This window comes from Thalassophryne amazonica, chromosome 8 (assembly GCF_902500255.1).
Source record: "Thalassophryne amazonica chromosome 8, fThaAma1.1, whole genome shotgun sequence".
Lineage (NCBI taxonomy): Eukaryota > Metazoa > Chordata > Actinopteri > Batrachoidiformes > Batrachoididae > Thalassophryne > Thalassophryne amazonica.
The window spans coordinates 62,073,877-62,193,545 of NC_047110.1; the positions used below are offsets into that span (position 1 = coordinate 62,073,877).

Here is a 119,669-nt window from a genome sequence, read left to right on the forward strand (position 1 = left end):
ACCCGGAAGGCAGCAGTATACTGGCATGCTGGATGGTAAACGAAGGGACAGCAGCTGTGTTCGCTCGTCCATAAACTGTGTTGTCAGCTCTCACAAGGTGGACAACGGGACAGTCCAAGTTGTGAGAAGAGGAATCAAACAGTTTTAGGCGTAAATACAAACAACCGTCATGAATCAAATGGCTTTAGTACCATTTCAAGCCTGTCAGAGCTCCTCTTTAACAATTGTTAAAGCCAAACCAGCGTTTTGTGAATGAACGTCTGTAAATGCACAAACTGCGCATTTGTGACAAAACAATGACAGTCATTATAGAAAGTTACTTTGATATGAAATTTTTTTAACTTGTATTTTACCTGTATGTCTCACTAAGCAGGAGTGAATTTGGTTGATTTGCGCATTAAGTGCACAAGAAGCAGGAATCGTGCAAAATGTGTAAAATCGTAGCTGCCTCGTACACCTGTTGCTACAACTATTTGTGCACACCAGCGGCTGAAAGAGAGTGTGTGCTGTGAGAGCCCATTGAACCCTCTCGCGGCAGATGTCAGCCAAATTCCAGGTGACACACACGAACATCTAACACCGCTCGTTTGACACTTAGCAAATGTGTGGCCATTTGCACTATTAACACGACAACAGTCAGCAGACAATCATTGTCGACCTGGCAGTGAAATTTGTGAAAAAGTGCCCCACGACTGTGAAGTTGCCAAGTGCACGTGGCATGCCAGAGTGTTGGTTTCCCCCACAACACGTGTACATGTGGCTTGCGCACCCCCACCCCTGCAGGCCAGGCATGTCTCATCTGAACACAAAGTGTTCATCTTGGTCAAAGTGACATCTTGGTCTGTGCACTGACAGGACAGGGGGTGTGGCTGGCTGCCCGCAGCTGTTGAGACATCTCCGGTTCTGGACATCACAGCTGCAGCACATGTCCTGTGTTTTGACGGAAATACGCGTGTGTGTGCTTGTATGGAAATACATAAAAACGATCAGTCAGTTCATGTGGACATGCAGCAGGTGATCTGAATGTCACGTCAGACAGGACACGCATGTCATGGGACAACCCAACAGTGTGACAAGTACGCCACTTTCAGTCATGTATCAGCAGAAATACGCAGTACCAAATGCCGTTTGGTCAGAGCTTTTTTTTTTTTTAGAAAATATTTATCTGCTTCTTGACTTTAGCCATTTCACACTCCTGTTATAAGACAGTGATGGTAGCGCAGTGGTAAAGTTTCTGTCTGGTAATCAGAGTGTGCATATTCAAATCCTGTGTGGCTATTTAAATTTAACCAGGATTATTTAACCGTAGGTTTCTGTATTGCATCCCCTTTTATGTATTATTTATATCAATCCAGCGATATTCACTAATTATACAGCCGGTTTTATTCTATTCCTCTACATCAGCAGCACGATGACAGTTGCATGCACAAACTGTCGCACCGGGATAGTGCACGCCTGCCCGTCAGCGCAATGTTTCGTGGAGTACTCATGCAAGCTCTACTGCCGTGTCGCCCTGAGTTGTACGTATTCGCACTATGTGTGAAGGGGCCCTAACTCATACGCTGTGGATGCGCATTATTTTCATTGAAGCCATTTGAAAAACAAAACTGTGCACAAGCAACTCACCTTTGCTGTGATGATCTGAAACATGTCTTAAGATGATCTTGTTTCACGGATCCCACAAAGAAGTATTTGTATCCCTGACAGAATAGTTGTAGATGTCCATGTACTGATTATCAGACATATTGGTGAGGTTGGGTACACGACATTTCCAGCGAAAATTTCGTACTTCTGCAATCGGCTGCTCGGTGAAAACATCCTCGGGCTGTATTTTGTTCTGTTGGTTTGGTTTTGTCTCTAACTTGCTTCTATCAGCCAGCTGACAGCTCTTATTGCCTGGAACTATGAGGTTAGCTGACCTCAAATGAACCATTGCATCTTAAATTGACTTTATTGACAAGTCTGACCCCTTTGAAAAGTGACCAAATTACATGTATTCATACCGAGTTCGGTGTTTTTTTTTTTACCAACCATAAACAACCATCAGATGGCATTGGGGTAATGCCTGAACTTTAGAATTCGCATGCCAGCAACTCTGAAAACATCCGCAAAAATATGGGTCCTGAAGGCCAGTCAACACAATCAATCAATCAATCAATTTTTTTATATAGCGCCAAATCACAACAAACAGTTGCCCCAAGGCGCTTTATATTGTAAGGCAAGGCCATACAATAATTATGTAAAACCCCAACGGTCAAAACGACCCCCTGTGAGCAAGCACTTGGCTACAGTGGGAAGGAAAAACTCCCTTTTAACAGGAAGAAACCTCCAGCAGAACCAGGCTCAGGGAGGGGCAGTCTTCTGCTGGGACTGGTTGGGGCTGAGGGAGAGAACCAGGAAAAAGACATGCTGTGGAGGGGAGCAGAGATCGATCACTAATGATTAAATGCAGAGTGGTGCATACAGAGCAAAAAGAGAAAGAAACAGTGCATCATGGGAACCCCCCAGCAATCTACGTCTATAGCAGCATAACTAAGGGATGGTTCAGGGTCACCTGATCCAGCCCTAACTATAAGCTTTAGCAAAAAGGAAAGTTTTATTATATACTTTGAAAGTTTTGGTTATATACCTATCCTTCAATGACTTCGCCACAAAAAAGGTATTTTGCTTTTAGATTGTGTAATTTTGGAACTTTTGGCTGCTGTAAAGAAATTATTTCCTTTCCACAAGTTCCCACCCAGCATGAAGGCATCAGGGTGTGGTTTGATGACATCAGTGCATACAGGGTGATGACACATTCCTATGTTGCTATGAGCCAATCAATGGGTGGGTTAGCTCCTCCCTTTTGTTAATGTTCCATTATTTTGATATCCCAAATGAAGGGTGCCAAAAAGTGTTAGGGTACAGTTATTTTGTTACCTGTCCCTAAATCTGAACATGGAAACGCACAAAATATCATTCCATACCATCTTGTACTGCTAAGACCTGGACCGCTCAGTGGAAGCAAAGCTTTAGTAGTTAGAAATGCTGTCTCAAAGCAAGAAGGTCCTAGGATTGCTTGGTCCTTACAGAGTGCGGCATTCAGCTGGACAAAGTGGGTCAAATTGACATGACGAATTACGCAGCAGTGCGGGTAATAAATTCTTGCGTCAAGGTGCCTGAAGAGCGGTGATGCAAAATTTGTGTAGCAGGATGAAGGTCCTGGGTCCTGATTGAAAAGACGTTCCTGCTAGCTTGGCTAACGGGGGAATTCCCCTTTGGCTGACCTGGGAATGGTCTTTAGCTGTCTGGGTTTGATCCCACTGCCATCCCGACCACAAAGGTCCTGCAGTCACATCTGCACTGTGCACAATTTCTCCAATCACAGCCTATAACTTCTTCTGGGTTGTCTGATTGTCTTGGTGGCTTTCCTCACTCTTCTTCTTCCACAGTCAATCAGTTTTTGAGAACTGTCTACATGCAGATTTACCATAGAGTGCCATACTGGGTGTATTTCTTCATAACTGAAATAAATAAAGTCCAAGACATATGCAGTGGCAGCTTTGCCACCAGAGAGCCTCGTCCACAACGACCACAAAAGACTCCAAGCTGTCAGTGATGTTAAAGGGGCAATACACAGTATTAAGAACAGGGGTATGTAAACTCTTGATCAGGGTCATTTGGGTAGTTTCTGTTGTCATTATGATTTAAAAAGAGTAAAAACAGTTGTTTGACAATAAATGGCTTCACCCAACCACTAACAATGAGTGAAAAAAAAAGTTTTTTTGTTGTCATTCATACTCTCTGAAAAATGTTTCTGTGTAGGCTCTTAGTTGTCCAGGTGGTTTCCATAGTAGAGAAGCTTGAATCTTCGACTGGACTGGGTTGCTTGACGCGAGGACGTTTCGCTTCAAATCGCAGAACCTTCCTCAGCTAAAATTCTTGCTCTGGTAGTCTGACTTCTGTCTTGTCTTGACTCTTGTAGAGAAGAATAAACAGAAGCCAACAAAAGCTGGAGTTTTTTTTAAACCTAACCAGACCCTCCTACCGAGAGGCCGACTGCTATAGGCTAGTGACTAAACAATAGCTCTAATTAGCACCTATTGTGCTCTAGTTAGCACCCTCCTAATGACAGGGCAGCTGTCCCTCCTAATGATGGGACTGAAGCCTCTCCTGATGGCTCCCTTGACGACTCTCCTGATGACGTGAATGACTCATTACACTCTCTGAAAAATGGGCAAAAAAAAAAAAAAATCTGCCAGGGTATGCAAACGTTTGAGCACAACTGTATGTCAGCCTGGGTGTTTGCCATCCAAGAACCAAGGTGATTCTATGATGTCATGGATGCAACAAAGCGCAGCACCAGTGCACGTCCCCAAACTCAACTTGAAGACCTATACATTTCCCATAATGCCATCCCCATGCAGAAAACCTGAAAGGACACAGAACACATCACACCACATTTGTAACAATAAACTATTTTAATATTTACATCTGTACCTAATGTGCAAATTAATAACTTAAATTAGTGTAAAACTCTTAAAGGAATACAAAATCATATCTTACAGTCCTAACATGGTGCAAGTCCATGAAACAAAGAGGAGAAACAATGCAGTGTGCACAGGAGAGACAACAGCCAACTGAGGGAGCAGTGGACATCCTTGGCCAGGACACAGTTAAGGACAGCATGGCACGTAATCCAAGCTTCACCAGAATAAACAACAACACAAAACACTGCGTCGTTACACCCATCATGTTGAATGAGCAGAAAGCACTTGGAGGATTCCAATGATTGGTTAAAGCACTGATGATCATCACAAAGGCTCGAGGTGCTCTCAGCTTTGCTTGCTGCTGACAACGACCTCTGGATGCAGAACGCAAAGGAGGGATGACCTCACCCGCATGCCGAGGCTACGGGTCACCATGTACTGCTAAGAGCATGATCGTGTGTGTGGCAGAAAAACAGCCACGTGCCAGAAAAGCCTGTTTCTTCTTTATTATTATTATTAGTTTGTTTTTTTTTACTACCCACAAGTAATCTTAACATGTGATTCGGAGAAACACACCATAAACGGCGCATGTTTGAGGACCGAGTCCTCCTACGCACATTATTCAGTGTTTGGCACGGAAAACATTTCAGAATTTGGAATTGCTGATAGTAACTTTTTCTGTTTTTTTTTTTGTTTTTTTTTAAGAAGCTAATTTGGCAGTGCTTGTGATGTTCAGGAGCAAAAATGTGACAAGACTTTTGAGTCTGACACACTTTGCATCGTAGTATGAACAAAAGTACACTTAACAAATGGAGAGTGTGACATCTCGACCTAATCTGACGGTACAATCTATGAGGCTTATACGCTGTAATTCCTGTAATTCAAACTGGTTTACAAAAGCACACTTTAACAATCCTTTACAATTTACATGACACAGTTAACGTACAGTAAGTATATTATTGGTGCATAGACAAAATTGGGAAAGGTGAAGCAAAAAACAAAACAAAAATCACCAATTTATTGCTTTAAAGTCTAATATTAATCTCCCACTGAAATATTTCTGATTGCACAACAACTACAAATTTTTCCGTAGAGGTCTGTGAAGAACTGAGCCGAGATATTGCATTTAAACGAGCTAAAATCTTCCCCCCCGGGTGAGATGCAGGTTTTTAAAAAAATAAAAATAAATAAAAATAAACAACTTCCCCCTGGCGTACCAAAAGATGACTTTTACTCTAAAACAAGTAAAAGACTAAATTCTATGAGACAGAAAAAAAAAAAATCTGGCCAAAGCTGCTCACTGTTTCAAGTTCTTCTTCCCTCGTTATAAAGTAATTTTCTTTACTAACAAGGGAAGGTTGACAGGAACACAAGAGCATTCTTCAACAAAATAGGAACTGGTTGCCATTGTGTTGCGTAAATGCAGAGTGCAGATGGTGTCGCTTCCTCAGTCTCCTGCGGCCTTGCTGACGGGTGATGGCGATGGCTATGCAGGCCTCTGCACTTTGTTCTCCCTCTCCCTGCGTTTCAGCTCCTCCCTGTAGCAGTAGGAGCAGTAGTTTTCCGTTTCGGGCCGACCATAGAAGGAGCAGTTCTCCCTCTTGCAGCGGCGCTGCTGAAAGCAGTACAAAGGGCTTCCAGAGCTCCGCCCTTTGGTTTTATCTTGGTTGAGCCAGGTGTGAGACGAGGAGTCCTCGTCGGCAAACTCCAGGCAGTCCTGAATGTCTCCCGCGTTGAATCCGTTGGTGTACGTGTGTGACTTGTGTTCAGTCGGCATGTAGGAGAGTGTCTCTATGGTGTTGACGGTGCGGACCCCCGACAGGCGAGCTGGGCTGTAACTCTGGGATGAAAGCGTGCGGTTCTGCTGTGGGTATGTGGCGCACGTCTTCAGGGTCCCCACCACAGGCTTGTAGGGGTCGTCTTGGAAGATGGAGGATTGCATGTTGACATCTTGTAAGTGGATCACGCTATGCCTCTGGATGGGCGGTGTATGGCTGTAGTGGGCAGACACGGGAACAGGCCCAGGTCTCTTAGCACCAATGGGGGAGGAGTAAGGTCCAGGGGATGGGGCTGTGTGGGAGACATGGTGGGGTACTGTTGGTGGGGTGAGCGGCGGGACCAGGACTGAGGCGAGGGGAGCTGCAGGAGTGGGACTACTCCTGCCCTGCATCTTGAAGCCCAGTGGGGGTGGTGGGTTGTAGGTGTGGGCGTGGTGGGGGGGGATGGGGGAGCAGCTCTCTGGGGGCAAGCTGTCCGACCTCTCCCTCTGGAAGAGGCTCTCATGCTCTGGCTTCTTTGATGGCCCCTCGTTCATGGCCGGGGGCTTCTTTTCTGCCTCCTTCCTCTTCTGCTCCTGCTCCTGGCTGAAGCGCTCCTGGGCGTTGGTCAGGTAGTAGCTGATCATTTCCTCATGGAACTGATGCCGATGGCTGGTGAGGAGCAAGCCGGCGAAAATGAACTTGCGCTCTCCTTGCATGGCGGCCCGCAGGATGTTGAGGCTGAGCTTGACATCAGTGCTGTACTTCCAATTGTCTAGAATTTTGTCTGCCGTTCCTCTTCCTGTGCTGTCCTGTTTCTCAGTAGGGGAGGAACTGGAGGGTCTATCTCTATCTGTGGGGGAGGGGCTAGTGGCCTTCTCAGACGAGGTGGAACTAGTAGAGTGGCCCGACTCCTCCTTGCTCCCCTTATTTGTCTTAGACTCCTTTTTCTTCACCTTTTCCCCGCCGTTCTCGGCACTGCGCCCTGAGCCAGAGTTGGATTTGTTCATTTTTCCATGCACAAGGCCTCCCAGACCTCCCATGTTCTTCTTCAGCTTGATTCCCAGCGTTTTGCTGAAGCTACCTAGCTTGTTGGCTACAGAATCAGTCCGACTTTTATCCTTATCCTTGCGCTGCTTGTCTTTGTCCTTCTCCTTGCCAGCTTTGCCGGCGTTAACATTTGAGTTACTGCCAACAGACTCGCGGTCAGAGTCCATGGATTCAGCTAGAGACTGGACATCCTCACCTGCAGAGGCTGTAGGAGACTCTGGCTGAGCCAGGGGAGCCTACACACACACACGCGCGCACACAGTTTATTGATGATATCTCCACAAATGAACAACAAAAATTAATGTACAGGTTTAGTATTACATTTTGACACTAACAGTAACTATGTTGGACTTTTTGGACAGTGTGTTACTAAGACCACATGAAATATCATCTCTCAAGGCTTAAGTGTGACAAAAATGACACGTGGGTGACAAAAGTGAGTTACCCTTGTTTCAGATGGAATTCGAATCCATGTTACATTCATGTAGTTGTGCAGCAGGTTGAGTTTGGCCTCCAGAGACAAGATGAGACTGCAGGAGAACACGCACATGGGATTAACAACATGCATCAGACAAATTCTGTTAAAATTTTAACAATAAATGTAATTGTTCTACGCCACCATTATACATATTTGTATATTGTTGTATGTACAAATTTCCCTGATATACGTAAACAAAATTACATTTTTTTCCAAAGTTTTATTGACCACAGATTTTTTTTTTTTTGGGGGGGGGGGGGGGGTCTGTGTTTTTTTTTTAAATCAATGTGTGTTGGGGGGGGGGGGGGGGGAGAAACCCTCAAATTTTCCAGCAGTATGATCACTCAGGCATAAAGTAGTCGTACAGACCTGATTACATTAACCAGATTTCCTCATATCTTACAGAAGACCACCTCAAAGGAATTATGTAGATTTATCATCACAATGACGTGTTTTTTAAAAGGCGAAAAGCTGTGACAATTTTACTTAGTTTTATTTGCTCATGAATTTTAGGTGTTCATCAGTTCATCACTGTATTTTAAAGTGTCAAACAGTATAGCACCGCCCAACATATTACTGAAGTCCACATCTGAATTCCTGTGTGGTGTGTGACCAAAGACTGCACACATGAAGGACAAAACCCTCTGTGACGCCACCCACAAGTTTTCTGAAGATCATTTTTTTAAACTCAAGTATAGTGGCTACATATGCTGCCATCTTGACTTTGTCCAACACCGCATAACTCCCAGCAAACCCATAAATGAGTAAAGAGGTAGACTGTGGGTAAGACCAGCATGACCTGAGCGGGACAAATGAAGCCTGAGCGCACTCAGTCACACAGTTATATGAAACTAGCAAAGTTACGGCTAACAGGCTAATTGCAATTTGGGTGTTTGATCAACAGATATGTTTGTGGACTGAGCAGAGGTTTTCATAATAGTTGGCTTGGAAAAAAAAACTGATTTAAAAATGATAACCAGCATATTGCCTGAGTTGCACTACCAGTGGAGCTAATGACCAAGCTCATGTTTACATGCTAATTCAGTCGGCGACACCGGAACTGAACCACACCCTCTTCATGAAAGTGAACATAGTAAACAGAGGTTCCTTTATTTTTAAAGCATCTGGCAATGAAACATGTCATTTCCTTTAAACCTGACAACCAGATTTTTTAAAAAAAGTATTAATTTATTTATTTTTTGAAAATGTAACAATCAGTGTCTACAGACTCACGTGCTGCTTATGTCATTAGATCATGTGAGCACTGTTTATCTGCAATCTTGGCAAGAAATGTTTGCCCGCTTATAGCAATTAGCAAATCATTAATCCCCATTCACAAATATTCTCTCATTCTGACCGCTGTGGCTCAAAGATACATGCGGTGGTTTCATGTTGAGTGTATGATTGCATCAATCAGCAAGAACAAAAGGAGTTTAAATGAAACCTGAAATAAATACACAAAGCCTACTGCATTACATAATCTTTAAGAAGCCAAGCTTTAAATATGCATGTAATAAGTTAAGGGTAACATAAGGAGGATTTGGTTTGAGCATCGTGTGCACTGTTCATTCTGCAGCTTTCAGGGATCAGCTAAATCGCTGACTGGCAGGAATGTGAAGTCAGAACCCTTACATAAACTCTCTCCTAAACCCAGAGGCCATCTTTGGGAAACCCAGTGGATGACTGACATGACTCCAAATTTGTTCTCTCTCTGATCTCTCTTTGAAGTGACCTGAGCAATTAAATCCTCACATGCTATCTTGAACTTTCACCCTGTTTACAGGTCTGTTTTGGAATCGCTGCCCCCGTCTGTTGAGCGCATCAGAGCCATGCACGTACACGCTGTAAAGCACTTACTTGGCTAGCTTGGTATTATCATTGTCGTCCCTCCCCCACTCCCAGTCCCTGCCAGGGTCCACGGCAAAATGGAGAGCCAGCAGCTTGTGTTCCGAGTCGGTCAGAGGGATAACAGCTGGAGAGATGAGATTATCAGTTAGTTTGGGTCTAGCTTTACCACTGCAGAGGCCATCGCGAGCTAAAGTGACACCATAATGACACACGAGAATAATGATCCAACATAGATGATAGCATGGGGTAAAGTATACAGAGTGTATTCTAGCTGTGGTCCTTTTTTCAGGCTGAGACATAACCGTGACCAGTGTGGGTCGCTCATACGGACTCCTCCAGACGATGAAAAGCCTCATTTCATTAGGACTAGATTTAAACTGCTTGCTTCCATTGTACCAAAGACCTGAACTCTGTCTCGATTCACTGATTTTACTGTAAAGGTCTGATTGCCGATTCACTTTTACGTTGATCTGGTTTAGACACAGAGTGTGTTAAGAGGCAGGAGAACAGGATAAAAACAGGACTGCTGAAATAATTTCACTCATCTTCCAGTGATATGATCAAGCAGAAAGCGGGTTTCCACACTAAACACTGCACGCAACATAAAACAGACACCCACTCGGGCTTCCTCTTGTGGGAGGCGTGTTTACGGGTATGTGCGCGTCTGTGCAAAGTGAGCATGTTTCCAAACAGAGTGTGAGGATGACTAGCATGACCCCGTTGGCCCGCACGACAGCTCTCCTCAGGCTGCTTAGCGTGGGGGCTGTTGTCCACATGACATTGGAGAGAAGCAGGCTGTTCGGTACGAGGACATTCCAGCCTTCACTGTCAGTCCCAGATGGAAGATATGCTCTCCTCCCTGCCTCATCAATTCAATTGCTGCCAACAGGCAGCTCTGCAGGCTGCATACAGAGACCCACACTAGCAGCAGTAATCCCTGCAGTGTCACCGATTAAACTGCACGTTAAATAATGCTATGTGCACACAGCCTGATTTTATATATATATATATATATATATGTGTGTGTGTGTGTGTGTGTGTGAGAATGACAGTCCGCGGCCTTCCAGGTGCTAGATTATCATGGCGTGTAAGCCCAAGATCTAATTAATTTAATTTAAACTCTTTCTTGGCCTTTATCATAAGGTTGTACAGGTGTTTAAAAGGTCTTCCAGTTATATCAGCTGAGGCCTTTTTGTGTTTGTATCGGTTATTTTAAAGGAAATGCTTGGTTAAACTGTATTTATAAATACTCTAATGAGTGTTTGTAGTGTATTTTTTAAAATTAAATTAGTGTTTATTCTAGGACGCTTACCACCTGATGTGTTATGAACTTGCACTATGTTAACGGTAGGTTAGCAGTTACCTGGATTAAATAATGTTAATACAGTACTGTATAGTCCTAAAATGTTTTAGTAACCTAGATGTTTGCTAACTACGGAAGCGTATTGCATTCACTGGATAAAACAAATTAGACTGCTGATCTCGCAATTATGAGATCCCAATCTCAGAATTATGAGATCTTTTCTCGTAATTATGAGATCAGTGATCTAATTTTTTTTATCCAGTGAATGCAATACTCTTCCGTAGCTAACAATGTAGTAGTGTTTAATTTTTTCCCTTCATTAATCTTAACAGAAAATGTAATATGAAATGTCCAAAACAAAATTCAAAGGTGAGATATTTTTTAAAAACTGTCAGTGAGCCAAATTTGTGCTTATCACAGCTGCACAGTAAAAAACCACAAGGAAAGTTGACAGTGATCTTGCAAAAATAAAATGACAGTAAAAACCTGATACAACTTGATTTCCATATATATTGCAGGAGACTGCCTAAAGGAATAAATCTTATGATTCAAAAGAAACTAAGTCAGTCTGTCAGGCCAACCAGGACCCCCGCCAGGCCAGAAATATATATATATTTTTAATAATGCCTATGAAAAATCCCACCATCCGCTGTGGATGTCAATCATTTAAGCACATCGGCTGCACTTTAATTCTGGGTTAACCTCCCACATGCACGCATACAGATAAAATCTTCTCTGGAGTAACTGTTTTGTTGAGGAGATTTGACGCTAATTGACTATTATTATTACTGGTACTCCATCTTTGCCCATCTGAAGAGAAGTTACAAAATTGGGCAGCGCAGTCTTTTTTGAGGGTGGGCGCTAAAGGGGTAAAATATGATGCATATGATGCAATTTCTCTACTTCCGGGGACAGAAACATGGCACTTTCTCTGTGCTTTTGGGCAAATTACACGCAAACAAAGTGAAAATGCAAAGAAAAAGTGACAATGTGGTGGAAAATGGACATGTGTTGGCATTTGTTTATGACCCGGAGCACAAATGTGTCAAGGCGGTTGTGCAGGCAAGAGAACGCAGCTACTCTGGTTAGCTGTGCAGGCTAACACTTACCGACACGACCTCACCCATTTGCCTCGTCTTCCCTTCTCCACTGGGAAATGAAAAAACTGCACTTTTTGCGATGCTTCAGTGATTGCAGCTGAATAGTACACCATTTTTCTGTTAGAGTTGACGCTCTTTGTAGGGTCAGAGTACTACCCGGACGGAGTGTGGGAGTGTCAGCACAAACCATTCAGAGGATGGGGATTTCAGGAGGTCCACTGGGTGACAGCGAGTATGCTTTTAAGTTTACCGAGCCGGGCTGAATGGTTTGTGGTGGAACTTCCACACTCCATCTGGGGATTCTCTGCCATATTTGTGTCAGCTGTCCCCAGATGTGGTCAAATCCCACGATATCATGTAGGTGTTCAAATGAGACTGCACTGCCCCACTGCCAGCATTTTTTTGTTTAAAAACAAACAACAAAAGTAAAATAAGCAGGCTGTTGGAATCAGCACATCAATGCTGTGGTTCAAGGCTATAAATAAACTACAGCACTCACACACTGTGATCAAACTTGTGCTGTTTCTAAGTGTTAAGATATTTACACTACATTTTATTTTTCATTTTACTGTCTCACATTCTGTATGGTACAGACACAGTAATTAATGCCACATACTCCGATACAGTAGGTGGTGGTATGCACCTCTAAAGGTGGTTGGAAATCCACTGAAAACAAAAAAGAAGTAGCAGCTTTATTTTTGTTATTCGCCCTATTGACATTTCAAATCCCACAAAACCTCGGAGAGGTCGCCGCGCTGCGAGATCTCAGTAACATTGAGAACTGCACTGAGACGCTCTGATCACGCTGCACTTTAATCGCTGCACACGGACAACACCATTAACATCGCATTAACAGCTGGATGTCTTTGGTACTAGGCCTTGGAGGATCCTTGGTTATTGCCAAAATGGCTTCATGTCATACAAGTGTTTACTTCGGGAGACTGAGATGAGGAGTATCACTTGCATTGTGAAGGAACTTCTGCCATGACATTTTTGTGGCGATATCAGATAATAAAAAAGTGAACTGATTGGCAGACTTTATGTTGGTGTATCAAAATGAAAATCACCGTCATGTTGTACCCTATGAATGAGCCAGAAAATAAGAGCAAACATCAAGCTAACAGAAGTTATTTCATTACTGTGCAGAAATTAGATTCTGTATAGTACATATGTGTTGGGGAATCCTGCAAACTGATACATTACAGACATGCATTACTGTCATATGACTGCTGTCCAATATCATCATCATCATCATCATCAATTTTATTTATATAGCGCCAAATCACAACAAACAGTTGCCCCAAGGCGCTTTATATTGTAAGGCAAGGCCATACAATAATTACGTAAAAACCCCAACGGTCAAAACGACCCCCTGTGAGCAAGCACTTGGCGTCAGTGGGAAGGAAAAACTCCCTTTTAACAGGAAGAAACCTCCAGCAGAACCAGGCTCAGGGAGGGGCAGTCTTCTGCTGGGACTGGCTGAGGCTGAGGGAGAGAACCAAGAAAAAGACATGCTGTGGAGGGGAGCAGAGATCAATCACTAATGATTAAATGCAGAGTGGTGCATACAGAGCAAAAAGAGAAAGAAACAGTGCATCATGGGAACCCCCCAGCAGTCTAAGTCTATAGCAGCATAACTAGGGGATGGTTCAGGGTCACCTGATCCAGCCCTAACTATAAGCTTTAGCAAAAAGGAAAGTTTTAAGCCTAATCTTAAAAGTAGAGAGGGTGTCTGTCTCCCTGATCTGAATTGGGAGCTGGTTCCACAGGAGAGGAGCCTGAAAGCTGAAGGCTCTGCCTCCCATTCTACTCTTACAAACCCTAGGAACTACAAGTAAGCCTGCAGTCTGAGAGCGAAGCGCTCTATTGGGGTGATATGGTACTATGAGGTCCCTAAGATAAGATGGGACCTGATTATTCAAAACCTTATAAGTAAGAAGAAGAATTTTAAATTCTATTCTAGAATTAACAGGAAGCCAATGAAGAGAGGCCAATATGGGTGAGATATGCTCTCTCCTTCTAGTCCCCGTTAGTACTCTAGCTGCAGCATTTTGAATTAACTGAAGGCTTTTCAGGGAACTTTTAGGACAACCTGATAATGATGAATTACAATAGTCCAGCCTAGAGGAAATAAATGCATGAATTAGTTTTTCAGCATCACTCAGACAAGACCTTTCTGATTTTAGAGATATTGCGTAAATGCAAAAAAGCAGTCCTACATATTTGTTTAATATGCGCTTTGAATGACATATCCTGATCAAAAATGACTCCAAGATTTCTCACAGTATTACTAGAGGTCAGGGTAATGCCATCCAGAGTAAGGATCTGGTTAGACACCATGTTTCTAAGATTTGTGGGGCCAAGTACAATAACTTCAGTTTTATCTGAGTTTAAAAGCAGGAAATTAGAGGTCATCCATGTCTTTATGTCTGTAAGACAATCCTGCAGTTTAGCTAATTGGTGTGTATCCTCTGGCTTCATGGATAGATAAAGCTGGGTATCATCTGCGTAACAATGAAAATTTAAGCAATGCCGTCTAATAATACTGCCTAAGGGAAGCATGTATAAAGTGAATAAAATTGGTCCTAGCACAGAACCTTGTGGTCATATATATTCTCATATCAAGTCTGGGAGCATGCCACTGGTGGCATGGGTCAGCACATCCACCACACTAATAAACCGATCCACTCCCACTGATCAAAAATGACCATCTGTCTGCTGTAGCCAGGTCAAACAGCTGGGGTTGTCGACCCTGAGGCAACTGCGTGCTGGATCATACATAGCAGAATGCGTCATATGACAAATGACAAAATCCCATCACCACAGTAAATACACAGTATAACACCACTGATACTTTAACTGAGAAATCTCTCAGCCTGTCTCAGTGTTGTCTTGAATAATTAACAGTACACTTTACACCACAAACCAGTAAACGGTCATCACCATCATCTCAAACATTATGAAATCATCAAACAGTAACAACACGTGGCAGGTACAATTACATAAATAAGGGCAATTAAGATGCGTATTATCTAGAATTCAACAATAGTGGCCCAGCTTTGACTCAGGTCCCTCTGGCTCTCGCTCCAAGTGGTGGCAGTCCCAGAGGTGACGCCTTATTAACTCCCATGATGCAGCTGTCCTCCTTTTCACACTGTGTTATGGCTGAGGTTGTTTCACTTTGGGTCTGATCCAGATTCACAGGTTAAATTCTGCCAGTTAAGCTCAAAGTGAAGTGCGCTGTGCTCCTTTTATTACCCCTCTTGGCAGCTTTATCATGTTGTCCTTGAATGGCCGACTCCTATAGCGTATGTATGAATGACATCACCCACTGTGGACACAAGCTGTTTGCTCAGTAACATGGCTGCAACCACTACTGTCCTTGTGACGTAATCACAGGGGGTAATGTGAAGAAATGGCTGCTACAAACTATAGACTACCTTTCAACAGATGTATGAACACCACCTACCTCCACGTGAACCTGCCATTTACCTTTGGTAAAAAACTGAGTACACAACAACAGCTCTTCTTTCACTCCCTTTCGAGGATGAAGTCTTCCCATCAGACTTTTTATTCACAACAGCAACACCAAGCCAAGGTTTTCTCCTGTTATGCGATGCAAGAACAAATAGTTCTGTCTGGAAAATGCACAAATTTGAATTCTTGACTTGGGTCACTATGCACAGCTGCAGATTTAAAAGGCCCAATTCACCACTGAGCACACACACACCAGCCTGAGCTTTTTGCTACACATTTTAAAAGTGGAACCATGTTGTTAATTACAAGAGCATCTGAATATCGCCCAGCCAAAAAATAATGCCTTACAGAGTATTATCATATTGATTTAATTACAATGAATGCATGGTGAGCACATCTTTAATAGATTGTGAAGTGGAACCTTTCCAGTGTGGATGGTTAAGCCGCACATTTGTGTAGGTGGTCTTTGTGTAAAAGACGACCATTTACTTCCCTCAGATGGATGCTGGAGAGATGATGATGGGAAGCCAAAGAAAACCTGGAAGTATTTTGGAATTGAGGACTGAGCTTGAAATAGCTTCAGAGTTTTACAGACGGCCAGTCCCACCACAGCAGCTAAAGCCGGGTGATAAAAGCTCCAGCCAGTAGTGCCGTATGAGTAGTCAGTCATTATCCCAGCAGGTGAGGTGCAATGGTTTCACTGAAAACATACCAGTGCTCCAGACTCACTTGACCTGACTGCTCTTTTGGGATAGGCTCAGACAGAAAGTCGCAATCCTATTGCAATCATTTTGCTAACCCCTCCCTTGCTGTGTTTTCATTATTACCTGCCGGTTCAGCAGCAGCCATGCAAGCAGGCCGTAAAAACGGCAGCAGTGTGATGTGTCAGTTTGATTTAGAATCAGGTTTAGCAAGAGGAACTTGACTATAATCTTCCATAGAAAATGCTGAATAAAGACCCACTATTCCAACTCAGCTTCTGGCACCTGAACACACACAGCAAAGGGCCCCTCGGATGCTCTTCGCTGTGCTAGAGGAAACTGAGAGAAACTCACCGCCTGAGACGTCCACACAGTGGTCTGACTGTGATGAGAGGGTGGCGGTCTGGAGGGGCCCTGTCTGTATGTGGTGATGTGGTGAGGTTTAAGGGCTGCCTGAGGCCACTTGGCCCTAATTAGCTGTGGAAGATTAGGTCTGTATGTCTGAGCGTTTCGCTGCTTGGCATCTGAGCAGGGAGACGAGCTGGTATGGCATCAACTGGTAGGTACACCAGAAATGTAAAAATGCTACATCTTTCATGTATGTACATCAAGCTATACCTCCTACATTTATTGGAACTTTACATAAAATCCTGGAGAGTCACTGCAGACAAAATACACTGATCATATAACAGGACACATTGTAGCAGAATGAATAAGGACAGTCATGGCCTGTGTTCATGGATTCTTTGGAACTAAGCACCATCTGGTGGACAAACAAAGAATCTCATCTATCATCATTAAACACCCACATACAAATGGGAGTGTTTAAAGCATTAGATGCTTAGACACGGTGCTGGCATTTAAGAGAGTGACTTCAGGGCAGGAATGGCAGGTTATCACATCTATCTGCTATTCTGCTCAGCTCTTGTGGTTGTAGTCTGTCTTCAACAACTAGATTCTACCGCACTGAGGGTGTCAGACGACAAAAAGAGAGGAAGAGGAGGGAGAAGATTGAGAGGAAGCGAGGTGGTGTAAGTGCGTGTGAGTGAAAAAGACAGTTGGCTGGCTGCCCACGCAAATGACAAGTGTGTTTCGCCCACTGAGTCACGTACAGAAGAGCGGCCTGACTGCTAATACTGGTTGTCAAGGAGATGGAGTCTATTTATCAAAGGAAGCTCCTTGAGGACTGCTCTGACCTCACAAATGAGCACAATGAACACTGTAACCACAAAAAGTCAAAAACATAATCGATAAAGTCAAAGGCTGCTGTGAGATGTCGGCCCTCAGTGTTTCTTTGTGAGACTGTTGACCCCAAAACATGAACATGCTGCAAACCGTGAATTATCTGTAAACAGTTAAGGAAAATTTATGCAACCATGAATATCCGCAAACCATTAATAATTTAGCTGCAAACCATGAATGAAATATCCCACAAAACATGAACGCATGTCTTGCAAAATGCAAGTTGCAAAACATGAATGTCATTCATGATATACATTTTCTTTTGGTTCAAGTAGGTTAAGGGTCAATTACTTCAGGAAATCTTGATCCCAAACCTTATCTCTGCAAATATATATATATATTTTTTGGGAGGGGGGGTCCACTACCAAAAGATCTGCATCAATGCAATCTTGATCTTCATGAGCTATTCGTGCACACTTACACTTTGCCCTACATTCATATTACCTGTACACTGCTGTTTACAGTTATTGTTGTATGTATATTTTTAAATGTTTTTGTGAACAAAAAAAAAGGTATCCATTTCAAAATACAATAATTTTCTCTCAACCATACTATTTATATGGCGGTCGTATCCATATTTTGCAACGTACTGGCGGGCTTATATTCACTGCCTGATACATCATTCCAAGCAATAGCTGCACAAAATAATCACTTTTTATATGAAATATTATTGTTTTTTATGTTCAAATGTGCATTATATTTGTTTAATGTGAATTTTATATTCTTTAAAAACTAATCAGCAATGTTTTGAAGCAACTAAAACGTTCATACAATGAATATTTCTAAATATTTAAATTTAACAGTAAAAATCCAGCTTGAGCTTTAAAGGAATTGATCGTAAATAGGTTTTAACAGAAATCCATTATCGTGCATTAATTATATATTCTTGTAGTCTGATTGACTGAACATTATCAGCAAATGTCCATTATTACATGACAAAACATTTTACTCATAAATAGCACAACTTAGTGAGTGACACACTCAATATAATTAATAAATATAATGCCTCAAACCATTGATATGATTGTGTATTTAATTAATATAACTGTCCATTTGGTTTTTAATTAACCATTATCATTATGTATAGTCAAAAGGCCTATGGATTGTTACATGTACAGCTAATATATGTTAGAGGAAAAAAAAAAACACTCACAACATGACTTGTATACCTATATAAATGTTATTTATGTTATTATTATCATTATTAGGGGTGTTGAGTCAAATTAAGCCGCAGGCTCCACTCTTGGTGGTGTCCTTCCATCAATTCCTTTAAGTTTCAGCTTTGCAACCATACTCCCCCTGGAACCCAAAGAGTTTGGTTTCCCGGATGCTGCCCGGCGGGTCATGGGAATAACGCCACCGGATGGCTAGTTGGCATCGTCTTCGAACCTCCGACTTTCGTTCTTGATTAATGAAAACATTCTTGGCAAATGCTTTCGCTTTCGTCAGTCTTGCGCCGGTCCAAGAATTTCACCTCTAGCGGCAAAATACGAACGCCCCCGGCTGTCCCTCTTAATCAGCGGTGGTGGCCAAGTGGTTAATGTGCTTGGTTTCAGTTCAGAAGGTTCCGGGTTCAAATCCCACCCCTGCCACATTTCTCCATGTAATGTGGAGTTGCGTCAGGAAGGGCATCCGGCATAAAACCTGTGCCAATTCAACATGCAGATCCACCTTGGATTTGCTGTGGCGACCCCGAGTGCAAACAAGGGAGCAGCCGAAGGGACTTACTATTATCATTATTATGAGCATCTGACCCTGGTGGTGGGCAGGGCTGTGGGGGGCCAAGCTGAGAGTCTGAAGGGGGGTGAAAATTGTGATCGGATACAAAGTGTGGATTTTCTGCTGTGTTCCTAGAGGAATGCAAAACGCAAGACCATGTTTTGTGAGGTGTGCGTTCACACATTTCTTGTGCTATTTGTTCAGTATTCACACTAAATCGCGATTTGCAGCAGAGTCACGTTTTGGGGGTCAACAGAGCATGTCTGGCATTGTTGAAGAAGCCGATAAGTGATGTCTTGAGTTGCAGCTGGATCACCACCAAAATATTCTGGGCTCTTCTTCTAACAACCATTTTTTTCCATTAACTGTCTTTTGTAATTCTCATATCAAACAGAGCAGACAACATGATGAAGACTACAACGTACAATCAATATATCACGCAAAACAGATTGTAGCACATAACAGGCAAAGACATAAACAGCTACTACAGTAGTCAGCAAGGTTTAACCCCGTGTGTGGCTGAACACTGACGTGTGAGTAAAATGTATTTCTACAGCACATGTCAAAACCAGCTGTCAGAAAGTGCTTTACAATATAAAAACCATATTAACTGCTTTGAAGAATTATACCCACTGACAAATCTTTTGAGATGAAATATTCATTTATGTCATCACCTCCCTAAAATAACGGCCTAAGTCATGTTTTCATGTTTTTGAGAAAATGCAAAGGAAAACACAAGAACTTCAGTGGCTGAGTAGAGTTTCATTTTCCCAAAACAGTCGCCATTTTGAAAAGCTTCTAAAATTGCCTAAGTCACATACTCTTTTCACTTAGGCAAAATCATATGGCCTAAGTCACACACTTGAGATTGCATAATTTTCTCAACTGAACATTTAAGCGATTTCACCAGAGGCAAAATCACTTTTGGAAAAATGACTTACACCATTATTTTAGGAAGGTAACGATTTGCTATACCCATTTAAGGGTCACGGGTTGATGAAATATGTGAATTTAAAAACAGGCCAACCACTGTACTGAAGAACCCAACAATAACAATAAAATGTCCAATTATTTCCCTTTAGAAGTCAAACCAGAATTAGTTTCCTTCATGCGCATCTGAATATGAGCAAGTAGGAGTTGGGTGAATAATATGTAGACCTGGGTTCAATTCCTCATCACGCTAGCTGTCTGTGTTCTTAGAAAAAACATTTCATTTGCATTGTCCCAGTCCACTCAGCTGTAAATGGTTCCCAGCCTTGACTGGAGGATTAACCTATGATGGACTGGTGTCCCACCCAAGGGAAGTTGGAGACTCTCATCCACTCCAGGCTATGTAATCAAGGGATAAGCACCAGCACCAATGACCCACAGGGCTGATGTAAGATGTACATTTTCTTTCCTCTTATGCTACACCTTCATATGGTGTGTTGTCATTGTGTGAAGCTTCACTGAAACCTACCAACTGGTTTAGGAGGAGTTGCCCTTACTCGACTTACGAATGAAGAGATGGTATGATTCCCATATGGCCCCTCAAACATTGTTTGAAGGGAGTATAAACAGAATGAAGTAAAAAAAAAAAAGACTGGCCACGTGGGTTTTAAGCATATTTTTAAAAGGTGTCTACAGTGTCCAGTAAGAATGATGACTTAAGATTGGTTCACAATACTCTGATGAAAAAAATGAGGTAGGGGAAACGTGACCCAGACCGGAGGAAGCCCATGACCACCGTCTGGAGCCTGACCTGCACGGAGGGCCCATCAGCAAGTACCTGGTGGCCAGGACAGCCACAGAGCCCGGTTGGGCATCTCAACCCTGTGGGATCACCACCCACAGGGGGAACCGCTGGAATCGGGTGCGCTGTCCCATGGGTGGCAGTGAAAGTCGCCAAACTGAAGGAGTCCTTCCTGGATAGGTTATCTTGGAGGACTCCTGAGGCAGCTGCAAGGTACCAACAGGCCAGCAGGGCGGCAGCCTCTGCTGTGAGGGAGGCAAAGCAGTGGCTGTGGGAGGAGTTTGGAGTAACCATGGAGAAGGACTTTTGGTCGGCACTAAGGTGCTTCTGGTGGACTGTAAGGCACCTCAGGAGAGGAAAACGGTGAACCATCCAAGCTATATACACTCAGGATGAGACTCTGTTGACCTCAACTGAGAAAGTAATCAGACGCTGGAAGGAACACTTTGAGGAACTCCTGCATCAGACTGGCCCGTCCTCTATAGTAGGGGCAGAGCTGGAAGCTGATGGGGGAATCATGAGCAATTAACCTGGTGCAAGTAACTGAGGTAGTCAAACAACTCCGCAGTGGCAAAGCCCGGGGGTTGATGAGATCCGTCCAGAAATGCTGAAGGCTTTGGGTGCGGAGGCACAGTCTTGGATGAGACATTTCTTCAGCATTGCGTGGAGGTCTGGGACAGTGCCTAAGGAGTGGCAAACTGGGGTGGTGGTCCCCATATGTAAAAAGGGGGACCAGAGAGTGTATGCCAAGTACAGGGGCATCACACTACTCAGCTTCCCTGGTAAAGTATACTCCAGGGTGCTGGAAAGGAGGATTCAGCCGACAGCGGAACCTCGGATTGAAGAGGAGCAATGTGGGTTCCGTCCTGGCTGTGGAACAACTGACCAGCTCTTCACTCTCAGAAGGATCCTGGAGAGTGTCCAGGAGTGTGCCCATCCAGTCTACATGCGTTTTGTGGACTTGGAGAAGGTGTATGTTTGGGTACTCCAGGAGATATTGTGGGAGGTGCTGCAGGAGTATGAAGTGAGGGGGTCCCTTCTCAGGGCCATCCAATCTCTGTAATCACAAAGCGAGAGCTGTGTTCAGGTTCTTGACAGTAAATCGGACTTGTTTTCAGTGGGGGTTGGCCTCCGCCAGGGCTGCGCCTTCTTACCAATCCTGTTTGTGATATTCATGGACAGCATATCAAGGCGTAGTCAAGGGAGGAGGGTTTCCAGTTTGGTGGGCTCAGGGTCTCATCGCTGCTTTTTGCAGATGATGTGGTCCTGTTGGCTTCATCAGCCTGTGACCTCCAACACTCACTGGATCGGTTCGCAGCTGAGTGTGAAGTGGATGGAATGAGGATCAGCACCTATAAATCTGAGGCCATGGTTCTCAGCAGGATGGATTCCCTACTCCGGGTACGGAATGTGGTCGTGCCCCAAGTGAAGGAGTTCAAGTACCTTGAGGTCTTGTTCACAAGTGAGGGGACAATAGGGCATGAGATTGGCCAGAGAGAATCGGCGCACCAGGGGCGGTGTTGCATTCGCTCTACCGTACTGTTGCGACGAAACAGGAGCTGAGCCAAAAGGCGAAGTTTCAATCTACTGGTCAATCTTTGTTCCTCCTCTCACCTATGGCCACGAGGGTTGGGTCATGACTGAAAAAACTAGACTGTGGGTACAAGCGGCCGAAATGGGCTTAGCAGGGTGGCTGGTGTCTCCCTTAGAGACAGGGTAAGAAGCTCGGTCATCCGTGAGGAGCTCGGAGTACAGCCGCTGCTCCTTCGCATTGAGAGGAGCCAGCTGAGGTGGTTCGGACATCTGGTAATGATGCCCCCTGGGCGCCTCCCTTGGGAGGTGCTCCAGGCACGAACATCTGGGAGGAGACCCCAAGGAAGACCCAGGACTAGGTGGAGAGATTTATCTGTCTGTGCTGGATGGTCCTTGATTCCTGCTGTTAGCTGAACTGTTTTAATAATGGATCACAAGTGATTAGGCCTCCGCCTCATACATTATTCACCAAGCTCTCATGCAATCTAACCACCAAGTTGTAAACAATTTTGCATTATAGGAGATTTTTGATGTTTTGCAGTAGGGCAAGAAAAAAGGTTTGCAAATGAGATGTTACCAGCTTTTTCTCTCAATAGATTTTGTGTTCACGGACAGTTATTTACCTTGTTCACGCTGCTGGTCTCTCTGCTCCATGGACACCAGTGCAGAGAAGTGAGCCTGATCGTAAGCCAAGACCAGAGGTGAACAATGACAGCGGCTCGGAGGAACCTCCAATGGCAGGTAGAGTCCCCCAAATGGGATCGGAGCAAACGCTGGAAGAAATGAAGACACACAATCTTTAAATTTCAGTAGGACCACCAGAAAACTGATATTTGTTATTCAATAGCTTATGTTTTCTGCCTTAGTTTCTCACCACCACAACTCTATGGCTGTCTGAGTTGGTGCTACAGTTTTATAGGTTTCCCCAAGTATTGTCTATGCATATGACAGGGCTCAATGCAGAGCTCAGAATGCAAAATGTACAGCAGGTTGCCAAAGTATTCACTTACCCACTGTATTCATTTTTGTCATTATTCTGATTGCTTTTATGCTAGAATGATTTAAAATGACTATTGACTTTCAAACAAGTCTACCCAAGAACAAAAACCAAGCAAAATTAAGAAACCTGCAGATGACAGAGTAAAAGAGGACAGCATCTGTCCTGACATGGTCATTTGTTGCTAGCTGTGTAGTTTTTCTATTGCTCTGTTCGTATGTTTACCAAACGGGCAGCTGTTACAATTTTTAAACAATAATTGTTAATGTTAGTTCTACCTGTTGTACACTATATGTGTGAATTAACAACATGTATGTACTGAGGTACCCACTTAAAATTAACGCTAAAATGCAATACTTCCATATTTACTACAAATGATGTCACACCCCCACTACAGTAAATAATTATGCTCCCAGCCACGCCCCCCACCAAACCTCCCCTCCCCATCCACCTCCCTCCCCCCCAAAAAACACACCCTCTGGAGCAGGTGCCAACACATCACACATATGCAGCAAATCTGGGTTATAAATCTGAGTTTCTATGTGAGAAAATGCTTGTGTGGTTTTTGTGGATGTAGATCAGTGAGAGCACCTTCTCCTCCTGAGTCTCTGAGCATTGTATCAGCCACCACGACAATCGGCCTTCGCAACACATGGGCAAGCACAAACACATGAAACTCTTCCAGACTTTCGTAGACCGGATCCTCAGAGTTATCCACCCTACAGAAACAAAACAAGACAAGACAGGACACTCACAGAGTGCAACACCCACATCTTACATGTTTGACACAGATTCAGGAAAATTAATTTCCAGTGATTCAGTATGAACATAACATAAGGTCCTATTTGGCCTCGACATTAATCGTTTCTGTCCAAAACTAAACTGCTTTATTCTTGACTAACACAACCCTTTCACCATGATCCCCTATGGCCGCTAAACCATTGCAGTTGAACCATTATGACTTTGGGTTTGACCTTTCAAGGTCATTCAAGGTCAGAAAGTCATGTGACAAAGAAAATAGTGACTTCATAAGTGTTTCATAGTAACCATAGGTGTATCTTTAAAGCTATAGTATGTTGCATGTGAAGGCGAACACGTTTCTGAATCCTCATTTTTGTAAACTGGAGTACCATACATGTTGCTCATCACGAGGGAAGGCAAAAGAGCATGGATCCCCATTGACAAAGAAGCAAAAACATTAAGTGAAACAATTAAGATAAGTTAGCTGCACAAACAGCCACGCTGCCAAATTCACTCTAATAAAGAGCCTCTCAATATGTGATTCCCACTCATCCTATTTAGGGGCTCATCTCACACTACAACCATCAAACATCCCTAACCTGATTACTGTGGTACAGTCAAACTAAATGACAGGCTAAAACCACTGCACTAAATGAGTAAAGTACACATTCAATGGTGACATATTTAGCGACAAAGACCTCTGTGCTGCATGGGTTTACTCAGATGAAACAGTGAAAAACAGCAATTTCTCAAGAAAACATACGGTGCATCTGCAAAGTGTTCACAGTGCTCCACTTTTCCCACATTTTTTCATGTTTCAGCCTGATTCAAAAATGGATGAAAAATTTTTTTTTTTGGCCTCAAAATCTACACACAATAATGACAATGTGGAAAAAGTTTTTTATTTTATTTTTGCAAATTAAATAAAAATAAAAACAACTAGAAACACTCAGAGAGTGCAAACCTCCACCAAGGCCATGGGGTCAATGACGCCATAACATCTACACGCCGTGGAATCATTGAACCTAAAAAAGTCTAAATGATGTTTGCTCAGTAGTAAAAAAAAAGTTTCATCTGCTGTGACTGGATAGCATGTATCCTTAGCGCTTGGCATCACCGTTTATTACAACTTGCACCTTTCCCAGAAGCTACTGTCATTTGAGCACTGATATTGATATTCATGTGCTTTTAGACAAAAACAAATGAGACAAAATTCAATTTATTATTCAACTAAACTGCAAATATATGAATTTTTTAACATTTATGAAACACTTCTCTAAACAAGGCCATAGGGTCACTGACCCTAAAGAGATTCCCTCCTTGGCACAGTGATCTATTCAACAATTCATTGTTACAACCAAAACTATGATATACACTTTTCTTTCCTTTATATTTGACATCCTTGACCATGAAAACATACCACTAGAACTTGGAATCACTTTTATGTCTTTATTAGTTCAAACGTTATTGTATAAAAACGATTTTTCGGTAATGGCGGTTTTCTTCTGGATCTAGCTCCATAACATTTGAAGCTACATCAAATCTGATGACATCTTACTGAATCAGTATAGATTCAGCTACAATTTGGTGTTAGTTGTGCATCTCTAGCTTCATTTGTCACCTCACACTGACACATTTTCTATTTTCCCTATATTTTTGCATATTCTAGATCACCAGATCCGGAATCCAGATCCGATCATCACCAAACTTTGTTGTTTGATAGAACATTTGACTATGTTACACCCTAATTTTTTTCAAGCCTTTCTGCCTTGTTTTTGTGGAGTTAGAAACTAGAATGACAAAATTCCCCCTATCTCGCAATGGTGAAGAATGTTTTAAAAAATTCCTGGATCCGGATCGTGATCCAGATCACCACTAAAATTTAATCACTTGTTCCTCTTGTCATTTCCAACCACTCCACAAAATTTGATCAAAATCCGTTCAAACCTTTTGGAGTTATCCTGCTGACAAACAGACAAACAAGCGCGACCGAAAACAATCTCCTTAGCGGAGGTAATTAAGGACTCACATGTACATAAGTATTCATACCCTTTGCCATGAAGCTCAAAATTTAACTCAGATGCATCCGGTTTCCACTGATCGTCCTTGAGATGTTTCTACAGCTTAATTGGAGTCCACCTGGGGTCAATTCAGTTGATTGGAAATGATTTGGAAAGGCACACACCTGTCTACATATAAGGTGACAGTGCATGTCAGAGCACAAACCAAGCATGAAGTCAAAGGAATTGTCTGTAGACCTCCGAGACAGGACCGTCTCAAGGCAAAAATCTAGGGAAGGGTACAGAAACATTTCTGCTGCTTTGAAGGTCCCAATGAGCACAGTGGCCTCCAGCATCCATAAAGCCCCGTTTATACATAGACGGTAAACTCTCCCGGAAGCGTCCCGGCAGAGATTTTGCCCCCTCCGGGCCGTTTTAGGGATCAAACGCCGTAGTTAACGCCGGCGCACGGGGGCGTGGTTTAGTTCCGGCTTCACCGGGAATCGTCAAAAAAATTATTCAACATGTCGAATAATTCCGGGAGCGCTCCCGGAGAAGTGGCCTGATGACGGAGACAACGAGAACAACGGCGTTTGATACTTTTTAATCGCCGTGTCATCCCGCCCCTTCCTGTAGTGCCGCAGTTTACACTGCCGTAATTGGCGGCCGGCATTGTATCCCTAACCAACAGCATGTAAAACGGCGATAGAGCCCACATCGGCGTCCTCAAAGGCGTTTTAACCGGCAACAGAGGCAGACAAAACGGCGGCGCTAGCAGACAGTACGCTGTTCTAAACGCCACCTCCCGGTTAACGGTGTTCCAAACGGCCGATAGGCGGCGGTCAGTATAAAAACGCTAGCGCGCTGCATGCAGGTCTCTCACTCGCGGCCAGCTCCAGATATTGGTTTTTGCAGAGAAGCTCCAGTATACCTCCTAAAATAAAATTGGCAGCGGCAAGGACTGACCAAGAGGTCTGGTTCTGGGGTAGCCCTATGGTGGAAACGAGCAACACGGTGAGGAGGGGAAAAGGAGAGAAAAGAAAAGGCTCAGAGATGAGCTCCCTGTCACTCCCTCCCCCTGCACTGACAGCTGCTTCAGCCTATTATACTCTGGAGGTGGTGGCTATAAGCAAAAGTTCCTGGAGTAACGCAGGATTTGCCTGGATAAATCCAGCGGTACACAGGGCATTATCGGCGGCAGCAGAACACCGCCGTTCTCACGCGCGTCTTAACCTGCGATTGTAAAGGATAGAACTGAGTATTAACCCCCGTTGCCTGACGTGTGCCGGATGCTACGGCGTCAAAACTCCGCTTTATTCGGCGGATTTAGCGGTGTTTTATCCGCGTATTTGCGGCTAGTACGGCGCTCAAAACGCTGGCGAAATGCTCCGCCCCTTTCCACCGCGAAAACAGCCGGAACTACCGTGAACTTCGGTCTACATACTACCCACAGACAAAACCGTCTATGTGTAACCTGGGCTTAAATGGAAGATGTTCGGATCCATCAGGACTCTTCGTGGAGCTGGCCACCCGTCTAAACTGAGTGATCAGGGGAGAAGGGCCTTAGTTAGGGCCTTTATTCAACCCCTCATGGAGAAATTCAGTTGCTATTCAGTAGCACATACGGACTGAAAGACAAGGGACAATAAATATATAAAAACTCTAAAAGCCCAAGGCTTAAGGTACAAGTCTTTAGGGTCCTGGTGCTACCTGTGATCGTGAGACTATGCCATTAACCAGTGGCCTAAGGTAATAACAGGGTGTCTTTTTGAAGGCTCCTTGGGTACCACTGGAATAACATCTTGTGAAAGCTTCAGCATCTCATCTCTCAGAGAAATGTAGTGTATTTACCACAGTCACAAGTTGGGGGTGCATCTGGGGTGACTTGATTTTGCTGTAGCAAAACTGTGTGAGCAGACACCAAACTTGCTTCAATAAATGTGACATCTATCAGATGTTTGCATCCACAGCAAAAAAAAAAAAAAAACTGAAATTTTTCCATTCAGCTCTGAACTTCTGAATGCAGCATTCAGTCAAACAACACCTTTTTTTTTTTCCTACCACAGGCTCAACTCATGCAGACGTGTGCATGATCCAGTGTGTGTAAGTTCACTACAGTGAAAATGGAAACAGAATAAAACCACAAGGTTTCTATGCGTAGGAGGAGGAAACCAGATTTAGTTTCCAATCTGCTTCTGCAGCCTGAGATAAACTCACACTTATTTATGCAGTAGTGTTCTGTAAGATGCACATCTGCAGGTCACACTGCAGGCAACCTGTAGATGGCGCCCTACCACACCCACACTTCAAGGATGTCATTAAATCGGATAATTTAAATCAGTAGATTTCCCAGACAAGTCCACCTTATGTGGGATTTAATTGTAGCATGAGAATTGAAGAACATATCCATGATCCTCTTCTTGCTTGTTCTCTCATGATTACTGAGTAAACCTTGTTTTGTAGTAAAAGGAATGTAATACATGTATTGTGGGAACACTCAATCCAGACTCTGTGCACTTGTGATCTTTCTGGGATGAATGAGTGACTTTCCTGGCTTACCCGCCGCTGGTGTTGCCATTTTTGCTGAGGTTAGTGCGCGGCTCACTGGAGGCCAACTTGAGGAGCTCATTCCACTCTCTCTCCCACTCCTCCTCAGTGTACACGAGGCCCGACTGCACAAACACATAACACACAAATGCACACTAGTCCCCATCTACAACAAGCCGAATATTAATCAACTTCTGTTTTTGCATAAATATCTGTACATTTAAAATTCTACACAAGTACCTACAGTGTATGCTGTTTTATTACCCAAGGCCATCAAATATGGCCATCGGGTATTGCAAAGGCTTTGTGTCTGTCTGTGTTCAGCATAAGTCCAGTCCTATTACTGCCAAAAATCTTCAAATTTACAGGGAACATTCTTGGACACAGACCTTGGACATGTTCAAAGATGGCTAACCTTGACCTATTTTAAGAGGTTAAAATGCCACATTCTGTTTCAATCTGTTCAGTTTTGTTTTTGAGTGGACGGCATGACAGCCAATCAGAGCAGAGCTGCAGCGTGACGTCAGTGGCTGGTCTCTCCAAAATCGCTTCGTTTTGTGCATTTACATACATGTTTCTCATAGGTAAGTCCCTTCGGCTGCTCCCTCATTTGCACTCGGGGTCGCCACAGCAAATCCAACGTGGATCTGCATGTTGAATTGGCACAGGTTTTACGCCGGATGCCCTTCCTGACGCAACTCCACATTACATGGAGAAATGTGGCAGGGGTGGGATTTGAACCCGGAACCTTCTGAACTGAAACCAAGCGCATTAACCACTTGGCCACCACCCCTAGCAAGAAATAAACACTTCTAAAACTGAAAATGCTGTTTTTTTGTAACCTGATAACTCCTCTGGAGTCATTTACAAGATATTTTTCAGACATTAGCATGCTAACTTCTGCTAACTCAAAGTTAACTTCCTATGGAGTTAAATTTGTCTCATTAATATCTCCAAATGCACAGAGGGTGATCTACAAATATTCCATGATTTGCACAACGTCCCCTCTTATAACTTTAATATTGTTTTTGATTGATAGAGGGCTTTTATTGAACATGTACAAATTGTACGTAAGACAATAGGATCTTAATAATTAAACAACGGCAAATTATAAAGAACACAATGCTCATACGGTCGAGGGTATTTTAGCATTGCATTACATTTTTAAATAATTGGGCATTTTTGTGTTCATTACATTGTTTGAAAACAGAAATAAGTAAGAAATGTGTGACTGTAAGCAACAAATAGCCCCAGCAACACTCTGACCGTATGCCAGAAGCTACAGCCGGTCCAGTTTTGCCATTTTTCCTTGATTAATGACCAGGTATTAATTAATCATTTTCTTTATATGGGTGGTTTTAAGCAATTTCTGCCTAAATGTCTCTTGAACATATGATATGGAATCATTTCCTGGTACCAGCTGGCAACCCCCCCCCCCCCAAAAAAAAAAAAAAACCTTTTTGGACTTTCAGCAAAATAATTTTAATTCAAGTTTGGATGCTCTCAGGTTAATCAATGATGATAAAGAAACTGAAATATTTAGGCAAAAACAAAATTTAATTTAAAATTGTACATTTTTAAAAATGGTCATTTCAGAAACATAAATCAGCTCCTTGGATGTGATGATGTTGCTAAATAGGAAAACTTTAACTGCAGAATGATTCACTGAAGAAATTGACCCCCCAAACAATAGCACATTTGGCACCATTGTTGTCTCTGTTTTGACCCAAAATGAACACAGTGTCCCTTTTGTGGCACAAACGAATTTTGGAAGAAACAAATGTAAATGTAAATTCATACTGGTTTCCACAAATGAAAATAAATAAATAATTTTTTTTAACTTTCACTTTTGATGCTGTGTGCTTCTTACCCTGTGTGCTGCTATACAATGCTACTGGAACCTCAATTTCCCTGAAGGAATCTTCCCAAGGGATTAATAAAGTTGTATCCAATCTAAACTCATCTAACATTTTAAAAAACCCCGCTCTCGTCAGGTTGTTAGGTTATTTGATGCACTGGAAAATGTGTCTATTGCCATGTTAAACAAAAGCTGATAAAGTCACCAACCCATCAATCAAATGTTGTGTGAGTTAACTGCCTAATTCCAGAGATGGTCTTTAAAATTTAAGTAGTGATGTCGCCAGGAAGAGAGGAAGCTTGAAACTATTGTGTACTTTTTCTTTTTTGGATATATGCTAAGATCATAGCATCCTAAAATGTCATGCCTGGGTTCATTTTGCTTTGAAGAAGGTTCCAAGAACTTTCCAATGATATCCATATATGACCATTTTGTTGGGAAATACTCACTATAAAATGCCACAAACATGACTTACAGGGCACTGGGCCTATCCTAGTACTGCTCTGGTTTTAAGTAGATAAAATACTTGATGATTATAGTCCCATTCATCAAATAATTGTTGTGGTACTCCTAGTGACATTTTGAGTACATGGTTAATATCTTACAGCATCACCAGAATGCTTTTTTTTTTTCCAAATATGAATATCTACAGCTTCTTTTGCTCAACCCATCATCAGTGACACAATTTTTCAAATTTCTCAGTTTTTTTTGTTGTCAACCACTTTAATCCATTAGCTTCAGGAGAAGAGAGAGACACCCCTGAGGATTTAACAATATTTGCAGCCGCTGCTAATACACATATCAAAGAAAGACTTTCTTTGCACCAAAAATCCTAGTTTAGTGGTCATGCATGAAGCTAAAAATCTGCATTCGACATGCAAAAGTTAGAAGTGACACACTGTGTGAAGCATTTCAGAGGTGCAATATGCTAGTGTAGACCATCTCCCAACCTCCTTGTTCTGTTGGGTCTGCTGCCATCTCCACCTCCTCTTCAGAGCATCTCTCTCAGCGCCGCTCTTCATCATGGTGTACAGGGATTTCCTCAGCATCAGGTCTCGGTCGTGGAAGCCCCACATCCCTGATCACCACATACAGACACAGCATTATTAGTGCATGACAGGACTTAAAAAAAAATGTAGTAGTCTCATCATTATTTGCTGCTCCAGCAGATGGAAACATGCACTGTCCATATGGACATGCTATCATTCCCTGTCAAATCCAGCACCTGTCTCCTGCCACTTCCTCTTCTACAAATCCCTTCTCTTATTAGTGCGCCTCCCTAGTTTTCATCATATATGCTCAACCCTTCCATTAAATTAAACTACTGTGACAGACTCAGATTTGTCTTTTTTCCATTCTTAGATCACAGTTTAAAGCTGTTTGATTCATATCAGGTATGAATGGAACAATGCCTTTCAACAGTTAAAACAGAAAACATTACACCCATATTTTACATTTCCGCTCCATGACACAGTTATTGCTGAGATGCTGCATGACAAGGTCACTTTAAGTAGAACTGACAGGAGTATCTCACCCAAAGAGGCAGCATGCAGAAGGCAGTTTCCATCCCCTGTGGTGGCGAGAGGAAGCAGCTTCTTACAGCTGGTGCACATGGTGGACCACCAATTCAAACAACCTGCAAACATGCAAAATATGCTAAGTGCTGAATGAAGATGTCTGAAACCACCGTGTCAGCAAACAACATCCAATCAATGTCCAAATACTTATGGATCTGAGAGTAATGTTTAACTTTAGACAGCATGTTCTTATCCATTTTTACATGAAGGCTGCTACAATTAACAGCCCTGATATGTGTCTTCTTTAAGGTGCCCTGCTCTTGAACAGACTTCAGATGAGATACACTTTGGGAACTCTGCAGTCTGTGTGTGAAAAAAAGTGCAAAATATGAGATTCCACCATCTAGTTTCTCTATTATTCCAAACTTTAGCTGAGAGAAGAATCCTGAGGGATCCTGACAGCTTTGAATTAGTTGCTCTCTTGCTTGCAGACAATAGCAGCCCAACAACAGCATCCCCGGTTTATCACTCTCTGTACCACGTTGCTGACTTTGTCTAGGGTTTGCTTCTGATGCTGCATTGTAGGCCATTAAAATTTCAGCATAATCTCAGTAGAGAACACATTAAAATCTGCTTTATACTTCCCTTCAAGGATAGTTATTGTATTCCTGTGCTGAATTATAGCCTGTCGTACTCACCAGCTTGCTCCAGCGCCATCATGGTAGACTGCTCGATCAAATCTCTCTCTATGAAGTTCCTGAAATCCTCACTATAGACACTGAGGTCCGGCAGCTGGAATGTGTAGATGGGCATCTCGAGAGGAAATTGCTCGCTGGTACACTCACTAGCAACATGGAGTCGCGCCAGAGAGACGATAGCAGAGCTGGCGTGGGAGATCCCTCGGGACAGACGCTTCTCTGTGGTTGGAAAGAAGGAAGAATATGTTAGAATAATGGGAAGGAATCAGACGCGACAAAAGACATATGTGCTTTGGTAACCTTGTGTATTGTCCTCCTGCTTCTGCGCACATGGCCTGTCGATCTTGCTGACATGTGTGGGCGTGTCATGTATCTCTGGCTGCTTGTAGTAGCGGCCCTCATTGAAGACCTGTGGCAGGTTGGCAGTGTGGACCTGCCTGAGCTCCTCAAAATCATTGAGAGCAGCACTGAGGTCCCAGTTTTTACCTGCAGAAGACAAACATCGGGCTGATAGCTCACTGATACAGAAGCTTAAGGACTGACATTGACACTCATCATTCCATAATTGTGATTTCATTGCATTTCAGGGAATTGTGTCTTCCCATACATCAAAATGTTGCTTCCTGCTGCAACAGGGTGATACTCAGCACAGTTTACAGTAAACATGGTTATCTCTTGCTTGAAAAAACATCACAATGTTCTTCAAAGTGAAGAGAAAATGGTGGCAAAATGTAAAAGGGCAGCTGACTTTGCAGCAGGTCAGCCAGGTTTCCTCAAAGAGATTGCAAAAAGAAAAAAAAAAAGCCAACAAAAAAACAACAAGGTTTATAATTTCTTTAACTGCATGGTGTGCCCTCTTGTGGGAGATGTAAAGGCACTGCATGATTGTAATGCTGGTAAAATGTATTCAGGCAGCAAAATGAAACCATAAAACAAATGCTTAAGGCACCATGACACTTGTATGAATTCGATCCACACACTGGCATGCAAACTTGCGTGTCAATGAGTAAACTAGTTGTAAACTGTGCGCAAAGGAAATTTTGAAATGTTCAAAATTTCTGACACTTATGTGCCACTTATGTGAACTAGTCATGAACATTGTGCAACCTATTCGAAAACACTGCGTGTCACTCCGCACAGAGCATCTGACCTGAAATTAGATTATGAAGACATGTTACATCTATAATAACATAATTTTATGGATACTTTATCTAACTCATAAGAAGGAATGAAAATGAAACTGTTTTACCAGTCCATTACAATATATATATTATAAATAATTACCTTTGAGACAAGATTCCAAATGCGTTCACCACCACATGGTGAGCATGAGACAACATGTAACTGTAGAATTTCTCTGATTATGGGAGTGATGAGAGAATGGTTTCATCAGCCAAGTTTTGAAAGCAAATGCATCATTGGCTACGTGATATGGCACAGGCTTTATTTTATATAGCTTGGTGTCAAGCGGGACAAGGCGGGGGTGCACTGGCACAACGAACTGTGCGGCAGTGCGGAAATCGAATTTGTGCAAGTATCAAGGTGGCCTAAAACATGATGATGGCAGAAGTCTAAATAAGGTAGTACAGATCTTTGACAGTTCCTGCATGAGTATCCTAGGGTGATACCAGTCTACACATAATGGAGCAGATAACTGTAACAATTGTTCATTACTGGAAACAAGCGCCAAAATTGGAACACATACTCCTCAAACATTACTCTTTTGAAAAAAACTGAGTATCCACTTTAATTTTCAGTAGGCAGCCAGGTAGGGATCAATTAAAGAATTACACAGGGGTCAAAATTTAAAAATGCTCCAATCATATTGAAAGCTATGCCACATTATTTGTCTGATCACAACGATACCAAAAAGGTATAGTTTGGACTATCTATGACTGAATGTTATGGAGTTATGGGGTAAAAACAACAAGAATGGTGACAAAGGTCAATTTTAGTTTGTACAGGGGTTAGAAGTTAAACTTGCTCCAATTTTGGTAAAAAGTGGTGTGAATTATTGGTTGAACTAGTAGGATTAATAAATGAAATAATTTTGACTGTGTTGAATGCTTGGTCTGCAAGGTAAAGGTAGAGCAATGTCGACGTCCATTGGATTCTATGACATGTGACATATGTTACCCTGTAACATGATAACTAAGCATGCCACATAGTGCAAACTATTCCTTTTTAAAACCCTATTAACTCAACCAATAATTTGCATCACATTTTACAATATTTAGAGCAACTTTAACATCTGACCCCTGTACAAACTAACGCTGACCTTTGTTACCATTCTTGCTGTTTTTACCCCATAACTCCATAACATTTAGTCATAGATAGTCCAAACTATACCTTTTGGTATCGTTGTGATCAGACAAATAATGTTGTATAGCTTTCAATATGACTGAAACATTTTTAAATTTTGACCCCTGTGTAATTCTTCAATTGACCCCTACCTGGCCGCCTACTGAAAATTCAAGTGGCTACTCAGTTTTTTCAAAAGAGTAATGTCTAAGGAGTATTTGTGCCAGCTTTGGTGCTTGTTTCCAGATCTGAAGGATTCCTCTGTAAATATTCTGTTATCTGCTGCATTACACAAGACATATAATCCCTTCAGCATAGTTTAAGTATAAAATGGGGTCTCTGTCCTGCTGGAAAACTCTCAAAGCAAGGTCTCCAGGGAGCATCCCACTCAGAAACGCAAACCATCTTCACTGGTTCTTTTTAAACGGAAAGAAGCAGGAGTTCTGCGCTGCTCACCTTATCAATAAGGGTTAAGAAAATTCACCAGATGATTCCAGATCTTGGGGTCTTAAGTAGTGAGGCACCTGTGCACTGAATCATGCTCAGGGAAAGATATCACATGTAAGCTGTAGTCATAACTAATGTTCCCTGATCATGCAAGAATTACACCTCATCTGAGTCTCACTACATAACTGCTCATTGGACACAAAGTCAAACAAAACTTGAAATTAGTAGTGTCAGGTGATTAAAAAATGTATCTAATTAATTCCAAGCTCTGCAATTAATTAATCTGAATTAATTATTTTTATTTCATTTCATTTATGTAGTGCCAAATCAAAACAAAGCTGCCTCAAGGCGATTCACATGAGTAAAATCTGACCTTACCAACCCCTAGAGCAAGCACACAGACAACAGAGGTAAGGAACTCTCCCTCCAATGATGTTGAGGAAGAAACATCAAGCAGAAATGAATCACATCGTGTACAATTCTTTCAGGGAAAAAAACAAACAAAAAAAACATAGAATGACAAGTCACATACAGCATAAAATAAGAGGCTGTCAGAAACACAAAAACAGAAATATTCTGATGTATAAAATGTACATACCGCAAGGTGTATTTATATTATAATAGCCAAGTGGCCTCTGTGTGCATGTGTGTGTATGGCTTCAATCACGGAAAAACTGGGAAGAGCTGACATTTTGTCCTTTGGCATGCTTATGTATTTTGGGTCAAGAATGTACGCTGTGAAAACAGAAAGTTGGTAGGACTAATAGAAAGTAATGATATTAGCTAAAAACAGTGAACAAAGAACATTGTGGTGCAATGCACCACGAGAGGTCAGGGTTTTAAATGATGTTATTGTGGTTCATGTTAGTTTAACAGTGATGTTAGTGTTCTTGATTTATTGTGTTTTTGTAGTTCAATTGGTTTAGTCAGGTAAGTGTCATGTTGCCGTTACCACGAGTGAATTAACTGTCATATTGCTGTTACCATGATTGACAAGGATAGTGCATTTGATGTCTTCTGCCACAGTCTCTGTTTATGGGTTTGTAAAAATAAAAGTGTGCGTATGTGCGATTTAGATTACGGACAAACTGGGGAGAGCTGACATTTGCCATTTGGTATGCTTTTTTATTTTTGGTCATGGATGAACGACACCAAAATGGAATGTTGACAAGAGTAATATGTTTTAGAGAAACTATGGATATTGGTCTTGTTAGAAGAGACGGCATCCATCCCACTTTAGATGGAGCAGTTCTCATTTCTAGAAATCTGGCCAATTTTCTTGGATCCTCCAAACTGTGACTGTCCAGCGTTGGGACCAGGAGGCAGAGCTGTGGTCTTATACACCTCTCTGCAGCTTCTCTCCCCCTGCCATCCCCTCATTACCCCATCCCCGTAGAGACGGTGCCTGCTCCCAGACCACCAATAACCAGCAAAAATCTATTTAAGCATAAAAATTCAAAAAGAAAAAATAATATAGCACCTTCAATTGCACCACAGACTAAAACAGTTAAATGTGGTCTATTAAACATTAGGTCTCTCTCTTCTAAGTCCCTGTTGGTAAATGATATAATAATTGATCAACGTATTGATTTATTCTGCCTAACAGAAACCTGGTTACAGCAGGATGAATATGTTAGTTTAAATGAGTCAACACCCCCGAGTCACACTAACTGTCAGAATGCTCGTAGCACGGGCCGTGGCGGAGGATTAGCAGCAATCTTCCATTCCAGCTTATTAATTAATCAAAAACCTAGACAGAGCTTTAATTAATTTGAAAGCTTGACTCTTAGTCTTGTCCATCCAAATTGGAAGTCCCAAAAACCAGTTTTATTTGTTATTATCTATCGTCCACCTGGTCGTTACTGTGAGTTTCTCTGTGAATTTTCAGACCTTTTGTCTGACTTAGTGCTTAGCTCAGATAAGATAATTATAGTGAGCGATTTTAATATCCACACAGATGCTGAGAATGACAGCCTCAACACTGCATTTAATCTATTATTAGACTCTATCGGCTTTGCTCAAAAAGTAAATGAGTCCACCCACCACTTTAATCATATCTTAGATCTTGTTCTGATTTATGGTATGGAAATAGAAGATTTAACAGTATTCCCTGAAAACTCCCTTCTGTCTGATCATTTTTTAATAACATTTACATTTACCCTGATGGACTACCCTGCAGTGGGGAATAAGTTTCATTACACTAGAAGTCTTTCAGAAAGCGCTGTAACTAGGTTTAAGGATATGATTCCTTCGTTATGTTCTCTAATGTCATATACCAACACAGAGCAGAGTAGCTACCTAAACTCTGTAAGGGAGTTAGAGTATCTCGTCAATAGTTTTACATCCTCTTTGAAGACAACTTTGGATGCTGTAGCTCCTCTGAAAAAGAGAGCTTTAAATCAGAAGTGTCTGACTCCATGGTATAACTCACAAACTCGTAGCTTAAAGCAGATAACCCGTAAGTTGGAGAGGAAATGGCGTCTCACTAACTTAGAAGATCCGGTTGTTCTGTCTGAGTTATTTTCATTGGTTGCTTCGTCCAAACCATTGGCATGTTTATTGGACCCCATTCCTGCCAGGCTGCTCAAGGAAGTCCTACCATTATTTAATGCTTCAATCTTAAATATGATCAATCTATCTTTGTTAGTTGGTTATGTACCACAGGCCTTTAAGGTGGCAGTAATTAAACCATTACTTAAAAAGCCATCACTTGACCCAGCTATCTTAGCTAATTATAGGCCAATTTCCAACCTTCCTTTTCTCTCAAAGATTCTTGAGAGGGTAGTTGTAAAACAGTTAACTGATCACCTGCAGAGGAATGGTCTATTTGAAGAGTTTCAGTCAGGTTTTAGAATTCATCATAGTACAGAAACAGCATTAGTGAAGGTTACAAATTATCTTCTTATGGCTTCGGACAGTGGACTTATCTCTGTGCTTGTTCTGTTGGACCTCAGTGCTGCTTTTGATACTGTTGACCATAAAATTTTATTACAGAGATTAGAGCATGTCATAGGTATTAAAGGCACTGCGCTGCGGTGGTTTGAATCATATTTGTCTAATAGATTACAGTTTGTTCATGTAAATGGGGAATCTTCTTCACAGACTAAAGTTAATTATGGAGTTCCACAAGGTTCTGTGCTAGGACCAATTTTATTCACTTTATACATGCTTCCCTTAGGCAGTATTATTAGACGGTATTGCTTAAATTTTCATTGTTACGCAGATGATACCCAGCTTTATCTATCCATGAAGCCAGAGGATACACACCAATTAGCTAAACTGCAGGATTGTCTTACAGACATAAAGACATGGATGACCTCTAATTTCCTGCTTTTAAACTCAGATAAAACTGAAGTTATTGTACTTGGCCCCACAAATCTTAGAAGCATGGTGTCTAACCAGATCCTTACTCTGGATGGCATTTCCCTGATTTCTAGTAATACTGTGAGAAATCTTGGAGTCATTTTTGATCAGGATATGTCATTCAAAGCGCATATTAAACAATTATGTAGGACTGCCTTTTTGCATTTACGCAATATCTCTAAAATCAGAAGGTCTTGTCTCAGAGTGATGCTGAAAAACTAATGCATGCATTTATTTCCTCTAGGCTGGACTATTGTAATTCATTATTATCAGGTTGTCCTAAAAGTTCCCTAAAAGCCTTCAGTTGGTTCAGAATGCTGCAGCTAGAGTACTGACGGGGACTAGCAGGAGAGAGCATATCTCACCCGTGTTGGCCTCTCTTCATTGGCTTCCTGTTAATTCTAGAATAGAATTTAAAATTCTTCTTCTTACTTATAAGGTTTTGAATAATCAGGTCCCATCTTATCTTAGGGACCTCGTAGTACCATATTACCCCATTAGAGCGCTTCGCTCTCAGACTGCGGGCTTACTTGTAGTTCCTAGGGTTTGTAAGAGTAGAATGGGAGGCAGAGCCTTCAGCTTTCAGGCTCCTCTCCTGTGGAACCAGCTCCCAATTCAGATCAGGGAGACAGATACCCTCTCTACTTTTAAGATTAGGCTTAAAACTTTCCTTTTCGCTAAGGCTTATAGTTAGGGCTGGATCGGGTGACCCTGGACCATCCCTTGGTTATGCTGCTTTAGACGTAGATTGTGGGGGGTTCCCATGATGCACTGTTTCTTTCTCTTTTTGCTCCGTATGCATCACTCTGCATTTAATCATTAGTGATCGATCTCTGCCCCGCTTCACGGCATGTCTTTTTCCTGGTTTTTTCCCTCAGCCCCAACCAGTCTCAGCAGAAGACTGCCCCTCCCTGAGCCTGGTTCTGCTGGAGGTTTCTTCCTGTTAAAAGGGAGTTTTTCCTTCCCACTGTTGCCAAGTGCTTGCTCATAGGGGGTCGTTTTGACCGTTGGGTTTTTTTTCATAATTATTGTATGGCCTTGCCTTGCAATATGGAGCGCCTTGGGGCAACTGTTTGTTGTGATTTGGCGCTATATAAGAAAAAAGTTGATTGATTGATTAGCTAACAACACTGAACAATGGATATTGATATTTACATTCTGGACTCGCACGTCAATTCAGCAGGGGGCGGTAATTCATCTAAATATTAAAAGTGTGCATGCGTGATTTTATTTATAAGTTCAATGTAAGTACATAACATAATTTGTAAATGCATCAAAAATACATGAATGGCATAATAAGGTGAAAACACTTATTTTCATTGTGGTCCATTTAAAAATCAAGTCAGAGAGGCGAGATTGAGATGGTTTGAACATGTATTGGAGGGACCCAGATTACAGAGGGAGAGGGATGCTGAGGATGGAGCCACCAGGCAGGCGGAGAAGAGGAAGGCAAAAGAGTAGGTTTATGGATGTGGTGAGGGAAGACATGCAGGTGGATGGTGTGACAGAGGAAGTTACAGAGGACAGGGTGAGATAGAAACGATTAATCTCCTGGGTGTCACCTAGGGAAGCGGCCGAAAGAAGAAGTATTAATAAACTAATAATGACAATAAAAACAACAATACTGATCATAATAATAAAAAAATAATAATAGTGTGCATATGACAACAAGGACCTAAACAATTTATAAATACATTAAGACAGTAAATTAACATTAAAAAAAATTACATAATTAACAAGAAATAAAAAGGTTGAGCTCTTCTTCTAAAAACTGTTGAGGTCTAATTATTACCACCGTTGAAAAATATCAGCTACCTATTTTATAAACACTACCCAATCTAAAGACCGTGGATCCCCACGGGCAACATGCTAGTTAGAACTTAATTGAGCTTAATTGTGATTGATTGCTTCACTACAAAGTGTAATTTCAAATCTTTTTATCACCCCACTTTAGGTGTTGGTGTGTGTGATGTCACAATTTGCACTTTGCAAATCGGGCTTTTTGTGATGTTGTGCTTTTGAGAAAGAGTGTGTGTGGGTTTCAGTGGGTAGGATTTTATTAATTTGATGTAAAAATTAGAGCATGTGGGGGGGGGGGGGGGGGTGAGTTCTGTTACAAATGTCACTGAGGTCTTAAACAAGGTGTGTCAGTCATCAATAGGACAACATGAGCCCTTTAATTATTTTACTGGATCAAGAGAATTCCATTTTGCTATTTGCTCGCTGAACAATAAAATATGCTTGAATAAACATCATGAGCTTTCTTTTTACACAGTTTGAACTCTCTGAGCCCTAATGACGTGCCTCTGTGTCATGATCAACTTTTCCTCACATTTCTATTAATAGATCAGTGACGGGATGTCACATAGACTTCATTCGACCGCTTCCTGAGAGTACAAGGTCTCACCAAGAGTGTGCATCTTTGTTGTTATTGCATGTCTGGAGACAATCTGTCAGACACAGCCAATTCTAGAGGCCAGAGAATGTTGCATGGCCCCTCCAAATCCAGAATTATTTCAACACTCCATTTGATACTGCTCAAAAATTCAGTTTACTTCTTTTGGAAATGGTAGTTATGAATTAGCTAACAAAGGTTCTTTTTGTCAAGACAATCCACTGGATTTTATTCCACATAATTTTCTATCACCTTCCTAAAAGTCTATGTTACAGACGTCAATTTTCAATGAGATTCAGATGAACTAAATTATGAAACGGTCTTTACCGTGAAGTAAAAAAAAAGAAAAGAAAAAAAACTGTTCCTCTGTAAAATGTTAAAGAAGACAGTTTCCATCCCCACCGCAATATACTGTTGCCCGTGTATTGATGTGTTATCATTTTATTGTTCGTTTTAGGAATAGTTTTTCTGCCATCCCAATAAAATTCAAATAATCCCAAAGGTGTGCCTGCCTTGACCTAAGTGGCACATTATCTCTTCTGTTTTTTTTGTTTGTTTGTTTTTTTGGTAAAAAGGATTTTTGCAAAAAGAATTACAGTACATAAAGGGTGCAATCAATAGATTTCCAGTACAGTACCATGAACCATGATTTGGACGTGCTGATTTGCATACAGTAGTTGATCATGCTTTTCAGTAACTGTATACTGTATAACTGTACTGGCTGATTATGTTACAGCTTTTATTGTTAAAAGCTTTATTAATTACATACAAACACGTGCATTTACACAAGATACCTCTTGAATTAAAAGTGAAGCAGGATGGAAAATGTTTGAAAATTTGTTTTTGAATCAGATTGTCCCCCAAATGTTATATCACTTCTTTTTCCTATGCAACAAACCCAACATGTAATTGTATATATGAGCTGTTTTACAATCAGAGTACATAAGTGGATTTTAAAGATAATGTTTGATTTAATGACAAAGTGGAAATGACCAACAAAGTTTAGTTTGCCATACATGGACAACTACTACTGGTCTATCAGCAGCAATGGGCAATTGGTTTGATATCCCCATTTGCTTACCAGTAGAACTCTAATTCTACAAGTTTTTTACCAAAAATATCTGTCATTTCCATGATGTCTATTTTTGATGGGCTGCCAGAACTATTATTTATTTAGTAGGTAACCACTGAATGGACTAATTTCCCTATCAAGGCCTAGTATATAACAATCTAATTCCCAGGATCATTGCCCAGTGGGGAAACGACTTGAAACAGGCATTAAAAAAATAAGATGTCTTGTCTGTCAAAAATGTCCTCTCTATAAATGGAGTGCATTTCAAACTTAAGCATGAGTGTTATGTAAATCATTTTTTTTTTTTTGAAAGAGGCAATCACTATTTGTGATGCCACAAAAGGATGTGTACCTAATTTGCTCAAGTATCTTTAATATTGGGGTGTAACGCTCGTCTGTCAAAACCTGTCCTCTCCGGAAATTCTTATAGTCCATCACTATTTGAGAATGAAGAAACAATAGCAGTTGTATACTCTGAGTACATACTTACCATCAACTGTTTTTAGTAGATAGTATATATGGGTAGAATTCACTAATCTTAGTCTGTATATTACACAAAAATTATCTTAGTAAAAAAAAAAAAGTCCTCCAGAATGTATAGCAGATCATACCTGTGAGCTCATATATGCAAACACCTGACAGGCCTGAAACTTTGGGCATTTAAGTACCCCAGTCAGCAGTTAGATATGGATGAATAACTTGACCAAAGTAATCACTATGTTTTTTTTTTGTTTTTTTTTGTGCCAGTGACACATACTTGTGAACCCTGACTGTGAAACAGCCCATATACTGACAGCAGTGCAGTTGGCTAAGTGGAATCAGCGTTGACCTACCAACCAATAGCTGTAAATGAGCACCATTCTTGGCTGAGGAAGTAAACTTCGAAGGCATTCACTGGCATCCCATCCAAAGGAAGTTGTAGACTCTTTAGGCAACAAACCTCCAGGGCCTGTGTAGGCTACTGTGCTGTACAGCCCATGAGACGTGTGGGTTTGGTTCATTTGTGGTTATCTTTGAGGAAACCACTTCATCAATAGTTGGATGTTCCCAAAAAAAGATTGTGGGGGAGAAAACTGAGTGGCAGCAATATCCTGACATGCAAGAGGGACCCACACAAAGAGTAACCCAGCTGCGTTCTCTTGGTGCAGTCTCAGAAAATACCTTCCAGGTATGCTTTCATCTTATTATAACTTGGTGTGCAATTGTCCTGACATGGTGTAAACTATCTGTGAAACAGATTTGTCACATTTACCCCTGTAATCATTTAATGGGTGACGTGCTCGCATGCGTGTAACATGAGTATGCTTGTGAGTGCAATAATGGACTCCACTTAAGAGATATGGATGAAGAATTCTCTTTCCTCTTGATGCTCCAAAATGATGCTCAGCGCTCCAGACAAGGAATGAAAAAACACTAATCAATGCCTTTCATCGGAATAATGCAAAACCTATTCTGGCTTATGCATCTCTCTGGTTTCAGCTGCTGCGGAAACAGGAAACAATGTTAGCCTCAGCAACACCACTCATCCAACTAATGGTCTGTAAATGCTGCCGAACATCAGCCTTCACTGTCTGTACCACAGAAAGCATCATCTCAGCTCAGTTCTGGATTTAAAATGGCTGTTGTCAGGAAAATGAATGCAGATACACCGTGAACACACATCTTCCTCCATTGCAAACAGAATCGTTGTGTCAGTGGAAGTTGAGCTTCCATATAATAACTTCTTCAAACATTTCCTTCTTTTCTAGTAAAAATGAGAAACCAATTTATTTCCCTCTAAAGATTTATGTACACTTGTGTGCAAAAGAATAGCAGCGTGTTTAAAAAAGTGAGTAAAGCTCTGATACTGCAGCAGATGAGAGAATATTTAGAGCGGAATCCTGCAAATGGTGATAAAAGCATCAAATTCGGCAGAAATAATCCTCAGACAATCCTCTTTTGAAAAAACCGATTGGCCACTTGAATTTTCAATTGGCGTTCAGGAAGGGGTCAATTGAAGAATTACACAGGAGTCAAAATTAAAAGATGCTCCAATCATATTGAAACCTATGCCACACTATTTGCCTGATCATAAAGATTCCAAAAAGGTATGGTTAGATGGTCTGTAACTGAATTCTATGGAGTTATGGGATAAAAACAGCAAGAATGTTGACAAAGGTCAGTGTTGGTTTGTACAGGGGTCAAAAGATAAAACTGCTCCAATTTTGGTAAAAAGTGATGCAAATTACTAGTTGAGTTAATTTTAGAAAGGAACAGTTTGGACCATGTATCATCCTTACTTATCACATTACAGGGTAACATATGTCACATATCATAGAATCCAATAGACGTAGACCTTGTTTGACCTTTACTTTGGAGACCAACCATTCAACACTGTCAAAACTACTCCATTTATTAATCCTATTAGCTCAACCAATAATCTGCATTGCATTTAGAATTAATAATAATTAATAATTTGCATTCTCGTATTTGCAAGAATCCCCCACAAAGTCCCTCTGTTAAATAAAAGACATGTGCAGAAGAGGTTACAATTTCCAAAAGAACACATCAACTGGCCTAAAGAGAAATGGAAGAATATTTTGTGGACTGATGAGAGTAAAATTGTTCTTTTTGGGTCCAAGGGCCGCAGACAGTCTGTGAGACGACCACCAAACTCTGAATTCAAGCCACAGTTCAGGGTGAAGACAGTGAAGCAGGGTGGTGCAAGCATCATGATATAGGCATGTTTCTCCTACTATGGTGTTGGGCCTATATATCGCATACCAGGTATCATGGATCAGTTTGGATATGTCAAAATACTTGAAGAGGTCATGTTGCCTTATGCTGAAGAGGACATGCCCCTGAAATGGGTGTTTCAACAAGACAATGACCCCAAGCACACTAGTAAACAAGCAAAATCTTGGTTCCAAACCAACAAAATTAATGCCTCGCAGATGTGAAGAAATCATGAAAAACTGTGGTTATACAACTAAATACTAGTTTAGTGATTCACAGGATTGCTAAAAAAGCAGTTTTGAGTTTGTAGCATCAACAGCAGATGCTACTATTTTTGTGAACACCCCCTTTTCTACTTTTTTTTTTACTAATAGCCCAATTTCATAGCCTTAAGAGTGTGCATATCATGAATGCTTGGTCTTGTTGGATTTGTGAGAATCTACTGAATCTAGTGGTACATTGTTTCCCATGTAACAATAAGAAATATACTCAAAACCTGGATTAATCTTTTTAGTCACATAGCACTACTATTATTCTGAACACTACTGTATAAAGGAGTGCAGAAAATGATGGACTGCTCAGCTAGAATGATCTCAAATGCTTTAAATGGCAACAAATCCAGAAAGACGTGGAAGAAAACACAAAACCACCATTCAAGTGTACTGAAGAATAGCCAGAATGGCAAAGACTCAACCAATAATCAGGGTGATCAAAGAAGATCTGAAGTTACCTGTGAGCACTGTGACAATTAGAAGACGCCTATGTGAAGTCACCCTGCTCAGCATGCCGCTCTCATTGGAGGGACATCTCTGCTATTTTGGCATTATGGGATAGCTCACCCACAGATTGAGTTCGCCGGACTACGTTCGCTGCACTGCTTGGCGTGCCGCTTTCATTGGAGCAACAACATATAGAATGTGTCTCTTCCCACACAGATCTCTTTCAGTGCAGCTTCTTGTTCTGACTTTAACACGAAGTCTTTCATCGGCAACTGTAAATGGTAATCAAACCATTCCAATCGTATCTTTCTGAACTCTTCCGCATCAAAATCCATCATGTCAATGTTTACAATGTGCTTGAGCGATAACAGGTGAAGTTGCTCATAAACTTTAAGTTTTTTTAAATATTCATTAGAGCCACTCTTAAAACTTCAGTTATCTTTGTAATTTCATTACTGGTAAATTTTAGAATTAATTTAGACGAGATATACTCATTATCTCACAGTGCTGCGATCAGCATATCCGCTGATACCTTAAACATCACACCTTCATGAGCAAGTGTCACCATAAAATCCCAGCTACACGTACATGAACCAGCCTTAAGAGGGAAGCACCACTTGTGCTGCCATCACATTGCCATCTGTCTTCTGATTCCTTCCTATTTCAGACAGAAGACACGCACAGCAGCTGACTGATGATTAAAGCCAACAGCAGAAAGAAGCAGCAGGCATGATGCAACTGAAATAGGACATCATGTCTGTCTGGTTTGTGCATCTTGTTTTACATTTGTCTGTGCCCCTGTGGCTAAGTGCCAAAACAGAATCCCAAAAATAAGAAGAGTGTGAAAGTGTTGGAAAACTTAATTCTTAAACAACACTCAACAACAAAAAGAAAAAGATTTTAGGACACATAAATACTGCAAAGCACTGCAAACATTCTTCATCCCCTATGAGGAGTGTGAGCAGTGTGCGGTGTGCTATTCCTGTCAACAAAACTCCACATAACTGCAGTTAAGACTTCAGTATTCCTCCACTGCAGTGTGTCCGCAATCTGGAATGCACATTCTTTTGGTCAATGTGAAACTGGCAAAGATTTCACAATTTCTACTTGAAAGAAGGAGACTATAACCATTGTTGCTGAGCTACTTCTTGACGTGGAAGTCAATTCATCTGAGCATAAGTCCGACTTTCTGTTGTTGCCATTTGCACTTTTGCTCTCCTCTGTTTTCTTCCCCAAGAGCTACTATATGTAAGCTAAACAAGTGCCAGGAGCACTCTGCTCCTCAGTGAGTTCCAATGAATGGGCACAAAGCTCTCACTGGGGAGGTGCGCTCATAAAACCGTCACACTAAATCAGCAAAGCTGGCTTGTTGTTGCGGACCCCTGTCGTCTCCTCTTTTGTTTCCTTTCCACTAATTTCCTGTCCTGTTCTGTACTCTCATCTCTGCCGGACAACACAATAAGGAGCTGGCTACCAAAACAGAAATTCTCAAATTTCGACAGAATTTGACTGGTGGATTCCCGTCAGCAGCCTGCATCTCTTACCTTCCAGCAGGTCTCTTGCCAGACCCGGTTCTGCCCCTGTGGACCGAACAAAGTCTGACAGGACCGCGTCCATGTCCAGAGTCATGTGATCATGTGTGTGCGCTGCCCAGGGTGCAGCGGTGGCCTTGGTGGACGCCAGGCTTCACGTTCTCATCTGGAAAACAAACAATGAAGAAAAAAAACTTTTGAATATCACACCTGAAATCAACCTCAATGAAAGCCATCACTCACTCACTTCTACGAGGAAACTGCCAGATTTCAAATCAAACCAAAAACTCAGCCTGCTCCTGCTGATGTGTAATGTTTCGCACAGTGCTGTGGATAAAATTCCACTCCCAGTGCTCCTCCCTGCCTCTGCTAACAGCAACAGCATAAGGTCCAGAAACACAGATGAAATATCAACAAGGCCAGAAGTTGTATCCAGGACACACCTGACTATCTCCAAAGCCTCTGGCCCATGGCCCGTTTTCATAACAACCTTCCTCCTGTCACTGCCACTGGGGTTTCTGCATGAGATCCATCACCTAAAAGCACTTTAGCAGCACTGGACAGCAAAGCCTGGCGGTTGTTTGTAGAGTTGTGGTATGCTTTATCAAGCCTCAGCTGGAGAACATGTTTACATCATGGATAAATCAGACTTCAACCCTAATGAACAACAACAACGACAATCATTGCCTTGTTAGGTTGTAAACAACTGAGATGCACACGTGTTTACGCCCTCAACCCGCGGAATGAGTCGAGTCCATGCATAGCTCTCATTCCACTTGTGGTTGAGTGGGTGACAGAGGAGCGGCCCTCAGAGCGCTGTCAGTGAAGAAACAAACACCCACAGGTTAGCAGCTCTGACAACAGGCCTCTGTGTCCATCAGCAGGCTGCGGACTGAATAAGTCTGGAGGTTCACGCTGCCGAGAGAGAGAGAGAGAGAGAGAGAGCGCGGTGAGTAGGAGAGAGGCTCTAACTCTCAGTGTGTCATGTGACATACCGCCCATCAGGGTTTGGCTCAGTGCTGTGGCGAGCAAGCGTTCAACTCAGAGTAGGATGAGACTGAGGGCTTAGTGGCTGCTGTATGCCATGGGGTCTGCAGAAGTCCCACTGACAGCAGGATGATGGGACAATCAATTTTCATGACTATGACAGAACAAACTGAGAATCCAAACATTCTCAGTCAGTCTGTTATCCATTCATTCAGTCATTTTTTTGAACCCGCTGAGTCCTGTTAAGGGTCAGTGGTCATTGTGTGAGAAATTTCCAGGGTATCGCAGGGACGACATACACATAGAAAGACACCGAATGGACCAGGTTGGGTTCAAACACAGGACCTTCTCACTGTGAGACAACAGTGCTAACCACAAATCCACTGTGCTGCCGACCCCAGATTATTGTCAGAAAAAAAAAGAAAAACACCTTCAGTATCTAGCATGTGAATTATTAATGACTCAAAATTGCATTTAAACTCTGCTGTCTACTTCCTGTCAGCCATGTGCACCGCATGTCCATTATTCTACTGAGAGAATATATGCACAAGTAAAGTCCTACAAACACACTCACGAGTCTGTTCCAAGTGTTGGAGGTCTTGAGGCCAGCCTGGAGGCCGATTTTTTGATGCCTTGACCTCGCTATGCAATGACTCTGTCTTGGCCTCGGCCTCAGTATTGCGCAGCCTCAAAGAGTAAGCAGAGACCGGTTCGAGGCCACTCATTTTCCACACTGTGTACGTGCCAACAACCAAAAACAAAGCACGCCGTGCAAGGTTCGACAGTAACGATTGTCTGCTCGACATTGGCAAGTGAACGATTGTATCGGATTCGTGCTCCAGCCCCCTCTCTTGCCATGCCAGGCAAGAGAGGGGCCTTTCACCCACATGTAGAAAGAAACCTGGTAAAAAAGAAATAACATTAAGGTATTCAATTCGATTAATTTATATAGCGCCAAATCACAGCAAAGCTGCCTCAAGGCACTTCACACAAGTAAGGTATAACTTTACCAAACCCTAGAGCAAACACACAGGCAACAGTGGTAAAGAAAAACTCCCTGTGATCATTTGAGGAAGAAACCTCAAGCAGACCAGACTCAAAGGGGTGACTCTCTGTTTGGGCCATGCTACAGACACAACTGACAATAGAACTATACAGGAAATTTTGGGAGTCCATGGTGGTGCACAGGACAGGAGGCCTGTAGAAGAAGACAGCTACTCCCACCTCTGGATGGAGTGGCACCTCATACAGAGAGGAAAAAAAAAAAAAAACAGAATCAGGCAGCAGAAAGACAACAAATACAGTATAATCTGTTAGCATTAAGCAACAAGAAAAACAGAAGAAATACTAAGGTGATCACTGGCCACCAGCCCTAAGCTTCACTAAAAGACCCAGACTTAAGATGAAGCTGAGGCTGCTACCCACTCTGTTTACTCATAAAATTAATTTCAAAGGGTAGGAAGAATAGTACCATACTATGCCAGTATGCTAGCCATACAAAAGGGCAAATAAGTGCATCTCAAGTCTGGACTTGAAAGTCTACACAATCTGTTTACTGACACAGGGAGATCATTCCACAAAGCAGGTACCCAATAAGAGAAAGCTCTGTGACCCACAGATTTTTATTCATGGCAGGGACACAAAGTAGTCCTGCACCCTGAGAACGCAGAGCCCGGGCCGGTACGTAGGGTTTAATTTGGTCAGCTAAGTAGGAAGGTGCTAATCTGTGAAGGTATTTCAGTGATGTCCCTGTGGTAGCAGAAGGGTTTTTCAGATTCAGGGTTCGCATTCATGTTGTCCTGTTGTGAAATCAACAAGACTGGATGCAATCTATTATATGTAGAATCACTTTGGTATTGCTTGGAATGTCCTTGCACGGTTGACACCCTACGTAACCAGTCCTTCTCACTGTGTCCTGTAAAATAATGTCACCTCAAACCTTGTTTTGATGAAATACAGGGTTCCACAGGGATCCGTCTTAGGCCTCCTGTTTTTTCCTCCCTTTTTATAGCACCTCTGGGCATATACTGTGATTCAAATTGAAATTAAAACTTATTAATTTATATAGCGCCAATTCTCAAAAACTGAATGATTGTACAAGAAGGAGATGAGCGAGGAAAGCCACCAAGACACCCAGACAACCCAGAAGAAGTTATAGGCTTCTCTGGTTGTGACTGGAGAAATTTTGCACAGTATCCCCAGCTTCATAATGAAGTGGTATAGCGAAGGATTTTCTTTCACCAAAACATCAAATCTAGGCTTACATCTCAGCTGTACCTTCTGACTTTCTGTAGTTAAACTTTCAGGTCTTCTTTTTAAGAAAATCCTCCTCTAAACCACTTCTGATTAGCTGTCACTGTGTCCTCCCCAAAAATATCACATTCATGATTTAATAATTACAGCCATTTGTATACACAGTCCCTCCATTTGCAGAACACATAAGTAATTGTACAAACTTAAAAGAATAAGGATTATTAATATTAATGCTGACTGATTAATGATCATTTTACAGCCCGTTTTCTTTAGACAAGTCGGGATGGATACATGAAGATTTCTAAGTCACTGCATATGTCTTAGACGTCATTTACACCCATCATTAAGAAATACAAATTGTACAGTACTGTGTGTTAAATACATCTGGATTAGGGAGTTCTCAAAAACTGAGTGATCCTGCAAAGAGACAAGTGATGGAACACACCAAAATACCACAGTATAGGGTTCTATGGATGTGATTAGAAAAACTGCAGATGGTGTAACGTTTGCCCTCAGTGACACAGCTTCATGGTGGAGAGATGGAAAAAGAAGTGAACTTTTAGCTACAGTTTGCCAGAAGGCACACAGAAGCCTCAAGCCTAGATTTGATCGTTTTCTTTAATGAAAATCTTTCTCTGTGCTACTCCAACATGAAGCTGTGACTGGTGGTGCAACAGACAAAAGTAAGCTAAGGTTCAACAGTCCTCTTTTTCTGTTATTAATTGTGGTGAAGTACAGGTGGTGCTGCTGAACTGAGGACACTGCCAATAACATGGTAATCAATGGAAGACCGAGAAATATTAATGAAAAAAAAAAAAAATCATCCTGTAATCACATGTGCTTCCAAATCTAACCAACTCTTCCTTAACCAAAACATATTTGCTAAAATCCATTTGCCGTACCTTGTTTGGAGATATCTTGGTGATGAGCAGACAGACAAACAAGCCCAAAAACATGATCTCCTTTTTATATCAACGCCTCAATAGATCATTGCTATTTGATTGGTGGATTGTTCTGTATGTCGCATGGCATTGATTATTTGTCCCATTGCTAGAAAAATACTCCATTGTATGATTTACGTCATTTACCCTTCATTTTGGTTCCATATATTTCAATCCACTGATATACTGAGGTGTCACAGAAAACAAATGTTTTCCATTTGTGAAATGGAAAGAATATTTTCATTCATCAAAAGATGGAATGTTCCATCTTTCAACTTAAACATTTTTCCCACTGCACTCAATCATTATTTGTGTACAAATAAAAGCCAGGATGTCAACTCGTTGGAGGACCATTGACGTAACACACATGCTCATAATAGCACACTGGATGAGTCAGAATGTAATGTCGCATAAAATAACAGGGTGCCTCTCAGAAAAATATCAAAATATTGATTTGCTGAGCAAAAACCCACAAGTCTATTGCTGGTGTTGAGACAAAGAAACAACTGAATATTACAAGCAAGACCTCATCTTTTCCCCTAAGAACAGCCAAATTCAAATCAATTTCCCTGTGGGAGGTAATTATGACTCAAAGAAGAAGACGAAACACTCAGCTGCATGGTTTTGTTTTTTTCTCTCCTTTTTTTTCCCCTGTGTGACACATCATTTGAGCCAAGCTGGGACTATCCAATCATATTACTAATCATGACAATTTCCATCTTTGACCCATAAAAAAATTCTGTTTTTAAAAAGAAATTCTAGTAAACTGAATGCTGTCACCAGAGACATTATGATCATTAAAGTGTGTAACACTAGTAAATAAAATGTTAAATGAGCTGACTATTCTAAATAAATAATTATGAAAATATTGCTGTATTACATTATATTTTTGGTGCCATATGCCCAGAGAAATTAAGTCATAAACATGGAGAAATTAGCCTGAATTCACCTGCTGCTGATAAACACTCAAATGACAAGCTGTGAGGAATGTGGACTTTGATGACATCATGGCCCCTTTAGGGCCTCTAGTGAAATGAATGGGGGGAAAACTAAATTTTTTATAGTGTGAAATCAGTGTTTTTTGTGGACTTTGACAGTCAATATGTCACAATGGTTAAAATCTGTGTTTTACAAGGATGCACTAAAATGACTAGTGTTGGTTATTAGGGGGACAGATTTTCCAAAGATAATATTTTGAGGAGTAAAGTGAGAGGTTTTTTTTTTCATGGTGCATCTCAGACAAAAGGCAGAAGTAAAGCCCAGCACAGCGTGAGAATGGTCTTCAAAACATGGATCTAACCACGGATTTTATCCTTTCCTTTTGTGTGGCCAGGAGAAAATTCTTAAAGCGTGTTTCCTCTCCCAAAAGTGTAGAATTGGCCGTGTTTGTGGTTTGTGCCATGGCGTCACGCCATACTAAGCTAAGCTGCTACATACGAGGCACTGGCCAGTCTCGCTGAGGAAGCCCCTTCTGTGATCACAGAGTCAGAGAAAAAGTGACGACGAGTGACTGCTCTTCACAAGCGAGCCGGATGTGGACCAGCTTCAGCGTTTGTGTTATTGGCGGGAACTACCCACTAGTCCTAGGGTCCACTAGTCCTGCCCCTAGTATTAAGGAGAGCATTTTGAAGTTGTCTTCACATTTATAGGTAGGTAGACTATATGTTGCACTAAAGTAGGTTACGTAATGTTACAAAAGTGCGACAACTAAAAAAACTAATTTAATTATTCTGAATTCCTATTAATTGTTGATTTTCAATTCAACAGATTTATAGAAAACAGTACAATTAAGGTGACTAATGGTGTATGTCAAAAGAATCATGTTTTATTTTTGTAAATGGAACACATCTGGATCTGGTTTGTTAGCTATTTGAAAGTATTACATTTTTTTGTGAACTTTAAAATCAGTTTGGGGTTGTAATATATACCATCAAATAATATAAAGGGGTTAGGACAAGTAGACCCTCCCCTACTTGGCCATGCTGAGCTAAACCGATTGCTAAGCTAAGCCATCTGGAGCCGGCTTCTGGTGGAGCAACACTGTTTTCTTGTGGACAAAAGACAGCGCCACACAATGGAGCAATACTTTTACATAGCTTTGTGTACAAACGCAGCAGGTGTGAAAGCACAGATACCACTTTCACGGTATGTAATCATTATCATTCAGCCTTACTGAGACATATGGAATGTTTTTTTTTTCCTGAATATACAATGAAGCTGAGATGGACACAAGTTGATCAAAAAAAAAAAAAAAAAAATCGAAAGGCAAACTAAAGTCATATTACATTTGGAGACAAAAAACAGCTTAGATTGACTATGTGTACTGCAATAAATTATGAAGTGGACTGTAGCTGAACACAGGTGGAGTGACCTTGAGATGGATAATAGTTAGCACCTGAGGTAACATCACTTTTATGGCCCAAAATAGCTCTGAATGTGTGAGCATTTTTTCAGACACTGTATGGCTAATTTTATTTTTATCAGCTAAATCAAGACTCATACCAGTTAAAAAGAGTTGGAAGCCATGATTCAAAATCTGGTATTTAATTTTTTAAAAGATAGTACTGAGTGTAGTGTGATATGCCCTTTAACAGCAGCAAGCATGCTGTGATCAAACCTACTTTCTGTATTTGCGCTAGCGGTTGTTGAGAAGCCATCCGATGACCAGGGGACCGTAGAGACCAGATACAGCTCTAGTCCATGGCTTCGGTAGAGGCAGATGAATGGAAGAGACTGAGGACACAGAGAGAAAGCAAACAGTGAAAGGTTTGACAATGTAAACGTACAGTATGTTTCCCATGTCAGTAAAGCTCCACTGAAATTGAATTGAAAGTCATCCTGCTGAAAGCTGTGGCAGGCTGAGTTCATTGTCATGTCACTGTGAAACAGCCAGCTGACAGTGACCACAGGACTGTTCCTGCAGTAACCACTGAGGCACGCCTCATTAACACCATAGTGACTCATCTGGAAACCATGTTGTGTGACAGTTCATTAACTTTTGACAAAAGATACATTACTCTTGTACAGCAATTTTATATTTATTTAATCACCAAGGAGGTGTATGTTTTCCCTGCATGCCACTGCATGAGCAAAGTATTTTAAGGGTCCAGTGTGTATAATATATGGCTTGATGGCTTTTCAACAAACCTGGTGGAAATACTACTTGGGTTAGTGTCTCTGAATGATTAACTTTTGGAATAGATTGGTCAAAGGTCAAGCATAAAATAGCCAACATAGTATCTCTTGTACCAATGTGGCTACAGATTTGATCAAAAGCTCAGATTAATCAGTCAAATCTTTCTGATTGACTAGTACAAGTGACTTCACTATGAAGTCATATACAGTATTAGTCATATAGCAGTAACACATAGTGGTGTAGAGCAGGTAGCTGAGTGGATAAGGACCTGGCCTGCCAATATGTAAACCTGGCTTTGAATCCTGCTTATGCAACCTCTCTGTGTCCTTGGACACAGACACTCCAGCTACACTGTCTCAGTCCATCCAGCTGTACAAATGGGCAATGGTCTTACCCAGGGAAGTACATTTAGCACTATTAAAACAAAACACCTTTCTCGTGAGGTTTTTGCGCAAATGTAGCTCGAAAGACAAACTAAAGTTTATGTTGATCAGTGAATAGTTTGCTATCATAATGAGATCATTATGTCATGAAATGACCTCACCACAGAAAACATTTTTGATACATCTTTTATAATATATGTCCTGTATGCATCAGTACTCTGATGTTTTTCATTTTATGAAGGTTTAGCTTGTTGGTCCTGTTACAGTTAGCCTTCGCGTGAGTTTGTTTACAGTGGATCACGGGTTGCGAGCCCAAGACCCATGCACTTTGGGCACCCGCCTTCTCCAGCGACACCATCGGGGATGGAGACATGCTGGTTCTGGATGGGTACTTGCAGCAAGCTGCTGGATGACTCAATTATAGTCAAGGTCCGCCTTAAAACTTGCCAGCTCGACTGGTGCGGCTCTCATCCACCTGTTGTGAAACAGCTGCCGTTGGAGACTTGAAGGTTCCAAAACCCTAATAACTCAAGGATCCGCTCAGTTTTGTGGCGCTGACTGCACTTGCCAATCACAGAGTGAGTATAACGGTCAATTATGCACTTTTTTATAGGTTTCAAGGTTGGAGTACACTGAAACCACTCCACCTGGATGTAGTTTAATGTCATCCCTTACCAAAAAATAGTACTGATAAGTATATAAAAAGTAAACTAGAAGTATAGTTGCAACATACTTGCATATACTACTTTTTGGTAAGGGATACCCAGGACATGGGTTATAAGACAGGGTCATTTTACACATTTTAGCTTCAGTCTTTATTGATCTGCCTAATCCTTGAAACTAAAAAAGTGGTGATACCTACTAAACTGTATAAAATATTCTGGTGTGCAGAAATACTTGATTCAGCAGTCATCCCTACGAACTAACCTACTGTGAACTTTGGAAGGAGGATGAGGGTCTGAAATCTTTGACTGCTTTTAGGTTTTCCTTTGATGCTCATCCCCATTTCCACAAATGCTCAAAAAGTGCTAACATCTGAGGTAGTCCTGCACCTTTTAATCTTATTCTGCATTCTGAAGTTATTTTCTTTGGCATAAACACAATTTCAGCTTCACTTTTTCAAACGCAGGTGTGTAAATCCTCCACCATGGCCAGGAAAGTGCAGCGTTAGCCTCAACGATCTCCGCTCTGACGCAACGCAGCGCAAAACAGCTGATGCCGGTAAAGGCAGAAAAGGTCAGCGTCAGGATCCAGCAGATAGAGATGTGATGAAGGCCTATGTGTGGCGACAAACACACATGGAAACGGTGACTGAGGAGTGAGTGGGCGCAGCGGAAACACTGTGGACATTCAGACTTCCTCCTCTGCAGATCACACCAGCCCCCACCTGCCTCCCCCATTTCAGTAGAACATTAAGTCCTGCTAAGTGGGACTGAAATATCTTTCAGCGTCATGCATAATTCACGGTAAAAAGCTTCGTATACATGTTTGTCTCCTTTGTTTGTTTGCACAACTCCTTGTAGAAACTGACTGCAACATTATTAATAAGTGTTACATTTAACAAAAGATTCCTCTTTTAAACTGATCGAAATACATGTGAAATTCAAAATGGGTCAAATGAGTTCTAACCAAAAGACAAAGTTTAAACAAAGTAGGCTTTGGTTTTTGAGGTTCCAACTTATCCATCAACTACTCTAGTGCCATTACCACCATTTCAGACATCATACCTCAGCTAAACTGTGACTGATTAACTTAGTATATAAAAAAAAAAAAAAAACGCTTGAGGAGAAGCAAGAAGACCACTATACCATTACCACAGCATTGTGGTAGTGGTATAGTGGTTGCAATGCTGCTACAGCATGGAAATTTTACTCAAAACCCGTAGGACCAAGAAAATACGCTTATCTACTGATACAACACGTCTCTTGGCTAATTTGCTACGGATCATGATACTTAAAGTGCATATCACGAGAAATTAAAATGTCAAATGAGCTGACTATTGTAAATAAAGAAAGAATTATGAAAATACTGATGTATTTCATTTTAATGTTGGTGCTATATGCCCAGAGAAATTAATGGGGAAATCAGCCTGATTTCACCTACCTCTGATTAACACTCAGAAACCTCAAGTTGTAAGGAATATGACTTTTGGTGACATGTCAGGTCACGTCCAGAAAATGAATGTGAGGAAAAGGTCTTTTTTAAAAAAAAAAAATAACACTGTGAAATCAGTTTTGTGGACTTTGATGGCAAATATGTCAAAATCAGGGCTGCAGCTATCGATTATTTTAAGTAATCGAGTATTCTATCGATTAATGGGATAAAAAGTACTTTGGCGTTTTTAACAACATCAACAGTCCAGGGGCCTGTACTACGAAGCGGGGTTAACTTACTCAGATGTAACCTAGGGTCAACCTCTTAAACCGGGGTTGACAAAACCTGGTCTCCTCAAGTGGTGTTAATCGGTACTATGACACTGAATAAGATGTTGATTTGTTGAACCTGTGTTAACCTAATTGGAGTTTGTGCACATTCACATAAAAGGGGGCGGGTTGCAGCACACATCACCATTTTTCAATGATGGCGCGGTCACCTTACTTTACCGAAGAAGAATGCATGATTATTATGCAGCACTACGAGGAATTTAATATAACGTTAAGGGGGAAATCGAACACATCGTCTGCCAATAAAGCAAGACAGGCTTGTTGGCAACGTATTGCTGATCAGGTAAATGCGCAAGTACAATTCAATTGTTCTCCAAAAGACAGGCTTGTTGGCAACGTATTGCTGATCGGGTAAATGCGTAAGTACAATTCAACTGTTCTCCAAATCTGTTACAGATGATTAACCTGTGGAATGTCTAATATGTGTAAAAAAAAAATGACCTTTCATTATTTACGTCCAGATGTAACACGATTCAGAGGTGGGCATAGGCCTACTAATAAATGTTAGGTTAATTAAATGTTTCCTAAATAGGCTACCTTGACTGTATGATTGCTATTCCTAATCCTGTCAATATTTCAGATGCAATAGCAGTGCCAAACGCACCCGGCAGCAGGTGAAGATGAAATATAAAAACATCCTTCAGAACGGTAGGTTTATATTCATAGCTTGATAAGCTCCACTTCGCCTAATTACTGGACATGCATTAGACCTATTTTGATATTAATAATTACCCGTGATTGCATAAAACCCTTCTTTGATTTGCACTGCGGCTAAATGACCAGGGAAAACGACAAATGCATCCAACAGTTTAGATAGAGCAAGTACTACCTTGCGAATCATACGACATACAGTATTCTTGCTCAGATGTTCAGCATCACCGATGGAATACATAAATTGTCCACTGGCAAAATAGGCACAAGGCACATTATCTGCGCGATCGTCGGGGCATTGCTATAGTGTAAAAAATTACTTGTTTTTACAGGAAAACGCTGGCAGCTGTGGTTACCAGGGAATTCCTGTAAAACATACAGCAGCACAGTAGATAACATTACAGACAAAATATGTATATGGATTTACAGTGAATGAACCACGGCTGACTCACATTAAAGGAACTGTTAAATCAACAAACAAGAGCTCCTTTTTTTGTACATTTAACTGCTGTATTTTTTTACAGGAATTCCCTGGTGACCACAGCTGCCAGCGTTTTCCTGTAAAAACAACAGTCTTTTTTTACAGTGTACGATGGGTGATGTTACAGACTTCTGGCCCGATCAGCTGACAAAGATAACGAATTCCCTCGGCTGAGAATCTATATCTTTCATAGAGAATATCGTCCGGGTATGTCAGCAGATTCTGGCAGTCTTTAAAAACCCTTGCCCTGCGAAGAGAGCCCCTCACAATTTGTGCTACAATATCACACGGATCATCCAGGTAGGCCGGCATTGTCTTCGGAGTGATTGCAGGTGGATGGACGGTACTTATAAGGGGTGTGGTTAAGCGTAAACCTCACGCTAACCTGGAACATAACCTGCTCGGAGCAGGTTTGGCGCACAGCGTAAGTTACCATGACAGCATGCCTCGATCGAAACCTATCCACCTTTCGTAGTACGGGTTAACCGGGAAGTTACTCCACACGTCATCAACTTACTCCTGAAGTTACCCTGATAAGCCAGTAACCCCGCTTCGTAGTACAGGTCCCAGGGCTCTCCCTAAGCAATAGCACAATGTCACTGCGTCATCACGGAGATTGTCAAATTTAGTGTATCCCTTTCTGTTTTCCTGGGTAATCATTTTTTTTCACATCTTTACAAGGTTTGGATCTTTCCTGGTGTCAGGAGCTCAGCCAAAGTCTTGAAATTTTGCTGAAATGGCGATGGGATGTGGCTTTCTGTTTTTTGTTTACCCTAACTTGTAAAATTTAACCATTTTAAGTTTTTTTTTTTTTAAGGTTGGTGAACTGGGTCCCTGCGTGACTTTTTTTAATCCCTCTTTCTCTGTGATTCAGTCAATGCATTTCAGCTGGAGGTTGACCATGCAAGCCTCGCAGTCAGGTTTTTTAAAATTATTATTATTTTGAGTTACCGTGTTTGTGAAGCGTTGTGTGTTGCCCAAAAAAAACAAACTTAAAAAGTGAAACGCTCAATGCATGTCTGAGCAAAACAGAAGGAAGACGAGTGGACTTCTTCAGAGACTATTTGTCAGAGGTGTTCGGGACAGAGCTGTGAGGGGAATACTGAGCCGCTCACACCGGGCAGAGAGAGGCAACCACCAGCCGCCACGGGAATAGCCACTCCCTACGTAGAGCAGAGAGCAGGCAGCGGACGAAACAGTGTTTTGTTTTATAAACAAACACACTGCTTCACTTTAAATGCGCAGTAAACTATTTCAGATGATCAGCCTGGACCGTTTTTCCTCATAAAAGGCTTTATTTTACTCTGTCACGTTGGAAAGCTGTAGCTTTTGTGCTAATTTGATTAGCACTTACACGGCTCATGTATGCTAGTCTTCTTCTGTTTGTTTTTCTTGGGACGTTGCAGCGCCACACACAGGCCTGGCATATGTACTACAATGTTAAACAAAGCTTTGAGGCACAGAATTTGCCTCGAACATTTTTTGTAATCGAATTATTCGAGTTACTCGACTAATCGTTTCAGCCCAGTCAAAATCATTAAAATTTGTATTTTGCAAGGATGTAATTACATAACTAGTGTTGCTTATTAGGTGGACAGATTTTGCAAAGATAATATTTTGAGAGGAAAGTTTTGTTTTTTTTTAATAGTGCGTCTCGCACAAACAGCACAATTGAAGCCCAGCACAGCGTGAGAATGGTCAATAAAACATGATGGGTCCAACCACAGGTCTTATCCTTTCCTTCCATGTGGCCAGGAGTAAATTCTTAACAAAGTGTGTTTCCTCTCCCAAATGACTGGAACCAGCCATGTTTGTGGTTTGCACTTAGCTCCCAGTAGCGCTTAGCTATTGGTTTTGCTCGGCCCTTTGAGTTACTGGCTAAGCCGAGCTAAACTGATAGCTAAGTGCTACCGGGAGCCCCACTGTCAGTGACACTGGATGCACCAGATCTGCAGGCTGACTAAAGCCCCGGTCACATGGCACTAATGAAGGACACCGAAGCCAAAACAAAACAAGAAATCTGGAGTTACGTTGACTTTCGGAGACATTAACTGTCGTCCAGCTTCGTTTCTGCAGCTGGCACTTTGTCAGAATTTTCAAACTTAAAAAATGTGAACGAATCCTGATGACAACCTCAATTCGTCCATATTCCATTTTGCTTTCTGTCTTGATGGCTCTTCATTGTTTTTGTAGTTTGCGTACTGTCAGTGTTCCATGTGATTGTCGTCCAACTTTGTCCAACTTCCAGCCTCTCTCTCTCCACACTCTCGTCTCTGGCTGTTATGTCCAGGTGCGCACAAATGTTGTCAAGACAACGCAGCTGCTGCAGAAATGATCACACACTGATGCTTCGTTTTAATTTTGTGTCAGGCGTCAAGGCCGCCGTTCGCGTCATTTTTTTTTTTTGTCAGTTTCGGTTTCATTTTGGTCTTTTATGTACTCTGCACTCGCAGGCTTTTTGGTGATGGGAGAAGTCCAGGCTTATTCGTCCACTTTTTCTCAACGATTTGTGACTTTGGGAAGTTTTTTTTTCCCTTCGTGTGACCGGGCCTTCACATTTTTCAACAGTTTTAAAATTCTGACGAAGCGTCAGCTACAGAAACGAAACTGGACGACGGTGAAATGGTGTCTCTGAAAGTCAAAGTAAGTCCAGATTTCTTGTTTCATTTTTGGCTTCAGCGTCCTCCATTAGTGCTGTTTGACCACGGCTTAAGGAAAGTTTGTTCTTTGTGGAGTGCCACATAGTGGAACAATAATTCTACATGGCTCTGTGTGTGAAGTGAAATCAGAGATACCACTCTGGTATGAAATGATTATTATTCTGTCTTATTGAGATGTATGCAATGTTTTTGTGTTGTTTTGTTTTTTTCTGAATACAACGTGGGTTACAAAAATGTGAGATGGACATTTGTTGATCACAAAATACAAGAATTTGATTGGAAAGCCAAATTACATTTGGAGACAAAAACTAGCCCAGACTGACTGAGTAAGCCAAGAAGTGGACTGTAGCTGAACACAGGTGAAGTGACCTTCAGACAACTAATAGTTAGCGCCTTAGGTTACGTCACTGTTATGGCTAAAACTATCTCTGAATCTGTGTGCTTTTTTCAGACGTTGTACGGCTAATTTAATTTTTATCAGCTACATCAGGACTCACACAAGATAAAGAGTTGGAACTAATGACTCATAATCTGGTATTTAATTTTCTAAAAGATAGTGCTGATTGGAGTGTGATGTGCCTTTTAATAAATACAATTTTACAAATATTGATATTTGATATTATAATACACTGATTTTTGTAACACGACTAGGTGGAAAAGTTAAATACACTTGAATCGACTCTATATCTTAAATCCTATTTACAAAACATGACTTTTTCTCCCCCCTCAAGAGAAGCATATTGTATGTTTGGTAATTAAGTAATTAAAACAATTTATGAATTAAACTGCTTGCTTGCCCATGTACCTTTAATCCCAGGCTTGGTTGCATAAAAGTAAAGAGGAAAGCAAAGTCTACTTACACTACCACCTCTGCTCTGGCAAGCAAGATTGCGTAATAGTGCAGGGATCAAATTTTTCTTTGATTCTTGTCTGACCATGTTCTTTGTCAGACACTTTTATAGCCCCTGAACATGGTTTATTGTGGGGGTGAATTTCTGAAAAGTCATGACTGTCCACCATTTTGAATGTACATTAATAAGGGCGGTCAGTCAGTACTGTTTTTTTTTTGTTTTTTTTTTAATAAACGCAGGAAGGGGCAATGGTTTCACAGGGCCGGACATATGTGGCCGGTCCCACAATGTAAACAAGGTCCAGAAAAGCTTAGAAGACAAATAAAACAGGGGGAGTCTCACTTCATTCTTTGCAGACGACGCCATTACACCACCACATCTTTCCACAGAAAACAGTTGTTGGCTGTTATTTTTAATGTTTATAATGCCATTTATAGCACTTTTAGTCACAACAGGGCCAATGTATCATCTTGAGCATTTGTCAACATTGAACTACAAGCTCTAATTACATACAAATAAATAAACTAGTATTTACGATTAGAATTTGACTAGACTGAAAGAAAACCAGTGGCCCAAAAACTTTTTTCAATTCATATGTTCTAGGTTTCCTCAAACAAATACATAAATTCTACACTGTTATACCGAACACTATTTTAATACAATAATTAAGATAATGTAACTCAAACTTTGAAAAAGTTATAGTCACTCATTTCCATTAATTAACTCAAAAATGAATTGTTTCATAACAACTCAGTTCACTCACTCCCAACAGCTCAAAAGGATTCTCTGGTCACAAGGCCAGAGCCCTGGGTTTTAGCCTTCTGGTTAGAGAGTCATGCCGGAGATCATGAGTTCATGTCCCGAGGAGAGCGAATGGGCAGAGTCATAATCTGTATTCCTTGGGTGCACCTAGCACCGTACTTCTTGGAAATCAGTGCAGAATGTTTAAAGATATCCTGCAAAACCAGAAGTGCTAATTTTGACATTAAACCATTCTGAAAAAAAAGGCTTCTTGAAAAGTGAAAAACGATCTAACTGAGCATTCTGACTGAATAATTGTTTCCTTTCTAATACCCATTATGTGACACTGCTCACTAATGAGAATTTTGTTTTTTGAGGCCACAGAGCTTATTTAAAAAAAAACAAAAAAAACAGGATGTTCTCCACAGTGTGATATGGAAAAACACAATCACAGGAAAATAAAGAATTAGTTCTTCATAACAACTGACAGAAAGCAGTCACTCAGGGAAATTTTCTGAGTTCCATTGACGTGTCAGTCATTTTCTCCCTCCAGCTCACATGTGACAAACATTTTACTGTATTAAACAGTTATAGCTTCGATTACTGTATCTACAGTGAGCACTCATCGCCCACATGCAGAGCCACAGTAGGTGGGAGGTGAATATGCCGTATGCTTATATTCAACTGTATCTCCTCCATACCTGGAAACTGGTCATGCATTAAATTTTCTTACACCACGTTTAGTGGCTCTGCCTGGCTTTAAAGTGATTAAGTCCACAACATATGTACAGACCATTGCTTTTGACTTTCTTTGAAAATGTTTGTGTCAACCCTTACTACTAAATGGCAGCATTTTTCACTACGTCATGGAGACATCTGAGTACACATGAGGATGTTGGGACTGCATATACTGAATGCTTCCCATGCTGAGTCAGGTAAAAACAAACAAAACAAAAAAAACAACGAGGTCTCCAAGAGCCCCTCGTTGGATCTATTCCTACAGTGGAGTCCATCCCGCGCCTGCCACAGAAATCATCCAATCCAGCACGTGGATCCAGCCACATCTCAGACATAGAGAAAAAGAAAACTACTACTGGGATAGGCTTTAGCCCCCCACGACCCTTAATTGGACTAAGTGGTTGAAGATGAGTGTGTGTGTGTGTGTGTGTGTGTGTGTGTGTGAGATTACCAGCAGTTATCAGTATGTATAGCAGTATATCATCAGCATAACAACGATAGGTAATCCCAAAATGCTGCATAAATAGAGAAAAGCAAGGAGCCTAAGACGGACCCCTGTGGAACCCCAAATTTCATGTTACTAAGGGCCCTGTCCCACTTGGGAGAGGATTAATTGCGCATGAATTGAGTATACAAAGTACGGGCGTTCGTTGTCGTCCACAACAAAAATGGCCAAAAATGACAAATGTCCCAGTATGAATTACGGATATATTAATAATATATAGCGAATATATGATGAACAATCACGGTTGTATAACGCATGTAGTGAGGAAACGGATCAGGCGCATTGCGATTATCATGGCAGTATTATGGGTGTATTATGAATGCATCGCGCACGTGTTGTGCATGCACGGCATCTGCACTGTGGACATAAAAGAAACGCACTTGGGCCGTCGGCATCACTATTCACACCAACAATACAGGCTCTGGAGCATTTGCTGGACTTGGACAAGTTGATTGGAGTAAAGAAGCAGTGAACAGGGCGAGTGGTGATGTCAGCGGATCGCACCAGAGCGCAGCTCGTCTGAACGATTATAACAAGAAGTTAAATCTGTAATAAACATAGGAATAAATAGTGTAACAGCTGCAGACAAGAAGGAAAAAACACACAACTGTTTTATCAAGCCTTGACAATGTAAACAAGTCAAATAATTACCTTTTTCGACGGCTCAAAATGCTTTCTGCAGCTGGGCGCGTGAACGGCTCCAGCTTCCTCTGTGATTCAGGAGGTGATAAGAGCCGTTTTCAACAGGTAATTTGCAGAATAAAATGATTAATCTGCCACAAAATAATTATTTTATATAGTCAGCATCCAGCGCAGAGTGCGTGGCAGCCGGTAGAACAAAGAGCGGCGTCCAGCTGTGAACACAGCGCATCTGATTTGCATCCGCTGCAAATCAGATGCAAAGCAGACGTAATAAAAACGCTTTATTCATGGCCAATCTGTATGCAATCGCTACAACTTACTTTAGTTTGTGATGTGGACATGATGGGCACGCAAAATATCCGTTTTACACACTGTCCCAGTCCGCTGCCAAGCCGCAAATCCCTGTCAGTTGCGGATATCAGCAGATGACGGCGAACATACAGCGCATACATTAAGTATGTTTGTGTATGTATTGAGTATGTATGGAGTATGTAAGGCGGATGTCATCCACAGCCAAAATTTTGTGCGGCTCAAAAATCCTGGTAACAGAAAAACGTGCCTCTGTGGATAATTGCAGATGTGTGCGGGTGTCGGCCGACTCATACAAGCATGTTTCATGCATATTGCGGATGTTAAGCGAATATGAGCCAATTTTGTGCGCAATCCATACGCAAATCCTCCTAAACGCCAGTGGGACAGGGCCCTAAGGTTAGAGGTAGTGTCGCTGTACAAGACACAGCGAGAACGACTGGTTAGATACGATGTCAACATTGCAAGGGCACTCCCAGTAATCCCAAAATGATGCGCCAACCTATCGAGTAGAACATGGTCATCTACAACCCCTGGCAAAAATTATGGAATCACCGGCCTCGGAGGATGTTCATTCAGTTGTTTAATTTTGTAGAAAAAAAAGCAGATCACAGACATGACACAAAACTAAAGTAATTTCAAATGGCAACTTTCTGACTTTAAGAAACACTATAAGAAATCAAGAAAAAAAGATTGTGGCAGTCAGTAACGGTTACTTTTTTAGACCAAGCAGAGGAAAAAAATATGGAATCAATTCTGAGGAAAAAAATATGGAATTACCCTGTAAATTTTCATCCCTTGAGGAATTTCATTCATCCAGGAACACCTTAGGGAAAAATCCACACAGTGTCCTATCACAGTGTGTTATCATCGGTTAACCATCACCCGCTTCTCATCCCCTCCAGACTTCCAGCTCCCGGTATTACGAGATCAGGGTTTGTTTTTTTATCCAGTGAATGCAATGGTCTTCCATAGGATATAGTACTATTTGTGTTAACATTTTCTTATTACCATTTTTATTCTTGTGTTTACTTAAAATTAAAAGATGCAAGAAGATCCATCCATTTTCCTGGTAAACAAACAAAATTAACAACAACCAAAAAAAAAAAAAAGGGCTTAAAACGGTAGCAGTGACTAACATCATTGGTGCTTGCACCCCTGATGGTAAGTCTCCACACAGGTACAAATCAATGCACACATTTGTGGATCTTCTGAGGCAGAAGTGTAGCAAAAATCACGTGAAAGAGCACATCCAATCGACTGGCCGATTTTCACAGACACATGGTTACACACACACAGATTTTTTTTTTTTTTAAACACATTTGTGGATCTGGTTAAGGCCCTGTCACACCTTGACGATTTATCCGGCGTATTCCGACCGTATTAAAAACTCTGGCGCATACTGCCACACATCTAATAAATGAACGCAGCTGTCACACCTTGATGATTATCCAGCATCTGCCGACAACCCCATTTCCACCCAGTGGTTCGGGCCGGTACTGCACGGTGTGGTGTACAACAGAAAAAGAGTAATTTATTATTTATTTTCATTTTTTATCTTGGTGGACCATTTTCATTGTGTACAGAATGCTGATAAGTGGACTGGGTGTGGTAAACGCTGCTGTGAATGAATGAAGTGCTCTTTTTAAATATTGAAAGCAGTGGCTGTCATCACAGACCTGAATAATGAAATGCTGTGTGATTTAAACTTTTAAAGCGCCAGTCAGCCGTGATCAGATGTGATCTGAATGAATTGCGGTGATCACCACACCGACAGCTCACACCAACAGCTACGGCGTATTAAAGGTTTAAACAGCGCATTAATCAGGCGTGATCACCCTGATCGATCGATCAGGTCGTCTGATGACCACACCACAGCAACGACACTTTAAAAGTTTAAATCATCACAGCGTTTGTGTGTTCAGAGCGGACATCCTCTGAGAAAGGCACCTGCAGCAGAAAAACAACTGAGGGACTTGCTTTAAAAGGCTGCATTTTCAGCCATGCACTAAAGTATTTTCAGAGGTCATTTTCAAAAATTAGGAGCTTCATGTGGATTCATGTCCGTCTGTGACAGTGAATTGGAATGAAATAAACAGGTCAGATTTACTCAGCGTGAATGAAACAGTCTGTCGGCATGAGGACCGCAGTTTTCAGCCAGTCAGTGGCCAGCATTAATGGACGGATTTAGACTTATGAGTCTAAATCACAAAAAGTTTAAATTTTAAGCAACCATCAGAGCCAGAACCTCCTGTTTAAATTGAACGCTGTGGAAAATGTCTAAGCTCAGTTTTAGCTTAGAAATTAATAAAAAAAAAAATTGCACTTTTCCACCTTCTATTATATATTGGGCGAACTTAACTTAAGAGATAAGCCCAGATAAGGCAGCTTTCACACCTGCTGTATTGGTTGAGTCCAAACTGAAAAGTCTGAAGGTCTGGACCAAAGAAGGTAGGCATGAAAGCACCCTTCTACTAGTAAGACTGTCATTTTGATTTTTGTGAGCGCTGTTTCAGCCGGTCATTCTGTGTCCCTGCAGTCACCACCTGAGAATGTGCCAAGGCCCTTCCCCCACTCCTTCATTATTCTCTTTTCACAAGAGGGACTTTCCCCTGATTCCAGCTTCCATTTTGTTGCTACGACCTCAAAGTGGCCCGACATCCCAAGAAATCCACAAGAGCCCCTCTTCCCTCTGAGGACAGAAATGCACAGCGAGGGAGCGAGACAAGCAGGTGGAGAGTCTGAGAGAGGCAGATGGAAGGGGTCCCCATGGTATGCGTCACTCAAACACTCACTATTAACGGGTTGAAACGAGGCAGACAGAGAGTTTAAGTGTTGACCTTTATAAAGTGAGGGTAATGAAGTTACGGCTGCAGTTCTCTGTGCTCCAAACTGAACAAAGCAAGACTTCTGTGGTCTGGCCCTTTGCATGCTGGAGAAAGATGCTGCTGGAAGCAATAATGTCACTTTACAACTCACTGCTGGGCTGCACACTGCCTACACAGCATATGAACGGAGTGGAGAGTTTTCATCAGTTTGCAAAAACGGCATCATTGCATTAACAATTGAGACAAATTTCAATAAATCCCCACAGTGAACAGCACGAGCAGTGTGGACACCTGGGGGGTAACTGTGTTTCTCTAAAAACCTTTCAGTTTTTATGAAACGATTAGCTCAGTTTGACAGCCAGCTGAATCACAACATGAATTTCTAGACTCAAGCATAAATTTTACTTGAACAATGCCACTTAAAAGGCTGACAGATAACAGCTAGGGTTAGGGCCTTAAATAATGCAGTGGTACTCAGAGTGTATACCTCTACTAAGAACCACCAATCTCTGATAAATAGGACATCTATAGACCTCTAAGATATCATGAGGCCGATTCTTGAAATCTAACAATGTTGAAGAATATGAGCCATTTGTTTAGGCAGATGTGGATCGCTACAAAAAAAATTATATCAACTCAAGAACACGCAACATTCTTGCTGTGAGGCATGAGTGCTAACAACTACACCACCATGCTGACTACATACTAACCAGTGATGGGAAGGTGATTGTCTAGTGGTTAGGTGGTGAGCTGGAGACCAGACGATCCTGTGTTCAAACCCCCGTCAGGCTGGAAAATCACTAAGAATCCCCAAGTTGCTCCCGGTGTGCAGGCAGTACCCTGACATTGGTGTGTGAGTGTGTATGTGTATGAATGGGTGAATGCAAGGCAACATTGTAAAGCACTTTGAGCTTCTGATTCAGATGTAAAAACGTTATATAAATGCAGTCCAGTCCATCTAGTGCCCTAAGAAGATGACTGAATGTCTGGACCAAGTCTCTCCTATCAACCCCTGGCAATAATTATGGAATCACCGGCCTCGGAAGATGTTCATTCAGTTGTTTAATTTTGTAGAAAAAAAGCAGATCACAGACATGACACAAAACTAAAGTCATTTCAAATGGCAACTTAACCGTTACTGACTGCCACAATTTTTTTCCTGATTTCTTATAGTGTTTCTTAAAGCCAGAAAGTTGCCACTTGAAATGACTTTAGTTTTGTGTCATGTCTGTGATCTGCTTTTTTTCTACAAAATTAAACAACTGAATGAACATCCTCTGAGGCCGGTGATTCCATAATTTTTGCCAGGGGTTGTAGAAACATCGGGGACTGCTGGAATAAGAGGGGTTACATAGGAAGACTGCGGTGAGATGTGCTACTTGCACTGTGAGGATACATCAATTATGACATGTTGTCCATTTAGTCTGCAATAGACTGGCAGCCTGTCCAGGGTGTACTCCACCTCACGCCCTATGACTGCTGGGATAGGTTCCAGCTCCCCTGTAACCCTTAATTGGAATAAATGAGTATGAATTAATGAATGTCCATTTAGGATATTTCCCTGAGCATGACTGCAGGAAGCATGTTCCTCAGTGCTGATGACCCCCACAACTGGACAAATCCAAGGGAACACCCACGTGTTATCTAGACACAGTAGATAGATGGCCACAGGGTGGGGGAGGACTGTTGGTCTGCCTGGGTGATGATATGGATTGAGGGTGGTTCTGTAATGTGGTAGACTCAGCAACATGTGGTATCAGCACATGTTCCTTGATCTAATCTGACTGGATACAGGAGAAGACGGAATGATGCAAACTCAGCCCCAGGTCTGAAATGTATCCGGTGCTAACCCTAAACCTAGCTAAGTTCTTTATGGTGCATTTACACATAGGCAAGACACGTTACGAATGTCATATTTGCGTCATTCTTGGCACATTCCTGACATTCTTAATGTGACTTAACACATCTGAATAGGTTTTTTAATAGTGCATGATAGTGCGTGATAGTCGTGATTTTCGTGGAGCATGTTTTTGGCTGTCAGAAAATCTTCCACGAATGTCACGCACCACCCTCATTTCGCCTCATGTCGTGGAGGTTGTAACTGCGAGTGTTGATCTGTCTTGATTAGTGATGATCCTTAATAGAGTGTGACAGCGTTCTTCTCTGATGTGCACACAATTAAACCCCGCTGCACCGCATTCACTTTCATTGCTGCAGTATGCTGAAGAAGGGCAGTGACACCAAGTCGGCTAAAAGTTTCCTTCTAATGATCCTCAGCGCACTCCTACAGGTGTTCCACCTGCTGCATGTGCCCGATGTTTGGGAAAACGAGTGAGACGAGAGCCGCCTGCAGCCACACATCTGGCTCTCTCTGTCTCCTCCTCCTCTCTGTGCCACTCCATGGCACAAAGCCCAACTGAGCATGCGGTCACAAAGTTCTTCTGCTGTGGATTTTGAGGAACAAACTGGAGCAATCTGAAGTGTTCAGCAACTGACAGTTGGATGAATATGGGTATGTGTGTGTGTATAGACAATTCGCCTCATTCACAATGTGACAGAACTTAATGATGCGCTGTTACGTGTGATAGCGCGCAACAACACGGAAACTTATTCTTGACCGTGCGTAATGTTTCCTGATAATTTTCCAGCAACACGTGCCATTAATCGTAACGTGTGGTAACAGTTTGCAGCAGTTCCTGAGGACACCTGAGGCCTCTGCCTCAAATCATCATATTCGTGATCAGCGGGCAAAAATTTATACTTTGTGGTATTAGTGACTTGTCGTCGTTATCTGTAAACGCAGCATACCCGAGCTGAGGTTTCCTGCTGCCGACTTCTCTTGTTACCACCTAACCTGTACCACTCCAATGAAATTGTGCTTGGTGCTCTTGGCTAATGCAGCAATCATTTAAGTAATTATAAACAACACTAAATATGAAATGGCAGCAAAATAAATAAAAAATACCCACAACCAACCAAAACCCACAACAGTTGGTTTTTGACTGAAGTTTACAAGATGTCTGTTTTATCTAACTGAAAGCTACAAATCTTGGTTTTGATTTACAGCACTTTAAAATGGCAGAAAATCCTTTCACATTCTTTTAGGATCTTTTGATTTGATTTCAAGGTGTTTCAAAGCAGGTTTAAATATCCTTACATAATACCAACAAAACAAAAAAATCTATTGAAAATAAAATGGAAAAGAAACAGAAATTCCTCATTTACTCATTTCCTCATAGGCTTTACTGGCCTCTACTGGTGGTTGGCTCTCACTGTGGTATTGTATCACTTCCTGTTCCGGAGCACAGCGGTGTTTTGCTGTATCTGTTAGCTGTTTAATCTGTGTAGTTAGATTGATCTAGATAGCTAGATAACGATTTGTTTCACAGTGTAATCTTCACGTGCCTTAACTAAAGCACTCCCTCTACTGAATCACCTCTAAATTATTTACACATTATTCACTTTGTGTGTTTTTAGGAATCCGCTAGCTTAGCGCAGCTACTAGCTCTTAGCCGGTTTAGCATGGCGGCTTCTCCTGTCTCTCCCGCACTTCTCTGCTCTGGGTGTGAAGGAAATTTGAAACTACTGGCTAAGGCTAAGCGTAAATTCGGTAAGATTGTAATTCACGTCGGCAGTAATGACACCCGGTTACGCCAATCGGAGGTCACTAAAATTAACACTGAATCGGTGTGTAACTTTGCAAAAACAATGTCGGACTCTGTAGTTTTCTCTGGGCCCCTCCCCAATTGGACCGGGAGTGACATGTTTAGCCGCATGTTCTCCTTGAATTGTTGGCTAAGTGGTGTCCAAAAAATGAGGTGGGCTTCACAGATAACTGGCAAAGCTTCTGGGGAAAACCTGGTCCTGTTAGGAGAGACGGCATCCATCCCACTTTTGATGGAGCAGCTCTCATTTCTAGAAATCTGACCAATTTTATTAAACCCTCCAAACCGTGACTACCCAGGGTTGGGACCAGGAAGCAGAGTTGTAGTACACCCTGCCATCCCCCCAATACCCCATCCCCGTAGAGACGGTGCCTGCTCCCAGACCACCAACAAGCAGTAAAAATCTATTTAAGCATAAAAATTCAAAAAGAAAAAAATAATATAGCACCTTCAACTGCACCAAAGACTAAAACAGTTAAATGTGGTCTATTAAACATTAGGTCTCTCTCTTTTAAGTCCCTGTTAGTAAATGATATAATAATTGATCAACATATTGATTTATTCTGCCTTACAGAAACCTGGTTACAGCAGGATGAATATGTTAGCTTAAATGAGTCAACACCCCCGAGTCACACTAACTGTCAGAATGCTCGTAGCACGGGCCGAGGGGGAGGATTAGCAGCAATCTTCCATTCCAGCTTATTAATTAATCAAAAACCCAGACAGAGCTTTAATTCATTTGAAAGCTTGACTCTTAGTCTTGTCCATCCAAATTGGAAGTCCCAAAAACCAGTTTTATTTGTTGTTATCTATCGTCAACCTGGTCGTTACTGTGAGTTTCTCTGTGAATTTTCAGACCTATTGTCTGACTTAGTGCTTAGCTCAGATAATTATAGTGGCCGATTTTAACATCCACACTGATGCTGAGAATGACAGCCTCAACACTGCATTTAATCTATTATTAGACTCAATTGGCTTTGCTCAAAATGTAAATGAGTCCACCCACCACTTTAATCATACTTTAGATCTTGTTTTGACTTATGGTATGGAAATTGAAGACTTAACAGTATTCCCTGAAAACCCCCTTCTGTCTGCTCATTTCTTAATAACATTTACATTTACTCTGATGGACTACCCAGCAGTGGGGAATAAGTTTCATTACAGTAGAAGTCTTTCGGAAAGCGCTGTAACTAGGTTTAAGGATATGATTCCTTCTTTGTTATGTTCTCCAATACCATATACCAACACAGTGCAGAGTAGCTACCTAAACTCTGTGAGTGAGATAGATTATCTCGTCAATAGTTGTACATCCTCATTGAGCACAACTTTGGATGCTGTAACTCCTCTGAAAAAGAGAGCCTTAAATCAGAAGTGCCTGACTCCGTGGTATAACTCACAAACTCGCAGCTTAAAGCAGATAACCCGTACGTTGGAGAGGAAATGGCATCTCACTAATTTAGAAGATCTTCACTTAGCCTGGAAAAAGATACTGTTGCTCTATAAAAAAAGCCCTCTGTAAAGCTAGGACATCTTACTACTCATCACTAATTGAAAAAAATAAGAAGAACCCCAGGTTTTTTTTCAGCACTGTAGTCAGGCTGACAAAGAGTCAGAGCTCTATTGAGCCGAGTATTCCTTTAACTTTAACTAGTAATGACTTCATGACTTTCTTTACTAATAAAATTTTAACTATTAGAGAAAAAATTACTTATAACCATCCGAAAGACATATCGTTATCTTTGGCTGCTTTCAGTAATGCTGGTATTTGGTTAGACTCTTTCTCTCCGATTGTTCTGTCTGAGTTATTTTCATTAGTCACTTCCTCCAAATCATCAACATGTCTATTAGACCCCATTCCTACCAGGCTGCTCAAGGAAGCCCTACCATTAATTAATGCTTCGATCTTAAATATGCTCAATCTATCTTTATTAGTTGGCTATGTACCACAAGCTTTTAAGATGGCAGTAATTAAGCCATTACTTAAAAAGCCATCACTTGACCAAGCTATCTTAGCTAATTATAGGCCAATCTCCAACCTTCCTTTTCTCTCAAAAATTCTTGAAAGGGTAGTTGTAAAACAGCTAACTGATCATCTGCAGAGGAATGGTCTATTTGAAGAGTTTCAGTCAGGTTTCAGAATTCATCATAGTACAGAAACAGCATTAGTGAAGGTTACAAATGATCTTCTTATGGCCTCAGACAGTGGACTCATCTCTGTGCTTGTCCTGTTAGACCTCAGTGCTGCTTTTGATACTGTTGACCATAAAATTTTATTACAGAGATTACAGCATGCCATAGGTATTAAAGGCACTGCGCTGCGGTGGTTTGAATCATATTTATCTAATAGATTACAATTTGTTCATGTAAATGGGGAGTCTTCTTCACAGACTAAGGTTAATATGGAGTTCCACAAGGTTCTGTGCTGGTTCAGCCCCAACCAGTCCCAGCAGAAGACTGCCCCTCCCTGAGCCTGGTTCTGCTGGAGGTTTCTTCCTGTTAAAAGGGAGTTTTTCCTTCCCACTGTGCTTGCTCATAGGGGGTCGTTTTGACCGTTGGTTTTTTTCTGTAATTATTGTATGGCTTTTGCCTTGCAATATAAAGCACCTTGGGGCAACTGTTGTTGTGATTTGGCGCTATATAAATAAAATTGATTTGAGAAGGTGGGATATCTCAATAGAGGGTTTTTCCCTTCACAAATAATGTAAATGAAAAATAATGTAAAAATAGTTTATTTTTTCTTAAGATCAAACAATGGTTTAAATGTTGAATCCCTCCACCTGCTGCCATCGTATCACTCAAACAAGAACATTTACAATAGCAATAAAAGGAAGAATTCCATTAACGAAGACACTGATAACTCTTTTGTCCGACCTTTCCGTCAAGTGCAATCTGTTCAAACAGACACTGCTGAGCTGACCTAAACAAAGAGCTGGTTGCTGAGGAGCATGGGACATCATCATATACAACCCCTTAAAATGTCAGTTGCTCCAGTCTCTCTCTCTGCAGCAGCCAGTACGTTCCTTCCAGAATAGACACTTCAGAGTCACAAACACACACGCTGTCTAAAGGCAGAAGCTTCTCTGCTTCTTGACTGCACATCACTCATCGTGCATACTACATTCATAGTTCCACTAACCTCTATTGTCCTGATTTATAGTTCTAATCAAGCAGTAATTAAAACCAACTGAACTACATGTATTTTTTTTGTATTTATACACTTGGATCCATTGTTTTAATGACACCTACCCCCCCACCTTCATAATGACAGGTCAGGTCTGGAAGCATGTGCTAGTGCCACATATTGCCACATATTGCCACATCCATCATCTTGGGACCTGGATGGCAACCACCAAGGCAGATAACTGGTCCATCTCCACCTCTTGAAAGTAGCCATCTATCTGCTGCAGCCAGGCCTTATGTGGGCATCACGTTGGTCTTTTCCAGTTGCTGCAATTCTCCACAGCCCTGAGGCACCTGTGTATCGGATCACAACCAGAGACATGCGGCACATGGGTAAAATGTCGTCGCTGGTTTTCCTTCATGATGTAAGTGGTACTCCTCATGTTACTCTTCTTAAGTAACATTTGTTTGACATATGGTAAATGGACTGCATTTATATAGCACTTTTTCATCTGTATCAGCAGCTCAAAGCACTTTACACCCAGACACACACACACACACACACACGCAGATGTCAAGGTGCTGCCATGCAAAGGACTCACTACACAGCGGGAGCAACTTGGGGATTAAGGACCTTGACCAAGAAGTCTGTAGTGATTGTGTGACCAGACTGGGGTTTGGAGTGAGGATCCTCTGATCTGAAGCCCACTGATTTAGACCATCACCTCCCCATAAATTAATTTCCAGTGGATCCCAAGAATCCTTTATATCATCAGTTTAGGTCACTGGATAGTCTCCAAGTCTCACAACCTTAGAGAACGGCAGGAAACACCAGGACCTTAAAGAATTGGACCTTAACCTGCAAAGGCACTGGCATTACCAAATTAGGGCTGAAACAATTAGTTGAGTAACTTGAATAATTCAATTACAAAAAATGTTTGAGGCAAATTCTGTGCCTTGAAGCTTCGTTTAATGCTGTCGTACATATGCCAGGCCTGTGCGTGGCACTGCAACGTCCCCAGAAAAACAAAAAAAAATAAAACAAAAGAAAACTAGAGCATAACAGATAATCAGATTAGCAACAATAGCTACCGCTTTCCAATGTGACATACAGAGTAAAATAAAGCCTTTTAAGAGAAAGATGTCCATGCTGATCATCTGAAATAGACTTACTGGACATTTAAAGCATAGCAGTGTGTTTGTCTATTTTTAAAAAAGGCACAGTCCACTCTACGTGGGGAGTGACTATTGACCCAGCAGCCGGCTGCTGTCTGTCTCTGCACGGTGAGGGGCTCTCACACTGGCGAGTCACAGCTCCATCCCCGGCTAGTCTGACAAACAGCAGACGTCCACTTTTTCTTCTGTGTTTTGTTCAGACTCGCACTGAGTGGGTAACACACAACACTTGACAAACATGGTAACCTAAATAAAATAAAAACTAAAAAAACTGAATGCGAGGCATGTTCAACCTCCAGCTGAAATGCATCTGCTGAATCGCAGCAATAGAGGAATAAAAAAAAGTTATGCAGGGACCCAGTCCACCAACCTTTATAAAAAAAATAAATAAATACTGTAAATAAAAATGGTTACATTTTACAAGTTGGAGAAAACAAAACAGAAAGCCACATCCCATCACCATTTCAGCAAAATGTCAACATTGTGGAGTAGTGACATTGTGCCACTGCTTAGGGAGAACCCTGGACTACTGATGTTTAAAAATGCAAAAATACTTTTTATCAGATTACTCAATTAATCGCCAGAATAACAGACAGAATACTCGTTAACTAAAATAATCGATAGCTGCAGCCCTACACCAAACACCTATGTCCACTGAGCTTTAACTCCATAAGCTTTTCTTAGGCATCTCTCAATCTCAAAGGTTGAGGACCCAGAGGTTCACTGACTTTGTGCAAAAAAATTAGTGATTTCCTTAAGACTATTCAGAAAAACTAAATAATAATAATAGTGATAATTTTAAAACTGCCATCTTTGATTCTAGTCTCAAAATATGTCTATAAGTACGTAAGTCCCTTCGGCTCTCCCTTTTTTGCACTCTGGGTCGCCAAAGCAGATCCAAGGTGAACCTGCATGTTGGTTGTGGCACAATTTTTACGCCAGATGCCCTTCCTGACACAATTCCACATTAAGTGCAGAAATGTGGCAGGGGTGGGGTTTGAACCGCAAACCTTCCACACTGAAACAAAGCGCACTAACCACTTGGCCACGTGTCCCTTGATTTATATGTTTTACATATGTGAGCTTCAAATTTCGCAAGAATCTTTCATTGCCAACATTTTGAGTGAGAGAGAGAGAGAGACTTCATGATGATTTTGAATTCAGCTGTGTAAAGGCTATGAGAGCCTGCAGTTTTAGCAAGCAGTCAATGTTCAGGGAAAAGAAAAAAAAAAAAAAAAAATCAGGTCAAGGAACATGAACTGATGCTGTACGTCTCCACATCCACCAAACTACAGAACCATCCTGGCTTGTGGTTGGCAACCACCCAGACAGAAAACTGGTCCATTCCCACCTCCCAAAGAAACCATCTATCTGTGGCCATTTCCAGTTTCTGTGGTGTTCAGCACTGAGGCACCTGTGTGGCAGATCATGAACAGAGAAATGTGCCATATGGCCAAATTAGATGGTTATAATTAAGCTTCAAACCTTTCTTCCCACAATGCAAGCCCAGAAATGTACAAAAAAGAAAGAAAAATTAAATCAGTGAAAATAATTGTTCAAATAAAAAAAAGAAGTACCAAACACTGTATTGTTCCCCCACCCCAATTATGGGTACATCTGCAGAAAAATGCCACAGTCTCAACTTGAAGAATTTCCCTTCCTGCCACATAAACTGCACTATCACCATAGTGGATTTTCTGCGCTAATTTCCTCACTAAGCTAATGGATTCCACATCCATATTAATCGTAGGCCCTGCACATTCTCCAATCAAACCTTATATCCAGGTTCTCTAATCAAACCAGATAACCAGAAAATCAGATATCCTATTCTGCACTGGCTCTTGACTGCTCATAAACAGTAAAGTGTCCTAAATTTAATTTAGGTAGAGTATTTGGATTAAAAAAAAAAAGGTGTTGGAGCGGGGGGAGGGGCAAATCAGACACTTCATGAAGTTCAATCGAGCCAAATGTTTAGCTGGAAAATGTTTTGCCACTCATCTAAGTGTCTTCATCAGTCTTGGAGGATAATCTGGTAATCACTAGTTTTAAACTGTCTGCATTAAAGCACTTTGAAACCAATTAAATACAGATATAAGATTGTTTTAAACAGTGCTAAACTAACCAAACTGCCTGTAAGCACCAACCAACACAGGAGAACAGAGATTACATTATGTGTAACAGTGAAGAGGTTGGGTCCAGATATCCAATACCAGTAATGTAAATGCACATGTAGTGCAACGGGAGGATGTAAGAATTCTGATCGCCATCCTCCATGGGCAAGTTATGATAATGTCGTTGTGAACCCTTGAGCTATTACACGTCAGAATTTTCACATCAAATTAAAAGTTAATAGAAATAGTAATATGTCAGGCTTCTGCATATAAATTTTTTTTACAATAATGCTCTTTAAACCCCTAATGAAAACTAATCTCTACAGCATGACATAAATTAAATTAAAATATTAAACCCAAAATGATGGGTTGCATACTGTAGTAATTGCACCTTTTGGGATAACACAGTTACTTGGACTTCATTTATGTCAACTTTCAAAGAATGCAAACAGTATGGTACATTTGTCTGGAGGAGGCCAAGCTCAAAAACAGTGAGTGTGGATGGAGACTTGTGAGGAAAGCCAACAGGACACCCAGACAACTCTGAAGAATTTATAGGCTTTTTGCAGCCTTTCTAACAGGCTCAGCCGCCGCATTACAGGACACACCGTAAATAAATAAAGGTGGCCAAATAGCTAGGGTCGGGCATGTGTACAATAGTATGGTCGTGTTAACTCAAACAAGATTTTTTTTTGTACTACCTTCTTATATTTTATTCACTAAAACAGTGATTAATTGTACAAATAATTAACAGGTTAACCAACAATGAAAATAATCATTCATCAATCAAATAATCATTCATTGAATCACCCGTGTGAGATAAATGCACCATTTTGTTAAAACCAGCTGGTACTTCTCCTTTATGCACGTGCTGATGGAGTTTGTCTTGTCTGTTGTGTTCATAAGCACTAGCACTGGACAGACAGCAGAGGTCCAGCTGGGAATAAAATTAACAAGGCTTTACCCTGCCATGTTTTAAAAGCCCATGTTACTAAACACGAAGATTTCTGTGATAAACTGACCGTGCATTGCTTTACTTCAGTGTTTCACCTGCAAGGCTGACAAGCAATGCTGTAGGTTAGAATATCTGAAACATTGGGATTTAAAGTACAAAGAGTCCCGCATAGCTGAGATAAGCAACTATATAGTACCTCATGTTCTCCTGTCAACCTAATTAATTCACTTTGTTGCCATGATGAAAACAAGGTGATTCACTGCAGCACAGTGCACAATGTTATGTTGGCTAAGATCACACACAGTTTACGGCACAACTCCTTTATTTTATGACACGCAAGCTGCCCAAAACTTTCACTGAAATAATTAATCTCCTTCATGAATAAATTTAATTAGCGCATTGCCTGTGGGGATCCACGGGCTCTAGATTGGGTAGTGTTTATAAAATAGGTAGCTGACATTTTTCAAGGGTGGTAATAAATTATGCAAAGTTTCTAAAATGAGTTTGAATGAAGTGTGAGTCCCGAATATTTTAGAACTTTAGACTCCAACGGTTTTTAGAAGAACTCGACCCTTTCATTTCCTGTTAATTTTGTGATTTTTTAATGTTAACTTACTGTCAATGTATTTATAAATTGTTTAGGTTCTTGTTGTCATATACATACTATTATTATTAATTATCATCATAATTAATATGTATATGTCACGGACATTAACAAGCGAAGCTCTTCAGCATCTCACTATGTAATTTAGGTCCTTCTGAATTCAGTAAATGCTTCTGGAGAGCATTAGCAAGGGTAAAAACCTTCAGCTTCTGGAGGGCAAAGCCCCCCCCCCCCCATTTTTTTTTTTTACATGGAGATGATAATTAATATTCAAACTTTTCAGCTAGTTGACAGTAGGACTGCACAATATAGTCAAATTGTCATATCTCAATACTGAAGCCAAATATTATATTTCTATCGATATATTGTACGATATGACTATGATTTCACATCAAATCTAGGCTTGCGTCTCAGATGTACTTTGTGGGAAATTGTAGCTGATTTTTCAGGTCTTCTTTTTAAGAAAATCCTTCTCTATACCACTTCATATTCTTTATATTCTTAATTAATATATATATCAAGTTGTAGAAATTTGCTTTCAGTTTGAGTTAAAGAAAGGTCATTTTAGATTTTTTTTTTTTTTTGTATTTGAAATGCCATATACAAATTTAAATGTTAAAATGTGTGAAATACCAAGTGTTCCAATACTTCTGAGGGCAGTTGAGAAACACTCAGGGACATGTGTATTTTTAAGTGAAATGTATTGTCCTGGTGTCACTCAGAGAGCAAAATTAAGAGGTTCTTAAAAAAAAAAAAAAAGTCCTTCCAGTCCTTATTGGACTTCATCAACTAAACATATTCTTCTAGACCGTGTTTCTTTAAATAACTAAACTCACAGTCTTTACTAGAGGTGGGGCAATACGTCGACATCATTGGTGACATCGACGCAAAAACTGCGTCGACGCAAAAACTGCAAAAAAATTTGCATGCCGACGTGTCGGCGGATCAACAACAAAGATGGCGGCCCCGGAGAGTCGTGGCAGCAGTACAGCGAGTGGCTCTTCTGAGTTTCTAAAAAGCAAAGCACGTACACTACAATACATTGTCTACACCTAGTGTTTTAGGCTACTGTTGATTTTCTGTGTAATTATGTAGTCGGTTATTGAATGTCTGAAATAACGTTATGCTTAGGGATGGGTATCGAGAACCAGTTCCTTTCGAGTATCGTTAAGAAATGATTCGATCCACCGACATCAAGAAGCTTTTTGCTTAATGATTCTGTTATCAGTCCTTCAGAGTGGCCGTTATTTTGGGTGGTGTTTGTCAGGAAAATGATAATTTCTCTACATTGATTACAGACCCTGCAGCAGGTCCGTAATCAAATTTTCTGCAGCACAGCTTTGCTTAGAACCTTGAACCAATCGAAGCAGTGGTTCACAGATTGAAACAGTGCTTCGACCTATTGCTTCGTTTATTCTTTCTTTCCTTCGCTTAATTTTCCCCCGCTAAAACCCTAACGAGCATACGTCTGAGTATTATTTACCTTTTTATGTTAAACCGACCTGTTATGGTCTTCTGAAACAGTTGATAGATGTATTTTATAACTTTAAAAAAAAGGGAGCGATGCTAACGCGTTAGCATGTCTATGGCATTTTCAATGTTAAAAGTTAGCTTTGAGCAGTTGCAGCTGTCATCACATTCGGGTGCATTTGTTTTCAAATTGTAATATTTTTTAAATTTTGTTTATATATTAATGATCTAATGATTATTATATACAATATATACTTATACAATTTTTTGAGAAAGAGACAAAAAGAACCTGAATAGAAACACAACAGAAAACATAAAAACTAACAATGAACATACATAAATAAATAAATACATATAGCAATAAATAAGTGTTTCCTGTGAACACCTAGTGACTCTTACACCTCCATTTCATCCCTGTTTTATTTAAGTTTAGTGACAGTTTGTTTCAGTCAAACCATATTTGAATTTGTTAATTTCTTCAGTGATTTCCTCCAGAACTATCTGCCAAGCTAGAAAACTGCTGCATCCTAGTAAGAGCAGAATACTACTGGAATGAATTTGAATAAGGAAAGTTGTTTTTGTTTTTTGTTTTTTTTTCTCACCTAAATGGATGCTGCACTCACTCCAGTTTATCGTCTGGAATAGTCCCAGATTGTATTTCAGAGCTTCTAGAATTCAAACATGGTCGTGTAGGTGGTGTTGGGGGGTAATTTTGGGTTTTGCAATGTTAAGGAATTTGTGTTTTTTCATTCAGACATTTAAATCAACATGTATAAATGGTTATATTAGTGAAGTAATGGTGAAATAATCGTTAATCGAATCGAAATCGAATCAAAAATTAATCGTTAGATTAATCGATGCATCGATAAAATAATCGCTAGATTAATCGTTTAAAAAATAATCGTTTGGGACAGCCCTAGTCTTTATTTATCAATAAAACACTCAACTTCTAGATGGCTTGTGCTGTTGAACATAACTACAGTGAAACAATCATTAAATAAGGTGTTATTGATGTGATTACCAGCTTTCGGTCACCGCTCTCACTGAATGGTATTTTCCAGCTTTCACCTCATGAAATATTCGTACCATTGAACTCAAACATTCATTATTTGTATAATATGGCATACAGACAGCTTTAAAGACATGGATGAAATTAAGATAGATTTTTTTGTTTTCAAGAAATCAACCCTCCATAAAATTTTTCACACTCAGGCTAGGGCTAAAAATCTGATTGCTCTGTAACCAGCAGAGGAAAATGAGCTGTTCCTGTGAAATGTATGCCTCTAGCTGTTATATTTTAAGAATTGTGGCCCTGTGAAGTACCTACCTGAATAACGACCATCAGATGTAGGCCTAAACCTACCCCCATATAATGGGGTGTAAAAGCAAAATATGTACACATATTACAGGAAACCTGTTTCCTACCTTCCTTTGAGACCAAATAACACACACAGACCAACAATGGTGCAAATCAAAGGTGGTGCTGCTGGAACCTTTTTGGATATTGGTTGATTTGACATGGAATGACCCTTATGTCTTCAACACTTAGCACAATTTATCACACATGATTTGATATTTAAAAGCTTTTCCTTCTTGTTGGAGCATCTTTATAATAAAAAAGATGGACAGAAAAGAATGTCCTCATATAAATCAGGGGTCACCAACCCTGTTCCTGGAGGGCACCTGCCCTACATGGTTTCTAACTCACCACTTAAAAAAAAAAAAAAAAAAAAAAAACAAGAGATGTGACTTAAGTAGGTAGATGTGGAAAACATGCAGTGCAAGTGCTCTTCAGGAACAGGGTTGGTGACCTCTGATATAAATGGACTGTATTTACATAGCGCTTTTCCATCTGAATCAGAAGCATGAAGTGCTTTACAATGATGCCTCGCATTCACCCAGTACCAAAGTCAGGGTGCTGCCATGCAATGCAGTCACTACACACCAGTAGTAACGTGGGGATTATGGGCCTTGCTCAAAGACCCTGTGATTTTCCAGCTTGACGGGGGTTTGAACTGAGGACCCCTGATTTCAACCCGACCGCCTAACCATTAGAATACCACCTCCCCAATTATAATAATATAAACAGGCATGCACGCTAAAAATAAATGATGCCCAGCAGAAAACACAAAGGAAGCACTTCATAGGAGGAAAACAATGACAGACTGTAGGAAAAGTGTTTCTGTCTGCTGTGCATCAATGATTATGAGCACCATGAGTACCAGTTACGTGTATCCCTGAATATAAAGTGTTATCATATACCTATAAATGATATGCCAATATGATTGGATATAACACTAAAGAATAAATAGCAATCCACCCTTTTCGCGGACGGGTAATATTTTTCATGCCACCCGAGTAATCAGCCAATCCAGAACGGTGCCACGACGAAGAGGCACGGTCAGAGGAACTGTGAAATACTCGTGAGTCACTATTAATAATTTCTTACGTGTCCAACCTCATAGGTTGATCGTTAAAATTAAATTCATTAGTTCTAAAAGCCATCATAATTATTTATAGGAAAACGTTCTTTTTTTTTTTACTAAGGTTTGAACTTTGAGTGTTTACACAGGAGAGAAAAGGGAGAAAATGTTAATGCCTGTTTGAGAAAAGTGTATAAAGTGTGTAGTGAGGGGTTTTACAGCCTTAAAACATCTATAATAACTGTAAAAAATAACGCTGACTACTTTGCGGATTTCGCCTATTGCGGGTTATTTTTAGAACGCAACTCCCGCGATTAGGTATTTGCAGAAAAGATGCATTTCCTGCAAACTTTTAACAAAAATTAATAAATGCTCTGTACAAAAATACAGGATATTGCACTTTTCAACATTTTGGTAAAAAGAAGAAGAGGAAAATGAGAGATAAAAAAAAATGGCAAATAATCTCTCCAAAACTGCACAAAGGTGTTTTGTTCAACATGTGACATTCCTGAGATAAGACAAAAGCAAACTGGAGATACACTGTTTCTGTCAAACAGGGCTGCAGAGAATAGGAAGCAGGCCCGGTTTTCTCAATGAGTGAATGATGTGGGCTTGCAGAAATCCAAACTGCATCACTGAGGGTTTATTGTGCAAACATCTATCTGATGTCAAAGTTCTCTTGCCGATTGGAGGCCGAACAGGGGATGGCTGGTGGGGTAAATAATAAGACCATGGGAGGGATCTCTAGCAGCCGCCGTGCTCCCAGACTCAGCACCAGTCACAACACAAATGTAATCAGGTGCAGGAAACACGTGTGTGGACCTACACCCAGGATATGACTAAGACAGAACTTTCACAATCACAAATATACTATCTGAACACAAATGCTGCTGCTGTCAAATTTGAACAAATAGGGAAAGAGCCCTTAACAAAACTCAACCTATTTATTTCTTTAGAAGTTTCATTTTTGTAACATACAACTCTGTAATTAGAGTTGAACATCCAAACCAGGACATTGTGTGTTATTGTAAAAATGAGAGGAAAAAAGTTATGTTAATATGTAACTGTTTTAAGATAACAAAAATTCAAAAATCATAAAATCATTACATGAGTGAACGGCTGCACAAGTATTGTGAGAGCATCATGCCTTTTTTTGAAGGGCAGGGGTGACAGCCAATCAGAGCAGCACGTGACAACAGTGGCTGGTCTAGCTAGCTGCCTCTCCGTTTCGTTTGTGTGTAAATCTAACCTCTTTGTCATACATACATTATGTAAAGCCTCGTGAGAAATAAACAATTCTAAAACTGAAAATGCTGTTTTTGGAACCTGATAACACCTCTGAAGTGACTTACACAGGGTTGCCAATGTTGGGACCTTGGCTGGAGTAAGATTGCACACCAAAAATTTTTGGTAACCCTAACCCTAATTTAAAAAAAAAAAAACAGTCCTAGTTTACTCTCTGTTTGATTCTTCTCCTCTCCACATCCATCCTCCTTCCATTTTCCAAAATATTTCAGCAAGCTCATCAACAGGTGTGTGAGAAGCAAATAAAGAAAAATGCTTAAAATGGCTGGTGGTCAAGACGGTCCTGGTTGGGGGTATGGGGAGCAAAGCCCCCAGATGCTGAAGGCTTTTAGCCATATTAATGCTCCCCAGAAACATTTTCTGCAGTGAATTTGCAAGGAGAAATAGGGAGGCAGGTGTTTATCCAACTCTTTATAAGTTGGATAAAATTTGTCTTCATATGACACCAACTTCTGTGCCGTGAGTCTTCTCTCCAAAACTGGAAAGGAGGACTAAAGCCTCAAGCCAGGAGGAAGACTCAAGCCTAACACTGCTGAAATTATCTTGTTTTTAAATAAATACCTTTGAAGCCCCCAAATCTCCTTCATTTTGTATTTCACAATTTATATCTCTAGTATTTTATGATGGCACAATCACATTATAACAAGACAAGTATAAAATTAATGTGTTTAAAAGAAAATATAGTCAAAATTTCAAGATGAACATCGAACTTTTATTATTAAACATACATAACAGTGCCTGTTTAATTGTTCAATGCAAGTGCTATGTTAAAGATTGGCCAGCAGATGCCACCATATCAAATGCTTCAAACACTGAACGATTTCAAGACAATTGTGCGAAATGCTTTGATTTCTCCGTCACTAATAATTATCAATAAAATACTTCAGTGACCACACGTTTTCAGCGCATGTGCACAGATAGACTTACAATCATGAATACTTGCTAACCAGGACATTAAATAAAGTACAACATGTCCTTTAAATGACCTAGTTTGCAACTAGTTGAAGTATGTAGCCTACTGTTTCAACACACAGATTAGCCTACGCCTGTAGTGACAACCCAATTTTATTAGACAATAGATTATTTGATTTGTTAGGGTATTTTATTGTCTTACCTTTCTTATCCAAAAAGTGGCCGACTCAGAAACAAGCGTCGAAGCTTTGCTCGAACTCTATCTGAACTGTTCACGTACAGCTGAGGTATCAGCTGCAAGGTTTTCAGTGAATTAACAATCAGAGAACACTGCAGTCAGAACGTTGTCAGAAGATGTTAACAGCTGTTTCGGGTGCGCGCCTTAAACTCCTCTCCTTTCATTAAGAATCAATGTGCTGTGGTCTGGTCTAATCTGGTCATCAACAGAAAATTAACAGGAGAAATTTTTATTTTGGCATGACATTTCTTGCTTGTGCGTGTGAGTGTGAGATTGATGCTGAAAGTCAGATGAGTGAGAGTTGGCAACCCTGTTTACAAGATATTTTGTGGACGTCAGCATGCACGCTAACTTCCGCTCTTGTCAAAAGCTCATGTATGCACACCCTCCTGCAGACGCTGTTAAAACGGAAATAAAATATTGTTTATGATTGACTGATTGATAGAGGGGCTTTACTGAACATGTACAAATTGTATTGGGATACCAATTAAACAACTGCAAATTATAAAGAGTACAATGCTCATACGGCCGAGGGAATTTTAGCATTGCAGGTTTTTTTAGGTTTACCAAACATAAAACACATTAATGATTAAGGAATTACAGTCATTATTACTATTTATAGTCCCTCCATTTTCAGAGGCCGTCAGTTCTGGGAGCATGCACGGGTGCCCTGTATTACCACATCTACCACACTGAAACTGCCCTGGGTCCTGACTGACAATCACCCATTCAGACAACTGGCCCATCCCTACCCCACAAAAGTAACTATCCATCTGCAGCAGCCAAGTGAAAAGTGGGCATCATCCCCTTGGCTTTTCCAGCCACTGGGGTTCTCAACACTGAGGCACCTGCGTGCTGGACAATGTCCAGAGAAACATGCCACACAGACAAAATGTCATTGCTGTTGCTTCCTCACAATGCAAGTTCTCAATTTAGTCACAAAGTCATTGCAGAGATAGCAAAGGATCCTGTGAGGAAACCTGGTACCAAGGACATGAAGTTGTTGATGTGGGTCATTGATTAGTATCCAAATTTCACAACCATACACTAAGAGAAGAAGCAACAGAACCCTAAAGAATTTAATACTGGTATCGCCAAATACCTCTGTCCAGCAACCTCAATACTCCAAAAAAAATCTTCCCAAGTGTCTCCCAATCCCAAAGGCTGAGGACCAAAAGATATGAATGTTACTGCTGCTGAGCTAAATTAATGTCTCTGACTGTATAATGATAGCAGTCAAAGAAAAGCATAATGGAGCAATGTAGATGGGAAGACAAAAACAAAGCAAAATGGCATATATCTAGAGAAATTTGCAGTTTTGTGCCAAACCAGTATGCTTTGATTTCATATCTGGATCAACCAGCGTGGAGCTGGTATGTCAGATAAGGGACTAAATTGTACTACAGGAAGTAGTTTCAAAAACCAGTGAATAACAAGCCCGATATCGGCCCTGAGGCCCATTTGTGCTGGGGCCCACACCCAGATTCTGTATTGAGAAGTGGACGTGGTTGTACGACTCCACCTGAACGGGACACCAGGCCGAAGCAGATTACTTCCTTGGCCAAAGCCGTTACCAATTTACACCTGTGCAGACTGACGATGTACGATGCATCCAGAAAGTATTCACATCGCTTCACTTTTTCCACATTTTATGTTACAGCCTTATTCCAAAATGGATGAAATTAATTATTTCCTCAAAGTTCTACTCACAATACCCCATAACGACAATGTGAAAAAGGGTTTTTTTTTTGTCTTTAATTGTTTGCAAATTTATTAAAAATAAAACAACTAAGAAATCACATAAACGTAAGCATTCACAGCCTTTGCCATGAAGCACCAAATTGAGTTCAGGTGCATCCTGTTTCCACTGATCATCTTTGAGATGTTTCTACAGCTTAATTGGTGTCCACCTGGGGTAAATTTAGTTGATTGGACATGATTTGGAAAAGCACACACCTGTCTACATATAAGGTCCCACAGTTGATAGTGCATGTCAGGGCACAAACCAAACATGAAGTCAAAGGAATTGTCTGTAAACCTCCGGGACATGATTGTCTCGAGGCACAAATTTGGGGAAGGGTACAGAAACATTTCTGCTGCTTTGAAGGTGTCAATGAACACAGTGGCCTCCATCATCTGTAAATGGAAGAAGTTCAGATCCATCAGGACTTTTCCTAGAGCTGGCTGCCCGTCTAAACTGAGCGATTGGGGAAGAAGGGCCTTAGGCAGGGAGGTGACCAAGAACCCGATGGTCACTCTGTCAGAGCTCCAGCATTCCTCTGTGGAGAGAGGCACTGTAAATACTTTACAGGTGCTCTGTAGATTAAGTGTCTTGTCCAAGAACTTAGACAGATCGTGTAACCACGAATCAAACCAGGTCTACATATCAGTAACCAAACATCTCGTCCTCTTAAGGTACCGGAAAAAGTTTATAATGTGGGCACTTTAAAAACATGGCTGCGCTGCAACAATACTCTCTCTTGAGAAGGCTCTGCTTTTTCCATTACATGTTTGCCCATAGTATAAAAGTCATTTCTTTTCACTAGTCCAGGACTTATTTTAAATATAGCCATTTCATTAAGTGAACAATTAGGCTTAACTGAGTCAAGTATGGGGCGCAATTATGCGATTGAAAGATCCTCCTCTTATATCCCTCCTATGTGGTAAAATTGAGACTTTGTGAAGAACATCGAGTGAGGTGAAAATGCAAGCTTTGGAACTGAACGGGCCCATTCGTGCTGCTGTATGGAAATCATTGCAGCTTTCAACAGCAACAGAAAAATCTATGCCACTTGATGCACACGACACTGTGTACTGGTAACAGTTTGCTTCAAAATGATGAAGTATCAAATCAAGCGCCCCTCTGCCCATCTCAATGGCTTCTAGCTGACCTCCCTCTGTTTGTAGAAACAACACTTGGCATTGCCTTCCCACCTGTAGAAAAGGCTGGAAAAAAGAGGGTCCACTTAAAGCTGTGCAGTGATTGGGCCATGATTACATGGGCACTTGACTCATTTGATCTATTCTGAAGGACTTTAGTGAGATAAGGCAGGAAAACAGATTTCAGATCAACATGTAGATTTGGCTTTTTTATATCATCAATATTGTGAGATGGGTTTTTTCTGCATTTTCGCTCATTTCTTGTGAATTTCTTGTGCCCCTCTAGTTTTTTGTTTGTTTTATGACTAATCTTTTAAAATACTTTGTTGTTTCTCTAAAGTGAAAATCTGCTCCTTTCCTCTTTTGAGACAAAACTTGGTTTTAAACCATTTTACACAAAAGATCACAGAATGATTTCAATCATCTCAAATACAATTTATAGGACTTTAAATCAGTTTTTTTGTTTACTAACCTTTAAATGCATCTAAATGAATAGTAAACTGTCTTAAAATAGCTTTAGGCTGGCAAAATTTGCAGTTGTGGTTTTTGAATGGACTGGAAAAGTTTTTACACCAAAGCCAAAGTTGTTTACAGTGCTTTACATATACACTTGAGGCAGTTGCAGGAGATTGTGATACAGACATGACTGTGAAAGCACCAGTGGCTCTAATACTAGTCCAGACCATTACATACCAGCCATGATTTCACCATTTTCGGTTGCAGGACCCATGACACAGGGTTACTATTCTGGCACTGACTGACAAAGTGCCTGGTGAGCTGGTATCAATTGCTAATACAACCAGATCGACCATAACTGCAACCCTGATCTCTGACCCCAAACCTATAAACATCAGACCTGAGATGGACCATATATACGAGGTCTATTAGAAAACTATCCGACCTTTTTATTTTTTGCAAAAACTATATGGATTTGAATCATGTGAGCTTGCATAAGCCAAGCTTGAACCTTCGTGCACATGCTTGAGTTTTTTCACGCCTGTCGGTTGCGTCATTCGCCTGTGAGCACGCTTTGAGTGAGCAGTGGTCCAGCCCCTCGTCGGATTTTTATTGTGAGGAAAATGTCTGAACGATTTGGAGCTTTGCTGCATCAAATTTTTCCAGAAAACTGTGAGAGACAGCCAGGTGGAAACCATTCGGAAGATTCAGACGGCTTTCAGGGACGATTCTATGGGGATCACACAGATTAAGGAGTGTTACAACCAGTTTAAAGACAGCACACAATGGCGGAGGGCGCGTCGCGCTCCAAGCGGCAATCGACAAACTGAAGCGACCAGATCATTTCCAAACTGAACGCTGTGTTGATCCGGGACGTCATCTGACTACTACAGAAATGGCAGAAGAGGTGGACATCAGCAATTTTTCGGCACATTCCACTGTTACAGGAGTTTTTGTCATGGAAAGAGGAGCGGAGGAATTCGCCACGGAGCCACTAATGGCGCGCGACAAAAGCACCTCTGTGTTTATCTCACAGGACATGTTGTAACATGCCCAGCTCTTGCACCATTCGGACGAATCAGACGGCTTTCGGTGGCTTTTCAGTCGTGTGACTATCCGAGAAATTGTGGACAAGCTGGACATGCCACAACATGTCCTGTGAGGCTTCATCATGGCGTTGCTTTTGTCCCACGTCATTAGCGGCTCCGTCCCGACGCACGAATTCCTCCGTTCCTCTTTCCATGACAAAAACTCCTGTAACAGTGGAATGTGCCGAAAAAGTGCTGATGTCCACCTCTTCTGCCATTTCTGTAGTAGTCAGACGACGTCCGGGATCAACACAGCGTTCAGTTTGGAAATGATCTGGTCGATCACCGCTGGAATGCGGCACGCCCTACGCCATGGTGCGCCATCTTTAAACCGGTTGTAACACTCCTTAATCTGTGTAATCCCCATAGAATCGTCCCTGAAAGCCGTCTGAATCTTCCAAATGGTTTCCACCTGGCTGTCTCTCACAGTTTCTGGAAACATTTGATGCAGCAAAGCTCCAAATCGTTCAGACATTTTCCTCACAATAAAAATCCGATGAGGGGGCTGGACTACTACTCAGTCAAAGCGTGCTCACAGGCGAATGACGCAACCGACAGGCGTGAAAAAACTCACGCATGCACACGAAGGTTTAAGCTTGCCTGATGCAAATCTGGTCAAATTGGTGCACCAGCGCAATCAAAAAAGCAACTTTGTTTAGTCTATGTAATCTCCCATAGATGTGTCTGCCACCTGCTGGTTGTGGTGCCCCCCTTCACATAAGCTAGCAACTGTAAGGGTAGCAAGCACCCTGCTCAGAGTGCTGCTCTCACTGGAGCGACATCTCTGCTATTTTTGCACTGTGGGATAGCTTGAGCCCACAGACTGAACACGCCACCCTGCTCAGAGTGCCGCTCTCGTTGGAGCGACAACACACAGAATGTGTCTCTTCCTAGATAGATCTCCTTCAGTGCAGTTTCTTGTTCTGACTTTAACACGAAGTTAACACCCTAGTCTTTGCCAACTGTAAATGGTAATCAAACGATTTCAATCGTATCTTTCTGAACTCCGCATCAAACTCCATCGTGTCAATGTTTACAATTTGCTTGAGCAATAACAGGTGAACTTGCTCTTAAACTTTAAGTTTCTTAAATATTTATTAAAGCCACTCTTAAAACTTATCTTTATAATTTTATTACTGGTAAAATTTTAGAGTTAGAATCACAATTGTCTGGAAACTACTTTTTGCGCAAGAATTCATCAAGCACGTCGGCCGTGGGCGCGTACTAACATAGAATACCCAGAAACTGGACAGTTGTTTGGCCATAACAAGAGCTTCCACTTTCAGCTTGTCATAAGCTAAGCTAGTGGCACTCTTGAGAGTGTGGGTAGCAAGTACAAGTAGAAACATGATGCCCATTGTGCTGCCAAATACGGGACAAAATACACAACAGAACAGGATTGGTAGAATAATGTCAATGGGGATGGTACTAAAACCTTTTGTCTGTGAGGCAACCTTTTGTCAGACTGTGCTGCAAATGAAGTTTGCAGCAAAAATTTTAAAAATAAGCGTAGTGCACAATATAAGTTCAGACTTGTGTACTTTAGGTCTTGTTCTGGAACTCGGTCTTGTTTCCGCCAGTGATTCTGTCTTGACTCAATCCCAACCAATATGGATTTTTTTTTTGGGGGGGGGGGGGGGGGGTTGTTACAATACCAATATTGAGCAGTAGAGCTGAAACAACTGATCAAGTTAATCGATTAAAATCGATTATTAAAATAGTTGCCAACTAATTTAGTCATCGATTAGTTGCTAAATAACTTTGTTTTACCGCAAATGTTTCGTTCCTTCCATATAATCAACCAAGCTTTGCTTTGAATCTTGAACCAATGAAGGAGTGCTTCGAGCTGCTGCTTCGTTGGTTTCGTTTGTTTTATTCTGCTTTATCTTAATTTTCCCCACTAAAACCATAAAGAGCATATGTCTGTGAGGAATATTTACCTTTTTTTTGTTAAGCTGACCTGTTATGGTCTTTTGAAACAGTTGATAGATGTATTTTATGCTAACGCCGATGCTAACGCATTAGCATGTCTATGGCATTTTCAATGTTAAAGTTAGCATTAAGCTGCTGGCATTTCAGCATGTTTGTGCATTTGTTTTCTGTATAATAATTAATGGCTCAGCGTTTGTTGTCGTAAAAGAGTCAAATGTATTACAAATTATAATTTTTTTAATTTCTATATTAATAATAGCAACAATAATAGTAATAATCACTAATAATGCCACAATACAATTTTAGAGAAAGAGACACAAGTCACATGTATCATTGTGAAATGACCACATAGTTTACAAGTTATACAGAAAATGTTGCACATATAATGAGTCAGGCTACAGTTTTTGATTTAGGTTTTATGGTTAACTGGTTATGCTAATTGCTCATTTGCAGCAACAAAAATACCTCTTTTTTCACCATATATTTTATAACATTTATATGTTTCAATGTTTTATGGCAACTCAGCACTTTGATAAAGCAATGCCATTTGAAATAATTATTTTTGTTCTTTATTATGAGCTGTTTTATATCTAAACAGCTAAGGGACATTTGACGATTTGTTGATTTTCAAGTATTTTAAGTTTTCAAATAATGTTCTGTTGTTAAATAAAGTGATGGAAGGAGAGAAAAATTGTTTCCCTGGCACATTTTTTAAAAATTCCCCGCTAATCCGATTAATCGTGTCGAAACCCCATCAGATTCATCGATGATCCAAATAACTGTTGCAGCCCTACTGAGCAGTAAACAAAATTATGATACAAATATATCTGCTGATAAATAAAAGTGTTTATCAAAATGGTTTGCCAAATAAAAGAAAAAAATTCTAAACATTCCATTTATAGAAAAATACAGCTGTCTGGGAGCTCATTCTGCTGTCTTGGATGATTCTGTTTGAGCAACAAACCAACATATACTCAACAAAAATATAAACGCAACACTTTTGGTTTTGCTTCCATTTTGTATGAGATGAACTCAAAGATCTAAAACTTTTTCCACATACACAATATCACCATTTCCCTCAAATATTGTTCACAAACCAGTCTAAATCTGTGATAGTGAGCACTTCTCCTTTGCTGAGATAATCCATCCCACCTCACAGGTGTGCCATATCAAGATGCTGATTAGACACCATGATTAGTGCACAGGTGTGCCTTAGACTGTTCACAATAAAAGGCCACTCTGAAAGGTGCAGTTTTGTTTTATTGGGGGGGATACCAGTCAGTATCTGGTGTGACCACCATTTTCCTCATGCAGTGCAACACATCTCCTTCGCATCATCCGTGAAGAGAACACCTCTCCAACGTGCCAAACGCCAGTGAATATGAGCATTTGCCCACTCAAGTCGGTTACAACGACGAACTGGAGTCAGATTGAGACCCCGATGAGGACGATGAGCATGCAGATGAGCTTCCCTGAGACGGTTTCTGACAGTTTGTGCAGAAATTATTTGGTTATGCAAACCGATTGTTTCAGCAGCTGTCCGAGTGGCTGGTCTCAGACGATCTTGGAGGTGAACATGCTGGATGTGGAGGTCCTGGGCTGGTGTGGTTACACGTGGTCTGCGGTTGTGAGGCTGGTTGGATGTACTGCCAAATTCTCTGAAACACCTTTGGAGACGGCTTATGGTAGAGAAATGAACATTCAATACACGAGCAACAGCTCTGGTTGACATTCCTGCTGTCAGCATGCCAATTGCACGCTCCCTCAAATCTTGCGACATCAGTGGCATTATGCTGTGTGATAAAACTGCACCTTTCAGAGTGGCCTTTTATTGTGGGCAGTCTAAGGCACACCTGTGCACTAATCATGGTGTCTAATCAGCATCTTGATATGGCACACCTGTGAGGTCGGATGGATTATCTCAGCAAAGGAGAAGTGCTCACTATCACAGATTTAGACTGGTTTGTGAACAATATTTGAGGGAAATGGTGATATTGTGTATGTGGAAAAAGTTTTAGATCTTTGAGTTCATCTCATACAAAATGGGAGCAAAACCAAAAGTGTTGCGTTTATATTTTTGTTGAGTGTATATGACACAATAATCCTACATCCGGGACAGCCCTAGTATGTCCCCATCAGAAACATGGCACTTTCTCTGAGTTTTTGGGCAAATTACACACAAACAAAGTGAAAATGCAAAGAAAACGCGAAGATGCGGTGGAAATTGGACGTGTTGCAGTTTGTTTATGACTCGAAGCTCAAAAGTGTCAAGGTGGTTGTGCAGGTGAGATAACACAGCTACTCAGTGAAGGTGTGTCAGCTAAAACTTATGGAAAAGACCTCTCCCATTTGTCTTGTCTTCCCTTCTCCACTGGGAATCAAAAAAAAGAGGCACTTTTCACAAATGCTTCAGTAATTGCAGCTGAAAACAAAACAGTACACCACCTTTCCGTGTGAAGCGATGCTGTTTATATTGCACAATGGCAGGCTGTCCCCAGAAATGGTCAAAACACGCGATATCATGCAGGGGTTCAAACGAGACTGTGCTGCTCATAAAATAGATTTCTCGTCTATTTTGGGGAGTGCCCTCTGCTGGACAGACTATGTAATGACACCAATTCCAACAACAAAATTGTTTTTGTGCATTGTTTATTCGGTAAGATAAAGGTTTTCATATCAACAAACATAATGCCGTACCAATATGTTTGTCAAAGGCTCATACTATTCATCATGGAATAAATGCCAAATCCTGAGAGCTAAACGTCACAAATGAATAGCCTTTGTCTGGGAAAACTCTGATTTCCATGATTTGTCCAAACAGTGAAAAGGTCTGTCTTATCAGTTGTTCTGCAAAGTCCTGTGATGACTCCACCACAATAAACAGTGCAGTTACTGGGGCTGGACTGATTCACTGCTTCATCGAAGGATAGTTGCTTATAGTTACTTCGTAAGTGGTCTCTGGGGTGGGGGAGACAATGTTATTAGCCAGCCAAGATATCGGTCAGACTCTCGTCTTGACTTCCTGTCAACCACTTCAAAATACCAAAGTCTTGGTCAACTCACCATCATCTTATTCAAATAATCCCTACTGTCATCTGTTGAAAACTGCCACCTGTTGGACAGTTACGGAATGTGCATCCATATCGGTTTATGAATTTCACATTTAAAGGCCAAGAATCAGTGCAGGGTCTGTACGTGCACTAGCATGTACCCTGCCCGCTTGTGCATAGTGGAGAGATTAGAATAAGCAATTTGAAGATATTGCCTTAAATTTAGAAATATTATTCATGCTTTTGTACTATTTTTCTAACATCTCATAAGCTCCTAAATTAATTGCAATACAAAAAAAAAAAAACAGATTAATGAATGGCATTTAAAATAGTCAAAGAAATACAACAAGGATCTGAAAATTATGGTTGCTTGCAACACTTAGTCCCACAGTACAGAATATATGACAATTATTTGAACAGGTAGGAGTTGTTTAATGATGCTAACCAGTCCAACAAAATAAGACTCCCGGTAGATACAGTCTCTGCGTTTTAAGATAAACAGCTAAAATTCAGGCTGCTGAGAGGGGGTTTTTATTTTCTGTATTCACCACGATTAAATCCAAACTGTGATGGTTTGTATTCCACGTCTGTAAAAACAGAACCTTGACCAAATCTACTGAGCTGCCCCACATACATGTAGTAACAAGACACACATCATGTCGGCTGCCAGGCTCCGGCTAAAGCTATATCCCAAACGCGCGATGACTTTGTGTGTGGCCTCGGTGGATTTGGAGTAATTCTGGCGGCCCTAAAACGAAGCTTTTGGCTCGGAGGCTGAAGTTTAATGAATCGAGGCTCACGTCCTCGGATGGAGGCAGGTGCACCTGTCTGCGGTCCATTGTGTCCGCCGAGCCACGTATCGGCCTGTCGCCGCCTACACGGACGATTGAAAAGTGTTTGTTTCTTACCGTGGTTCTGTTCAGTCATTAGTCCCCATCCTAATGTTTTACAGCTCCACACCTCTCTGACGAACACTTAATTCCTGGGCACTCTCTCTTTCTCTCTCTCGCTCATCCCCATGTCATATTTCTCCGCTGCAGCAGAACAAAGCCACGCCCCCTCAACGGCCGCCGACGTCTGACGTCAGCCGGCGAAGAGATTTGACACGCGGCTTCATTGTGCTTCCCCCCCACCCCCACCCCCACTACCATGAAAATGCAGCTATCAGCCGCAGGAGGCCGCTGTGTCTCAATAATACGGATTTTTAAGTCTTCTTTCCCATGTGCTTTTTTCCTCCCCACACTTTACACATAAATCTTGCTTTAAAAATTAATGCGTTATAAAACAGTAGTTACAGCTGAAACAATGAATCAATTATCACATTTTCCAAGGAACAGATAAAAATAATTGATAATAAATTAATCTTCATTCATTCATTCGTTTGTTCATTTATTTTCTATTGCAGGGGCCATTGGGCAAGAGTCGGGGTACTCACTGTGGTCATTATTATTATTATCATCATCATCATCATCATTACTACTACTTAAAAAAGTCATTTGACATTTTACACAAAATGATATTACTTTTTCTCACAAAATTGGATATTACTAGTAAAGTCCTGTTATGTGTCGGACGCAGCTCGGAGAACCAACCAGCGTTTGAAGGACCCAGTATGAAATAAGCAGAGCACGGTACAAAGGATAACTGAATTTAATACATAACAGTGATGTGATACAAAACAACAAAAGAGTGTGCGGTCTGGCGTGGTGGTGATACGGTGTGCTCCCAGCAGCGCTAACGGTCCGGAGCCAGAAGCCGTTCGGACCCAAGGACCCCGCCGACACCCCCCAGGTGGCCGCAACAAACCGAGTCTGTGAAAGAAGGAACCGTTATGTGAGTCCACACTCTACACACAGAGAGACCACTTAAAGGTGTACAAACAGCAAACACTTCCTGGCTTAATTACTAATCAGCTTCCCAACCTGCAGGCATGGAACATCCAGTTCACAAAACTCCACTGCAGTGGAAGCCGATACATGACTAACGTACAGCTCAATATAATAAGGTGTGAGGGACACCACATTTACTGACTGTATAAACGTTAGTCACAAAATCTAACGTACCTCAGGAAGTGTGCTGACGAGCGTGAGACCTCACCCCCTCCTCTTTCACAGACCGTGCATCAAACCCTGGACGTTCTCTGCATCCACTGATGATGAGATGGCTCCCGAGACGACGATCTCACCCGTCTGGTCACAAGGTCGAGTCTCTGGCCAATACACACTGTATACTCCAGTCTTAAATGCCACCATGTTCCAATCCATATAGATGCACCTCAGCTGTGAGTCCTGACGAGCCGCAGGTGATCACGGTGAGGTCCTGATAACCTCAGCAACACAGCCACTCAGTCCCAAATGCAAGCCACCTGGAAGGAAAACCAAAAGGGGGGGGCGAGCTCCCCAAGAAGCTGAAAGGTTTTTGCCATGCTAATGCTCCCCTGAAGCATTTACTCAAAATAAATTCTGAAGAACCGAAATGACATGGTGAGATGCTGACGAGCTTCGCTGTTCATGTCCAACATATGCATATTAATTAATTATGAGAATGCACGAAATTCAAGGCAAGTCTGTAAAGAAAGTGCAATAAAAACATGCTGACATTTGTTTGCAATAATTAAGAAGCAATGTTTTCACAAAGCTATACTGTTTTTATGCTTTTTGGGGGGAGGGGGGCTGACCTAGCGCTATTTTCAGCTCAAAACAAGGCATAGCGCCCGAACCATAATAGCTGGCGCAAATGTGATGGCAGATTTGGAATCCCTGGATGTTTTTGTCCTAGAAAACATCTTCAGATAATTTTCAATGGCCTACCTTAATGAAATACGTACGAAAAAAAGCAGTGCTCAGTGACAATGCAATGCATTGAATGTCATACAAGGAAGCTGGATGAATTCTGAATTCGTCAGGCTTCCTTGTAGATATACCGCCAATTTCCACCAGATGGCGTTCGCCTCACGAGTATACTCGCAAGACGAAAACGCCATCTGGTGGAAATTGGCGGTATATCACAGATTGCCGATTCTAATTAACTGCAAAATGTGGGCAGTTAAGGGAATTTGTGAAAGAGACATGACGTGCGGTGCGTCTGTAACTACAGAGGATATGGGAAGATTGAGAGCGTAGAGATGATGTGTGAGGTGAGCAGATCCAGAGAACATTTGAGGACAAAAAATGGGACCTCCATGCTTAGTACATATATATATATATATTTATATATATATACACACACATTCCCTCAAATATTGTTCACAAACCAGTCTAAATCTGTGATAGTGAGCACTTCTCCTTTGCTGAAGCTCATCTGCATGCTCGTCGTCCTCATCGGGGGTCTCGACCTGACTCCAGTTCGTCGTTGTCGTCGTTGTAACTGACTTGAGTGGGCAAATGCTCACATTCGCTGTTGTTTGGCACGATGGAGAGGTGTTCTCTTCACGGATGAATCCCGGTTCACACTGTCCAGGGCAGATGGCAGACAGCATGTGTGGCGTCGTGTGGGTGAGCGGTTTTCTGATGTCAATGTTGTGGATCGAGTGGCCCATGGTGGCGGTGGGGTTATGGTATGGGCAGGTGTCTGTTGGATGACGAACACAGGTGCATTTTATTGATGGCATTTTGAATGCACAGAGATACCGTGACGAGATCCTGAGGCCCATTGTTGTGACATACATCCAAGAACATCACCTCATGTTGCAGCAGGATAATGCACGGCCCCATGTTGCAAGGATCTGTACACAATTCTTGGAAGCTGAAAATGTCACAGTTCTTGCATGGCCGGCATACTCTCCGGACATGTCACCTATTGAGCATGTTTGGGATGCTCTGGATTGGCGTATACGACAGCGTGTACCAGTTCCTGCCAATATCCAGCAACTTCGCACAGCCATTGAAGAGGAGTGGACCAACATTCCACAGGCCACAATTGACAACCTGATCAACTCTATGCGAAGGAGATGTGTTGCACTACATGAGGCAAATGGTGGTCACACCAGATACTGACTGGTATCCCCCCCCCCCCCCCCAATAAAACAAAACTGCACCTTTCAGAGTGGCCTTTTATTGTGGACAGTCTAAGGCACACCTGTGCACAAATCATGGTGTCTAATCAGCATCTTGGTATGGCACACCTGTGAGGTGGATGGATTATCTCAGCAAAGGAGAAGTGCTCACTATCACAGATTTAGACTGGTTTGTGAACAATATTTGAGGGAAATGGTGATATTGTGCATGTGGAAAAAGTTTTAGGTCTTTGAGTTTATCTCATACAAAATGGTAGCAAAACCAAAAGTGTTGCGTTTATATTTTTGTTGAGTGTATATATATATATATATATATATATATATATATATATATATATATATATATATATATATATATATATATATATATATATATATATATATATATATATATATATATATATATATATGGGTTTATTCCCCTTGATAACAAAACCAACCAGAATTACATCGCAAAGTGCAACTGCAATTGACAATATACAATATACAGACAAGAATCACTGTGGAACTACAGTCAATTACACGTTGGGTGACGTGTGGGCAGGCTCACAAATAGAACAGATGAAATTATTAAGAATGGGATATTTTATATTTAAATATAAAAAAATATAAAATATATAAAATATAAGTCATTAAAAGCCTTAGAGGCATTAAATTATGATCTTAAAAATCAAAATTGGGAAGAGGTTTATGTCGGTGACGTTAATGTAGCATATAGCTCATTCATGAAAATACTGATGAAATCATATAATAAAAATTGTAAATTAATAAAAACTAGTAAGAAAAGAGTAAATAAACCATGGCTGACCAAGGGAATAAAAAAATGCTTGTGTAAAGAAACAATAATTATTGACAATAATTAGGAAACAAAAAAAAAAGATTATTATAGTGAACAATTGAATAAGAGTAAAGATAATATGAGGGCAACATGGGGAATTATAAAAAGTGTGATGGAAAGTGACGGAAATCAACTTTTTCGAATTACCTTGTCAAGGAAAATAAAGAGATAAATGATATAAAAGAAGTTGTAAATGAGTTTAATGATTATTTCTCAAAGGTGGGATCAAATCTGGTGGGAAATAAACCAATAGTAGAAGATAAATTAAATACAATTGTAAATACGGTCAATAGTATTTTCCTTGACAATGTGGAAAAAGATGAAATAAGGAATATTGTAAAAAACTGTGTAAGCAAAAGATCAACTGACTATGAAGATTTAGACATGATGACTGTAAAAAGTATAAGAGAAACTGTTATTGAACCATTCACTTACATTTGTAATCTGTCTCTGTTAACAGGAATTTTCCCAGACGAAATGAAAATTGCCAAGGTAGTCCCGTTATATAAAAATGGAGACAAACATAACGTTTCAAATTACAGGCCAGTGTCATTGCTTCCACAGTTTTCTAAAATTATGGAAAAGGTTTTTGTGACAAGGTTGGATAAATTCATTGAGAAACATCATATTTTAAATAATGCTCAGTATGGATTCAGAACAAAACATTCGACAGCTATGGCAATTATGGAATTAACAAAGAAAATATCAACAGCAATAGATAATAAGGATTATATGGTAAGTGTTTTTATTGACTTGAAAAAAGCTTTTGATGTTATCGATCATTCAAGATTGCTTCACAAGTTACAACAATATGGAATAAGATGGATTGCACATCAGTGGGTAAAAAGCTACTTAGAAAATAGAAAACAGTTTGTTCAGATAAATAATACTAAATCAGAATTGTGTAATATTATGTGTGGAGTACACAAGGGTCGGTACTTGGACCCAAACTGTTTATTTTGTATATCAATGATTTTGTGAATATATCTAATGTACTTGGTAGCATTTTATTTGCTGACGACACAACATTATTTTACTCTGGATCAGATATACAGGAAGTAGCACAAGTGATAAATACAGAGTTGGAAAAAGTGAAATATTGGTTTGATATAAACAGATTGTCACTTAATCTTAATAAAACAAATTTCATATTGTTTAATGACAGAGTTAAAAAAATGATGTGTCATTAAAAATAGGTGGAATGGATATACAAAGGGTAAAAGAAATGAAATTTTTAGGAGTTATGATTGATGAAGATTTTACATGGAAGTCACACATAAATTACATAAAAGGAAAGATAGCGAAAGCCATTGCTGTTTTGCATAAAGTTAAATATTCATTAAATAGTCATGGATTATTAACATTGTACAATTCATTGATTGTTCCATATTTGACTTATTGTGTAGAAATCTGGGGATCAACATGTACAACTTATACACAACCTTGCAGAAAAGAGCTTTAAAAGTGATTGGCAACAGTCGATTTAGCGATCCATCTAATCCATTGTTCATTAAGTATAGGGTACTTAAATTTCATGATTTAGTTGATTTGAAATTACTACAAATAATGTACCAAGTGAATAACAATACCTTACCAATAAACATTCAAAATATGTTTGAAAAAAGAGTAAGTAGTTATAATTTGAAGGGCATAGAAGTCTTTAAAAAAACCAAGATTCAGAACCAAGATAAAGGAACGGAGTATTGCAGTGAATGGTGTAAAATTATGGAACAACCTCAACAAAGAAATCAAAGAATCAAGGTCGCTTAAATTATTTAAAAAACGTACTAAACTTGATGTATTTCATAAGTATGAAACTATGAAATACGTCAGTGGGCTGTGACAAAGCCAAAAATGTAATCTGTTAATAATGTTTAGAATGTTTGAAGTTTAAAATGTAATCTATTAGGGATATAGTCTTTTAAATAATGGTTAAAATTAGGAAAGAAGTCAGTGGCATGTGACAAAGTCATAGAAATGCAATGATGTCGATTGATGATGATTTGCAAGATTGCATTGTAAAAAAGGGGCAGAATATATAAGACTTGTTCTTCCAAACTGCTCCTTTTCGTTCAATAGTTTGTAATGTTTTGTTAAAAATTTTGCTTTTCTGTTTTTCTTTTAAATGAATGAAATAAATCCTCAATAAATAAATAAATAAAATATAAATATATATTCCGATAATCCGATAACAGATAATTATCAAAGATAATGTTTTCATTATCGGATTATCTTTTTAGATAACTTTAAAAACCATTATCAGACCAATTATCTTCCGATAAATTTTAACGTAGTAAACAAAGCTGAACAGCAGCAAACATTTTTAAAATCAGTTGAGTGCTTACCTGTTAAACATTTCATAACAGATGTATAGTTCTACCCTCTGCAAACAGAAGAGAGCTGCTTCCAAGAAAAACTGCCCTATCTGCAAGCAAAAGAGAACTAGTCACACACACAAAAAAATCATTTCCTTTAACACCATACCAATACGCTAGCAATATCACCCAAGTCATCCAGAGACATACATTTTGAACTTATGGTTCAAATTTTTACCAAACTAATTTCAGACAAGTTATTTAAAATTACTGTCATGTCTGAAGTTTTATGAAGTGAAAATATCAGATATATGTTTTTGTTTTAAAGTAACGTGCTAATTTTTAAGGTTTTAGTGAGCACATGCTGTGCCCAGCAGTGCATTATGGGTAGGATAGGGTAATCTCAGTACGTTCATGACAGGACAAATGCACTGGAGACACTCTGTTCAGGCTCCACGGACAACAGCATTAAACTCTAGTGCCTAAAACTCTCGTGAATATATTCTCTGGGTTTATAGACATTGTTATTGTATTTGCGTTTGTTAAATTCCACACATCTTGTTGTGTGTTGGGGGGTGTGGCTGGATGTTTTGGTGTTCTTTTCTTTTCTTTGCTCTTCAGGTGGCATGAGAACTGATTTGTCTGTGGAGAAGGTGCTGGCTGAAGAATCCTCACCCTCATCAACATCATGTGTAGCACCTGTGACTGGTGCTCACATGCAACCTTAAAGACTTTCAGCTGAAGCAGATAATTGGATGGCGTTCTGCATTTAAGGCATGTGTGATTCAAGCAGAACGGCCGGGAACTCGACCTTGTGATGTTCGTTTGTGAGACGCTGAGGACCGCGCCTGGGTTTGACACATCGAGCCCGTGAAGCAAGGAAGGGTGAGGACACATGCTGTCAGCACACGTTAAAGGTAATTAAGTGTTTGATTAATTGTTGATAGTAACTTGGTGTTTTGTTACACAGTATACTTGAATTGTGATGAGAATTGTGCAGCTTGCTTCTCACTGCTGTGGCGTGCGGATAAGTGATCCTCCACCTGTTGTGAGAAGCTGCTCATTTGCATTAAGTTAAAAAGATACAGACCTGAATGTGTTGCTGATAGCATGTGTCTTTTGAAAGATATTGTTGTAACTGCTGACTTACCTCACCTCTTCTTGCTTCACAGAGTCAGTTTGTCATGTCCACCTGGGGGGTGTTTGTCTGGTGGTAGTGGGTCCAGGAACGCCGGGCTTCTATCCTTTTGGGCGCTTAAGAGCGTGCCAACAGTCACTCCACCAGAAGGACGTTCTTTCAGTTTTGTACACATTATTATGCACAGGTGAAAAATAAATTGTTTCTGTTGTTGGAACCGCTTTCTGGTTATTTTTAGCGATGGGTTCTGTCTGACGCAGGTCCGCTCCTCAACCCACGTCGACACATAACAGTAGTTCCCGGCCATTCCATCATGGACCCAGCGGCAGAAGCGGTTCCTTTTGCCGAAAAAGTTCAAGAACACTTGGAGAAAATATGGGAGCAATTACAGCATCTCGCAAACCAAATTAAACAAACAGACGCCCGTGTTACGGAGCTTGCAGCGCAAGCCGTTCCGCTTCCTGCTGCTCCAGCTGTGGCATCATCGATACTAGTGCAGATAACTCCGTCACCCAGAGATTCGGCGTCCGAACCGATTGTTTGTCGTCCGGAGCCTTGTGTGGTGATGCAATGTTCTCTGGTTTCTGCTCAGTCAGGTTGGAGCGCCGCAGCTTTACGAGGAATGTTTGTAGATGGGTTAAATGAGTCATTAAAAGACGAGCCGGCAGTCCGTGACGAGCCAAACGATTTAGATGAGCTAATATCGTTGGTGATTCGTCTAGATGATCGGATGAAGGAGCGTGGACGCAAGAGAGGACGCCCATCAGAGCGGGTTTTTTCGTCTCGGGGCTTTCCCCGACACAGATCTGGGCCGCCTCTTCGTCGCCCCACTGAAGCTCCTCCGACGGGACCTCTGGCTCCTCCTGTTGACGAGCCCATGCGGCTCGGACCAGCAGAGATTACTGTATTGCCCCGACATGTAAGCGTCAAGAGAAATAATGGTGACGTATCTCCAAGTGTTCTGGGACAGGCAAAATAACACATATAAAAAAAAAATCTAGCACGAGTAAATGTTTTGTTTTCTTTAAATAGGGGTTATAATTGTATGGGGAGTCAGAGGCGTATCTGGTGGAGTGATTGTTAGGCGGTTAGAAGTCCGCCTGGGCTCACTTAATTGTTAATTTTTTATGTGTTTTTAGGTATTTTCTGTTTGGGTTGTTGGGTCGTTTTATTTTGTTGTTTTTTTTATTTCTCTACATCCCTAACCCCAACCTCACTTGCCCCAAGACCGTTTGTCTTGTGGGTTGTGGGGTGGTGCAGGTTGGTCACGCTGAGCATTCTCAGAAGACCTCTGCACCTAGGGGGGGGGGGTGTTAGAGGCATTTTTCTAGGCGTTTTTCTTGGTTTGGTTAGGGCCCGGTTCCACTCCAGCCTCGGTGAGCCTTTGTACTGTTCGTCATTGGTGTTGCCGGGGAGTGGTGCAGTGGAGACTTACCTCAGTCGGAGGGGTGGGCCGATCTGTTGCCGTTCGCCATTTCGGTAGTTCCACCCCTCCCGAGAGGCTGGGGTATGGTCGAGTTGGGGCACCGGACGTGTTTCCGGTTTTCCGCTGCGCCTTGGGGTTGGAGCTGGGTTAGTTTTTTCCTGTTCCCTTCTCCGGCTTAATATTTTGAGCTGTTTGCCAAAATTGAGCCGCCGAAGGGCTCTGGGAGGGACCTGGGGTCTTTCGGGGTGCCGGGGAGGGTAACAGGGTTTATGGTAATTTTATATCCCCCCGGGGTTGTTTTTGGTAGTCCTCCGGGGGTTGATTTTTGATTTTGTTCTGTTTCCTTCTGGGTTCCACCTCCAGGGTTGATGGGACGGTCCTCTGGGGGGGAATTGGCTTGGGGCCAACTAGCCAAGTGTGACCGGGTCTGGGGTTCTGGGGTTGTGGGGAGGGTACCTCCTGGGGTTGATGGTACGGTCCTCTGGGGGGCGCCGTTTGCTCCATGTACACCTGGGGACCTTTGTGGGATTATGGTTCTGGCTGTTCCTCCTGGAACTGGCGATGAAGGCCTTCTGGGGGGGGGGGGGGGGGTTGGGCTCTGCAGGTCATTCTGGGGGGGTTGTTTGTTATTTTTCTTTTATGCATTTACGTTTGTATTGTGTTTGTGGGGCTGTGTTGGGTTTTTGCGTTTGGGAGTTTTTCTTTTCTTCCCGCGGTTTGATGGGACGGTCCCCTGGGGAGGTTTTGGGTGGGTTTTATGTTTTTTCTGTGTGTTGAATTGTACTGGGGAATGTTTTGGGGCTTTTGTTGATGCCAGCCGGCCTTCCAGCTGCAGTGCCTGTCCTGCTGTCTGTGGTGGACCTTAGGAGCGTGGTGCTGTCTGCTTCCTGACGTGGACCCCGGAGGGAGGTGCTGTTCTCGGGCCTGGTCTGTTCGGTCGCGGGGAGGCTTCCCGTTGATGGGGGGGGGGGGGGTACTGTTGTGTGTTGGAGGGTGTGGCTGGATGTTTTGGTGTTCTTTTCTTTTCTTTGCTCTTCAGGTGGGGGTGAGGACCGCGCCTGGGTTTGACACATCGAGCCTGTGAAGCAAGGAAGGGTGAGGACACATGCTGTCAGCACACGTTAAAGGTAATTAAGTGTTTGATTAATTGTTGATAGTAACTTGGTGTTTTGTTACACAGTATACTTGAATTGTGATGAGAATTGTGCAGCTTGCTTCTCACTGCTGTGGCGTGCGGATAAGTGATCCTCCACCTGTTGTGAGAAGCTGCTCATTTGCATAAAGTTAAAAAGATACAGACCTGAATGTGTTGCTGATAGCGTGTGTCTTTTGAAAGATATTGTTGTAACTGCTGACTTACCTCACCTCTTCTTGCTTCACAGAGAGTCAGTTTGTCGTGTCCACCTGGGGGGTGTTTGTCTGGTGGTAGTGGGTCCAGGAACGCCGGGCTTCTATCCTTTTGGGCGCTTAAGAGCGTGCCAACAGTCACTCCACCAGAAGGACGTTCTTTCAGTTTTGTACACATTATTATGCACAGGTGAAAAATAAATTGTTTCTGTTGTTGGAACCGCTTTCTGGTTATTTTTAGCGCTGGGTTCTGTCTGACGCAGGTCCGCTCCTCAACCCGCGTCGACACATAACACATCTTAAATGTCGCAGACACGGATTATCTAGAATTTTGTTTTGGCAAGTTTTCAAGGCCTCTACTGCCACATCTACTGGCCAGTAGTGTTCATGGCAGTTGGGCAGACACTGTATGATATTTTTAATCACTGTTCTCGGTTTCAGTTCAAACTGTACCACAGAACCGCACACGGTGTAAAAGTTCAGAGCGCACGATTTATGTTCTCACACACATTGTACAGTCAAAAACCACACGTCGAACTCGTGTTTCCAGAAGTAAAACGTAAGCTTTTTTTCAAACTTAATTTACAAAAACTCTCGATGGGAGACATCAAAGTTTAAAAACAAAACAACAACAAAAAACATTACAACATCTCTGCGGTGTTTGCACATGCACAGTGCGAGCGGTTCGATGCTTGTTGCTCTTCAGCAGCAGGATACCCTCACGACGGCCAACCAGAATATCAAACAGGTTTGATTTTCATCTGACCATATGATCGGTGGTCAGGAGATGGTCGTGAGATGTTAAACACAGCTTGTTACTCCATGTATACTACACGATGCAGGACACGCGATTAACCTGAAACTCAGTCCAAAAAATTCTTGCACGAATGAAAAATCATCTGAAAAAGGGCCAAAACTTGCACAGTGTAAAGCCAACATTTATGTGTCAAGACAATATAGAGTGCACGTTTTACAATATAACAAAACGTGCGCACATCATAAAATGTGCGCATATTCTCTCCACATGCAAACCATTTTGTGATGACACTTCCAGGGCTCTGTAAAAATGCCTGTTTTTACAAATAAAAAATTGAATATTTTACAAAAGCACATTTATCTGTAAACACCAACGCATGACACATGTCACATTAATGTGTTGGTTTACATAATGAATGACTGAACCAATCAGTGTTTAGCAGAGGCACTTTTACCCAGAATCCTTTGCAATCTGTCTGTGTTTGTTACAAAACCTCAGAATTAGTGCATTATTCAACATTAAAAGATATGTTATATTTTAACTTTGTACAAATGACAGAATTGACATTAATGGAGTTATTCTATCAGTATTCACACCAAACCATAAGTCAGCATGACTTTATTTTCCAAGACCTCCGCCTGACCATAGCATTGCAATTGGTAGAGAGGTGGCTTTGTAGCTGCTCTCAGGGTGCTTCTGTGCTGGAGGTTGTGTAGTAAACAAGAGTTTCCAGCAGGGGGCAGGATGTTCAAAGACAGAAGTGTGGGCTCATTGTTTGGGTCTGCTGTTGTTTTTTAATGATACTAGAAGTGATCGTGGTGTTAAAACTCAAATTCAGTTTATTAGTAGTGGCAAATGTACCAGAGACAATACTGGAATTTATCAGTTATCTGTAACTTCCAATACATTTTTGGGTGGTTTATCATTTTATCTTTATCAAAGATAACTTTTCAGTTATCTGATTGTCTGTTATCAAAGTTAATTTTTTGGTTATCTGTGCCCACCACTATGTGTGTGTGTGTGTATATATATATATATATATATATCTTCTTCTTTGTCTTTCGGCTGTTCCTGTTAGGGGTCGCCACAGCAGATCAATCGTTTCCATCTCACCCTGTCCTCTGTATCTTCCTCTGTCACACCAACCACCTGCATGTCCTCTCTCAGCACATCCATGAACCTCCTCTTTGGTCTCCCTCTTCTCCTCCTGCCTGGTGGCTCCATCCTCAGCATCCTTCTCCCTATATACCCTGGGTCCCTCCTCTGCACATGTCCAAACCATCTCAATCTCGCCTCTCTGACTTTGTCTCCAAACCGTCCCACCTGAGCTGTCCCTCTGATATGTTCATTCCTAATCTTGTCCATTCTTGTCACTCCCAAAGAGAATCTCAACATCTTCAGCTCTACCACCTCCAGCTCTGCCTCCTGTCTTTTTGTTAGTGCCACTGTCTCTAAACCATACAACATAGCTGGTCTCACTACTGTTTTGTAAACTTTCCCCTTCACTCTTGCTGATATTCTTCGGTCACAAATCACTGCTGCCACCTTTCTCCACCCACTCCACCCTGCCTGCACTCTCTTCTTCACCTCTCTACCACACTCTCCATTACTTTGAACAGTTGACCCCAAATATTTAAACTCATCTACTTTCACCACTTCTATTCCTTGTAACTGCACTATTCCACTGGGCTCCCTCTCATTCACACACATGTACTCAGTCTTGCTTCTACTGACTTTCATTCCCCTTCTCTCCAAAGCATATCTCCACTTCTCCAGACTAGACTCAACTTGCTCTCTACTCTCACTACAGATCACTATGTCATCTGCAAACATCATAGTCCATGGGGACTCCTGTCTGATCTCATCTGTCAACCTGTCCATCACCACTGCAAACAAGAAAGGACTCAGAGCTGATCCTTGGTGTAATCCCACCTCCACCTTGAATGAGTCTGTCATTCCGACTGCACATCTTACCGCTGTCACACTATTCTTGTACATGTCCTGCACTACCATAACATACTTCTCTGCCACTCCAGACTTCCTCATACAATGCCACAACGCTTCTTTTGGCACCCTATTATAAGCTTTTTCTAAGTCCACAAACACACAATGTAACTTTCTGTCCTTCTCTGTACTTTTCCAACAGTATTCTCAGAGCAAACATTGCATCTGTAGTGCTCTTTCTCGGCATGAAACCATATTGCTGCTCACAGATCTTCACCTGTTTTCTAAGCCTAGCTTCTACTACTCTTTCCCATAACTTCATGCTGTGGCTGATCAGCTTTATGCCTCTGTAGTTACTGCAGCTCTGCACCTCACCCTTTTTCTTGAAAATAGGAACCAGCACACTTCGTCTCCACTCCTCAGGCATCCTCTCACTTTCCAAGATTTTATTAAACAATCTGGTTAGAAACTCTACTGCCATCTCTATTCAACTTCTTGTACAGCTCGCAATATGCCTTTTTCTTTGCTTTTGCCACTTCTCTTCTTGCCTTACGCCGCATCTCCTTGTACTCCTGTCCACTTTCTTCATCTCTCCGACTATCCCAAAATGTTTTCTCCAACCTCTTTCTCCTTATGCTTTCCTGGACCTCTTCATTCCACCACCAAATCTCCTTGTCTTCCTTCCACTGTCCAGATGTCATACCCAGTACTGCCCTAGCTGTCTCCCTCACCACATCTGCAGTACTTTTCCAGTTGTCCAAAATTGCTTCCCCTCCAACTAGTGCTTCTCTCACCTGCTCGCTAAATTTCACACAACAGTCTTCCTCCTTCAGCTTCCACCATCTGATCCTTTGTTGAGCTCTCACTCTCTTCTTCTTCTTTACCTCTAAAGTCATCCTACAAACAACCATCCTATGCTGTCTAGTGACACTCTCTCCTGCTACCACCTTACAGTCTGTGATTTCTTTTAGCTTGCATCTCCTATAAAGAATGTAGTCCACCTGTGTGCACCTTCCTCCACTCTTATATGTTACCCTGTGCTCCTCCCTTTTCTTAAAGTAGGTATTCACCACAGCCATTTCCATCCTTTTTGCAAAATCAACTACCATCTGTCCTTCCCCATTCCTATCCTTGATACCATATCTACCCATTACTTCCTCATCACGTCTGTTCCCTTCACCAACATGCCCATTGAAGTCTGCTCCTATCACCACTCTTTCATGCTTGGGCACACTCTCCACCACCTCATCTAACACACTCCAGAAATCTTTTCTCCTTCATCTCACAACCTACCTGTGGGGCATATGCATTGATGATATTCATCATCACCCCTTCAATTTCCAACTTCACACTCATCACCCTGTCAGACACTCGCTTAACCTCCAACACACTTTTAACATACTCTTCCTTTAAAATGACCTCAACACCATTTCTCTTCCTGTCCTCACCATGGTACAACTTGTACCCACCGCCGACACTCCTGCTCTTACTTCCCTTCCACTTGGTCTCTTGCACACACAATATGTCTACCTTTCTCCTCTCCATCATATCAGCCAGCTCTCTCCCTTTACCAGTCATACTACCAACATTCAAAGTCCCCACTCTCATTTCCACCCTTCTAGTTTTCTTCTTCTCCCGCTGTTCGTGGCAACGTTTTCCTCCTCTTCTTCGTCGTCTTCGCCCAGCAGTAGCCCAATTTCCACCGGCAGATTTTATATATATATATATATATATATATATATATATATATATATATATATATATATATATATATATAAAATCTGCGTTGCTTTCTCCCTCAACAGGCTCGAACCCACAATTCCAGAGGCAGACGGGGCTGAAACCAGAGAGCTCCAGTGTATGCCATTGTAACTCCTTTTTAGCATTGGGGAGTGACGTTTACCCCACAGTACCCCCTGCTGGCCACAGCTACATACACATAAGACCTTTTTTTAGTGTTGTAGAACATTTTACACTGCAACAGACAGCAAACTTGAACATTAACTTGCTGTATGTCAATGCAGCACAGTACAGCAAACTGCTCCCGATATTAATATTGTAGCCAAGACCAATGTGAGCCAGCATGATAACAGGAAACATGTAATTGTGCATCCGAGAGGCTATGTCTAGAAAATACACTGAATTAAGCCAGTAGTCATAATATATATTGGGAGTGGACACATTCCTCCTTTGTGGGGTTACACCCGCCTGGTGGACAGTCCACCAGTCTATCCCAGGACTATGCTAAAAATGTCCCCCAATATACTTAATGCTTCACTTGCCAACCAAGTACCACCATCCTATATAGACAATTGTAATCATGGTCATCATTAAACTTAACAAATTCGTAATTACTGTGTGTGTGTGTGTGTGTGTGTGTGTGTGTGTGTGTGTGTGTGTGTGTGTGTGTGTGTGTGTGTGTGTGTGTGTGTGTGTGTGTGTGTGTGAGTGAGAGAGAGAGGGATGCCACAAGTGTGAAATCAGGAACAATAATCAGGTAAACTTGTGTTCTCTCCAAGTTTGGTGTCAGGTTGGTGGGGTTCTCAGCAGAATTTGCTCTTGGCCCTATGAAGATCTGGATCGGATTTGAATACGATGTTTTCACATTTTTTGACTGTACTTGCCCACTATTTCAATACTTTTACATGTATTAGAAGGAGGTAAACTAGAATGTAATAGGAGTGTTATGTATAGGCTGTCATGTGAGCAGGGAAGATGAAGAGAGACTTGTAGGGCAGAATACATGACCGGAGAAGAGATGAGTGGAGAGAAGAAAAAAAGAGAGACCTGAAAAGACAGCTAGCTCATTGGAGAGACCCAGAGAGGAGAAGAAACCTGAGTAAAGCAGATGACTGGAGAAAACAGAGTATTAGACTCAAAGAGAGGCACTAGTGCCACATGTCACCACCTCCACCATACTATGGAAGTTACCATCTACCTGCCACAGCCAGGTGAAGCATGGGCATCATTGACACTTGATCTCCCAGGTACACCCCTCCACCTTTACTCTGACTGCAAATTTTTAGGATGCCACAGAGAGTAGCCCTGTCAGCTGACTCAAACACACAGGCTGCAAAGAAGCACTGCTGATATTCATGCTTACATTCAACTATTTACTCAAAGAGTTGGGATTGGTTTGAAGGTTAACTTCTTAGGTGTGAAACCAGAGTGTTCCAACTGCAAGTAACTGGGCCTGAATCCTATGAAGAATAATCCTTCCAAGCACCTTTCCCTGCACAGAGAGCTGTGTAATACCAGTTTAGTTTTTGCAAGTCCAGGTGATCACACTTTACTTTCCAGAGTGGGACAAGAAATCCTTTCTTCCACCTGTATTCCATATTGAAACAAAGACTGTTTGCAATGCTAGGGGAACAGCATCTCCACCTGCCTGGAGGACTTCATCTCCGATATTGCATAACACTAAAGCTTTCCCTTGCCTTTGGCAGTTTCATTGCCTTTGCATTATCACTAATGCATGTGAGGTATCTAACATCCCTCCGGAAGGATCACCCTCATACAACTGCTCAAAGTAGCTGGCCCAGTAGGAGAGTACACCAAAGGCATCTGTTGATGCAAATGTCCTGTCTAATTGCAGTGGGACAAAATCATTTTGCAAAATTGCTTTGACCACTGATGGAAGTCACCTGATCACAGATTCCTGTAACAAATGACTTCTTGTTGACTCTCAGAGCCACCACAGCCTGCTTTCCCAGCTCACCTGTTATTTCCATCTAACTGGGTACTATGACTTCTATAGATGATTTTTTTTTTTTTTTTTAGAGTGCCCTCGGATGTGATACACCTTCAATGGACACGGGTGACTCCAGTACTGTACTTATACTTTCTCCAACAACTTTCAGGGTCTGGTTGCGGATAAACACAGACTGTTGGGAAAGTGTAGTGACACGGACCCACAACAGGGGGCGTAAATGAACGGTCAATAGATGAGCCAAAATATAACAATTTAATGTTGTGAATGTGCACAACGAACATACAGACAATCTCAGAATATCACAACAGTCAATACACAAAGGTGACGTGTGGGCAGGCTCGAGGATAGAAGACGTCTGTCCTGAGGAGAGCCAGAACCACACGATTTCCGCCGCCCCAGAACCTGGTGAATACTGGAGCCGCCAAGTCCCGAATTCCCAGGTGATCACCGTCCCCGACTGTCGGATCTGGTACTGCTGGCGAGAACAAAGACAGTCAAGTGTGGGTGTGTGTACACCCAGTAACAATAACGGTGGGAATGCCACCTCCACCTCACACTCAGCGCATTGCAGCGGTCTCAGCTGAAAAGGAGCGCCGTCTTGCACAGCCTCCTCAAAAACGACCGGTTCTCCTGCAAACACTCACAATAAACAGATTTACAAAAGGCTGAGGATATTACCTCCAATGAAGTATGATATCTCGGCAACGAGGTGGAGATGACGTCTGGTCTTTATGGAGTGAGATGATGTTGAGTAGATGGGTGACAGCTGTCAAGAGGTAATGAGCGACAGCTGTCACCCCCGGCTGTGTCCATGGCGGCAGCGCCCTCTCGTGCCTGAAGCCCGCACTTCAGGCAGAGCGCCCACTGGTGGTGGGCCAGCAGTACCTCCTCTTTTGGCGGCCCACACACACACAACAGGACCCCCCCCTCAACGGGCGCCTCCTGGCGCCCGACCCGGCTTGTTGGGGTGTCGACGGTAGAAGTCGGCCAGGAGGGCCGGATCCAGGATGAAGCTCCTCTTCACCCAGGAGCGTTCTTCGGGTCCATACCCCTCCCAGTCCACCAAGTACTGGAACCCCCGACCCATCCGACGGACGTCCAGGAGCTGGTGCACCGTCCAAGCTGGCCCCCCGTCGATGATCCGAGCAGGAGGGGGCGCCGGTCCGGGAGCACAGAGGGGTGAGGTGTGATGAGGTTTGATACGTGACACGTGGAAAACCGGATGGATCCGCAGTGAAGCCGGGAGTTGGAACTTCACTGCGGCAGGACTGAGGACTTTGAGGATCTTGAAGGGGCCAATGTACCTGTCCTGAAGTTTCGGGGAGTCCACCTGGAGGGGGATGTGCTTCGTGGAAAGCCACACCTCCTGCCCGGGCTGGTAAGCAGGGTCCGGGGATCGCCGGCGGTCTGCATGGGTCTTCGCCCTCGTCCGGGCCTTCAACAAGGCAGAGCGGGCGGAGCGCCACACCCGACGGCACTTCCGCAGGTGGGCCTGGACCGAGGGCACACCGACCTCTCCCTCCACCACGGGAAACAACGGGGGCTGATACCCCAAACACACCTCAAATGGGGAGAGGCCGGTGGCCGAAGACACCTGGCTTTTATGCGCATACTCGATCCAGGCCAGATGGTTACTCCAGGCCGTCGGGTGCGCGGATGTGACGCAGCGGAGGGTCTGTTCCAGTTCCTGGTTGACCCGCTCTGCCTGTCCGTTCGTCTGTGGATGGTACCCGGACGAGAGGCTCACGGTGGCCCCCAGTTCCCTGCAGAAGCTCCTCCAGACGTGTGAGGAGAACTGGGGACCACGATCTGAGACGATGTCGGAGGGTATCCCATGCAGACGGACAATGTGGTGGACCAGGAGGTCTGCTGTCTCCTGGGCTGTTGGGAGCTTCGGGAGGGCCACGAAGTGGGCTGCCTTGGAGAAACAGTCCACTATCGTGAAGATGGTGGTGTTGCCCTGGGACGGCGGGAGGCCCGTGACGAAATCCAGGCCGATGTGGGACCAGGGGCGATGAGGCACCGGCAGCGGCTGGAGGAGTCCTTGGGCCTTCATATGTACTGCCTTGCCCCTGGCACAGGTGGTGCAGGCCTGGATATATTCCCGGACGTCTGCCTCCATAGACGCCCACCAGAAGCGCTGCCGGACAACTGCCACGGTCCTTCGCACCCCTGGATGACAGGAGAGCTTGGAACCGTGACAGAAGTCCAAGACTGCAGCTCTGGCCTTTGGTGGGATGTACAGACGGTTCTTCGGACCTGTTCTTGGGTCCGGGCTCCGTGCCAGGGCCTCCCGGACGGTCTTCTCCACGTCCCAGGTGAGGGTGGCCACGATAGTGGACTCAGGCAGGATGGGCTCCGGTGGATCCGACAGTGCAGTTTTGACCTCCTCTTCGTGTACCCGGGACAAGGCATCCGACCTCTGGTTCTTGGTCCCGGGGCGATAGGTGATCCGGAAGTCAAAACGCCCGAAGAACAGTGACCAGCGGGCTTGCCTGGGGTTCAGCCGCTTGGCGGTCCTGATATACTCCAGGTTCCGATGGTCAGTGAAAACCGTGAACGGCACAGACGCTCCCTCCAACAGGTGTCTCCACTCCTCAAGAGCCTCTTTCACCGCAAGGAGTTCTCGATTGCCGACGTCATAGTTCCGTTCAGCCGGGGTCAACCTGCGTGAAAAGTAGGCACACGGGTGAAGAACCTTATCGGTCTCTCTGCTCTGGGACAGCACGGCTCCTATCCCTGAGTCAGAGGCGTCCACTTCAACCATGAACTGGCGGCTAGGGTCGGGCTGCACCAAAACTGGCGCAGTAGAGAACCGTCGTTTCAACTCCTTGAACGCGGCTTCGCACCGATCCGACCAGGTGAAGGGGACTTTTGGAGAGGTCAGGGCTGTCAGGGGGATAACTACCTGACTGTAGCCCTTAATGAACCTCCTATAGAAATTAGCAAAACCGAGGAACTGTTGCAGCTTCCTACAACTTGTTGGTTGGGGCCAATCTCTCACCGCCGCAACCTTGGCCGGATCAGGGGCGATGGAGTTGGAGGAGATTATAAACCCCAGGAAGGACAAAGACGTGCGGTGAAACTCGCACTTCTCGCCCTTCACAAACAGTCGGTTCTCTAACAACCGCTGCAGGACCTGACGTACATGCTGGACATGGGTCTCAGGATCCGGAGAAAAGATGAGAATATCGTCCAGATATACGAAGACGAATCGGTGCAGGAAGTCCCGCAAGACGTCGTTAACCAAGGCTTGGAATGTCGCGGGGGCGTTGGTGAGGCCGAACGGCATGACCAGGTACTCAAAGTGACCTAACGGGGTGTTAAATGCCGTCTTCCATTCGTCTCCCTTCCGGATCCGAACCAGGTGATACGCATTTCTAAGATCCAGCTCAGTAAAGATTTTGGCTCCATGCAGGGGGGTGAACACGGAATCTAACAATGGCAACGGGTATCGGTTGCGAACCGTAATCTCATTCAGCCCCCTGTAATCAATGCATGGACGGAGTCCGCCATCTTTCTTGCCCACAAAAAAGAAACCTGCCCCCATCGGGGAGGTGGAGTTCCGGATCAGCCCGGCAGCTAATGAGTCCCAGATGTAGGTCTCCATTGATTCGCGCTCAGGTCGTGGGAGGTTGTACAGCCTGCTAGACGGGAACTCAGCGCCTGGAACCAAATCAATGGCACAATCGTACGGACGGTGCGGGGGAAGGGTGAGTGCCAGATCCTTGCTGAAGACGTCAGCAAGATCGTGGTACTCAACCGGCACTGCCGTCAGATTGGGAGGGACTTTGACCTCCTCCTTAGCCTGTGAACCGGGAGGAACCGAGGATCCTAAACACCCCCGATGGCAGGTTTCGCTCCACTGAACCACCACCCCAGACGGCCAATCAATCCGGGGATTGTGCTTCAACATCCATGGGATGCCCAAAATCACGCGGGAGGTAGAAGGAGTTACAAAAAACTCAATCTCCTCCCGATGGTTTCCAGACACCACCAGAGTTACTGGTTGTGTCTTGTGTGTGAGTAAAGGGAGGAGGGTGCCATCTAGTGCCCGCACCTGCAATGGCGAAGGAAGCGCCACCAGAGGGAGCCCTACCTCCCTTGCCCATCTGCTGTCTAGCAGATTCCCTTCTGACCCCGTGTCCACCAGTGCTCGGGCTTAAAGGGTTAAATCCCCGCTCAGGATTGTGACTGGGAGTCGTGTGGCAATTTGTGTGTGTCTTACTTGAATGTTTTGACCCCCCCTTAGCCCACTCTCTAAGGGTGAGTGTTGTCGTTTTGGCCGTTTGGGGCAGTTTCTCTGTGTGTGCTCAGTTGAGCTGCAGAGAAAACACTCTCCACGGATCAGCCTCCCCATTTTGGCCCTGTGCATTTCCCTAACAACGTCAGCAGGGGGAGCTGTTGCCCCACAAAGCGCTGCGGCTGTGGAGCGTGGGGAGGACGGCCCCTTTTCGAACCCGGAAGGGAGAGGGGCGGCGCGTATCCGGTCACATCCTTCGCCTTGCTCCCGACGGCGTTCCTCCAACCGATTGTCTAACCGTATAACGAGATCGATAAGCCCATCTAAATCCCGCGGTTCCTCCTTAGCTACCAGCTGCTCCTTCAGAACCAACGACAGTCTGTTTATGAAGGCGGCGCGGAGCGCAACGTTATTCCAGCCGGACCTCGCAGCCGCGATGCGGAAGTTGACTGCATAAGCGGCTGCGCTCTCGTGTCCCTGTCTCATTGACAGCAGCACTGTTGAAGCGGTCTCTCCTCTCTTAGGGTGATCAAACACTGTTCTGAACTCCCCCACAAACCCAGTGTATGCTGATAACAACCGTGAGTTCTGTTCCCAGAGCGCCGTAGCCCAGGCGCGTGCTTTACCCCGAAGCAGAGCAATCACATAAGCTATTTTACTAGCATCTGACGCGTACATGACGGGACGTTGTGCGAAGACGAGCGAACACTGCATAAGAAAGTCCGCGCACGTCTCCACACAACCTCCGTACGGCTCAGGAGGGCTTATGTATGCTTCAGGGGATGGTGGGAGGGGTTGTTGAACCACCACTGGAACATTTATATCCTGCACAGGGTTGGCAGGAGGACGAGCTGCAGCAGCGCCCTGAGCGCTCGCCACCATCTGTGCGGAGAGAGCCTCCACCCTGTGGTTCAGGAGGATGTTTTGCTCAGTCATTTGATCCAACTGAGCCGTAAAGGCGGTGAGAATGTGCTGCAGCTCGCCAATCACGTCTCCTGCAGACGCCTGCGCTCCCTGCTCTCCCATTGGTCGTTCAACAGCCGGGTGACGCCCCTCGGAGTCCATGACGCTGCCGAGATATCCTGTTGGGAAAGTGTAGTGACACGGACCCACAAAAGGGGGCGCAAATGAACGGTCAATAGATGAGCCAAAATATAACAATTTAATGTTGTGAATGTGCACAACGAACATACAGACAATCTCAGAATATCACAACAGTCAATACACAAAGGTGACGTGTGGGCAGGCTCGAGGATAGAAGACGTCTGTCCTGAGGAGAGCCGGAACCACACGATTTCCGCCGCCCCAGAACCTGGTGAATACTGGAGCCGCCAAGTCCCGAATTCCCAGGTGATCACCGTCCCCGACTGTCGGATCTGGTACTGCTGTCGAGAACAAAGACAGTCAAGTGTGGGTGTGTGTACACCCAGTAACAATAACGGTGGGAATGCCACCTCCACCTCACACTCAGCGCGTTGCAGCGGTCTCAGCTGAAAAGGAGCGCCGTCTTGCACAGCCTCCTCAAAAACGACCGGTTCTCCTGCAAACACTCACAATAAACAGATTTACAAAAGGCTGAGGATATTACCTCCAATGAAGTATGATATCTCGGCAACGAGGTGGAGATGACGTCTGGTCTTTATGGAGTGAGATGATGTTGAGTAGATGGGTGACAGCTGTCAAGAGGTAATGAGCGACAGCTGTCACCCCCGGCTGTGTCCATGGCGGCAGCGCCCTCTCGTGCCTGAAGCCCGCACTTCAGGCAGAGCGCCCACTGGTGGTGGGCCAGCAGTACCTCCTCTTCTGGCGGCCCACACACAACACAGACACTGCATTTGGATCAACAGTTGTGTCCTGTGAAACAGTCTTACCTTGAAATCCGAGCAGACTTATTCTTGAAGGACTGAGCAATGAGAAATCTGCCAGACTTCAGCTGAATACTCAAGGAAGCCACAAGTCTGTGGTCAGTCTTTACGCAACATATATGAAAGAAGAAACGGTCAAACAAAGAGAGTGAGAAAGCAATGTATACAATACACTAATAAAGATTAAGGTATTTTTAAAAACAAAATACCTTAAAAAAATTCAGCCTATATGAGAACTTTTTCAGAGGAGGAACCCACAGATTTAATGCCCACCAATATTCACTTCATGACTCACCTGCCAAATCCCACTTTAACTCTTGGTCAGGCACACATCTGTATGTTTGCAGGTGTGTTTTGTCTGTGGGGATTGGTATAATAACTCAAATTACCCAGTTGCTTATTTTGAGTTGTCTGAACGTATTCAGCCAATCAAAAGCTGGTTTTAGCAAACAAAGGTGTGCCCACGAGCATGACTGGAAAGATCCACAACATGTCTATTAAAGTTTGCAATATGTCTTTCTTTCATATTAACTACACTTTAGCAACTAAGCATCCCTTTTATATTTCATATACAGTATTTACTATTGTGCAAAATTACTACAGTAAAATCCACTATCGTTTACACGGACTGTGCTTCTGATGTTCTTATATTTTTATTTCATATTTTACTTAGTTTCTTCCTATGTCCAAGTCTTTTCGTTGATTGTTTTCATTTCCCTCACAGATCAAGCCTTACATCATTTGAAGATTCATAAGCAAACATCTCTTACATAAAACCGCAGAGTACTCATACAACTGTGTGGTTCAACAAGCAATTTGATCA

The 119,669-nt window shown here is 42.0% G+C and overlaps 1 protein-coding gene across 2 annotated transcripts; it reads right to left on the reverse strand.

Moving 5' to 3' along the window:
- Window positions 1-4,441: 4,441 nt before the first annotated feature.
- On the reverse strand, window positions 4,442-96,318 carry otud7a (OTU deubiquitinase 7A). 2 transcript variants are annotated; one of them, XM_034176468.1, is made up of 14 exons: window positions 96,155-96,318; window positions 54,114-54,225; window positions 48,672-48,686; window positions 47,324-47,477; window positions 33,068-33,253; window positions 32,768-32,986; window positions 32,087-32,188; window positions 31,503-31,630; window positions 28,707-28,819; window positions 23,998-24,125; window positions 23,033-23,182; window positions 9,612-9,726; window positions 7,722-7,806; window positions 5,956-7,512 (listed from the first exon to the last, which is right to left on the reverse strand). In XM_034176468.1, the coding sequence occupies exons 4-14, from the start codon at window positions 47,406-47,408 to the stop codon at window positions 5,956-5,958; spliced, it is 2,868 nt and encodes a 955-aa protein (XP_034032359.1). In that variant the 5' UTR covers window positions 47,409-47,477; window positions 48,672-48,686; window positions 54,114-54,225; window positions 96,155-96,318. The 2 variants fall into 2 exon arrangements, with proteins under 2 accessions (XP_034032358.1, XP_034032359.1); XM_034176467.1 differs by lacking the exon at window positions 48,672-48,686 and having other exon boundaries at window positions 4,442-7,512.
- Window positions 96,319-119,669: the final 23,351 nt, after the last annotated feature.

Excerpts from the sequence above, each read along its gene's own strand:
- otud7a (XM_034176467.1), bottom strand. The coding sequence starts at position 47,408 with ATGACTCTGGACATGGACGCGGTCCTGTCAGACTTTGTTCGGTCCACA. Across the intron at positions 32,987-33,067 it reads GCAGGAGGACAATACACAAG|AGAAGCGTCTGTCCCGAGGG; the intron begins GTTACCAAAGCA and ends TTCCAACCACAG. Across the intron at positions 31,631-32,086 it reads TCTGCATGCTGCCTCTTTGG|GGATGTGGGGCTTCCACGAC; the intron begins GTGAGATACTCC and ends TGTGGTGATCAG.